The 132,602-nt window shown below is 48.6% G+C and overlaps 3 protein-coding genes across 3 annotated transcripts; 2 read left to right on the top strand and 1 right to left on the bottom strand.

Moving 5' to 3' along the window:
* Positions 1-9,776: 9,776 nt before the first annotated feature.
* On the top strand, positions 9,777-25,958 carry TUBB4A (tubulin beta 4A class IVa). The gene is made up of 4 exons (XM_048488403.1): positions 9,777-9,925; positions 19,660-19,768; positions 22,279-22,389; positions 24,344-25,958. The coding sequence occupies exons 1-4, from the start codon at positions 9,869-9,871 to the stop codon at positions 25,399-25,401; spliced, it is 1,335 nt and encodes a 444-aa protein (XP_048344360.1). The 5' UTR covers positions 9,777-9,868; the 3' UTR covers positions 25,402-25,958.
* An 8,741-nt stretch (positions 25,959-34,699) lies between these two features.
* On the top strand, positions 34,700-96,170 carry DENND1C (DENN domain containing 1C). Its single transcript, XM_048490386.1, has 23 exons — positions 34,700-34,803; positions 40,135-40,199; positions 45,450-45,493; positions 45,810-45,859; positions 47,802-47,921; positions 49,264-49,333; positions 49,436-49,516; positions 53,211-53,306; positions 53,914-53,967; positions 57,548-57,658; positions 60,399-60,499; positions 62,458-62,503; positions 65,392-65,493; positions 71,407-71,532; positions 74,158-74,259; positions 75,469-75,556; positions 76,523-76,563; positions 85,665-85,736; positions 87,037-87,093; positions 90,826-90,963; positions 92,276-92,331; positions 94,736-94,949; positions 95,451-96,170. The coding sequence occupies exons 1-23, from the start codon at positions 34,787-34,789 to the stop codon at positions 96,009-96,011; spliced, it is 2,412 nt and encodes an 803-aa protein (XP_048346343.1). The 5' UTR covers positions 34,700-34,786; the 3' UTR covers positions 96,012-96,170.
* Positions 96,171-102,532: 6,362 nt separating this feature from the next.
* Positions 102,533-132,239, bottom strand: CRB3 (crumbs cell polarity complex component 3). The gene is made up of 4 exons (XM_048487841.1): positions 132,168-132,239; positions 109,829-110,059; positions 105,439-105,491; positions 102,533-103,250 (listed from the first exon to the last, which is right to left on the bottom strand). Exons 2-4 carry the CDS (start codon positions 109,902-109,904, stop codon positions 103,047-103,049), a joined length of 333 nt encoding a protein of 110 aa, XP_048343798.1. The 5' UTR covers positions 109,905-110,059; positions 132,168-132,239; the 3' UTR covers positions 102,533-103,046.
* Between the last annotated feature and the right edge of the window lie 363 nt (positions 132,240-132,602).

Here is a 132,602-nt window from a genome sequence, read left to right as displayed (position 1 = left end):
AGAACCAGGTTTGATTCCCCATTCCTCCACCTGAGTGGCAGAGGTTTATCTGGTGAGCCAGATGTTTCTGCACTCCTGCATTCCAGCCAGGTGACCTTGGGCCAGTCACAGTTCTCTCAGAACTCTCTCTCTTTTAAATAATTTTATTTGTATATTTGGATCACTCTTACAAGTATATTTCAGTATCATAATCCATCCACAATATACTTTTCTCCCCTTTTTCCCTCCCTACCCCAAAGTTCATTCATTTTTTTCTAAGGGCACAGCAGATTCATCCTTTCTTCTCTTCTCTCCCATCTGTCGTCTTTGATTCCGACTTCTTTCTTCCATTCTACAAATTCAGTCCAAATCTTCATCATATCAACTTGTTTATCTTGCCATACTTGGTTTCTTGACATTATTTCAAAAAGGTCTAATTGTATTTGCTCCCATATGTATTCCAACCATTTCTGTACTGTCCATTGCTTTTTATTTTTCCATCTCAATGCAATTACTGCATGGGCTGCTCTTATCATCATTTTATAAAGTGTTTTTCTTCGTTGTTCTAGTATTTTATTATCTATTACCCCCATGAAAAATAAATCTTCATTTACCAATATGTTAATTTTAGCATACTTCTCTATATATTCTATAATCTGGTCCCAAAATCATTTAACCTCTTTACATTCCAACCACATATGTATATATATTGCATTTTTATCTCCACAATGCCAACATTTTGGACTAAACCTTTTTATCATATATGCCAACTGTTTTGGAGTTCTATATCATTTCAACATTACTTTCCTCTCTAGTTCTGCATATTTCTCTAGTTTTATCGTATTTACATTTTCCAGTATTTTTACCATATATTCTTGATCCATTATTCCTTCTTGTTTCCATTTTTCCATTAATACTCTAACTATGAAGTCTTTATCACTTACCATATATTTATACAAATCTAAAATCTTCCCTTTCATCTTATTATGCTTTTGCATACAATTTCCCATTACGCTCTCTCCTTTTATTCTTAGAACCTTTACCCTTTCCCATATGCTCCTTAACACCAACCAATTCTCTTTTCCTCCTATCTCTATGAAATTTTCTAAATTTAATAATTCTCCTCTCTCATTGTATAAATTTGCAACTGATCCTATAGTCTCATTACTTCTAATTACAGTCCGATGATGCCAAGTCGATTTCTTCCTGCAAGTGGATGGCTCATGAAGTCGCCAGAGGCTTGGCGTACTGGATTCGAGATGATGAAGGTCCCCAAAAGAACTCTCACCAATTACATACAAAAAGCCCTGAACCTGGCAAAGTTGTGGAAGACAGATATAATACCTTTTCATTTTAGATAAAGGAGTACACCAAACAAGATTACTACCGGCAGAAGTGTATATAAAAAACTGGCAGCCATGGATTGCTTACTTGAAAGGAAATATGGACGCAGTTTTCTCTCCAATTGATTATTAATTGAAAATATTGATATTGATAAGGTATTACTTTCTAAGATAACAACGTTTTGTGAATAGAAGTCATTCTATGGATCATAAGTATTACTGAAATGACTGTACCGATGCGTTCAGGGCATAAATTCGGTGCCTATATCATAAGCCTTTCCCTTTTGATAATTTGTATGTTTGTTGTTTGAGATGTGTTTATTGTATTTTAATCAATAAAATAAATGACTTTGGGGGGAAAAAAGAAGTTGGCAACCTACCCAAGACCCACCACTCCCTAATAATCTCTCAGACTGGCCTTCGGTCACTCCTTCTGAAGTAGTGACCTTAATTCAACAGCTTAAGCCAGGTAAGACACCAGGCCCTGATGCACTATTTATAACCTGAGATTTTTAAAACATTTGCTGATTGGTGGGCCCCACCTTTGGCCTTTCTCTTTACAGTGATCAATAAAACCAATCTAATCCCTGAGGCTTGGACAAAGGCTATAATTGTCCCATTTTCAAAAAAGGAGATCACTCCCTACCAGCAAACTCTAGGCCAATTAGCCTATTATCAATACCAGGGAAACTTTACGCCAAAATTTTACTCACCAGACTGAATGAATGGGTTGCCTTGAATGGGATTCTAGTCCCTGAATAGATAGGGTTTAGCAAAGGCATGTCTACCTTTGATCACATAATGATCATTAAACAACTTATTGCCAAAACTTGTAGCAAACCTAGAAGGTCCCTGTATGCTGCATTTTTGGACGTAAAGGCAGACTTTGACTCTGTTCCTAGAGATAAGCTATGGACCAAGCTTGCCAAAATGGGTGTTGAAAACAGACTACTTCTGCTCATTAAGGCGTTACATCATGACACTGAGTGCTAAGTTAAATGCAATCAGGAGGGATTGCTCTCACCTAAAATATCATCTCCAGGGGCTGGGTCCTCACACCAGTTCTCTTTAACCTATATTTAAATGATTTAGCACCTGCACTCAACTCAGTTAATTCACACTGCCCAAGTCTAGCTGGTCATACAACTCCCTTATTATTATATGCTGATGACACAGTCCTACTGACACACACTAAAATTGGTCTGAAGCTACTACTAGTGGCCTGTAACAAATATTGATTTAACAATGGCCTGACACTAAACTCTCAAAAATCTAAAATAGTAGTGTTTTCAAGATCCTGGAAGCCCTCTCGATGGCTGTTAGGAGGTCACCAGCTGGAACAGGTCAAATGTTTTAAATACCTGGGCCTGCAGCTTCACTATAGAGGAGGTTGGGCTCGTCACAGAGACCATGTGATGACAAACTGTGTGGCCAGCGTCTCAGCTATCACACGTTTCTTCTATAATAAGGGCAAACAATATGTACCCACGGCGCTTAAAGTCATTAATGCCAGGGGATCCCAGCAGCTTTTATGTGGGGTTTCACTTTGGATCGGCTCCTGGTCCAATTCAGTCAAGCAGGTACCATCAAGAGTCTCGCACAAACTCCTGGGTGAGCCTCATTGTGTGCCCTACGCTGTTTTGTGCCTTGAGACTGGACAGCACCCCTTGGAGACAAGAGCCCGGCTTGCCACATTCAAGTTTTGGTTACACCTCTGCTTTCACTATGAAGCCACTTCTTTGATTCACAAATCCTGACAGCCTCTTTCTCACTCTGAATGGTGGGGCCATATGAGGAGAGTCCAAAATCCTCATGCTAGGCTACTCTGGATTCCTTGGCCATGCTTTCATCTACAGAGATATTTCAGTCCCTGAAAAGGAGGCTGCTGGATCAAGAACATCAATTCTTAATCGAAAAGGCCATCAGGTCTTGCTCACCTCTAGCCCTGGGTATCCCCTGCATTGGGAGCAGGGGGGCTAAATATCTCTATCAAATCATTTCACCCAGGTTACGTACAGTAAATGATGCTGGCTCGCTGCAATGCTCTTCCATCAGCTGCACTAAGAAGGAGATTTGCCAAAATCCCTTACCATCAAAGGCTTTGTGTATGCAATGGGGACTGTGTAGACTCCATAGTACATATCTTGCTTTACTGCCCCCTTTATATTGCACTTAGAACAAAACTGCTAACACCGCTGTTAGCTAACAAACAGCATGCTTCCAATTTGCAGAAGATCGTCTTCTTATTAGACAACCCCAGCAGTGATGTAACTAATTCAGTATTTCTTGACTTATTTATAGTTCAGAATCCTAAGAGTAAACTCAACCATCATCTCCTCCTTCTCCTTCCTTTTTATTTTTATTGTTATTCCTTTTTTTTCTCCTTTGTCTGGCCTGAATGAACCTATTGTTCACAGAAATGCACTGTTATGCCAATAAAGTTTGTTGATGTATACCTGACCACTGGCAAAGGAGGAGGGCAGGTAGGGTTGGGGAACTCTTACAGAACTTGTTTCAAACCTGGTTACATTCAATGGAAAAGTTCAGAAGAATGTCCGAGATACAGTTAATTCTTTCGCCAAGCAAATAACCAGCAGAAAAGAATACTGAGTGAAGAGGAAACCACAGGAGAACTAGATTGTGAAAAAGAATTTGTTGACAGACCACGAAATTATATCCAAAGAGGCTGGGTCTTTCTTTCACTTGTGGTGGACTTGCAAAAAAAATCAAGAAGCACTGGACGAAAGTACACGTGAATGATCAAGATTCAAGTAACTGATTATTAGATGCTTATTGCTGTTTTGGATTTAAAGGTTAGACGGTAACGAACTTTAACATTATAGAATGTTCTCTCTAAATTATATTAGTGTTATAATTTTAAGATCCAATGTATTAGAATGTATATAACTTATGGGTAGCTGTATTCCCCCCCCCCCTCTTTTTCTGGTTCTATATTTCCCTTTCATGTTTGTGAATTATATTTGAGAAAATTAATAAAAATATGATAAGAAAATATATCCCAGTTGGTGGTGGTGGTGTGTGTGTGTGTGTGTGAGTAAACAACAATCAATGTTTATTAGCCATAGGCCATACACACATAAAAAGATACTTCGGCCAAAGCCCTACTCCCCACAGTTTACAAAAGAATAAAACACGTTGTGAGAATTTTTCAAGCTTTAAAGTACAGAAGCAATACAGTTCTATATCGTTAAGTTACCAAAGCGGAATATCATATATTTAATTATAACAGGATCTGATTGTAATTTTAAGGGTTTTTTTAACCACCTTTACTACAACTTAGCTTCTGTGGTTTGAACATCGGTTAAACTTACTCTGATTTTTGCTGCTAAAAACATAAATATCGCTACTTTGGATGTAACCTCAGCATACACATCAGCCATCAGAAAGCAAACTTTCTCTTCCTCACTGCCTGTCAGGCCTGACAGGATATCATTGATATATTTGTTGCGGATAGCAGAGTGAAAAGGGCAATGAAGTGTGTAGTGTATTATGTCCTCACTCTGATTTAAGCTACATCTGCATACTTGTAGCTCTCTTGGTATTTTAGCATATCTCCCCAGTAATTATTCTGATTTAAACGTATGATATCTCAGGAAAGTGAATGATTTTCTTAGGTTTGCTTCCTTGAGCTGTGTGTGTGTGTATGTGTGTGTGTGTGTGTGTGTGTGTGTGTGAATCTTCTTGATATCGAGCAGACCTACAGAGAACTTCTAGTAGTAAGGAAGATTGATATACCAACATCTGAAGACCTGTTGAACGCACCCCTGAAGAAAGATGAGCCTAATTTTCTGACAGATTCCCTTGAAGAAGAAGCAGAACATAAACCATTGGTAACACGTCTCTTGAAGACTCCAGAATTGACTTTAGCATAAAGCCACCAGTAAATATAAAAGGTCACCCACCCAGAAAATAACAAGAAAATGGATAGACTCTTGAAATTGCAAGGACAAATCCCAAAGGAAAAAACCAGGGTATTTTAAAGATCGTTTACTCAGAAGATTGGAAGAAAAAGGATAAAAATATTGGCGTTTATGGTGGAAATGTAATGAGAAATCTGTCTTATTTTTTATGTTAAAAGACAAAAAAATGGATTATCATCTATACAAGAATGTTAAAATATCATATCCATAATATATAATTTCAATATAAACTAATTATATGAATATGAAAACGGTTTCATACTTTGGTGCTTTCAGTGGCAGATTCTTAAGCTGGCGCCCTTTATTCCATAGCCTGTAATTAAGTCCTTGTTACATAATACTACTTTCTCCAGCTGTATGTTTATATTGCACTGTGTCAGTCAGCTTGATGGAAATAAATTGTCTTGGAGATTTTCAAATGAAAAGGATGGAAGTAAACATTTTAAGTAACATGACAAATAGAAAGGATTTGGGGCAACGGAGATAAGTAAGAGCCAACTCAAGCACTCATTTTGATATAAAAATCAGAATCCAGCCACATCCCACTTCCAATGGCCTGTGAATGGGACAGAAATGTGAATAAAACGCCTGCCTCTGTCACATCTAGTATGCCCAGCACTCCTGATCTCAGGGGAAACCTCAGGTTTAAGAACATTTGCCATTTATTTATTCAGTTTCTTCATATCCCGCCATTCTCTTGAATGGGAATGCGAAGTGCCTTGCATCACATCCACCTTGCCTCCATGTTACTTCGCACAACAACCCTATGGAACAGGTTGGGAGGGAGTGTGTCTATTTACGCATGCACTACTTACTAAGCAGCTGTTTGCTTCACGGGGGGGGGGGGTTCTCTACAGTTTTTTTTGTTTACTCTGGGATACTCCTCCTGTAAAGCATCCCTAGCCGAGCCACCATTTGGCCCAAACACCCTTGTTCTTCCCATTCAATCTCAATTGTTCCTTCCATTCCCTTGTTCTTAACCACCCTTGATCTTTCCGTTCAATCTCAATTTGAGGAAATTGCCTGCCCCCCTTTTCCCCCCTGCCATCTTTGGTCTAGCACATAGGTGTCAAACTCATGGCCCTCCAGATGTTATCATGCTGGCAGGGGGTGTTGGGAATTGTAGTCCATAACATTTGGAGGGCCATGAGTTTGACACCTGTGGTTACTTCACTAGACCATGTAAATTCATGTCCCCTATACCCATTCTTTGGTGCAGGGAAGGGTGGGAAGGGGGCCCGACATCTGGGCATGGCCCACCCACCCTAGCGGAGGGAGGGGGAGGGAGGGGTGGCATGCAAGGGAGGGGAGGGAGGGAGGGGTGGCATGCAAAGGAGGGGTGGGAAGGGGGTCCGGCATCTGGGCATGGCCGCCCACCTTAGCGGAGGGAGTGGGAGGGGAGGGAAGGGTGGCATGCAAGGGAGGGGAGGGAGGGAGGGGTAGCATGCAAGGGAGGGTGGGAAGGGGGCCCGGCATCTGGGCATGGCCCACCCACCCTAGCGAAGGGAGGGGGAGGGGTGGCATGCAAGGGAGGGGAGGGAGGGGTGGCATGCAAGGAAGGGGAGGGAGGGGTGGCATGCAAGGGAGGGGAGGGTCACCCAGTGTGAAATTGCTCATGTCATGGTGGCAGCCACTATCATAATGTTTTTCAAAATCTGGACAATCAATTAAATTTCTCCAGTGGGCCAGTTCAGAAGCCTTGCTGGGCAAAGGACCAAACTGGCCCCACCCCTTTCTAAAAACACTTGGCAGGCTCCCAGAAAGAAGCTGGCAGGAGCCAGGGGGCTCACGGACACCACTCTGGGGACCACGACTCTACACCGCTACATCACACTGCCCAAGCAGATGACTGCTCAAACTCTTCACTTCAGTCAGGTTTCAGGCCTGGTTTGGGAAGAAATTGCCTGGGCCACAGTAGCAGGCGACACATTTTTGCTGGGAGACAGACAGGAGTGGCAGGTGTTCCTGCCCCCCCCCCCCTTGATTCTCCTGGACCTCTGAGCAGCAGCAGCCCACGGAGCATGGGCTCTTTCTAGACTACCAAGCAACACAGTGATGCTTGGAGGTGGCCTGTCAGGGACTGTATCGAGTTGGTTATGGTGCATTCCTAACTCAATGTAATTGCTGCAAAATATATTGTCAGTGATTGTATGTAGTTGATTGAGATGCATTCCTAATTCAATGTAATCACGTCAAGATATATGTAACCAGCTACTGTGAAATACACTCATTGCACTGCTGTAATGGGACATTCTTTCCTTGATCTCTAATTTATGGCTTCACATGCTGAGTAGATAACTAGGCTTACCCCTGACACTTCTGGTCTCATGGGAATTGGGATGCTTCCGCTGTCCCCTGGGGGCAGGAGGCCAGGTGGCTCCATATCTGTTGCAGACCTTGGGGTGCCTCAGCTCCAAACTAACTTTTTCTCACGTTCGTTGGGAAAATGGGAAGGGGGGGGGGTCAAGGAGATAGCAAACGCCAGGTTTGCCAGAAATGGCTTTATCAAGGTGGGTGCTTCAATGCCTATCAATGAACGCTGCTGATCAACAATACAGAGTTCCATTTATTGCTTCAAGGTCCGATACCTAACATAGCCTTGGTTTGTAAAGGGATTCCTAATGTTAGTGCTCAGAGCCCTCAGCTCAATCCCTTCCCAGCCCCTCAAGAGACCACTGCTTCAGCCCTCTTGGGCGACAGGAGTTCAGTGTCACCAAGGATGTTGTCAGATCCCACAGAGGTGGCAGAACCCCTGGATGGAACCTGGAATTGGGTGGACAAGGGCCTGTCATTTGAAACCCAGTGAAGAATCTATGATGGCTCTCTGCACCAAAAAAATGGGTACAGGAGCAACCTGCTCAGTAACTGCCTAGGGTGCCAGAGAGCAGGGGTACAAACCCAGCCACCCAGAGCACCCCCAATACCTTGATCACCAGGCCTGCCAGCAGCTCATACTTGCCCACTGAAGTGGTTCAGGGTGGAAGAAAATTGGCAGCGGGGAAATTCCACAAGAACCATGAAGTGATGGGCAATACTCTGGGAGCCCCCCAAGTGGAGGAAGAACGCTGATCCTAGACCCCTGCCTGTTAGGTCTCGAACCCTGCAGCAATAAGCAGACTCTGTCCCAGAATGGCAGTGGTAACATATAGCAAGCTGGTTACATATAGCTTGTAGCAATTTCATTGAGCTAGGAAATTAGGAGTGGATCTCAGTCAACTAGATACAATCCCCCTGATACTGCCAGACTGCTTGGTGCTGTCCAAAGGAATGCCTCGATCCAGCCCCATCTCTTCTAAAGGGAAATGCCAGAAATGTGCACTGTGCTGTCAATGACTTGGAACCAAGCGGACTGCATTTCCCTGTATTGCCCGCTGAGGCTCCTCTGCTCATCGGAGGGGAATCTTTTGGTGATCCCTGGGCCAAAAGACGTGCATCTGGTTTCTACAAGGGCCGGGGCTTTAAATAAATTCCACAGGGCTTGCAAGCGGAAGCTATTCCGCCAGGCATTTCCATCAAGTCAGCCGGACTAGACTTCATCATAGCTCGCCTCCCATTGGGCAAGTTTTTCGGCGCCATCCTTTTAGGTTGTTGTTTTACTATACTGTATTTTATCATATTTATTAGATTTAACTGTTTTATTCTTCTTGTTGTGGGTTTTCCAGGCTGTGGTCTGGTGGATCTTGTTCCTAACGTTTCACCTGCATCTGTGGCTGGCATCTTCAGAGGCGCATCACAGAGAGAAATCTGTTTCACACTGTGTCTAGTAACAGACCTCTGAAGATGCCAGCCAAAGATGCAGGCGAGACGTTAGGAACAAGATCTACCAGACCAGAAAACCCACAACGACCAGTTGAATCCGGCCGTGAAAGCCTTCAACAAAACATTTTATTCTTGTTTTAAAGATATTGTTTTAAAGATATTCTATTTTTAAGTGGCTGTACACCGCCCTGAGCCCTGTAGGGAATTGGGCAGGATAAAAACGAGAAAGTAGATGAATGAAAGGTCTCGCAACATCAATGCTGGTTTCCTGTTGAACAGTCCGGCTCCCCACGTGCAAATCTCAGCAGGTCTCCTCTGCTCGGCAAATGCTGCTTTTCTAACTGGGTCCTAAAAGCTGGTCCAAGTGAAGCAGCCCTAGATCGCATCAGGCCCTCCTCGGTCCACCAACGTCAGTATTGTCTACTCGGCCTGGCAGCAGCAATCCAGGGTCTCAGGTGGAGGTCTGTCCCATCAGCTGCTACCTGGTCCTTTTTAACTGGAAATGCCAGGGATCGAACTGGAGGCCCTTCTGCCTGCAGCCCCCCTGAACTCGGTGACTCGTGGGCAGGACCGGGCGGGAAGCCCCGGGGAGCCTTTTCCGACCTCCTGCGTTTCGGACCCACCGCCTAACACTGGGCGACAGCGCGCCCGGGCATGTACAGAGCGCCCCTCTCCGCGCCCAGCAGCCGCAAGAACAGGGCGCGTCCGCCGGGGCGGGGGAGCCGGACGGCCGGGCGGCAACCGCACATGCGCAGTGGCCAGGGTGGGCCCCTCCCTCGCCGGGCTGGCCCCATTTAAAGCGCAGCCGCGGGGGTGGGGGCGCCAGAGCGGCGCAGACGAGAGACCATGAGGGAGATCGTGCACCTGCAGGCCGGCCAGTGCGGCAACCAGATCGGGGCCAAGGTCAGCGCGCCGAGCCCGACGTGGCCCCCTCGGCCGTCTGTCGCGCGCCCCGAGGGGGTCCCCGTCGCTGCCGCCCCTTTCGCGGGCCACGGAGGGCGGAGGGGGCCCGAGGACGGTGGGACCCCCCCTGCAGGGCGCGCCGTGGGGGGAAGGGTGGGCTGGCAGGCGGTCCGTGCCCGCGGGCGCTTCCTACGTGCCTGGGCGGCTCTCTCCGCAATGCGGCCGCCAACATGGCTCCCGCCCGCTGCTCCTCTTTTCCTCCCCCCCCCCGCCCACCGACAGAAAGGTGGGGGTGCCCTCCCCCCCCCCCCCCCCGCACCTGTCCGAAGCCGGCCTGGGATACGGCGCCAGCTGGAGGCGCGCGCCAAGTCGGGCTGGCCCCTTCCCCGCGCGCCTGCGCCCCTCCTCGCTGGGAGCGCGCGCGGCCGAGGGGCGACGGGCTCTCCCTGAGGGGCGTCTCGGAGGGGGGGAAGGGGCCGGGTCCTTTGCTGGGCCCCGGTTGGAGCCCCGGAACCCCCAGTTCGGACGGGAAGGCCCTCTCCCTGCTCCAGAGCCCGAGCAGGCGACTCACGGCCTGGCTCAGAGAGAGGCGGGCGGGATGAGTGCTCAGCTCGTGGAGACAGGCCCTGGCTCAAGGCCGGAGCTCTTGCCTGGCAGGCCCCGGCCCCGGGTTCAGCCCCCCCCCCACCTCCACCAGGCACAAGGCCATGTGACAGACGCCCCCACCCCCTGAGTCATGGAGAGCAGCTGCCAGTCCGAGTAGTAGGCAGTCATGACCATTTGTGGGGCCAAGGGTCTGATTCAGTGGGATGACTTAGGTTTGTGTGTTCAGGGGGGGGGGGGGGGAAAGCCGGGTTCTGTGAGAACCCCTTTGGTGTTTGTCAGCCCAAAATTCTTGGTGAGAGGGGCAGACCCACGGGTAGTGTTACCCATTAAAAACTTGCTTCCGCAGACTGCTTGGGTTCCTATAGCCCTTTAGCCCGTTTCCCCAAAGCCCTCACATTCTCTCTGTTTAAGTACAAAATCCTCTGAGGATCCTCGGAAGATGCCAGCCACAGATTCAGGCGAAACGTTACAGCCCGGAAACCCCACAGCATCCTGGGGAAGGTTGTCAAGAGATCTTGCCCAGCCGGATCAAACATTGGGGCTGGATTCAGCCGCCTGCTGTGGACATCAGTCCCGGCACACGCACCCCCCTCCCCCACCAAGTGGTGTTCTTGGACCAACTGAGGCACCCCCCCCCCCCCCGCAAACCGAGCCAACCAAGTCACATTTGTGTCATATCCGGCCCTTGCAACAAATGAATTTGACACTCCTATCTTAAGCGTTGTTTCTTTCTTATCTCCCAAGGAAGTAGGTCAGAAACGTGGCCGGTTTGCCCGCCCTGGTCTGCGGAGTTGCTCCACCCTTGTCAGTAACATGAACTCCAGCTTCGAAAGCACGAGAGCTGGATTTCTTTGGGCTGCCGTTTAAGACGTGTGTCTCCTCTGCTTTGCTGGAAAGCTGAGCTGCCGGCTTGTGCTCTCTTCCCCACCCCACCATCTTTATCTGACTAGCTGCACAGATTGATGCACGCGGGGTGGGGGGAGCAACAGCTGCTAATGCCACTGAGCCTAGTTCTGGCCCAGTGGAGGGTGAGGTCGTGCACGACAGCGTGGTTCTTCCGTGCGGAATGTACTGTGCACGTACAATACTTGGTCTTCGGCTTGCATGGTACAGCAGCATTGTTTAGGGCAGGGATCTGCAACCTGCGGCTCTCCAGATGTTCATGGACTACAAATCCCATCAGCCCCTGCCAGCATGGCCAATTGGGGCTGATGGGATTTGTAGTCCATGAACATCTGGAGAGCCGCAGGTTGCAGACCCCTGGTTTAGGGGAAGTGTGGTGGAGTGGTTAGAGTGTTGGAGAGACCCGAGTTCGAATCCTTTCTGTGCTCTGGAAGCTCCGTGGGGGACCTTCTCAGCCTAATCTACCTGTCAGTGAATCCACCCTATTCAAAAAATGTGGGGCGGGTGCACTGAGTCAATATAGCCAAACCACTTCTACACCCTGAGGGCTGACACATGATTGAGGAATGATGGTAGATCAGGGGCCTGCAACCTGCAACTCTCCAGATGTTCATGGACGACAAATCCCATCAGCCCCTGCCAGCATGGCCAATTGGGGCTGATGGGATTTGTCGTCCATGAACATCTGGAGAGCCGCAGGTTGCAGACCCTTGTGATAGATTATTTTACAAGTTGCTGATATTTGTAATGCATGCATCGTAGTTATACGTGAGCGTGTATTGTAAGCCGAAAGCATTATTTGGGTTAGAGATTCAAGGAGTACTTTTGTACTTAAACACAAGAATTTTCATTATAAAGATTTAAAATGCATTGCGGTCTTAGGACAAGTGTGTTAGCCGTCAGGGTGAAAAGTGGTTTGGTTATATTTAATCTACCTCTCAGGGCTGTTGTGAACAGAGAAGAACCATGTAAGCCACTTTGGGTCCTTGTTGAGAAGGAAGGCGAGGTAGAAAGGTAGTAAATAAGTTGCCCAAGCAGTGCCATTGTGTCAAGTCTCCTGGGAACCCAAAGTGTGCTTCCCACTGTACGGCAGGGGGTTGGACTTGATGGCCCTTGTGGTCTTTTCCAACTCTATGATTCTGTGCCCTCCATTCCCTGCTAAAAGGTATGTGGGATGCACCTGGATGAATAGGGTGTGGAGGAAGGCCTCTCAGCCACTCACGCCCTGGACAGTCTGTGGTGATGAAGTTGAGATGCAAATTTGTTCCATTGCTGAGAAGTGGGCCTGAGCCATTATGATTGAGTTTGCATCCTTCTCTGTCTGCAAGCTCACTCAGCAACTGGGAGGGGGAAGAAGCTGGGAATAACTCATAACCTTTCCTGTGTGGCCGGGTTGCAACTTCTCTTGCCGTTTATTTATGGCTGGCAGCTGTTTTCCGTGCCATCCCTTGAAGTTAAGCTGTGGCTCCCTCTGGCAAGGTTGCGATGCACCCCTCGGTTTTCCTAACATCTGTTTGACATTATGGCTAAAACCCAGGGGGGATCTGAGGGCATTAATAAACAGAAAGCGCTTAAGGACTTATCTGCTCAGTGTGCACAGATGAACTGCGCATGGCTGTGTGGATTGTGCGCTTCCCTTGGAGACACTCACTTCACCCTGACCTCAAGTGTAATTATGGCTGTGCAGAGTCACTCTTTGATAGAATCATAGAGTTGGAAGAGACCCCAAGGGCCATCCAGTCCAACCCCTGCCATGCAGGAACACACCATCAAACACTCCCGACAGATGGCCATCCAGCCTCTTGTTTAAAAACCTCCAGAGACTCCGCCACACTCCGAGGCAGTGAATTCTACTGTTGGACAGCCCTGACAGTCAGAAAGTCCTTCCTAATGTTTAAGTGGAATCTCTTTTCCTGCCCCTTGAATGTATTACTCCATCTCCTAATCTCTGAGGCAGCAGAAGACTAGCTTGCTCCCTCTTTGACATGGCATCCCTTCAAATATTTAAACATAGCTATCATGTCCCCCCTTAACCTTCGCTTCTCCAGACTAAACATCCCCAGCTCCCTAAGCCTCTCTTCATAGGGCATAGGTGTCAAACTCATGGCCTTCCAGATGTTATGGACTACAGTTCCCATCATCCCATGCCAGCATGATACTGGCAGGGGATGATGGGAACTGTAGTCCATAACATCTGGAGGGCCGCGAGTTTGACACCTGTGCCATAGGGCATGGACTCCAGATCTTTGACCATTTTGGTTGCCCTCCTCTGGGCACGTTCCAGCTTGTCGATATCCTTCTTAAATTGCACTGCCCAGAACTAAACACAGTACTCTAGGTGAGGTCTAACCATTGTAGAGTAGAGTGGTACAATTACTTCCCTTGATCTAGAGGCACTATACTTTTATTGATACCTCCCAGAATTGCATGGGCTTTCTTGGCTGCCATATCACACTGCTGACTCAAGTTCAGTTTGTGGTCTACTAAGACTCCCAGACTCCCTTCACACGTAGTGTTGTCAAGCCAGGTGTCACCCATCCTATATCTGCATTTCATTTTTTTCTGCTTAAGTGTAGTATCTTACAATTATTCCTGTTGAAATTCATTTTGTTAGTTTTGGCCCAGCTCTCTAATCTGTCCAGAACATTTTGAATCCTGCCCCTGTTCTCCAAGATACTAGCTATCCTTCCTAATTTGGAGCCATCTGCAAATTTGATTAGCATGCCCTCTATTCCATCATCCAAGTCATTGATTAAAAATATTGAACAGCAGTGGGCCCAGGACAGAACCCCGTGGCAGGCTCCAGGATGAAAATGAACCATTGATGAGCACTCTTTGTGTTCGGTCAGTCAACCAGTTATAAATCTATCTTACAGTTGCATTGTGTAGTCTGCATTTTCCAGCTTACTCGCAAAAATATCATAACTCTGTATAGGCTTCGGGGGGGGGGGGGTGCCCATGCGTGCATGCATTTCTACTGAACTCTTCCCCCGTTCCCAGTTGAAGAATGAGCTGTGTTTGCTGGGAAGGTCTTGGCCTTGATTTTGTATGCAACCCACCTAGTTGTCCTAGGAGCAGCAGTGACGTAATGGTTAAGAGCAGGTGCATTCTAATCAAACTGGGTTTGATTCCCCGCTCTGCTGCTTGAGCTGTGGAGGCTTATCTGGGGAATTCAGATTAGCCTGTGCACTCCAGCACACACCAGCTAGATGACCTTGGGCTAGTCACAGTTCTTTGGAGCTCTCTCAGCCCCACCTACCTCACAGGGGGTTTGTTGTGAGCGGGGAACGACAAGGAGTTTGTAAGCCCCTTTGAGTCTCCTACAGGAGAGAAAGGGGGAATATAAATCCAAACCCTTCTTTTCCTTCTTGTGGCTAGGGTAAAAAATCTGTCTTGCTCTCCTGCAATCTCTTGCTCTCCTGTATATCCTGAGAAAGAAAGGTGCTAGCAGCAATGCTTTTGGGATAGGATCTTAGTGTGTGTGGCATGTGGTTTCTTGTGGCAGTCCAGGGCCACTTGAAGCTGTCCTGGAACGGGCTTTGAGGTGGGGCACTCACAGGCCAGGCTGAAAGGTTCCATTTTAAGGTATGGTCATGAGCTGCTGGTTAGATCTCTAGTTCTTCATTCTCCCAAGGAGAGAAAAGAATTGGGGTTTCCATCTTTGATTTGGGAAGACGGCCTGTAGGTGCAAACCCTTCAAAGGGAAGCCATACCCATGGGTGAAAAGGATGCTGGAAAATGAATGGGCTTTTGAAACCCTAACATATCCTTGGGTGGCAGGGCCAGGGCGTCACTGCAGAGAAAAAACTGTTGGCCATTTTTGCCTGCTCCCCCTCCCCGCCCCCAACAGCATCTCAGAGCTTCTGGGCTCACCATCTGCTTTTGAGTTGGGTAGATTTATGGCTGCTGCACTGGTTGTTCCCTGATGGGCGGGATACTTTTGTGGGGGTGGAGAAGATAGGGTGACTTCTGCATCCTTCTTCGTGCTGCTTTTTGTCTGGTTTCACAAGCTGCTGGGTATAAATAGAACCTGCCATTCATTCTGCAGCGGCTCAGGCTGGCAAGGAGACTCCATTTTGTGGCAGGAGGTGTTGAGAAATGACCGGGCACTCCACCTGGAAGGCTGAGCTTCTTGGTTGGGTTGCCCTAGTTGCGTGCTGGGAAGGAAGGAATCCTGGCTTCCAAAGTAACACTGGGATCCTAATATTGATGAGGGTTGGCTGGAAATGGGGCAGGTTCTGGGAAGCAGGTGTGAGCGAGCCCAGGGCTCCTGTGAGATGTATCCCCTGTCCTTAGGAGAAGGGAAGATTTTCAGAAATTCTGGTCATTTTCCCCTCTTGTGTTCACTTACAATGTACTGCAGACAGGAAGGGGTTGCAGCAGTATATGAAAGAGAGATTTGTTTGTGGTTCCTCAGTGAGAACTGCACTTGGGGGTCCCAGGCGCAGACCCCTGGCCACTGGGTTCCAATTGCTCTGGAAGACAGGCCAACAGAAGGCTTTCCTGCCATGTTCAATTCAACGCACCCAAACCCTTGGAAAGAGCTTTCTGCCAAGGAGTTCTACCTGGAGGGGCTAGACCGCTTTTTTGTTTCAAACCAGTTTCAATGTAGAAGAACAAGATTTTTTATTTATAGCCCCCTTTTCTGCATAAGGAGTCTCAAATTAGCTTACAAGCTCCTTTCCCTTCCTCTCCCCACAACAGACTCCTTGTGGGGTCACTGGGCTGACAGAGTTCAAAGAGAACTGCAACTAGACCAAGATCACCCAGCAGAAATGTAGGAGTGGGGAAGCAAATGTGGTGTACCAGATATGCCTCAGCCATTCAAGTGGAGGAGTGGGGAATCAAACCTGGTTCTCCAGGTTAGAGTCCACCAGCTCCTAACCACTATACCACGCTGCAAAACACACCACCCCTATGCCATGCTGTATTTGTCATCATTGTACTTGGAGGTTCGTGAGATTTCAGGGACTCCCCAGAATATTATACATAACTTGGATTTCCCTGCAAAAAAGAAAATCTGTGTGAGAAAAATATAGGTCAGCTGGATGGTGTAACAGAACTATTGTTCTCAGCGGGCATCTGGTTTCCGTAGGATGGCTTCCCCTTACTCTGGTGCACGATGTTGTTTTCTGCACTCAATTGCAGTATGCTTCAGTGTGCAAGCCAGTACCATTGAAAACGTAGCCAGGCGGCTGCTCTGCCGCTGAGCCGCAGCCCCTCCTCAAACAGCCCTTTGGTCCCTCAAGGTCCGTATTGTCTACTCTGACTGGCAGCCGCTCTCCCGGGTTTCAGGCTGCGGTCTTTCACGTCGCCAACTGCCTGGTCCTTTTACCTGGAGATGCCGGGGATTGAACTTGGGACCTCCCACTTGGGTGGGAGCAGCAGTGGCGTAGTGGTTGAGAGCAGGTACACTCTAATCTGGAGGAACCGGGTTTGATTCCCGGCTCTGCTGCTTGAGCTGTGGAGGCTTCTCTGGGGAATTCAGATTAGCCCGTGCACTCCCACACACGCCAGCTGGGTGACCTTGGGCTAGTTACAGTTCTTCAGAGCTCTCTCCGCCCCACTCACCTCACAGGGTGTTTGTTGTGAGGGAGGGAAGGGAAAAGAGTTTGTAAGCCCCTTTGAGTCTCCTTACAGGAGAGAAAGGGGCGATATAAATCCAATTCTTCTTTTTCTTCTGCATGCTGAGCAAAGGCTGGCCCCCTAAGCCAGATCCCCAAACACCAATCAAGGCGCCTTCTACTGAATCAGAACCTTAGTCCACCAAAGACAGTATTGTCTATTCAAGCTGTGAGTGGCTATCTAGGGTCTTTGACATCACCTGCGGTCGGCCCCTTGAACCGCGGATGCTTGGGGTGAAGTGGGGACCATTTGCACAGCAAGCAAAACCTCCAGAGCTGAGTCATAGAATCATAGAGTTGGAAGAGACCCCAGGACCATCAAGTCCCAACCCCCTGCAGTGCAGGAACACACATTCAAAGCACTCCTGTCAGATGACCCCTTCATGAAGAACTCTCTGTCTTGCTTCGGGAAGCTGCCCTCCATTAACCCAAGCTGAACTCTGTAGCTTCAGTCAACAAATTGTCTTGTTTGCTACAGAATTGCGTGTGTAGGGGGGGGGGGGGATCTGATGATCCCTCAGCCCTGTGGTACTTGTCACGGTGCCGCCTTTGATAATAAGTATGCGCGCCTGCTGCTGGAGGCAATTGGAGAATTGATGTTGGGACATGCCTCAAGGATGACGGCGTAAGGAATATGTTCTACCTCCCCCTCTTGGCGCTCAGAAGATGCGTCTATGGTACATCGTCCCACAATTCTTTTGCATCGTGTTCTCCCTGAACGGGATCTCTGGGTCAAAGTTTCCATTCTGAGACCGCGGGGCTGTTTTCCTTCTGTATTAAAATTGAGCAGTTTAGAAGAATGCCTCTCTTCCCTGCAGCAAGGTGCCCTAGCCCAGAGTCCCTCAACCTTTTTGAGCTGAGGGCACCTTTGGATTCTGCCCACCATGTTGGGGACCCCCTGCCCCAGCACATATGGCTCACTCAGCACCCTGGCTTCCTTGTGTGTTCATTGAGGCCACAATTTAGAGATGGGTTTCTGGACATGGGTGACGTGTCAGGGACCACCCTGGTCATTCCAAGGGGGGAGTGAAACCCCCAGCACTACCTCAGAAGGGAGGGGCTTCTGTCTGTGCCACACCATTGCCTCCATGACAGTCTAGTCATGTGACAGGCAGCTGAGGCTCAGAAGTACCAAGATAGCTGTATCTGATTTTTATGCCCTCCTCAGTGGATTTGATCAGAGATGGAGTGGATGCCATTTCTCTTGGCTGTGCCTTTGCCAACTCATCACAGTTCGCCTGCTGAGTTACCCATCAGTCTGTCTGCCCATTTCTATAATGTATGTAGTTTTTCACTGGCCCATTGTGAGACGTTTCTTCCCAATGGGCTGGGGAAATTAAAAACTTGCTCCACTACAAGACTGGCGCAAGTACAGGGGTCCCCAGCTTGGTGCCCAGGGGCACCGTGATGCCTGCCAACACCTATAATGGCACCCACCAAGGATTTTTTAAAAGTGGGTGGGGCTCTTGTCCAGCAGGGTTTGTCACTAGTCATGGGAGCCCCTAACTTTAATCCTAACCATCACTTTCCGGTGTCAGCCTGACCATTACCCCAAACGAACTGAATATGGCGTCCTCCGACTTCTCTGGGACACACCGATGTGGGTTGATAGATCAGGGACTGACTTAAATGTTCACTTGACACAATAATACTTTAAATTGCATGCAATGATTAAAACGTTTATACCCCCATCTTTCCTCATGGTTCAGAAACCATTCTTAAAATGGGTTTGAGAGCATCCCATCATCTTCTAGATGAGCATAGAATGCACGCGGAGAAGTGCTTTCCAAGGGCAAACAGTTAGATTTGAGTCCAGTAGACCCTTAGAGACTAGTCAGATTTGGGGATATGAGCTTTCAGTATCGCTTGGTCAGATATTGAAGAGACTCTTGAAAGCTTATATCCCTGAACCTGGTTGGTCCCTCAGATGCTACTGGACTAAAATCTAACTGTTCCACAGCAGAGCAATGCAGCGACTCACCTGAAACTACCTTCTAAGGATGAAGAGTCTGAAACCCAGGAACCAGAAGTACTATTGTTTACTGCTCTGTGAAATTGAATCTCCTCTTGGACAAACGCCGCCTTCAGAGGTTAGGTTGTGCTGGTTGAGTGAAGAGGAACCAATACCCATCTGCCTTCTCAGCTCTTGAGATAATTTGATGATGAAACAGTCTATGACGTGGGGGGTGGAGGGAGATACTGATACTGCTGAGTGGGGTAGGCCAGGTATTGGAGTACGCTGCTCTCCAGCAGAAGGCAGGTGTAAAATGACAGGTGAGAGGCTCGACTGCCATCTGGAGAAATGCCTCCCCCTTACCCCACTTCTCTTCTTTCCCTCCGCCTTTCTCCCTGACAAATTTATGAGGTTCATAGGCTCACAGCAGTACCTGAAGTGGGAATTTCAAGCAGTTCTCACTCTAACATCTCTCGGGCCGTTTTCCTGTGTAAGTCACGTGACTCTTAAATGGGACTTGTATTTTCTTGCTCAGATGTACACTGCGAAGATGTTTTCTGCTTCTCCGGTTCCCAAAAGACAAGGAGAGATCTTTCAGAGGGATTTGTTCACCTAATCGTCCCTAATAATTTATCCTTCCCTGACAGTTCTGGGAAGTCATCAGCGATGAACACGGCATAGACCCCACCGGCACCTACCATGGAGACAGCGACCTGCAGCTGGAGAGGATCAACGTCTACTACAACGAAGCTTCAGGTTGGTACAGCTGGCCGTGTGGAAGCCCAAGTCCTCCTTCAAATCCCATTGTGGTCCTTCCTGCACAAATCTACCTGCGGCCAGCTATGGTTTTTCCACGTTCACCCCACCTTTCCTTCTCTGCCACGCACTGTCGGCCAATCCCTGTGCCTTCTTTTGTGGAGGGGTCTCCCTGAGGGGATCGGGAAGGTTCTCACTCTCCCGATCTCCTGCGAAGTAGATGCAAAACAGAATTATCCAGGAGCTCTTTTTGCAGAGGTAAACGGACTTGAACTGTAATGAAATGCTTCAGAAAGTGGCATGGGTAAAAGGATTGGAATGTGGCCTCCATCACTGTATTGCTTACCCATCGCTGTCGGCATGCTCCAGACTACCCCACTTAAGGTATCATGTTTCAAAACTTTGTTTGCTTGAGACGTCTGCCTGAAAATTACACTGCCCATCAGATGTCTCGTCCTGTTGATTGTGCTTGACTTGCACGATCTAATCTGCCTTGAGTTTCAGTGAGCAAGATGGAATATAAAGCATAAACAGGTGGAATATAAATAACATTAAATAAATCGGTGTTGCCTGCTGTCGCTTTTGGGTGCATAATGTTCTCCTGCAGCACAAGTGATAGCAGAGGTGGGGAACCAGACCCGCACACCTCTGATGCTGCGCCCTGCTTGCTCTGCGATAATAATCCTGGATGTGACAGTGCTCAGTGTGTCAACAGGATAAAGAGCTGTGTTGTTGTGAAAGTACCAATCCTGCATCTCAACTCTGTGCCAAAGGGAACCACTGCTTTGCTTCCTCCTAGTCTTCTTAGCCCATATGGTGTGATGGTCATGCTGCAGCCAGGGTAAAATAGGTGGTACTCTCTAGTGGGCCACGGAGCATCTTGTGTGACATTAAGCTGGTCACTCTCAGCCTGTCCTACCTCATGGGAGTGTTATGGCAGGGCAGGGCATTGTCTTGAGCTCCTTAAAGGGGGATGAGACTTTAATGAGGAGTAGTGGCACAGTGGTTAAGAGCAGGTGCACTCTAATCTGGAGAACTGGGTTTGATTCCCCGCTCTGCCACTTGAGCTGCAGAGGCCTATTTGGGGAACCAATTAGCCTGTGTACTCCAGCACGTGCCAGCTGGGTGACCTTGGGCTAGTCACAGTTCTTAGGAGCTCTCTCAGCCCCTCCTACCTCACAGGGTGTTTGTTGTGGGGGGGGAGGGAAAGGAGATTGTAAGTCCCTTTGAGTCTCCTTACAGGAGAGAAAGGGGGGAATATAAATCCAAGCTGTTCTTCTTCTAATGGCTTCTTGGTCCCTGGTTCCTTGGTATTTATCTTCCCTGCCTTTGAACCGATCATGATCCAGAGTGAAGTACACCCATTCTCCTCTCTTCCATCTTATTTACACAACAACTCTGTGAGTTAGGTTAGGCTGAAGGCACATAACTGACCAAGGTCACACAGTGAGGTTCCACAGCAGAGTAGGGATTCAAATCTGGGCCTTCTATATCCTACTTGGCTACTCTTACCATTATGCCACACTAGTTGTTTTCCCTTTTGACCTGACTTCTTTGGTTTTATCTCTGGTCTTTCCTTGGATAAACAGCACAGGGTATAATGGGAGAGCTGGGGCTCATGGTGAAAATTATCCAAGGGGGCATTTTTATACAGGAAATGGGGCTACATCATAACAGAGCAGTCCAGGAAAACGAACTGTTCCTACTGATGTGATACTATGTCCTGCATTACTTAACATGTTGCAGTTGTAACTTATACTTTGTTCATACGGCAACACTATTTCAAAAATATTGCAGCTCTTAGTCTTGTTACATTGCTTATTAAATGTATCATCCTATTGATCTTATTGACTGGCGTTGTGTAAGCCGGCATAGATGTCAAGCTTGCGGCCCTCCAGTTGTTATGGACTACAGTTCCCATCATCCCTTGCCAGCACCAATCTGGCAGGGGATGGTGGGAACTGTAGTCCATAACATCTGGAGGGCCGCAAGTTTGACACCTGTGGTGTAAGCCACATTGAGTCACTGGGAGAAAGGCAGGCTATAAATAAAAACAGAACAAAGACCAAACGGAATCAGTCGGGCTCATGATACGCCTTAGCAAACAGGGATTGGTCTCCCTTCTGCAAACTGTCAATTTATTGTGAGAGATTTCGCAGAGAAATATGAATGAACGCTGAACAGGATCCTGCCTGCAAAATGAACGGGAACTCTCACCGAACGATTCCTGATTTTTTCCCCCAAGCAGTTAAGAATGAGGGCAGTTAGCCCCTGCAGAAGTGACCCATTAGCTTCTTTTTCGATAAAGAGCACATAAGTCTTTTCTGAACCTGGACTGAGCTTGGCTCTGGGCTCTTTTGAGGCAGGTCTACTTCTGTGCAGGCAAGACTTGAACCTTCCCCTCCTGGCAGGTGGGCAGAAAGTCAGTTCCCAGAATAACAGGGAGGGGGATGTCGTCACAGGTGAGTTGTCACCCCCATTTTCAAGGCTTCTCATCTCTCTCCACACAGGTGGCAAGTATGTCCCCAGGGCTGTCTTGGTTGACCTGGAACCTGGCACCATGGACTCCGTCAGGTCTGGACCTTTCGGGCAAATATTCAGGCCTGACAACTTTGTCTTTGGTAAGGAGTGGTCTGGGAAGGCTGTTGCATTCTTCTCTGGTCCGGTGCATGTCAGATTAACATGTTTCTTGTGAACTGAAGAGAAAATAATGTTAGCGACTGATTTGGGGGGCCTGCCCCAGACACATAGTTTAGTTGCAAAGGCAGTCGGTGTGATTTCCCCTCCACCCCAAGGGCTCAAGGTAAGTTACAATATCAATACATCAAAAACCAGTGTCTGTGTTGTGTTTTTGATGGAGGCCTGCTGGGGTTCTGTTGTGTTCTGGAGCATCCATCGTGACCCCAGGCCACAGGAAGCACTTTCTTCACAGGGAACGGGCAAGTTTCACCCTTGGTTTCAGGAAGACTGGGCTTGTTGTGGGCATGCTAAAGAGGCGTAGCTGTGTCTTTAAAAGTGCATTCTTCTTGCCTTCTGTCCCCTCACATCCCCAGCCTAGGACGCCCACATTTGCAACTTCAAATGAGTTTCTAGTAAATGCCAAGCATTTGGTGCATACGCATGAGCATAGCTTCGTTATCTCCTGTGTCCTGCACTTTAAAAGCTGCGTGTACCCAGCGCAGTGTGTTTGCAAATGTAGCTCTAAATTAAAACCACCCTCTGCTCCTGCTTGGGAGATATGCCTGGGGGAAGAAGCCGGCTCAGTAGCTTTTCGCTCTCTGTGTGTGTACTGATTCAGGTTTTACAAGCACCTGCGTGAGCCAGGTGCTGACTGGGAAGGGAATGAACTGGAAGCTTTGTGCCGTGCAGAGCTGCAATATAATCTAGCCAGGCTGGCTTAGAGGTGGCTTTCCAAATGTTCCTGAAGCTTGGAGGCCATTCGTGGGAGCTAAAGGAATAACAGGAGCATTTTGTAAGGGGGGGAGCCAACTTTAAGCAAGTTCTAGCTATTGTGGCTGCAGATATGGTTGAAATGGGGTTAATTCTTTAAAAAAAACAATTCTCTTGAACATGAAAATCATGAAATGAGAACTTCCCGCAAGTATAGGTTGCTCAGACTGTTAAGCATGTTTGGCTACTTGGTTGCAATCTTATCTGAAACTGCATGGAACTTGTGACCTCTGCAAGAGCAGAAACGGCGTAGCTGGTAGAAGGCAGGTCAGTCATATGTAGCAGGGTGTGTAAAGTTCCTCCCTGAAAGCACAGCGGCCTTTCTAAATGTTTTTTTTTCACAATACCATGAGTCTGCCAACCTGCCACTTGAATGGCAGGCAGCCCAGTTACGTGCAGAATGCTACCAGCCCTACTTCTGAAAGAGTTTTTGAGTGTTCCTGGTTGGGTAGCAGGAAATATGTTAAACAGTAATTTTCTTGTTACATCAGTAAAGGTTACGTTTGATTGATTTGGGCTTTTGTATCGTTGTGGCCCAGCATGCTCCATGAATCCTGACTTGTAAAAAGCTGTTTTAAAATGCATTCAGAAACTTCTGCATACAGTCTGTGAATGCCCATCTGGATTACAGCTCTGTCTTTATTTCGTCACCTTTGAAGAATCATGGTGAAATTAGCATCCCAGGGCGGTGGAGAGAACTCATTTTCTGTCATGGATGTCTTTGTGCAGCAGGAGCAGCAGTGGCGTAGTGGTTACGAGCAGGCACAACCTAATCTGCAGAACTGGGTTTGATTCCCCGCTCTGCTGCCTGAGCTGTGGAGGCTTATCTGGGGAACCAGATTGGCCTGTGCACTCCAACTCATGTCAGCTGGGTGACCTTGGCTAGTCACAGCTTTTCGGAGCTCTCAGCCCCACCCACTTCACAGGTGTTTGTTGTGGGGGGGAAGGGCAAGGAGATTGTAAGCCCCTTTGAGTCTCCTTACAGGAGAGAAAGGGAGGGGGTATAAGTCCAAAACTCTTCTCTTTACTGGGAAAAGCTTATTTTTGACCTCGTTGTTGTTAGTGGCCACTGATGACCCAAGTTTCTCCTCTCCTCATATCCCACCCCTTTTCTTTGCTGTTTAGGCCAAAGTGGTGCTGGGAACAACTGGGCCAAAGGACACTACACGGAAGGAGCCGAGCTGGTTGACTCTGTCCTGGATGTGGTAAGGAAGGAAGCGGAAAGCTGCGACTGCCTCCAGGGCTTTCAGCTGACCCACTCCCTCGGTGGGGGCACGGGGTCAGGAATGGGAACTCTGCTGATCAGCAAGATCCGGGAGGAGTATCCAGACCGCATCATGAACACGTTCAGCGTGGTACCGTCACCTAAGGTCTCGGACACGGTGGTGGAACCTTACAACGCTACCCTTTCCGTGCACCAGTTGGTGGAGAACACGGACGAGACGTATTGCATTGACAATGAGGCCCTCTATGACATCTGCTTCCGTACCCTCAAGCTTACCACGCCCACCTACGGCGATCTCAACCACTTGGTCTCGGCCACCATGAGTGGCGTGACAACTTGCCTCCGTTTCCCCGGCCAGCTGAACGCCGACCTCCGCAAACTGGCTGTCAACATGGTGCCCTTCCCTCGTTTACATTTCTTCATGCCCGGTTTCGCCCCTCTCACCAGCCGGGGCAGCCAGCAGTACCGAGCCTTGACCGTTCCAGAGCTCACTCAGCAGATGTTCGACTCCAAGAACATGATGGCCGCTTGTGACCCCCGCCACGGCCGTTACCTGACCGTCGCGGCCGTCTTCCGAGGAAGGATGTCCATGAAGGAAGTCGACGAGCAAATGCTGAATGTGCAGAACAAGAACAGCAGCTATTTCGTGGAGTGGATCCCGAACAATGTGAAGACGGCTGTTTGTGACATTCCGCCCCGTGGGCTCAAAATGGCCGCCACCTTCATCGGCAACAGCACCGCCATTCAAGAGCTCTTCAAGCGCATCTCGGAGCAGTTCACGGCTATGTTCCGCCGCAAAGCCTTCCTCCACTGGTACACGGGCGAAGGCATGGATGAGATGGAGTTCACGGAGGCCGAGAGCAACATGAACGACCTGGTGTCGGAGTACCAGCAGTACCAAGATGCTACCGCTGAGGAAGGAGAGTTCGAAGAGGAGGCTGAAGAGGAAGTAGCGTGAAGGTCTCTCCTGCACCCCCCGTGACTCCTTTTTATCCCCACCAGTCTTCTGAACCAATGGACCATATTCCTGCGCTGGCATAGACTTGGACATTCTAGGTCCACCCTCAAGGAGACCAGAGCTTCCTTCCCGCCTGCCAATGCCGTGGTGTCAACTGCTCCGTTGGGGATTGGTGGGGATTGTAGTCTCTGTTCAGGAATGGCAGCGAGTGGTGATATGTCTAGCAAAAGCACTCTTTTCCTTCTCACTGGCTCCTCCCGCTCCAAAGCACCTTCTCTGCCGTGATGTCTGTCTTTAGTGTTCCGTATGGTCACGTGAATCTTTTAGTTTCCCAAAAATGAGTATGCACTAACTCGTAATCCGCATTGTTCTAGGGTTTTTTCCCCCTTCCCATCTATGCCAGGCTTAAAGGAAAGGGTAATGGAATTCGGGGTGGGGGTGGTTTGTAGGATCGGGACTCTGTCCTTTAGGGTGAAACGTAGTCCTCTTTTAGTGTGTTTGCTGTCAAAACACTTGTATGTCTCCACAATAAACTACTGAGTATTGGTACAACCTAATACTGTTTTGAGTAGTGTCTTGTTCAGTCTACCTGGCTGCGAAGGCTGAGTGGAAGCAGGTGAATGGTCCTGGCTGTTGTTACTCTTCTTTTTCCTGTGGGGATCTGGGAGTCTGAATACTTTCATCTGGATTCCTTTCCAACAGCATGGTGTAGTGGTTAAGAGCAGGTGCACTCTAATCTGGAGAACCGGGTTTGATTTCCCGCTCTGCCACTTGAGCTGTGGAGGCTTTTCTGGTGAACAAGATTAGCTTGTGGACTCCCGACACATGCCAGCTGGGTGACCTTGGGCTAGTCACAGTTCTTCGGAGCTCTCTCAGCCCCCCCCCCCCACCTCAAAGGGGGTTTGTTGTGAGGGGGAAGGGAAAGGAGTTTGTCAGCCCCTTTGAGTCTCCATACAGGAGAGAAAGGGGGGATATCTTCTCCTTCTAATGGATTAGGTTCCCACTGCGTCCTGCACTAGAAAGGGATACTTGCTGTATGGGGGATATTTCCAAAGATATTCATGTTCCACACCCATGAATCTACCTTCTACTGAATCACATCCTCGGTCCACAAAGTCAGTATTGTGTACTCAGAGTCGGCTGTAGCTCTCTGGGGTTTCAGGCAAGGGTTTTTCATACCACCTGCTACCTGACCCTTTTTTAAAACTGGGAAATGTTGGGACTCCCTTCGTGCCAAGCGAGTGCTCTGCCCCTGAGCCACAAGCTGTCCCTGCCCGTCATGCACAGTTCAGGTTCATGGGCCTTCTTGGGAAGAGGGAGTCCCATCATCTGAAAAATGGCGAGTGGCTTTTCTACATGCAAACGCTTCTGTTTTAAACCACTGCCCCGTTCTCTGTTCATTGTGCTTGTGCCCGTGTGTGCTACTTTTCCACATATAGATTTAAAAAATTAGAAAGCTGCACTGGTGCGTGGCAAAATCCAGAAATCTCTTTGTTCCTTGCATTTGACTACAAGAACACAACTGCAAGCTTTTGAGGTCTCCAGAACTCTTCATCAGGCTGAGGGCTTTTATACACTTGTGGTCTCCTTCACATTGAGCATATGTGTTTTCCCCTCTTCGACAGCCACCCTGCCCTCAGATCAGAGAATCCCTGGAGTTTCCAAAAAGCTGTGACCTTTTCTGTCCCTTTACAGGGAAAGCAAACAGCTGCAGGGTAAATAGTGTATGCATAAATAGTCTGAATGTTAAAAGGGGTGGGGTGGGGTGGGGGAAACTTGACCTCTCTGCTTCTGGTATGGGTTCCTTTGGGCTCGGGGTATGGCTGGCTGGTATCCAAACTGATGGATTTTGGTACATGTTCATCACAGTGGTAATGCCCATAGCAAATAGCTATAGAGGCACAGCATTGTTATGTCAACTGCTTGCCCCAGCAGAGCAAAATCAGTCATGTGAAGTGACTTCTGAAATAAGATACCAACAGCAAGAAGACCAGGGGGGTGGGGAGGGGTCAGGGACACCGACACACCCCAATCACTGCTTTAGCATTTCAGTTGTGCTAGACTGGTGTTTAAAGCAGTTCTGTTAAATGTGCCTCTGTCGACACTTAAAACCTGAAGGTGTATTCTGCTGTTTAGTCAGGGTAAATCTTGAAAGAAACCCCGGAAAAACTAGTCTGACCTGACTGTAGCCTCGAAGCCAAGAGTTAATTTACTTAATTAAGCACAAGGAAGCTTGCAGAACTACCCAGGTGCAAGACAAAGGAGTTTAGGCGGTGAAACAAGTTTTTCTTCCACAGTTAATCAGTCCCGTGCGGGTGATACAGGATGACTTCCATTCTGGTAATCATGGCAATAAATGGTACCCTTCAGCAATCTGTTAATTCCGGAGCCTGGTGGGGCCGATGATCTAGATTTGGTTTCCAGAGTTTTGTGGATGCTGCACTTAGGGAAAAGTACAAAACAGAATGCCTGGTGTACCCTTCAGCTTCTTCGTTTGCATTTTAAAACTTAAGTTTCTTAAACCCTCGTGGTTGTAAAGAGATGTTTGGAGAGCGGACCTGCTGACATCGCAGGGAACAGAGGAGTTGCTGCGAGCAGAAAGGAGTGCTGTGGGTGAGACGGAGCTTAAATAAAGCCACAGCACTCCGTACAGGTAACTTCCAGCCTTCGGGGAAAATAAAACCGTGTCCCTGTTTGCTTTTGTAGAGGCTGAGACATTGTTGATAGGTTTGAGCAACAGGTCCCTGTAGAACAGGGTTTCCCAACATGGGACAGTATTTGTCTTCTGGCTGGTCAAGTGTTTCAGGAAGTGGGTGTGGCCGCTGTAAAGCAGGGCTTCCAATTGGCTTCACCAGAGGTGGGATCCAGCCAGTTCTCGCAGGTTCCCGAGAGTAGGTTACTAATCATTTGTGTGTGCCGAGAGGGGGTTACTAATGGGTGATTTTGCCACGTGATTTTTGCCCTAGTTACGCCCCTCCTCTCAGCAGTAGTGCGCAGAACTTGAAGCAGTCTAGCGGGAGGTGCACCGGCGTGCGTGGCAGCCTGCGCCTGCGTGCATTCGTTTCCCGCCCAAGGACCGGCGCAGTGGCTGCGTCCTTGCCACAGCCCCGCCCAGGAATGCCCCGCCCCTGGAATGCCCGGCCACGCCCCCGCCGTGCCCTGCCCAGCCCCATTGGCGCTACGCCACAGTTTTAATCCCACCACCAGGGGAACCTGTTACTAAAATTTTTGGATCCCACCACTGGTCTTCACTTGGAGGATGAGGAAGACTGCTAAGCATCTGTGCAGCCCTATCTCTGTATCATTAAACATCAATTGAGGGGGAGTAAGAACATAAGAAAGAGCCTGCTGGATCAGACCAGAGTCCATCTAGTCCAGCACTCTGCTACTTGCAGTGGTCTTTGGGAGCTCACGTGCAGGATGTGAAAGCAATGGCCTGCTGCTGCTGCTGCTGCTGCTGCTGCTCCCGAGCACCTGGTCTGCTCAGGCATTTGCGATCTCAGATCAAGGAGGATCAAGATTGGGAGCCACAGATAGACTTCTCCATAAAGCTGTCCAAGCCCCTTTTAAAATAAAACACTATCAAATTTAAATTCGAATCCTTTGTAACTCAAAACACTGGAGAAAAGGGTAGGGGACAGGAGGCCAGCTAGCTAGACCCCATTGCTGTCCACGGGGCCTGTGAAACAGCTCCATGGTGAAGTTGCTCAAAAGTTGCTCCACCAGACCAAAGAAGCTGTGGTTCTGGTTGAAGACAGCTGAACAGCTTTCAGGCCAGGGACCACCAGTCCGTTGTTACCAGCCAGGTGTCAAGCTCTTTGGGGAACACATTGGGAAAGGCAGTCCCACAGATATGAAGTCCGGGTGCTGTGGAATTCCCCAAGTTGGCAGAGGGTTTGTAGGCTCTCCCTTTGAAGCAGCTACTACGTGCACACCCTTGAGAGCATCCAAATGCTCTGAGCACTCTCCATGTGAATAGACAGGGGCTACCTTTTAGCCAGGCCGTTGCCCCTGGATCCCTTTGAGCCAGGCCTCTGTGCTCATCCGGAGCACACCCTGTTCTCTCTTTCGAAAGTGTTTTCCCAGTTTGCATTGTCTCCCAGAGAGGGCTGGCACTGTTTCCCACATAAAAGAGCATCCCAGGCCGTCCACTGTGTGGCGATGTGTCCGTCCAACAATGTGCCCCTTTGTGTGGTCGAGAAATCCAACAGAGGGAGGGGGAGATGGCTGGGCACCACCTGTGCTGATCTTTGTTTTATGTCCCAACTCTGATGTCAGCTCAGCTCATAGCTGGGTGTCAGAAGGAGACAAACACAAACTGGGCAGCCCTCAAATCCCTGGTTGTGTGGGGCTGACAATCCAGATGGCCCGCCCTCTTGGTCTCGAGTAGCACGGACGAAAGCTGCTCTGGCACAAACCCCGTTTCTGGGAGCAGTGGCAAGGCCCCGCCCCCATCTGTTAAATGCACAGCGCCGGCCTTCAGTGAGGCAGACTGGGGGAGGGGGGCCTTTGCCACAACACTTAGGAAATATGACAAGTGGTACCAGCTGCTGTCGCTCAGGTTTTAAAAATAGCCTTTAACAAATGCTGCATCTACATTTTGAGGGTGTGTGGAAGCCATGCAAGAGCTTCCCAATCCCTAACTCTTCTCCCTTTCACAGGCAGGTCTGATTCTCTGCCAGACTGTCAATAATTTATTATGGTCATAGACCAGCAGCATAAAGCATACATTAATAGAGTGCTTATAGGAACACCTGCACATGTGCATGTAATCTTACAAACTTTTTCTAGGAATTACAATTTATCTTTAGACCATAGAAAAAGGAAGTTGTCGAGACCTGTAAAGCTCTGTTGGCATTTCAGCTCTTCCCTGTTTCTTGCCACGAGGCGCGTCATTACTTTCTCATCCTCTAGGGCAGCCAACACTGCTTTATCTTCGGTTTGGCCCTGAAGACGCCTCTTCTCCTGAGAACGCGGTGGTTGATTTCACTCTGTGGGGATCCTGAGGGCGGGGGCTAGAGAGATGTTTGAGGAAGGGATGTTAACCCAGAAATGCTGAATTGAAATCCAGTTCCAGCAAAGGATTGTCTGTGTCTGTCTGCTGTGCTCCTGTTCAGTAAACCAGTTTCCACACCCAAGAGTCTGGTTATTTACAGGGAAGTCAACAGAACTTGACAGAAGTGAAGTGCACCCTCTGGCATTATACCTGATATATAAAAAAGAGAGTAAAGGGTCACTAAAAGGTCATCTTCTAAGTTAGCAGAAGTTTGCAAAACCCAGAGGATGGAGACAGTCAGTCTAGGGGCAAAAGTAGCAATAATTGACCTTTAACATGATTGGTTAGTTCTACTGTAACTCTAGAGCAGGGGTCTGCAACCTGCAGCTCTCCAGATGTTCATGGACAACAAATCCCATCAGCATCAGGGGCTGATGGTAATTGTAGTCCATGAACATCTGGAGAGCTGCAGGTTGCAGACCCCTGCTCTAGACCAGTGAGAGGCTGTTGTGTGGGTGGGGAAAAGTATCCCTGATGTATGTATTGTATATGCTATGCTAAGTTGAGATATAGAGAGAGACTGAGTTGAGTTCTGTATGTGTTGAACTTTGTTCTAGCTGAAGAGTTCTGTATAGTTTAATAGTCTTGTATAGATAGACTTGTGTAACCTTGCAACTGCTAAAGTAAAAGCCTTCCTATGGAAAGAACATCTTGTGTGGAGAGTATTCTTTTCCAAGTGTGATAGAAGGTTGCAGTGAGTGCAAGAAGACCAAAGACCTTCTCATCTTACCAGAGTAGTTCCGCTTTAAACTCTGCTGATAAACCCCTGCTCAGGTCTTTTCCCTGCCCAAACTCCACCCTCACCAGGTCCCTCCCACCAATCTTCAGGAATATCCCGACCTGGAATTGGCAACAACCATGTGGTTCAGCAAGGCCGGCCACAGTTGATGGGTGATTGTTGCAAACTGGGCAGGATAAGGGCTCTACCATGCTAAGGTGTCGACCTGCCTACTGAGGGCATTTTTGAGATATCTGTTTACTGTTAAATGGACATGTCATAAGAGACAATGTGGTATAGTGGTTAAAACCTAGTTTCGAATCCCCCCCCCCCCCGTGCCATGGGAATTTGACCTTAGGCCAGTCACGTTCTCTCAGACTAATCTACCTCCCAGAGCTGTTGTGATGATAAAGTGGAGGAGAGGAGAGTGAAATAAGCCTCCTTTGGTTGCCCCCTGAGGAGAAAGCTCAAAGCACTGTGTAACCCAGACCTGGGCATTATACGGCCCGCGGGCCACATCCGGCCTGCTGGATGACCCTGACTGGCCCCCCTGCCGTGCTGGGGAGCGAGGCGTCTTTGAAAGCCCCGCAGAAGCCGGTTGCCTTGGCTGCCGGCTTCTGCGGGGCTTTCTGCAGATACTTCTCGCCCATGCCTTTTGGCTTCCAGCTCCTCCATTGGTCAATATTTTCTGTTGCTTTCTTATGTCTTTGCCCCTATGGAAAAATAATTGCCCACCTGAATTGTAACTCCATACCATTTTTAGTATTTTTTAGTTTTGTTGGATCTTAGGGCCCAGGGGATAAAAGCTCACTGAGCATGTGCAGTTGGTAAGCTTGCTTACTTATTACCAACTGCAAGAGCCCCACCTTCCTCAATTGATTGAGGGAATGACTTATTTTTTTACAGGTATGTGTTGGGTCCAATAAGAAAGGAAAATATATTAGAATTTCCCCAGTGTCATGGAAATATTAGGTTGTTAACGATGTAACCCTCCTCAATTGTTTTGGCCTGCAGCAGGAGAAGGAAGGCCTGCAGCTTAATTGAGAGAATGACTTATTTTTTTACAGGCCCATATTGAGGGAAGACCTGCAGCAGCTACATCAGATGCAGAAGGCCAGATGAGAGAAAGAAGCCCTGCTTGATTCATAGTTTGGACTTTATTGCTATTCTTTCATTACTGGACACTTGTTAGTGGTGGTAATTGTTCTGAGTGCTTTTTCTTAAAACAGCACTGAAGATTTTGTACAATTGAGTTGTGCTGTATAGATATACTCACTATATACTCACTATTATTTATCCTTAAATGATAGAAAGTTGTGTTAAGATTAAAAGTTTGTTAATTTGTTCAAGCAATTTCATATTTGTTTGTTAAGCCACAGGGTGCTGTCAAATAATATTTCCTAAGTCTCCAATGGAGATTGATGTGGCCAAGGATAAGTAGGTTACACCTGCACAGCCAATTTCTGGAGAAGACCAAGGACAAGGTGAACAACGAAAAGACCTGGCTGTGGTTAACAACTGGAACTCTGAAAAAGGAAACTGAATCCCTGATTTTAGCCGCTCGAGAGCAAGCCATCAGAACAAATTCGATCAAGGCTAGAATTGGAAAATCCTCAGATTATTATGCATGGGGTAGAAAATGTTGACAGAGAGAAATTTTTCTCTCTTTCTCACAATACTAGAACCAGGGGGCATACATTGAAAATGCTGGGGGGGAGAACTAGGACTAATAAAAGGAAACACTTCTTCACACAACGTGTGATTGGTGTTTGGAATATGCTGCCACAGGAGGTGGTGATGGCCACTAACCTGGATAGCTTTAAAAAGGGCTTGGACAGATTTATGGAGGAGAAGTAGATCTATGGCTACCAATCTTGATCCTCCTTGATCTGAGATTGCAAATGCCTTAACAGACCAGGTGCTCGGGAGCACCAGCAGCAGCAGAAGGCCCTTGCTTTCGTATCCTGCATGTGAGCTCCCAAAGGCACCTGGAGGGCCACTGCGAGTAGCAGAGTGCTGGACTAGATGGACTCTGGTCTGATCCAGCAGGCTAGTTCTTATGTTCTTAGATGATGCAAAGTGCAGATTGTGCAAAGAAGTTGACAAAACTGTAGATCATGTCCTCAGCTGCTGCAAAAAGATTGCCCAGACTGAGTACTGACCTGTAGGAGACTCAAAGGGGCTTACAATCTCCTTGACCTTCCCCCCTCACAACAAACACCCTGTGAGGTAGGTGGGGCTGAGAGAGCTCCGAGAAGCTGTGACTAGCCCAAGGTCACCCAGCTGGCGTGTGTGGGAGTGTACAGGCTAATCTGTGGCCAAGATGATCCACTGGAACTTATGCAAGAATTACAACATAAGACATCTAAACACTGGTAGTAGGAACATTGTCCAGAGAAAATAACAGAAAATCATTAGGTCAAGATCCTGTGGGACTTTCAAATCCAACGGACAAAGTATTATGGCACATAATACACCAGAAATCACAGTGATAGAGGAAAATAAAGATACCATCATCGACATAGCAGTACCTGTTGACAGCAGGGTCATTAAAAAGAACATGAGAAGGTCACTAAATACCACGATTTGAAAATCAAGCTTCAGCGTCTATGGCACAAACCAGCTGAGGCCGTCCCAGTGGTAATCGGCATGCTGGGCGCCATCCCGAAAACACTAGGGCAGCACTTGAAACATCTTTGAATTGACAAAATCAACATCTGTCAAATTCAGAAGGCAGCCCTGCTGGGATCCGCACGAATACTACATGGATACATTACAACTTCCTAGGCCTCTGGGTGAGGCTCGAATTGTAATGAAGGCCAACAACCAGCTAAAGATCTGGCAGCTGTGAAATCAACCAACAACAATAATAATAATACATAAATAAACAAGGAACGGCAGATGTAACTCTGCTAGTCTGTAAAGCAGCATCCATTCCTCGAGTTCATGTGACGCGCCCCCCCTCCCCGTGCTCACCCCACCACTGCAAACCTCATGCTTCTTTCACTTGTGTTGGCTACAGTCCCTCCCTGTCATACACACATCATCAGAGGGTAGCTTCTACACATGCAGGGAGGGTGTCTCCAGGGGGTAACTAGTAGGTATGACCTATCAAAGGTAATGCCCCGCTAGCCAGTTTCCAGCAAGTGCGCTGGTCTTCAAAGAGGATGTTTGCAGCATTTCTTGCATTTCTCAACTGTGCTTCCCAGCAGTGCACGAGAAGGAGGAACCCAAAGCAAACTTAAAGAGACAAACATCCTTCGAGAGTAGACCTTTCCTCATCCTCACATGGTCAGAACTTGGAGTTCATCCCAAACTCCGCTTGGCCCTCTGCGATCTCAGGTGAACGCCAAGTGAGCTAGGAAGAAAGGCAGCAGGAGAAGTCAAAGACGTCCTCCCCACCCCCACAGCACCGCAGCCGAGATCGAAGGCCCAACCAGAGCATCTACTTCCTCTAACAAGAAGCCACACAGGAAACGCTTTTTTGAAATGCACCAAACCGAGCTACAGGCATTCTTTGCAATCTTCAGTCCTCCCCCAGGGATGGAAGGATGGGCTGTCTGGTTTGGAGCTTCCACGGGATGATGATGTAACTGAAGGAATCCAGGACCATGGGATCACGGATCAGGTAAGACCCCCATCCCAGGTCCAGTGGGGTGAGTCACAGGATGGGCCCCCATTTCCGCCCACTGTGATTTTTGCAGGGCAGAAAGTGAAGGCGCAGCTCTGGTCCTTTGGATGGAAGGAAACCTGAAAGATGTTGTCTCGCCAGGGATCTGAGAGAATCCCTTTCTGGGTCTCCCATGCTTGCTAAAAGCAATGCTTCAGCTCAGCTTTTGGTTTCCCTGAAAAGGCTGCTGCCCCAAACGACAGCGTGGATTGTTTGTCTGGTCAGATCCACCTGCTGAAGGGCGGCCCAAGAACCTTCTGAGAAATGGGAGCCCCACTGTGTTGGGGCCAAAGGAAAGACTTTTGGGAGGTGCGTGCCAGAATTCGGCAACTGTGGTTGCGACGACCAGGAACCCATATTGGTATTGGGGGGGGCGGGGGGCGTTTGACAGACTGACTGGAGGTCAAGGGAGGGAAAGCACAACCAACCTGAAATATCCAAGGCAGGAATGGCATCAGCACACCTTTGGGTGGGGCGGCTGCCAAGACCTGGTGGGCCCCACTGTTGCTGACTCTTTGATGCCCTCACTTGCCTCTTCTGCTGCCTGCTTGTGAGGGCTTTGGTACTCTAATCTGGAGGACCGGGTTTGATTCCCCGCTCTGCCACTTGAGCTGTGGAGGCTTATCTGGGGAACTAGATTAGCTTGTGCACTCCCACACATGCCAGCTGGGTGACCTTGGGTTAGTCACAAGTTCTTTGGAGCTCTCTCAGCCCCACCCACCTCACGGGGTGTTTATTTGGGGTGGGGGGGGGGAGGGCAAGGAGATTGTAAGCCCCTTTGAGTCTCCTGCAGGAGAGAACAGGGGGATATACATCCAAACTCTTCTTCTCTTTTTCTGTGTTCTCGGCTGCCTATGCTGGCTTGTGCTTTCGGAAAAGGGTTTGTGGGTTGTGGGCATCAGCTTTCGTGGCACCACAGGGGAAGAGGACAGCCAGGCAGTGGGGGCAGCTGTGGTTGTAGTTGGGGGGAGAGCTTGCAAGCAGGCAGAAGGAGGATGCATAGGTAGGTGGGAGTGCAGGGATTGTGGGCACGAAGGGGGGCCTGGGAGGAGGCATAGATCAGTGATAGCGAACCTTTTCGAGGCCGAGTGCCCAAATTGCAACCCAAAAACCCATTTATTTATCGCAAAGTGCCAACACGGCAATTTAACCTGAATACTGAGGTTTTAGTTTAGAAATAACGGCTGGCTCCGAGGCGTGTGTTACTCGGGAGTAAGCTTGGGGGTAGTTGGTGGCTTTGCTTTGAAGCAACTGTGCAACTCTTCCAATGGGTGAATCATGACCCTAGAAGGGTTTACTCAGAAACAAGCCCCATTGCCAGCAACCGAGCTTACTCCCAGGTAAAGGATCGCTTTTCTCCCAGGTAAAGGATTTAGTTCTTCGCATAAAAATCAGTGGGTTTTAACAGGGTTACCTACACTGCTTCCCCAAAACCAGGTCTTAGGTTTAATGCTAATAATCGAGCCCAGCGGCCCAGGCCAGCCTAGATGGAGGGGGGGACTCTGTGCGTGCCCACAGAGAGGGCTCTGAGTGCCCCCTCTGGCACCCGTGCCATAGGTTCGCCATCACTGGCATAGATGGACCCCCGAGAACTCTCTGCCCAGCCCCCCCCACCTGAAACTGGCCCTGTCCCAAGGCAAACAACCAAGCACTTTTCTCTGCAAGACATTCAGCTCAGGGGCTGAGAGTCACACCACTGGTGGATAAGGTTCCCCCCTCCCCCACATCAACTCCAGGGTTTCTCTCAGAAGGTGAGGGTTGCCAACTCCAGGCTGAGAAATTCCTGGAGGTTTTGGGGTGGAGTCTTGAGAGGACAGAGGCCGGGGATGGAGTTCAGCAGGAATCTGATGCCACCAAAGCTATCTCCCAAAGCAACCGTGTTCTCCAGGGGGACGGGTCTCTGTTGTCTAGAGATAATTTGCAATTCTGGAAGATCTCCAGGCCCGGCCTGGAGGTTGACAACTCCATGGAAGAGTAGACAGGAAGCAGTCAAGAAAGGAGAAAATAGAGGGCGACAAAATCCGTACCCTAATGACCCCACCTGTTCATGGGACCAGGTACAATTGTTCTGAGTTGTTTATCTCAATCACACTAGAGCTGAGAGAATCTTGTAACTGGGGTAAAAAACGGACCAAAAAGCTCACAGCGTCACAAATATTTCTAGTCTCTCCCAGCTCCCAGAGAGTTGTTTCTGCATCCTTAGCCTAACTGCCCAATCCCATTGCTGGATTCAGTCAGGGAGGGCATTCCTGGTTCTTAAGAGGACCAAGTTAATATTTCCTTGTGTGTATGTGTGTGTGTGTGTGTGTGTGTATGTGAGTGTGTGGGACTGAGGCTTTCCCCCAATTGAGGTGGAAGAACCAAAGCATTAGGGACTCACAACAGGATCTCCATAAAAAGCAAGATTTTGACACCTAAAAAACCAGCCCAGTGAGAAAACCAGGAGAGATATCTTCTCTCAGACCCAATAGTTTTCTGTTACACGGAAAAATAAATAGGGAGGCATTTTTTAAAAAAATTAATGCACATATTTTAGTTCAGGGGTCCCCAACATGGTGCCCATGAGAGCCGCTGCACCTCCCAACACCTTCCTGAAACCTGCTAGGTGTTTTCCGCGAATGGGTGGGTCTTATGCCCCACAAGGCTTCCGATTGGCCATGGGAGATTTGATTGGCTGTACAGATTTTTAAAAAGTTGCTTCAGCCGCAGCGGCCACCACAGCACAAGGATCTTCACTGCATTACCATGTGTGTTTGCAAAAGAATAATAATTAAACCATGTGTTCATCTAAAAAAGCATCATGTTAAACAGAGCTTCTGCCTAAAATACTGAAGATTCACCATAAGCGTTGTACCTAACTTCAGTCTCTGATTGGTTGTGGCTGGCTCCGCCTTTTGTGATCGCCATTTTGTGGTTGCATCCAACATTCTATGTCAGATTCCAAAGGTGGTCGAGCGCGCAAAAAGAATGTGGACGTTTGCTTTATTTCTTTTTAACTTTAAACATTCTCAAATTGATGTATACAATAAAATCACTCCTAACAGCTAACATGGGGAGCTCTGCTGTCTCACAGGGAGGCCTGCCTGGGAGATGGCAGAACTCAGAAAGAGACACCCACCATCTTCTCAGCAGCCACGGAATGTGGCAGAACCCAGGCACAGGTTCACAACCTTCCTGTGAGTTAGGCCCGAGTTGAAGTTCCATTACAAAGGAGATGTGCAAGCCCTCTCCCAAAGCCTTCTGGCAACGTTAGGTTGCCAACTCTGGGTTGGGGAATTCCTGGAGATTTGGAGGAGAAGTTTGGGGGAAGGCACGGTTTACGGGGGGGCGGGGGGGCTCAGTTGGGTATCACGGCGTACAGACTGCTTTCAAAAGAGCCATTTTCCCCAGGGGAACTGATGTCTCTCATCTGGAAATAAGTTGTAATTCTGGCAGCTCTTCAGTCTCTGCCTAGAGGCCGACAACCCTACTAAAACCCTATTTGGTTCTGGAGGGTTTTCCGGGCTGTGTGGCCGTGGTCTGGTGAACACAGCCACGCAGCCCAGAAAACCTTCCAGAACCAGTTGAATCCGGCCGTGAGAGCCTTCGACAATAAATAAAACCCTATTTGCTTATATCCTGTCTTTCCCTCCGTGCACCTAATTGGTAATCCACAGTAACATCAATCAGTAAACTGTGAAACTGATTGGGAAGAAAGGCAAGATGTAAGGTTTGCAATTGAATACATAACGCAATTAATAAATGCATAAACCAACACCTGAAACAGCTTGAAAAACACGCTCTGAAGAGCTAACCAGCAGCAGAGGCAAAAAGCAAAAATCTGTTTCTACTCAAAAGCCAAAGGTTGTCTTTGCCCGAAGAGAGCAAGGATAGAGTTCACCAGACTCCTTGAGGCAGGGAGTTCCCCAGGCTGGGTGTAACAGCTCCCAAAGCCCTGCATGGCCTGATCTCCTCCCTCCCTAGTATTTTAACTATCGTAACAAGCTTCGTTAGTTCAAGGAGTTATTTGCATGCTGGTTTTAGGGGCTTTTAGGTCAGAGTTTCAATGTTGTGCCTTTTAAAGTGTTGGCCACCTTGGTGGCCCTGTGGAGGCAGAGAGGTGGGGGTAAACATCTTGTGCATAAATAAAATAAAAGGAACATTTTCCCCACACACTTTAGGACAGGGATGAGGTCTTCAATAAATGAGATGTCAAGGCAAGTCATACCATTGTTAAGGAAGGAGATAGACAGGGGGAAAGTATACAGAGAACAAAAAGAGAGAAGTTATTCCCACGTGGGAGACTAAAGGGGCCAACTGTGTGCGGAGGATTCTTGTCCCCTTCTCCGTGGCACAACCTGCCCTTCAAGGTCGGGTGGCTGCCTGAGGCTCAGCTCAAGGATTCCTAGCCTTGTGGTTGCCAACCTCCAGGTGGCCCCTGGAGTTCACTCAGATTTCCAACTCATCTCCACTGATAGAATCATAGAGTTGGAAAAGACCCCAAGGAAAGGCCATCAAGTCCAACCCACTGCCAGGCAGGAACACTAGAGCCATAGCAAGAAGGAAGTGCGCCCTGCGCCCCGCCATGCCCCCGCCCACCCTGGAACGCTCCGGAACACCCCCGCCACACCACCACACCGATGCGCAGCCAGTACGTCACGCCCCCCTTGGCGCTACGCCACTGAGGCAGTCGTGGAGCTACAAGGGGGAGTGGGGGTGCGCTGTGCACTGGGCGCACGCCTGGGGGCATGTGAAGCAATCGCCCCAGGCCCCTCCCCCTTTCCCCCGCCCCGCGGCACCCCCCACCCCCTTCTCACACTTACTTTAGTTCCTTTCCTTTTTCAGAACTTTTTCAGGCTGCAAAAGGCCTGTTTGCAGTATAAACGGCCTGAGGAACTGCAGTTCCCAGGAGACCTTGGGGCTCACAAGGTCTCCTGGGAAGTATAGTTCCCATCAGGCCGTTTTTACTGTGAAGAGGCCTTTTGCAGCCTGAAAAAGTTATAGAAAAAGGAAAGGAACTAAGGTAAGTGTGGGAAGGGGGAGGCACAGCGGGAGCGGGGCAGGGTGCTGCGGGGGGCCCGACACGGCGCAGTTTGGCCCAGCTACGCCTCTGCAAACGCACAATCAAAGCAGATGACGCCCGTTCCACTGGAGGAAAAGGCAGCTTTGGAGAGTGGATCCTGTCCTCTCCAGACTCCACCCCCAAATCCCCAGAAATTACCCAACCTGGAGTTGGCAGTCCTACCAAGCGCTTGTGTTTGCCAATTGCTAGATAGCCCCGAGTCCACTGACTGTCCTCACCTCCCCCAGGGAAAATCCCGAGAAGATATTCGACCTGTTCTTTGAAGCTGCCTGCCCAACACCGGAGGATTATGGTGAGTTCTCTCTGTCTGTTGTGGTCAAAGAAAATTTTAAAAGGTTGTTGAAGGTCTGAGCTGAGCACAGGGGAGTACCCCCCAGGGGGACATATGGGGTGAAATGTCCCCGGACTGCAGCCATTTAGTCACACTCCTCCTCATCCCCCCCCCCCCCCGGTCCATTCAGTGACTTCAAGACCTGGTGCAAAAAAACATTGTTTGGTCGTAGTGGGGGAGGGCAGCAAAAAACTCAGATTTTGCACCAAGCTACATTTTCCCTAGATATGTCTCTGGCTGACCATTAAACACCTTGGAAGAAAGGCAAGGTAACAACGGAAGAATTTAACCAGGATACACCCAACTTTCATACAGGTGTCTTAGGCTAAAGAGAGAAAATGAGTGGGAAGGTCAGTTGTACTAATGCAAATAACCAGAAGTGACATCATCACACTGATGGGACACTCTAGGAAAATTAGCGTATTGCTTCAATGCAATGACATCACTTCCAGGTTTGTCCTAGAAGCGATGTCACATCATCACTCCCAACAGCAATATCCAGGGCCTCTCTCCCCAACCCTTCGGGGGAGGGCGGTATACAAATGCAATTAATAATAATAATAACAATAATAACAACAACAATAACAACAACAACAACAACAACCCTGCCTTGCCAAGTGGCCTCTACAATTGGGGACAGCTGCCAGTAGGTCTACCACTATTGAGGGCAACCAGGCAACCCTACATCTGGTTATTCACTGAAAATTATGTCACACCATCAGCATGACATCATTTCCCCCATCCCTGCCCTCGTCCCTCTCTCACTGGTTGCCAGTGTGTGCAGTGGTGGGATCCAAAAATTTTAGTAACAGGTTCCCATGGTGGTTGGATTCAAGCTGTGGTGTAGCGCCAAAGGGGCTGGGTGGGGCACGACGGGGGCGTGGACAGACATTTTGGGGGCAGGGCATTCCTGGGCGGGGCTGTGGCAAGGACGCAGCCGCTGCGCCGGTCCTTGGGAAATAAATGCACGCAGGCTGCCACACACGCCGGTGCACCTCCTGCTAGACTGCTTCAAGTTCTGCGCGCTACTGCTGAGAGGAGGGGCGTAACGAAGGCAAAAATCACGTGGCAAAATCACCAGTTAGTAACCCCCTCTCGGCACACACCAATAATTAGTCACCTACTCTCGGGAACCTGTGAGAACCTGCTGGATCCCACCTCTGAGTATGTGTCTGTGTCGCATCAAAATGGTATGAAGTTGCAGTTGGATCCTTGTAAATATTGCAGTTAAAATAAGCAGATTAGGGGAAATTGTGTCCTGCTGAACTCTGCAGCAACAGCACTACCAATGGAAATGAGTCATTGGCACACAAAAACTTCCCCCCTCCCTATCACAGCCCCAAACAGCGTGAAACTCTTTCATAATCTCTTTTCTTCCTTCCTATGAGTAATTGGTCATCCACCCAAGAAGAAACACACAGCACATAGCTTGGATTTTGAAAGGCCACAAAATAACTGACCGCCCTGCAGCATCACCCAAAATAAGCCCCAGACACATTATGTGAAGGGCAATGGGTATATTTGGTATATATAATCCTGTCAAGCAAAGTTGCGAGCGGAAATGTGGATTGTGCGCACATCAAATTAGAATAGTTTATCCGTCAAAAGACCAGCCGTTTTTCCTCAGGAGTTCATAAAAACATAAGCAGAACTTTACTTAACCTGAGAGAGAGATATACATTATATACACTATCACAAATAATAGTTACACACACAGCTCATGGTTTGTTACAGTTTGGTTGTGTTACAATATCTTTTACTATATAGTCAGAGCACATTTCTATATCATTTGGTTTACAGAAGTATACAGAGCACAGAGCACATCTTTTCTCTTAGTCAGTCAGGCAGTCTCCTAGTGTGTGGGGAGGGAACAGAACACTACCAATGGGTTTTAACTGTCACCTTTAGAATGTTCGTGCAACTTCCCAGAATTCCATGCTGCTCTTGCTGCTGCTGCTTGCAAAACAAGGCTGGAAATTCCAACATTATGGCCTTCTGGGAAAGGTTGGTGGTTAGAATGCAGCCAATGCCTATAATCCACAGGGTGCTTCTCTTTGACTTTGCCTGGTGAAAGGCGGGCCTAGAGAGAGACACCTTCTGGATAGCAGCCATATAAAGTGTCTTCAAGTTGCAGCTGACTTATGGAAACCTCTCATGGGGTTCAGAGGTGGTTAGAAGTGTTCAGAGGTGGTTAGCCATTGCCTGCTTCTGCATAAGAAGAAGAAGAAGAAGAGTTTGGATTTATATCCCCCTTTCTCTCCTGCAGGAGACTCAAAGGGGCTGACAATCTCCTTGCCCTTCCCCCTTAACAACAAACACCCTGTGAGGTAGGTGGGGCTGAGAGAGCTCCGAAGAACTGTGACTAGCCCAAGGTCACCCAGCTGGCATGTGTGGGAGTGTACAGGCTAACCTGAATTCCCCAGATAAGCCTCCACAGCTCAGGCGGCAGAGCTGGGAATCAAACCCCGTTCCTCCAGATTAGATACACGAGCTCTTAACCTCCTACGCCACTGCTTCTCCTGAACTCTGATCTTCCATTGATGGTCTCCCATCCAAGTACTAACCAGGCCCGATCCATCTTAACTTCCTAGGTCTGACGAGATCAACCTAGCCTGGGCTTCCAGGTCAAGGCAGATGAACAGATGTGAACAGATTACAGGAGTCTGTAATCCAAAGTAATACAGATGTAGGAGCAGCAGTGGCATAGGAGATTAAGAGCTCGTGTATCTAATCTGGAGGAACCGGGTTTGATTCCCAGCTCTGCCGCCTGAGCTGTAATGAGCTTTATGAAGAGGAATTCAGGTGCTCCTGTACACTCCTACACGCCAACTGGGTGACCAACTAGTCTAACTTCTCGGAGCTCTCTCAGCCCCACCCACCTCACCCACCTCAGCCCCTTTGAGTCTCCTGCAGGAGAGAAAGGGGGGATATAAATCCAAACTCTTTTTCTTTTGCCATCGCTTGCCTCTCATGGTGACCCTGGCCTTCCATTGGTGGTCTTCCATCCAAGTTCTAACCAGGGCCAACTAGGGTTGCCAGGTCTGGGTTGGGAAATAACTGGAGATTTCGGGGTGGAGTCTGAAGAAGACAGGGTTTGGTGAGGGAAGGGGCTTCAGAGGGGTAGGATGCCACAGAGCTCATGTTCCAAAGCGACCATTTTCTACAGGTGAATCGATTCCTGTCACCTGGAGATCAGTTATAATGGCAAGAGATCACCAGCCACTATCTGGAGGTTGGCAGTCCTGAAGTCGACTCTGCTGAGCAAGTGGTGGGAACCGGAAAGCAGACTATAAGCTGGGTCTGTGTCTCCAGGGGCAGGCCCATGTGCCACAACCCAGATGCAGCCAAGGCAGGAGAGGAGTCTGTAATCCAAAGTAATACAGATGTCGGCAAAACAGGCAACTTTTAGAATGCCTTTCTCCTGAGGGAAAACAGGTTTAAACTAGGGAAAAAATATTTTAATGGGGAGACGAACCATAAAATAAAGCCTGCCCTTAATAAATGGGGACAGTTGGTAATGTATGAAACCTTGGGGTAGGACACTTATATTTATTTAAAAACTGCCTTTCTCACTGAGACTCAAGGCGGAATTATGCAGCATTATGCAATGCAGTTGAATAGCATCAGGCATCCATAAGCCAGGGTCCCCCCAAATGGTGCTGTCATGATCTGGCAACTCACCCCCAATAACCAGGCTCGGAAATCGGTTTATGGAAGGGACAATGCAAACAGGATACAAGCAAGACTTGCTGGGATTAAGTTTAATTACACAGCCTCTGGGTAATATCACTCTCCCAGCCCCCCCCCCTCCAGCCCCCTCTGTCCCAGCATCTCAGCAAGGTGAAATTGCTAGAAACCTCTGGTGATCACTAGAAATCTCTACAAATGTTCTCAGGCAGTGCGGCGCTTCCCATGCCAAAACGGGAGATAAGGGCCAGGAAGATGGGGGAAACTACTGTGAAGCAAGGAATTAACAGCATATTAAGGGCATTCATTGAAAATGCTGGCGGGAAGAATTAGGACTAATAAAAGGAAACACTTCTTCACGCAACGTGTGATTGGTGTTTGGAATATGCTGCCACAGGAGGTGGTGATGGCCACTCACCTGGATCGCTTTAAAAGGGTCTTGGACAGATTTATGGAGGAGAAGTCGATCCGTGGCTACCAATCTTGATCCTCCTTGATCTGAGATTGCAAATGCCTTAACAGACCAGGTGATCGGGAACAACAGCCGCAGAAGGCCATTGCGTTCACATCCTACATGTGAGCTCCCCAAGGCACCTGGTGGGCCACTGCGAGTAGCAGAGAGCTGGACTAGGTGGACTTTGGTCTGATCCAGCTGGCTTGTTCTTATGTTCTTATGTTCTTAAGCCAGGGTTTCTCATGGTGCCACCTTCTCCTCGCCCACTCCAGAGTTTCATGGCAAGAGCCAGAAAAGAGATCTTGACAGGTGCCTGTTTTGCCCAGCACGGCTTCTGGTTGACTATCGGAGATCTGGTTGGCTGTGCAGATTTTGAAATAAGTTTCTTCAGAGGCAGCTGCGGCCACAGCAAATAGATCTTCACCGCGTGACTGAAGATATGCTGCGTTTATGCAAGAGAATATTTTCCAGCAATAAGTTCATTTTAGAAGGTGTTCTGTCAAATGTTCAAGAGTTACTGCTTGTGTGTAACCTCTCTCCCTGATATTTTTGTGGTTGGTTCTGCCTGCTGCAGCAGCCTTTTATGGTCGCACCTAACAGCCAGTATCAGAATTCCTAAGGTGCTGCAGGCTTAAAAAAAATGGGGTACTCTCTCAATAAGCAACGCAATAGGACTAGAGTTCCAAAATTTAGAAACAATGCAAAAAGTATACAGTGTGATAGAAAAATGCCAAAAAAGTGACAGATGATTCCACTGGTGGACTGTCACTATAAAAATTTTCTTCCTAATGTCCAGCTGGTACCTTTCCACCTAGCCCCTCCCCTCGAGCAGAAGTATAAGGCAAAACAGGAAGTGCAGGATAATACATACAATGAACAGTAGCACAGGCTACAATCCTATTCCCTTTGTAAACACGCTGCCCTGAATGTTAAGGGTTAAAGTATCAGCTGAGGTCTTGGAGAGGAATGGATTGATGCCTGTGGTCTCTGTGTCCATGTAGAGCCCTTGTGGATGGAATCGGTCTCCCTGCATGGTCTGTTTCCCTGCTCATTCTCTTCTCTCTCTGCAGATTCCCAAGTGCTTCGGCAGTTCCCTCTGGAGTTTGAGGACCAGGTTTGTACTTCCTTGTATGACCACTGCTCTTCGCTGTCATACAGCATCTCTTCTTTCTCTGAAGAAATAGCCATTGATGGGGGGGCATTGCACACTGAGGGAACCACCGAGTCCAAAACAGGCCCATGCCGCACAGCTGTTATTTACAAAGAAAAATATTTGGAAGCTCCAAACCGAGGGCCTCCACTCCTGGAGTCATTGGGGGAGGACACCTTTCCTCCCCAAACCCAGTCCTCCAGGAATGTCTCAACCTGGAGTTGGCAATCTTAGGTTTTGCTCAGACTGATGTCTCGGTTATCTCTCTCTCTTCTTGCAGGAGTCAATTCAGACACTGCCCAAATTTTGCTTCCCATTTGATGTCAAGAGGTATGTGACAGGTGGCATTTACATGCACTAGAAATGTATATTTTCAGACTTGCTTTCCCATGAAACATAAATTTATTCTTGATGCTTTAACAATGTAAAATGCATAATGTATAACTGAGCTTGTAAAATTTGTACTAACGGTTTTAAAAAGCATCTCATTAATTCCAGAAGAACTGGGGGAGGGCAGCTAATAAATATAAAAAAATTCCAGCAGAAGAAGAAATAGAGTTGGGGGTTTTTTTCTCCCCAGCATTCCCCATTATTTTCCAGATCTTCCCAGCAGAAAAAAATGGGGGTGGGAGGAGTCCGGGGTGGGGGGACTTTATCCCCATGAATATTTCTGCTTTTTCCATGGGCCTTTATATCTGTCAAGCCCCGGAACTGGACCAATACCGGACTCAGTGATTACAATCAGAAGTCTCTTATTGTCAGACAGTGGCATGACCCTAGAACAGTGGTGGCGAACCTATGGCACTCAGAGCCCTCTCTGTGGGCACGCGCAAACAGAGTCAACTACCCCCCACCCCCACCCCCACCCCCACCACCTAGGCTGGCCTGGGCCTCTAAGCTCAATTATCAGCATTAAACCTAAGGCCTAGTTTTGGGGAAGCAGTGTAGGTAACCCTGTTAAGCGCTGTTAAACCCCACTGATTTTCATGCGAAGAACTAAAGCACAATCTTTTACCTGGGAGTAAGCTTGGTTGCTGGCAATGGGGCTTGCTTCCGAGTAAACCTTCCTAGGGTCGTGATTCACCCGTTGGAAGAGTTGCATGGTTGCTTCAAAGCAAAGCCACCGACTACCCCCAAGCTTACTCCCGAGTAACGCACGCCTCGGAGCCAACCGTTTTTTCTAAACCAAAACCTCAGTATTCAGGTTAAATTGCCGTGTTGGCACTTTGCGATAAATAAGTGGGTCTTGGGTTGCAGTTTGGGCACTCCGTCTCGAAAAGGTTCGCCATCACTGCACTAGAAGAAGCCGGTTCTTAACACTGGCTCTTCTAGCACCCCTCTTAATGCCTCAAAGGGCCCCCCTTCCGTCAGTCCCCAGAAACATCAAAGCAAAACATTACAAAACAGGAATGAGACGATTGTTCATTCTCAAGCTGACGTGGAAGGCTATGAGCCCCACTGGCACTCGGGCTGAATCTACATACTACAAGTGACAAAGAACAAAGGCAGCAGGAAGCCATGACTCAGGGGGGCACATTACCATGGCAGAAACAGGGCCCCGTTTGATGTCAGGCACGCTACCTGACAATATCTCTGATATGCACACACTTCATACATGCTCCAAGATTGCTACACGGTGAACCAGTGGCCCCTGCCAAAGCAAGCACCTGCATATTATTTCTACCCACTTTACTTCTACCGATTTCTACCAATTTGCACACATCTGGCAAAGTAGGCGCAGTGGTATGTGCAGTGGTGGGATCCAAAATTTTTAGTAACAGGTTCCCATGGTGGTGGGATTCAAACTGTGGCATAGTGCCAACGGGGCTGGGCGGGGCACGACGGGGGTGTGGCTGGGCATTCCGGGGGCGGGGCTGTGGCAAGGACGCTGCCGCTGTGCCGGTCCTTGGGCAGGAAACGAATGCACGCAGGCGCAGGCTGCCACGCACACCGGTGCACCTCCTGCTAGACTGCTTCAAGTTCTGTGCGCTGCTGCTGAGAGGAGGGGCGTAACTAAGGCAAAAATCACGTGGCAAAATCACCAATTAGTGTGTGCCCTCTCGGCACACACAAATAATGAGTAACCTACTCTCGGGAACCTGTGAGAACCTGCTGGATCCCACCTCTGAGTAGGCCGTAGCCCACAAAAGTGGCTGATGCAATTAATTTGTTCAATCTAAGGAACTAAAGAAGTCTTGGCCATTTCATCTGGTTTGTCATACTTCCCTTCTTCGCCAACGTCTCTTAAACATTTCCCCCATTTCCTAACCAGGGTTAAGGAGAGCCCGGCAGTCCAGCACTTCACGTTTGCGCTCACTGACCTGGAAGGGAAACAACGCTTTGGCTTCTGCCAGCTGGGGAAGGGCTTCCACACCTGCCTCTGCATCCTCAGGTAGGAGGGTTCACCTGTGATCCTGTCCTAGGGGCAGGAGTACCACCCCCTCCCCCAAGGAGCCAAACTGATTGGCAGCTACCAACCTCCAAGTGCTAAATATTTCCTTCTATTACAATTGATCCCCAAGCGATAGAGATCGGTTCCCCGGGAGAAAACGGCCCCTTTGGAAGGTCGGCAGTCTGGTGGGTCCTGCACAGCACACATAACGTCTTCAGGCCGTTGTAAGTAGTGTTTTGGGAAAGAACTTCGCACAGAGCTCTTCCCCAAAGTGACTTAAGCCTGATCTATTCCTCTCAAGCCGGGTTTTTAAAAAATCACTAAACTGGCAATCTTTTTGCAAAATCCCGGGTTGAAGACCCAAACGCAACAGGCCGGAGACGCTTCATTCATCCTGCCCACCAACCCATCCCCCCCCCCCCTTTTACTTTCGTGTCTGCTGCTGTCCACCATGTCGGGAAGGTTCTGCCTGCCCTCCCCCAAGCATGTTTTCTCCCCGTGGCAGCAAGTAGGTCCACAATTTCTCTCGGAGATCTGCAGTAACGCATCCCTCGTTGCCTGGCCATTGCAAGAAGGTCCCTTTTTCTTTTTGTAAAATGTTGTGTGTTGAACCTGCAAAACTCTGCAGGTGCAGCCAATCGGACTGCAGGGAAATCGGCACAACTGCAAGGGCTCGTTTCTGCCTGCCTTCACGGCTACGCAGGCGCTGCAGAACAAACTTAGAGAAAAGAGAAGCGCTTTCGCACAGAGGCGCGAAAGCAACCCGAATTGTTTCCATGGGCTCCAGTTGCTTCCTGAAAGTGTAAATGGCACATGTGCAAAGGGAAAAAAAGGAAAATGGGTTCAATATATTGTCGAAGGCTTGCACCCTTTACTTGTTAACAGACAATGGTTCTTTCCCCCACCCTGGACACTCCAACAGGTATATATACTCCACTGGCTTTCCATTCCTACTATCAGATCCTCTGAAGATGCATTCAGCCACAGATGCAGGAGAAACGTCAGGAGAGAATACTGCTAGAACACGGCCAGACAGCCCGGAAACCACACAGCACCCCAGAAAATGGGTTCATTTATAACAACTGCAACTCATCATAAATATGCTGTGCAGAATCCACACTATATCCCACTGACGTCTCTCCCCATCCTAGGTCCAGTCATCCTTAGCTGTCACCCCGCCCCCCCCCAAAAAAATCTCCAGGTGTTCCTCAGCCCAAAGTTGTCAGCCCTCTTACCAGCAGCTTTCCAGAGGTAGAGAAGGATCCGTCTCAGCTCTGCTATGGAGATTCTTTCCACACCGCAGCTGGTGCTCTTCATTAACTGTCCGTTCTGCTTCCTACAGTTACTTGCCCTGGTTTGAAATTTTCTACAAGATCCTCAATGCCATTGCTGACCACTTAGCCAAAAAGCAGGTGAGAACAGGGATTCTGGGTCCATTTCCAGGCTGGGTCAAATCTTCCCCGTCTCACCCGCTCCCCATTCCCACAAACTCTGGTCTTTCTCTTCTCGCTTAGTTCACCGAGCTGGACGAACTCTTATCCAGGCTGTATCTTCACCCTGTGCCGAAATTCAACAGCTCCGTCAGCCTTGAATTTGTAAGTATTCCCTTCTCAGACAAGTTAAAGCCTAGAAAAGCCCCCGGCTGTTGTTGTGGCTTCCCAACATTTTTGTTGACAAGCTGTGTGACTTCCATGCAGTCTGTTTGTCCCAGCTCAGCTGCTACTGGGAAGTGGGGGGAAGAAGAAGAAGAAGAGTTGGTTTTTATACCCCACTTTTCCTTTAAGGAGTCTCAAAGTTTCTCCCTACTTCTCCCCACAACAGATGCCTTGTGAAGTAGATGGGGCTGAGAGAGTTCTGATTGGCCCAAGGTCACCCAGCAGGCTTCATGTGTAGGAGCAGGGAAACAAATCCAGTTCACCAGATAAGAGCCCAGCCGCCACTCATGTGGAGGAGTGGGGAATCAAACCTGGTTCTCCAGATTAGTGTCTGCCGCTCATGTGGAAGAGCGGGAAATCAAACCTGCGCCTCTGGATTGGAGTCCATTGCTCTTAATCACTGCACCACTCTGGCTCCTACTCCACTCTGGCTTCTGAGAGGCCTGGTAACCCAACTTCTCCCCTTCACAGAATCATTGTGCTTCTGTGCACCGCCGAGTCTCCCCCCTCCTGCCCGGCCACATCTTTTTTGCAGTCCTTCTCAAACCTGCTTTGCTGTGATGCTTTGGGAAAGGGGATGGAAAAGCTGAGATTGCAGCACCAGTAAAGTCCACCTCTTCCCAGCCCCCCCCCCCACACACACACACACACCGGAGCCATATCCCATGGCCCAGTCCTCTGCAGCGGATTTCCCCTCTGCCATTAGAGCAATTGGCAATGCCTCTAGAGCAGATGATATACTTGTGGAATACAGCATCTTCCAGCAGTTGGGGGTCGGCTCATGTCATTACCTCTCTCTGGCTCATTCCACACATGCAGAATAATGCACTTTCAAACTGCTTTCAGTGCTCTTTGAAGCTGTGCGGAATGGCAAAATCCACTTGCAAACAGTTGTGAAAGTGGTTTGAAAACGCATTATTTTGCATGTGCGGAAGGGGCCTCAGTTGGGCTCCTCCACACAGTGTGTGTCCCGGGAGCTGAAGGGGCATTTCCACAACTGTTGTGGTCACAGGAGTAAAGAACCAAAAGGTTAAGATGGGATTGGGTCTTTTAAAACGGAAACTGCTATGTAGCAAAAATAAAACGGTGTTTATTCAAATTAAAATCAGACTATCTTAGCAAAAGGCTTCCCCCTAAATAGGCTTCCAAACATACATCAGTGAAAATCGTAACACATAAAGTCTGATGCAACAAATTTAGAACCAAATGCGATTTGGCCCATAGGCCTTCTTCAGTGGTCAAAAATAATGTTACAAAATATTACAATCTGACAAAATGTTTAATATTGACGGTATTTGGTAATCCAATCCTCTAAGTTTGACTACTGTTAATTGTAGGTCTTTCTGTGACAGCAGTAATGATGGAAAATTCTTCTACTACTGACAGTTTGTGGTTGACAAATTAGTTCTGCTCTATTGAAATTCAGATATCAGCCTCCCGCCCTACTGTGAATAAAGAAAAATGTGTATTGTGAATATATTCTGAGAACAACAACTATGGCCAGTTATGCACAAGATGTCTGTTGTCTAGGCAAATGTCTGCTGCAGCAAGGTTTCTCGTAAGGACATATTTCCTCTAGCCCTGCTTTCCCTTTCCATTCTCTCCACAGCAAGCAAATCCACTTATAGCACGATTTTAATTTTGCTTCGCTGCCAGAGCAGGACAGATTTGCCAGTGGGCACAGCTTTGCCCTGAACCTCTTCCCTCTGCCTGAACCTCTTCCCTCTAGTCTTAACACACACACCCCCACACACACACTTCCTCACACTGCTTTGCATGATTCCCCCTCACCCTCGTTCTTTTGCGGTTTTGCAGTTTGCACAGCACCATTACTCCCCAATCACTTCCCACCACAAAAGACAATCAGTGTTCGCGTAAAGTGTACAGATACTGTACTCCAGACTTTTCTTTAATATATTGTCGAAGTCTTTCATGGCTGGAATCACTGGGGTGCTGTGTGGTTTCTGGGCTCTATGGCCGTGTTCTAGCAGCATTCTCTCCTGATGTTTTGCCTGCATCTGTGGCTGGCATCCTCTGAAGATACCAGTCACAGATGCAGGCGAAACGTCAGGAGAGAATGCTGCTAGAACACGGCCATTCAGCCTGGAAACCACACAACACCCCATTTTCTTTAATAGTTTGCCTTTTCAATCGATGGATGGATGGATGGATGGATGGATGGATGGATGGATGGATGGATGGATGGATGGATGGATGGATGGATGGATGGATGGATGGATGGATGGATGGATGGATGGATGGATGGATGGATGGATGGATGGATGGATGGATGGATGGATGGATGGATGGATGGATGGATGGATGGATGGATGGATAATAAGAATAAAGGTAAAAATTAAAGATTATAAAAATCAAAGCATGCGTGCATGATAGAGAACCCGTGAAACATCCCCACCCCACCCCTGGACTCAAGCAAAAAGTCAGCTGATGGGCAATGAATGACCGCTCCGCTGCAGAAAGGGCGGTGGATAATAATGCTAAACATTCCCCAAAACAAAGACTCCCCGGCCAATTCTCTTTGAAGTCGCGGAAACCTCACTGTGCAAAATCGGTCCCTGGCTGTTCTTGCCACGTCAGAGAGACGGCTTGGTGAAATGGTTGCAGTTTTGGACTAGGATCTGGATGAACCAGGTTCAAATCCCCACTCTGAAGCGGAAGCTTGCTGGGTGGCATTGGCGGGCTGCGTTCACTCAGCCCCCCCCCCCCCACAGAGTTGTGAGGATGAAATGGGAAGGGATGGAAATTGCCTAAGGAGAAGAGAATTATGTTAGCCATCTTGGGTCCCCTTGGGGAGAAAGGTGGAGTATAAGGCCCTTTCCCCACACGGGCGGAAACGAGCCTCCACCGGCATAATTTATGCTGGTGGAGGCTCACGGAACATTCACACGTTAGCGTGCGAGCGGCCCCCACTCCCCCCCCAGCCGGAGAGGTGGCCCCCTCCACTGACCTTCATGTCCAGTGTCACTCTGGAGGGCTGCAAGGTTCCCTGCAGCCCTCCAGGGCGATGCCGGATATGATGGTGAGTGGAGGCGACAGGGAAAGCAGCATCTTCCCAGCTGCGCGGTTCACACCACGCCGATGGGAAGATGCTGCTTTGCAAAAACCTCGCTTGTTTAGCGAGGTTAAAAGCAGCAGCTTCACTCCGCTTTTGGGCGGCCAGGACGGCAGCTCAGGGACGGCATTTTTGCCATCCCTGGGCCGCTGTATACCACCCGTGCGCAAAAGGGCCTAACTGAAATAAATAAATGCTGGGCTCAAATCCAATTGTTGTACTGCAGACCATCAAGGCTACCTTGTGAAATTATCTTCATGGAAGGTGTTAATTAGTGAACAGCTCTGAAGTAAATAAATACAATCTATCTTGGCCTCACTTGGGAAACATCTGGTGGCATTGTGGAAGGATAAGGATTTTTTAAGCAATTTTTTTTTACAATGTTCCATACTCTCAAAATACTTTTAAGAAGCACCTGAGCTAGTTTGAAATTTCACAGCTATTCTTCCTTCCTGGAAAACGTAGAATGGAAACCACACTGTTTGCCTCCTGGGCCTCTGACTTGGAAGGTCTTTATCTCATCATTCTGGGTCCTTTTTTAACCACTTGTTGTCCTGCAAGGACCCAAAGGTGACCAAATTGAAAATTACCACTGGAAAAGATCCGAATGCACAACACCAAGACTGGAGCCGGGATCTGGACTCCGGGTCAGCTCTGGTGAGTGAGGAATCTGGCATACGATAGAGATGACTCCATGGCTCTCCACATTCTGTCCTCTCATCCGCTCACCTTTGTGATGTCTCACTGCTCTGGCTTTCCTCCTAGACTTGAGCTCCACGTGCAACAGAAAGAGTTGGCAGAGCTCTGAGGGGTTACGCTGCACCACACCACTTAAGACTGCAGACAATTTGGGGGGTGCCATTTTTTGAATGCTCCTCTGCAAAAATCTTTGTTTTCAAAAAAAATAAACACCCAGGCATATCAGGGTGAACGGATCAGTTTGCTTCCTGCTGTGCTAGCTTTTTTTTGCAAAGAGTTTGTTTTTAACATCAGGGGAGCATGAACAAAACACAGTTTGCCTCACCTGCCGGAGGCGGACAGTACATGTCTCATAACTCAGCCACATAGTTCTGCTGCATGGACTGAAAACCTAACGTCTTTGCTTTCATGTCTACTTGGGGAGCAAACTCTGTCCCTGACTAATCTTGCACTCAGCAAATAGCTGTTAATGCATTTGGTTCTCACTGCCATCTGTACTAATTTTGCCTCCCGTTGGGCCCTCCAGACAAATCCGGTTTGCAACCTATTTTCCTCTCCCTCCCAGGCTTCCTACTTCATTGGTCCTGATCACAGCAAACTTCCCACAATTCCAGAAAGTGTAAGTCATGTTGCTTGCATCATGGACCTTTGGGGTGGGGTGGGGGATGAGGTATACTTTGCATAGATGTATACTTTGCAGAGGCGTAGCTGGGTCAGACTGTACCTGGGGAGGACTCTACATTTTTTTTAATGGAAACGTGCGTCTCAAAGAGCGTGTCAAAAAACGGACTGGAAAAATTATACAAGACACACGTATGCTGCTAAAGTGGCATTCAATGTATTACCCTCTTATATTTCTAATCATACATAAATTACAAGTGCAACAATGCTTATTTGTATTTCTATTCCAAGTGGACTTCCTTGGAAGGAGCGCAGGGATTTTCTCACGCGTGCTGAAACAGTTCACTCTCAGTTTAGTGCACACTCAAAACAGTCCAACGTATTAGTCCTGCTCTTCATATATTTGTATCCAAAACCATAGTCATAGGATATTATCCTGACATTTACAAAGTTCTTATTCTTCAAGAGTATGTTGTTATTCTGGATACGTGGCTGAAATCTTACGTGATCTCCTGCTGGAGTCCATTTAAAGGAGCCTTGTTGCAATGCGGAGAAAAATTCAGCAAGCAAAAAGTTCAGCAAGCAGAAGCTAGTCGCGTAACTAAAGCTTTTCGATGCCTTCTTCAGTGCAAATACGGAGCACTGAAGAAGGCATCGAAAAGCTTTAGTTACGCGACTAGCTTCTGCTTGCTGAACTTTTTGCTTGCTGAATTTTTCTCCGCATTGCAACAAGGCTCCTTTAAATGGACTCCAGCAGGAGATCACGTAAGATTTCAGCCACGTATCCAGAATAACAACATACTCTTGAAGAATAAGAACTTTGTAATTGTCAGGATAATATCCTATGACTATGGTTTTGGATACAAATATATGAAGAGCAGGACTAATACGTTGGACTGTTTTGAGTGTGCATTAAACTGAGAGTGAACTGTTTCAGCACGCGTGAGAAAATCCCTGCGCTCCTTCCAAGGAAGTCCACTTGGAATAGAAATACAAATAAGCATTGTTGCACTTGTAATTTATGTATGATTAGAAATATAAGAGGGTAATACATTGAATGCCACTTTAGCAGCATACGTGTGTCTTGTATAATTTTTCCAGTCCGTTTTTTGACACGAGGACTCTACATTTCCCACCACATAAGAACATAAGAACATGAGAACAAGCCAGCTGGATCAGACCAGAGTCCATCTAGTCCAGCTCTCTGCTACTTGCAGTGGCCCACCAGGTGCCTTTGGGAGCTCACCTGCAGGATGTGAAAGCAGTGGCCTTCTGCGGTTGTTGCTCGGGAGCACCTGGACTGTTAAGGCATTTGCAATCTCAGATCAAAGAGGATCAAGATTGGTAGCCATAAATCGACTTCTCCTCCATAAATCTGTCCAAGCCCCTTTTAAAGTTATCCAGGTTAGTGGCCATCACCACCTCCTGTGGCAGCATATTCCAAACACCAATCACACGTTGCGTGAAGAAGTGTTTCCTTTTATTAGTCCTAATTCTTCCCCCCAGCATTTTCAATGTATCCCCCTGGTTCTAGTATTGTGAGAAAGAGAGAAAAATTTCTCTCTGTCAACATTTTCTACCCCATGCATAATTTTGTAGACTTCAATCATATCCCCCCTCAGACGTCTCCTCTCCAAACTAAAGAGTCCCAAACGCTGCAGCCTCTCTTCATAAGGAAGGTGCTCCAATCCTTCAATCATCCTCGTTGCCCTTCTCTGCACTTTTTCCATCTCTTCAATATCCTTTTTGAGATGTGGCGACCAGAACTGAACACAGGACTCCAAGTGCGGTCGCACCACGGCTTTATATAAGGGCATGACAATCTTTGCAGTTTTATTTTCAATTCCTTTCCTAATGATCCCCAGCATAGTTTGCCTTTTTCACAGCTGCCATGCATTGAGTTGACATTCCCATGGAAGTATCAACTAAGATGCCCAAATCCCTTTCCTGGTCTGTGACTGATAGCACTGACCCCTGTAGCGTGTATGTGAAGTTTGGATTTTTTGCCCCTATGTGCATCACTTTGCATTTTGCTACATTGAACTGCATTTGCCATTTCTTAGCCCACTCACCTAATTTATCAAGGTCCACTTGGAGCTCTTCGCAATCCTTTGCGGTTCTCACCACCCTACATAATTTGGTATCATCTGCAAACTTGGCCACCACACTACCCACCCCTACTTCCAGGTCAAAGTAGGTCACCCCTACTTTGCAGTTCTCACCACCCCCACCATTGGCCCGCTCCTGGCCCGCCCCCACCCCCTCCCCCTCCCCAAAGCCCCCCTTACCTTAATACTCAGTTTCAGGCTGGAAAGCAACCTGTTCAGTTCAGGCTGAAAAAAGCCCAGGTGGGAACTACACTACCCAGGAGACCTTGGGGCTCTCAAGGTCACCTGGGTAATGTAGTTCCCACAGCCTGAATGGAACAGCCTGAATGGAACAGGCCGCTTTTCAGCCTGAAGCTAAGAACTATGGTAAGTGGGGTTGGGGCCGCAGGGGGAGGAAACGATTTTCCGGGGGGGCAGGCGTGCACCTGGTGCGGGGCACGCACACACCCCTTGTAGCTTTGCCTACTGCTGCAGGTGTGAAGACCTGGCTGTGAATGGCGTTCTGCATGTGCTCCACTTCATTTTCCCTCTTTTGGCATAAACACTCCTCAGGAAGGTCAGAGTAGAAATCAGATCAGATCAATACGTTTCACATGTTTGAGGCTTGATCTCGGTGCCCCAACTAGCCTGATCCCATCAGACCTGGGAAGCTAAGCAGGGTCAGCTCTGGTTTGTACTTGGATGGGAGACCACCAAAGAAGTCCAGGGTTACTGTGTGGAGGCAGGCAGTGGCAAACCACCTCTGTTCATGTCTTCCCTTGACCTAGCTCAGGGGTAGGGAACCTGCAGCTCTCCAGATGTTCAGGAACTACAATTCCCATCAGCCTCTGTCAGCATGGCCAATTGGCCATGCTGGTAGGGGCTGATGGGAATTGTAGTTCCTGAACATCTGGAGAGCCGCAGGTTCCCTACCCCTGACCTAGCTGGTCCAGGTTAGCTTGATCTGATCAGATCTGAGCAGCTTAGCAGGGTCATCCCTGGTTAATACTTGGATGAGAAGCCACCAAAGAAGTCCAGGGTTGCTCTGCAGATACAGCCTTCCTGGGTGGTCTCCAGTCAAGGGCTAACCAGGACCAACCTTGCTTAGATTCCCCAATTTGCCAAGATCAAGCTAACCTGGGCCAGCTAGGTCAAGGGAAGTCATGAACAGAGGTGACAATGGTAAACCACCTCTGTCATCTCTTGCCTTGACCTGGATGGCCCAGGCTAGCCTGTTCTTGTCAGATTTCAGAATCTAAACAAGGTTGGCCGTAGTTAGTCCTTGGATAGAAGATCACCAAGGAACCCCAGGGTCACTTGCTAGAAGCAGACAATGGCAAACCACCTCTGTTTGTCTGACCTTGAAAACCCCGTGAGGGATTGCTGTGAGTCAGCTGCAACTTGGTAGCCCTTTCCACCACCACCACCACTTCACATGTTTGAGAAGCCAGGAGCCCGCAGCGCCATCTTTTCTTCTGGCCCTTCCCACAGAGGAACCTCACCGAGTTCGTCGTGGCTGTGGATGTGAACAACATGCTGGGGCTCTACGCAAGCCTGCTCCATGAGAGACGGATCCTGCTCACCACCAGCAAGCTCAGCACGGTAAGGGCTATGCTGGACAGGACCTTGCTGGGGACTTGTTCCACACTGCAAACAGCTGAGCCCAGTGTCGGCAATGTTATATATATTAGCAGAGTAGAACAGAAGAGGCCGATTCACAGTTGAGTGTTGTGGGATTCCCGGGTTGTATGGCCGTGTTCCAGTAGCATTTGCTCCTGACCAATGCAAATGGTCCTTTCTCCCACCCTGGACATTCCACAGGCATATATACGCCTCTTGCTTGACTACCATCAGATCCTCTGAAGATGCCAGCCACAGATGCAGGCGAAAGGTCAGCAGAAAATGCTACTGGAACATGGCCATACAACCCGGAAAACCCACAACACTCTGGTGATTCCGGCCGTGAAAGCCTTCAACAATACATTGATTCACAGTTGCTTTATATATAAATGAGTTTACTAACTATTAGAGAGGGTTACATGGGGAAAAACAAGAAATCCTTTATTTCTACATTACTACACTTGGTTACACTTTGCTACCTCGTGGTCACATTGTGGTGTTCTGCTCACGTGGCTTCTGCTCAAACAAAGAAAACAGAGTTAACTTTATAACTTCTAACTAAGTGACCACAGGCACATTGGCAAAGTCTGACTTACTGACCAATAGCTAATCGATAGAGCCGGTCATAAAACAGTGACCTCAGTAACTGGTTTACATACACATGGCTAACTCTTTCAAGACTGAAGTGTGACAGACGCTTGCAAAAATACCAGCACCCAGGAGACAAAAAGCGAGGCTGGCACACATTTGCACTGATTTGCACACAGCTTCCAAAACCAGACTGCGTATTACTTTATATGGGCGCCAACTAAAATTTAACCAGAGTGGAAGATTTCTCAAGTTCTCTTGAGCTCTCATTCATGAAGAATTCTAGAGAATCAAAAGAAATAATATTTTTCACATTTGGGTTTATTGGAGCCAGAAATGTTTGCATATCGGCTTTTGGGGGGTTTTCCAAAAAAATTCAGGTTATTAAACCCAAAAATATACCTGCCTCCAGATTCCACATGGAGCTGGGAAACAGCAGGTGATGCAGAGCTGAACCCTTTCCCCACTTCCCTTAAGCCCCGCGCTACTCGAGGAGAGTAGCGCGGGGTCCCTCGGCACTCCCCACTGAGAGGGGCCGCGACAGCGCAGCTGCCCCGAAGCTGCTGCTGTCGCGCCCCTCAGCGCGAGGCATTCCTGGCGCTCTTTCAAAGGGCACCTTTTGATGACCCCGCGCAAAGCGCGGTCGTGGGGACGCCCGGGCGCACGCCAGAGATGCCGCGCGCTGGGAATTGCCCTCGGAAAAGGGTAAGTGGGGAAAGGGCCTGCGACACATGTGGACTTTAGAGGCAGGAGCAGAACTGGATGCTGAGTTGAGCCCACGTTGAACTGTGGTCTTGGCCTGGTCTAGCTTTAAACTGCAGCCTCTGCTGTTTTTTCAGCTTCCTTCTATAGTTGGTTTCTCTCTGGGCATAACCGCCGCCCCCCTTGAAAAATGCCAACACGTTATTTTCAGGGTTGTTTTTCTGCTTCAGGTTTATCCAACACCCACCAACAGCTGTTCCTTTCAATAAGACTCAGTTAAGATTTCTGTTGATTTGTTGGATTATTTGATCATATAACTGTGCTGTACATTTTTAAAATATTTGTTAGCCATTTTACGTGCTACCCTGTAGTGGGAAGATGAGAGGTGAAGACTAGGCGAGGCGCTTTGAACCTTCTAAGGCTCCACATAAATGCAAAGGGGACGTTTTATACACACGACACCACTTGGAGAGCCAGCGTGGTGTAGTGGTTAAGAAAAGGTGTACTCTAATCTGGGTGACCAGGTTTGATTCCCCGCTCTGCCACCTGAGCTGTGGAGGCTTATCTGGTGAACTGGATTAGCTTGTGCACTCCAACATGTGCCAGCTGGGTAACTGTGCTGAAGTGGTTCTGTTACTGTATCATAATCACACCTACCTGTGAAGAGGCTAGTTTTCATCTCTGGAGGGAGAACAGGAAAGTCTATGCAAATGTACTAGAGTAAAACTTCAAAGGCCCAAATCACCTCGTGACAGAACAGAATCTTCCTAGCCTTTGTCTCCATGGCTCAGGAAAAGTCTGATCCAGCCACAAGGTAATTTAGGCCTTTGAAGTTTTACTCTGGTACATTTGCATAGGCCTTCCTGTTCTCCATCCAGAGATGAAAGCTAGCCTTTTCACAGGTAGGTGTGATTGTGATACAGGAACAGAACCACTTCATCACAGTAACCTTGGGATAGTCACAGTTGTTCGGAGCTCTCTCAGCCCCACCTACCTCTCAGGGTGTTTGTTGTGATGAGGCAGGGAAGGAGTTTGTCAGCCCCTTTGAGTCTCCTTACAGGAGGGAAGGGGGGGATATAAATCCAAAACTCTTCTTCACTTCACTATACGACCACCAAGTGCCCGCTAATGGTGGGCAAACTCCCAGCATTTACTGCTGCTGTCCCCCAATGCTCAGCTAGTTGATGGGCAGAAGGAGAGTTGGTGGGGGTGTAGGAAATAAATATTGTTGCCGTGTGATGACGTCACTTCTGGCACAACCTGAAAGCTTTACCAAGGCGCTGGAAGTGATCCCATCAAATGGTGGCTGCAATCACTGCCACCCCCTGGCTGCCCCCATTTCCAGCCAGTTGCTAGGCACCAACCAGACATTGTCTCCAGCGGTTTCTGAAGGGACTTTTAATGAAAGGCATGCTCCTGTATCTTCTTGCAGCTCACAGCCTGTGTGCAGGCCTCTGCCTCCATGTTGTATCCCATGCACTGGCAACACATCTACATCCCTGCCCTGCCTGCCCACCTCCTGGACTACTGCTGGTGAGCAAGCATGCTTTCTTTCTTATGAATGCATTTTAAATATTTCAGGGCCACATATAGTCAAGGGAATTGTATCTAGTTGATTGAGATGCATTCCTAGCTCAATGTAATCACTACAAGATATATGTAATCGGGAAAATGGGAGCGGGGATTAACACAGAAAATGCACTGCCTCTGGTCACCACACCCCTGGCCTTATCTCTGAAGGTGGGGGCATAAAGAAGAGGAAGAGGAGTTTGGATTTATATCCCCCCCTTTCTCTCTTGTAAGGAGACTCAAAGGGGCTGACAATCTCCTTTCCCTTCCCCCCTCACAACAAACACCCTGAGAGAGCTGTGACTAGCTCAAGGTCACCCAGCTGGCATCTGTTGGAGTACACAAGCTAATCTGGTTCCCCAGATAAGCCTCCACAGCTCAAGTGGCAGAGCGGGGAATCAAACTCGGTTCTCCAGGTTAGGGCGTAACGAGGGCAACTGGAGCCCTGGGCAAAACCTGAGTTTGATGCCCCCCCATGGGCGGCGGAAGGAGGCCGAGCTCCCCCATCCTCCTCCCCTGGTGGCTTGTGGCTCCCCCCCTCCCTGCCGGCTGAACTTAGGCGCCCCCCTTACCGGCGAAAGGGATGAGATGCCGGGGGGGGGGGCGGTGGCAGGCAACAGTGGCATCCAGGGGAGAGCGGCGCAGTCGGTGGGTCGGCCAGGTGCGCGTGCACCCCTGACTGCTAGTCCTGCCGCCCCACAAAGATCCATCTGAGGACGCAGCAGGGCTGACAAGAGGCGGAGTACAGGCACCAAGGCTTGGCAGTTCGGCTTGGCTGGGCCCAATCCGTGGATCAGGCCAAGCCCGCCCCCTCCGAACTCTGCGCGATCCGAACTTGCCGTAACATCCAAGATTCTCGAATGCATTTTTATTTTTTGGTGTTTTTTTGCATTTCAGCCTGCAGGAGGGCATATTTTTAGAGATATTGGCACCAAAATTTCAGGGTATCATTGCTCCAGCACATGAAGCCTGCTGGGTTCCACAAAAAACAGCATTTTTAAAGCTAGTGACACCAAAATTTCAGGGTATCTTCAGGAGACCGTCCTGATGACACCCCCCAAGTTTGGTGAAGTTTGGTTCAGGGAAGCCAAAGTTAATGGACTCCCAAAAGGGGTGCCCCATCCCCCATTGTTTTCAGTGGGAGCTAATAGAAGATAGAGGCTGCCCCTTTGAGGGTCCATAACTTTAGCCCCCCTGAACCAAACTTCACCAAACTTAGGGGGTGTCATCAGGACAATCTCCTGAAGATACTCTGAAACTTCTGTGACTGTGCCTTCAGAAATGTGCACCCCACAGGATGCACCAAAAATTCCCCGTTGACATCAATGGAAAAAAAATCAATGCAGAAGTAAGATTCTTGGGCAAATTTCTGGGGGTGCCTGTCAGGAGTGCAATTGTTAAACTAGTGACACCAAAAATTCAGGGTATCATCAGGAGACTGTCCTGATGACACCCCCCCCAAAGTTTGGTGAAGCTTGGTTCAGGGGGGACAAAGTTATGGACCCTCAAAGGTGCAGCCCCCATCTCCTTAGCTCCCATTGGAAACAATGGGGATAGGGGCAACCCATTTGGGGGTCCATAACTTTGGACCCCCTGAACCAAACTGCACCAAACTTGGGAGGCATCATCAGGACAGTCTCCTTATGATACCCTGAAATTGTGGTGCCAATATCTCTACAAATACGCCCCCTGCCGGCCTACATGTGAAATAACACCAAAAATAAAAACGCAGGAGCATGCCCTACAAAATTCCTGAGCCCTGGGCAGCTGCCCACATTGCCCAATGGACATTACGCCACTGAGTGCACCTTCTCTTAACCACTACGCCACACTGGCTCTCTCTAGAGCAAATAGGGATGCCAGTCTTTAAGGATGCTACGCCTGTATCTACTTCTAACTCATACCCTGTCTTGCCTCTGCAGCGCTCCTATGCCCTACCTCATCGGAGTCCACACCAGCCTCATGGAGGTGAGTCTGCAATTCCATCCCACTCACAGTGAAGGAAGCAGGCTCAGATGGTCATGCTATTTGTCAGTGGTGGCTAATCAGAGAAGGGGCCAGGAAGGTGATTTGTCTTGGGACTCAGGCTCAAATAATAAAGCCCCCCCCAAAAGTACAGAATTTTTTTAATTAAATTAAAAATATCCAAATTATGTCTTGCACCTTTTGGTTCCGTATTTTGTTTTCAGTTGTCATCTCTTTGTTATTTTATGTTTTTCTTTGAAGCCTTATAGGTCAGCACATCTGTGAGTTATAAAAACAGGGGGGGGAGAGATAATACAAAGAGACTTCTTCAGAACTATTCTCTGATTTGGCAGTCCCCACTGTAAAATCTCTTTTGATTTTTCAATCTTTCATTCTTTATTTGTTATGATTGAGGGAGATGCTTTGGCCTGCAGGGTCTAATCCTCCCTACCATCTGCCAGAGGTTCCTAACAACTCCTGGTGGTTTCTCTCTCTCTCTGGTAACCGCTGCCACCACCTGACTGTTGTAGGAATTGCCCACTGGGCAGGGTCAGGATCCCTAGCTTTCCTTCCAAACTCGGAGGCCTTGCCTCGGTTTCTCCCACTTCTCCGCTCTTACTGCCAGGTGTGCCCTTGCAGGGATAGCTGGTTGCCAACTGCCAGCCTTCCCCCTCTTGGTTGCCCCCCACTTAAAAAACAGCGCATCCAAGATTGGAGGTACAAAGAACCACTACCAGCATCCAAAGTTAAAAAGCATTTATTAAAAAGAAAAGGTTTACAAGCATACTTTTAGCACAGCACCAGATTGAGAAAGGGATCCAAAAGAAATGAGAAAAATGCAATTCCTTTGCCCCCCTCTCTATACGTTCCCTTTCAGATTGAAGAATATGGGACAGGCTCTTGAGATTTAGGATGTTACAGATCTCTGCAGAGTTTCCATTATGTCTGTCTGTCACTTATCAGCCCCTATTATGCAGAATTGAGTTCAGCCTTTTGGCCCGGCCCTCCACAATATTTTCTGTTTCTTATGCGGCCCCATGGAAAAAATAATTGCCCACCCCTGAACTACAGGATCAGAATTATTTAGCAAGGATAAGATCTTTTGAGTATCTGATATCCTGTCACAATTCAAGAGAAGAGCATTTGCATATTTTCCCCTAATTCCCTCATATTTAGGGCAATGGAAGAGGGAGAGGGCTAAAGTTTCCAGTTGATTTGAGTTACAGGAGCAGAACCTCTTCGCTCCCTCTATTTTTAAAAATCTACCATATAGCAGCGCTGAGGGCAGAACATTAAATCTAGCCATTGATATGGCTCTCCTAAGGCTAGGGTTCAGCATTATGCACATATAATCTGCTGTGCACCCCTGTTTAAATAGTATCGAGGAGCTAAAGAGTGAACATGTTTTGGATGCTGCTGCAAATAGGTGTTGAGATTCTGTTTCTAGTAATCTTTTTAAAAAGCTATTATAGGCTTCCGCATGGGACAACCTACCCATTCAATAGAGATGCCAATTTCGTCAATTTTGTTTGTAATTAATGTAAGGTGACCAGACGTCCCGCTTTTGGCGGGACAGTCCCGCCTTACACCAATCTGTCCCGCGTCCCGTGGGGTTTTGCACCTGTCCCGATCTTGCCTTCTGGGGCGCTCCCGGTTCCTTGCATTGTGTAGGGGATTGGACTAGATGACCCTTTGGGATCCCTAGATCCAGCTTTATATTTCTAAGCAGTGTTTGTCTTTCCTTGGCAGCCATTAAAGATTTTCCTGAAAGTTGTCATATGTTGCCTGTGAGACTGTCCTTTCACACCAACATTTTCCAGTCCTCCCTTTGTAGGTATAACATCCAGTCTGGGGAGGCATTATGGTGAATTCAAAAGCCTGTTGATGATGACATTTTTGGTTGTGCTCAGAGGTGGGATCCATCCAACCAGTTCTCACCACTTCTCTAGAAGTGGTGACTAATTTTTTCTGAGTGCCGAGAAGGGGTTACTAAAGCAACCTCCCTGCCCAATAGGGACTGGAGGTGCGTGACAGAGTAGACCTTTTACTGCGGAAACTGTGTTACCGAGGCAGGAGGAGTGCGGCTGCAATAGGTTTGGCACAGCAGAAGAAACAACCCAACACCATAAAGTAGTTTCACTTCCAAAGAAGACTTTATCTTTAGGTGCAGGTTATTTACAGTGTATCAGCAAACAATTGGACAGCATGCTCCGCAGCAACTCAGAAATCCCTAGACACAGTACAGTTGAACATGCTCTACCTTTATACTTCTGTGAGCCTATCACAGTAAAGGTCAGCGATCAGGGTTTGAACCGGTTCTGTACAGGTACATCAGGTTTTGACAGGTGTTTTTGTCTGACAAGTGCTGTCATCTAGATCACATTGATCTGTCTGCTCACAAGATGCACAGCACATTTTTTTATTCCCTGACACCCCTTCTCATCTTGTGTGCAGACTGCTTTATTTACATTTTACAATATATGGTACATTGTTACATTACTCATTGTTCAACACATCAGGTACAGATACAATACCAAGTTCAGGTAGCATGTTCTGGTATTTTTGTAAAGTACCCACTTTGGTTAGAATGTCTGCACAGTTATGTTCAGTGGGAACATATTCCAACTTGATGTCACCCTTTTGGACTAGTTCTCTTACATTTTGATATTTTACTGCTATATACTTGGTTCTAGCTTTCAGTTTTTCCATGTTAGCCATGTGCGTGTGTGTGGCGGCGCCACTGCTTGAATCCGACCACCATCGGAACCTGTTATTAAAAATTTTGGATCCCACCACTGGTTGTGCTGTTGTTTGGATTCCCGCCTTCCCAAATAGACCATATTGCCTGCATGCGGTTTTTAATCTCTCAATTCTGCTTTGGGTCTCTCTAGAGAGTGAGGTCCAAAGCCTTGGAAGATGTGGTCATTCTGAACATCGACAGCAACACATTGGAATCGCCCTTCCAGGACCTAGAAAGCCTCCCAAGTGACGTGGTTCGTATCGTTTTCATAAAGTGCTTATTTTACAACGGCTATTTCCATTTGCCCACTGGGTTTCCATTTGTGGCTGTTGCCTACTGATGCTCAGCTGATCAGCCAGCATAAACCGGCGCCAAACGAGGCCACGTGATCATTCCAGAGAGAAAAATTAGAAAGCAAAACAAGGCCTCATCTACTTTCATGAAGTTCTGACCATAGAGATCCTGGTGATTCCTAGAGCTACTTGAAAGTCATAAAGGTAGCTTGAGAGCGTGCCAGAAACTTTGTGGTGAGATTATAGGGTTGCCATTAATAAGATTCCTGCAGGTGAGTTGAACAGCACCAGGTCTGGGAGCCCAAAGCAGGGGAGACCCTGCCCCCGGAAGGAGTCTGTCAACGCTAAAAGATAACCATAGAGATTTTGGGTGATTACCACATAGCAGGTCCCAAGTCTTTTTGTGCCTGTGAGCACCTCTAGAATTCTGACAAAAGATAGTGTGGGCAAAATCACAAAATGGCTGCCACAGGAGGTGGGGCCATCAAAATGTCAGGGATTGAAGTTCTGTGCAACTCCAATAGTAACTTTTCAACATTTCAGACAGAAATTCTGTTCAACAGGAAGCCTTTTAATCTGGACAGCTGCTGGGGAAAAGCTCCACCCGGCCTCATCCACTTTCTAAGAGTGCTTTGTAGGTTCCAGGAAAAGCTATCAGTGGGTAACATGTCACCCATGTGTACCACGTTGAGGATTCCTGCCATAGAGTTTTTGGTGGTTCCTAGAGTCACCCTTGTTTACTTCTGAGTAGCTGTGGAAGTTGCCAGGAATTCTGTGGTGAGGATGTCCTGTAAGTAGACACAGACTTGCTTCCCACCCCCTCCTGGAATGCTATTCCCACTCACAACCTTCCCAACTATTTGCCAATGTCATTACACCTAGTTACTATTATTTTGATTTGATTTACAGAGCCAGCTTTAGAACACTTTCCAGGAGTGTGGCTCTTCAAGTATACTTGCTTAAGACTGAAGTGTTGGTTCTGAGCATTTTTGTATCCCTAAAATATGTTTTTCAGTTCTTAAGAACATTAGAACATAAGAACAAGCCAGCTGGATCAGACCAGAGTCCATCTAGTCCAGCTCTCTGCTACTCGCAGTGGCCCACCAGGTGCCTTTGGGAGCTCACATGCAGGATGTGAAAGCAATGGCCTTCTGCGGCTGTTGCTCCCGAGCACCTGGACTGTTAAGGCATTTGCAATCTCAGATCAAAGAGGATCAAGATTGGCAGCCATAAATCGACTTCTCCTCCATAAATCTGTCCAAGCCCCTTTTAAAGCTATCCAGGTTAGTGGCCATCACCACCTCCTGTGGCAGCATATTCCAAACACCAATCACACGCTATGCGAAGAAGCAAGCCTTTTATTAGTCCTTACCTTCCCCACATTTTTCAATGAATGCCCCCTGGTTCTAGTATAAGCAGGAGAAAAGAGAGAAAAATTTCTCTCTGTCAACATTTTCTACCCCATGCATAATTTTGTAGACTTCAATCATATCCCCCCTCAGCCGCCTCCTCTCCAAACTAAAGAGTCCCAAACGCTGCAGCCTCTCCTCATAAGGCAGGCGTGCTCCAGTCCCTCAATCATCCTTTTGTTGCCCTTCTCTGCACTTTTTCTATCTCCTCAATATCCTTTTGGAGATGCGCAAGCGATCAGAACTGGAGACAGAAATTCTGGCGCGGTCGCGACCACTGCTTTATATAAGGGCATGACAATCTTTGCAGTTTTATTATCAATTCCTTTTCTAATGATCCCCAGCATAGAGTTTGCCTTTTTCACAGCTGCCATGCATTGAGTTGACATTCCCATGGAACTATCAACTAAGACGTCCAAATCCCTTTCCTTCTGGTCTGTGACTGATAGCACTGGACCCCTGTAGCGTGTATGTGAAGCTTCGACGTCCCTATGTGCATCACTTTACATTTTGCTACATTGAACTGCATTTGCCATTTCTGGAGCCCACTCACCTAATTTAATCGTAAGGTCCGCTTTGGAGTTCTTCTAATCCTTTGGCGTTCTCACCACACTGCTATTAATTTTGTATCATCTGCAAACTTGGCCACCACGCTACCCACCCCTACTTCCAGGTCATTTATGAATAGGTTAAAGAGCACTGGGTCCCAAAACGGATCCTTGGGGGACAATCTTTACCTACATCTCTCCATTGTGAGAATTTCCCATTTACACCCACTCTTTGCTTCCTGTTTCTCAACCAGTTTTTAATCCATAGGAGGACTTCCCCTCTTATTCTTTGATTGCTGAGTTTTCTCAATAGTCTCTGGTGAGGAACTTTGTCAAAAGCCTTTTGGAAATCCAAGTAGACAATGTCCACTGGTGCCCCCTTATCCACATGCCTGTTTACACCCTCAAAGAACTCTAGTAAAGTTTTAGAAGACAGGATTTGCCTCTGCAAAAGCCATGCTGACTCTTTCTCAGCAGGTCTTGCTTTTCTACATGTTTTATAATGGGCACTTTTAACATAGATTTTACTAATTTGCCAGGAACAGATGTCAAAACTGACTGGTTTGTACTTTCCCTCGTCCCCCCTAGATCCTTTCTTAAAGATTGGTGTGACATTGGCCATCTTCCAGTCTTCAGGGATGGGAGTCTGGATTTCAGGGATAAGTTGCATATTAGTGAGAAGATCCGCACTCATGCTTGAGCCTTTTAAGAACTCTTGGGTGAATGCAATCTTAAAGCCAGGGGATTTGGCAGCATTTAGTTTATCAATGGCTGTGAACTTCTTTCCCTTGTCTACCACTATCATCGCTAGTTCCCTTGTGAATCGCCTCCTAACATGCTTGGTTCAGGTGCAGGGTCGTTCCTCACCTCCTCTGGGGTGAAGATTGTGATGCAAAGAATTCATTCAACTTCTCTGCAATCTCTCTGTCATCTTTTAGCACACCCTTTGTTCCTTTGTCATCTAACTCAGCCTACACTTCCCTTGCTGGCTTCTTGCTTTTTGATGTAATTTTTGAAGAACTGTTTGTTGCTGGAGCTCTTTTGATGTTCGCAGCCATTACGCGCTCCTCATAATCTTTTTTTTTTTGCCTCCCTTACAGCTAATCCTCTGCTTCTCTTTTGCCACCATTTGTGTTCCCTCTCATATTCTTCTATCAGTCAAACTGGACTTCCATTTTCTAAAAGACATTTTTTTTTTTTCTGATAATTTCCTCAACCTTCTTTTGTTAACCATGGTGGCTTTTTTTTTTTGACTGGGTGCTGCTCTTCCTAACCCAAGGAACACATTCCAGCTGAGCTTTTTTTTATTACTGTGTTTTTTAAATAACAACCTCCAAGCATCCTGGACAGTTTTGATTCCTTTGATTTTCCCTTTCAGCTTCCCAAGGCGACTCACTATCCCCCTCATCTTTTGAGAGAAATTTCCCCTTCTGAAGGCTAATGTAACTACATTAGTAGTTGTCACTCTGTTTGTTCGCATGCAAAGATACTCGAAACTGACAGCATTGTGGGTTGCTGTTCCCTATCGGCTCAACAACACCGGACTTCCTGCACCAGGTCCTGGGTCCCACACAGAATTAGATCTAGGATCACATCTCTCCTGGTTGGTTCCACAACCATCTGCTCTAAGTCATTGCAGTCATCTGTGCTATTGGTCCAGGAATGCTCTCTCCTTACTTCATGACCTTAACACGCATTTTTTCCAGTTTATATGGGGATAGTTAAAATCACCCATTACCACTACATTTTTGTTTTTCTTTGTTGGCCTCTCTAATTTTTTTTTTTCCATCTCAGAATCTTCTTGTGCACTTTGGTCAGGGGATCTATAATATATTCCTAATATTAAACTGTCCTTCACCCCCGGTATTAATATCCTGCCAGTGATTCTGTAGGTGGGAACCAGCTCCCCTTTCATTTTCTATTTTATGTGACACTATGCTGTCTTTTATGTAAAGGGCAAATTCCAATCCCAATGCGCCCTGTCCTATCCTTCCTGAGTAGAGCCTGTAGGCCTGGTATAACAGCATCCCACCTCAGTCTATCATTCCACCATGGTTCTCTGTAATGCCTCACTTATATCAAAGTCCTCCTTCAAAACTCTGCACTCCAGCTCCCCCATTTTAGGTCGAAGGCTTCTACCATTAGCATAGAGACACCTGTATACCCTGTCTCTGTCCTTAACCTGGGATTTATGTGCTTTACCCTCAAGTCTTTGGTAGACACTATCCCTTGTCAGCATGCACATTGTTATGTTCCTCGCTTGTATGTGGTTGATTTAGGAAAAACCTCCTCTCTCTGTCTGCATCCCTATTAGATACTGTGTATTCCTAACCGAAGTCCCTCAGCGCTCCTGTCGGCTTTCCCCCCAGGCTCAGTTTAAAAGCTGTTCTGCCACCTTTTTAAATGCTGAGCCTCAGCAGCCTGGTTCCTCTTGGTTCAGATGAAGCCCTCGGCCCCTTTGTAGCTACAGGCTCTGCCTTTGTCCCAAAAAAGGTTCCCCAGTTCCTGACCTTAATCTGAAACCCTCTGCCTTATACCACCTTCTCTATCCACGTGATTGAGACCCTGTGATCTCCGCTGGTTTAGCTCTCGCCTCTGCGCATGGAACGGGGAGCATTTCTGGGAATGCCACCCTTTGGGGGTCCTGGACTTCAACCTGTTACCTGTAGCAGCCTAAATTTAGCTTCCAGAACTCCTCCCTGCCAGCATTCTTAAATGCTAAGTTAAAGTGCCAATGTGGACCACAACTGCTGACTCCACCCCAGCACTGTCTAACAGCCTATCTAGACGAAGCGTGACATCTGCAACCTTCGCACCAGGCAGGCAAGTCACCATGCGGTCATCACGCCTGTCACAAACCCAACTCTCTATATTCCTAATGATCGAATCACCCACTACAAGGAGCCCCCCACCTCCCTGAGGGGTATCCTCAGTGCGAGAGGATATCTGATCACCAGCTAAGGAAGGGGTCCCATCTAAGGGAGCATCTTCCCCCACCTCAGACTGGCACCCTCCGTCCCCAAGACCTTCTTGCTTTTCCTACAGACATCAGTGATGCTGGACAGTGGTGAAGTGTCCAGTTTAAACTTTTGATAACTTTTACCAGACTTTGAATATTGCAAACAGTTTTCTGGTATGCAAGAATATCAAACTTGGTTTCTGGGCAGTATTTTTTAAAGTCTCTGGATCAGGCATTAACTGCCTCATAGAACTTGTCCAATGACACACTCTCCATCTTCTAAGGTTGTCAAGTGTGGGCTGGAAATTCCTGGAGATTTGGGGGTTGATCCTGGGGAGGTCAGGGTTTGAGAAGTCTCCGCCCCCCCTTACAAAGCAGCCATTTTCTCCAGTGAAACTGATCTCTGTCGTCTAGAGCTCAGTGGCCATCCAGGCCCCACCTGGGAGTTGGCAACCCCCCAAAGATAATGGCGCTGACAATAAATATAAGATGTTGTGATAGAGCTGTATGGTTGTGTTCCTGGAAATATCACACAAAAAGGTTGTGTGATTGGGGCATCCTTTTGAAAATATGTAGAAGGACCTTAGACCAGTGGTGTCAGACATGCAGCCCAGGGGGCAGATCTGGGCCCTTAACAAGGGCTTATCAGGTCCGTAAGTCAGCTGAGGCAGCCCCCCTCCCCAGATTGGGAGCAGGAGGGGTTGCCTCAGCTGGTTCGCAGGCCCAATAGGCCCTCACAAGCTGATAGCCCCCCCCCCCCCCCACATCCCCAGTGCCAGTCTGGGCTTGGGAGCCTGCTGGGGGCTCGCCAGCCACCCACAACCACCAGGGTCCAGCCCAAACAAGTTGCATTTATGTTATATCCATCCCTTGCAACAAATTAGTTTGACACCCACCCCCGCCCTCCGCCATTGCCACCTTACACAGGAGATGAGTTTCTCCTTCTCCTCCCTCCAGGTTACTTTCCTGAAATACCAGTTGAAGAAACAGTCGGTAACTACTGGAGATGGAATAGCCCGAGCCTTCCTGCGGGCCCAGACGCTACTGTTTGGCAGCTACCGCCAGGCACTGGTTTATGAACAGGTGAGCGTTTTACCATTCCGTGGGCTGCTCCTCTTGACCACCAGACCAGGAGGGCTGCCAGCTCTGGACTGGGAAATGTCTGGCTATTTGGGGGTGTAGCTTGGGGGAGGGTGTGGTTTGAGCTGGGAAGGGACCCCAGCAGGGTTTAACGCCATAGAGTACCCCTCACCCCCACTCCAGAGCAGCCCCTTTCTTGCAGGGGGAGCCAATCTCTGCAATCTAGAGACGGGCTTTAATTTCGAGAGAGTCTGGGCCCAGCCTGGAGGCAGACAACCCAAAGGAAGAGGCGTCGTTGAACGGGGCTCCCTTCAACTTAATAGAAGCATTTGTGGCATCAAACCTGAGGCTGTAAAAAACTGCACCGTTTTGCTCGCTTGTCGGCTCCCTCATTAAACGGGACTGCCGTGTGTAATAGCCCTCATTACACATGAACATCATTCCAGAGGGCTGCTTCCTTGGTCTACGGTCGGACAGCTCGATTCAAGTCCAGGAGCATCTTAGAGACCAGCAAGATTTGGGGGCAGGAGGGTGGGGTGGGGTATGAGCTTTTGAGATCCATCTGGTGAAGGGAGCTTTGAATCTCAGATGCTCATATCCCCCAAAACCTTGTTACTCACTAAGGTGCTATTGGACTCAAATCTGGCAGCAGTACACCTCACTTCAAAAAGGATGCAGACAGAATGGGGCAGGTACAGAGGAGAGCGACGAGAATGATCAGGGGCCTGGAGACCAAGCGTGGGGTAGTAGTTAAGAGCAGGTGGATTCTAATCTGGAGAACCAGGTTTGATTCCCCACTCCTCCACCCGAGCGGCAGAGGCTTATCTGGTGGACCAGATGTGTAACTGCACTCCTACATTCCTGCTGGGTGACCTTGGGCTAGTCACAGTTCTTCACAAGTTATCTGTTGTGGGGAGAGGAAGGGAAAGGAGCTTGTAAGCCACCTTGTGTCAGGCCTGGCTCCCTCTGGGCCTGGCATCAACGGGCTGGAGCCAAGGTCACACCTGCACTTGCTGTTACCTGTGGCTTATGGGCCTTTCTGTTTTCCATTGCTTGCTTGTAACTAGTGAAATATGCACCCCATCCCCTTCTCTCCCATTTCCTGGAGAAGGGAGGTTGTCTGTTGCTGGCCTTGGCCTAACTCATGATAATGCTCTGTTCACACTCTCTCTCTCTCTTATGCAGGCAATTGTGGGAATCAGTGGGAGGGTGGAGCACCTGAGTGGGTCATGATTGAAGATATATACTAGCTGCAAAAGGCAGGGTGCCAGCCCAGGACTTGATACAGTTCAATGAAGCTCTAGAAATATTCCTGAGTCTTAATTATCGACTGGCATAACAGATCCTCACACCTAGAGAGAAAGGTGGGATATTGTCAGATTCCCCGTTCAGACAATAATGCACTTGGTTGGTTCAAGGATTTTATTGAAGACGTATCAGGAACATAGAAGGAGAGTTCTGGCGAAAAGCACGCCAGACTCTTGATAATATGAGTGTAAGATCCCCACCCCCACCTAAACAGTGGAGGATCAGGCACAGAGGTGAACCCCAATTCAGCTCCTCGATAAATCCGGTTGTCAGCCAGGCCCTGAATGCTGCTGTTACGCAAAAGTCCAAGTCCAATCACAGCCTCTTCCACATCAGGGTGCTGGTGTGCCAAACTTGTAACTACTTCTATGAGAGACAAGTTTGCCCCCTCCTCAACCAAGGGAAGGCGCGGTGCTCCTTGTCCAGGAAACATAGTCACTGACTCACAGAATCATATCCAATCTCCAGACTACAGAGGTCATTTTATAGTTGAGGCAGCAAACACCAACTTACTTCTCTCTCTTTCATTCTCCTTCCCATCCTGTTTTATAAATTAGAATAATGTTGTCCTGTATTATGAAATTTAGCTGCCACCTGGTTTCTAGAGGCAGGGGATTTTAATTGTTTTTAACTCGGAAAATTTACTGTAGTTAATATTGTTGAAAGCCACCCTGAGCTTGCAAACAGAATGGCATTGTACACATGTAATTAATGGTGATGAAGAGGATGAAAAAGAAGATGAAGATTATAACTGCTGCTTTAGAGGGTGAACTCTGAAGCGTGATGTAGTGGTTAAGAGCAGGTGCACTCTGATCTGAAGAACCAGGTTTGATTCCCTGTACTGCCCTATTGAGCTGTGGGGCTTATCTGGTGAACTAGATTAGCCTGTGCACTCCAACACATGCTAGCTGGGTGAGCTTGGGCTAGTCACAGTTCTTCGGAGCTCTCTCAGCCCCACCCACCTGACAGGGTGTTTGTTGTGGGGGGGGGAAGGGAAAGGAGTTTGTCGGCCCCTTTGAGTCTCCTTACAGGAGAGAGAGGGGGGATATAAATCCAAACTCTTCTTCTTCTTCCCCTTCCCAAATCCTGCACTCCCCAAGCTCCACCCCCCAAACCTCCAGGAACTTTCGAACCCAGAGTTGGCAGCCAGGAGGGACCTCAACGGCTCGCAGGCTGTTCTTTGCGGTTGATCAAAAAGGATTTCATAGGATTGACTTTGGGTTTTTTCTTTGGACAAACATGACAACCTTGTCTGTTGCATCTCAAAGCCCCAGTTTTGCTCCTCACCTTCCACCATCTCCTTTCTCCCTCTGTCTTCAGGGACAGCCCATCTCCTTTTGTCAAGAGACCTTTCTGAAGCACGGATCCAGCTCCGTGCAGACCTTTCTGCAGCGGGCAACACACCTGCAACTCTTCAAGCAGGTACAGGCTGATGTATCTAGGGGTTTTAGAGCAAGAGGAACTACTTGCCACTGTGTGGATTCTGATTGGCTAACATAAATAACTCAGACAGAATGTTCCCTCCTGAAGATTTCTCCCAGCATGCAATCTCTTCACAGGGGTATTTCAGGACCAGTTCCAAGTTTCAATGGGCCCCCAAGGAGAGAAGTACTTGTTAGGTCTTGAACCGTGAATCTGTATTGTTGATCAGTAGTGTATTATTGATAGGCACCAAAGCACCCAGCTTGACAAAGCCAGTTCTGGCGAACCTGGCTTTTGCTATCCCCTTTATTCCGACGTTAGTCCCCCCTCCCATTTCCCCATGAAATGTGAAAAAGAGCTAGTTTGTAGCTAAGGCGCCCCAAGGTCGGCGACAGATAGGGATAGAGAGTCACCTGGCATCCTGCCCCCACAACATAACAGGAACAATCCCGGTTCTCATGAGCAAAGTGTCAGGGGAAAGCCTAGTTATCTGTTCAGTGTGTGAAGTCATAAAGTAAAGATCGAGGAAAGAATGCCGCAGAATGGCAGTGGTAGTATATAGCAGGCTGGATACATATTCCTTGTAGCAACTACATTGTGTTAGGAATGCGTCTCAATCACCTAGAACACAATCCCCCTGACATTACTTCTCCCCCTGTTCCACTCTTCTGACACTGATTAGGGGGAAGGTCGGCTCATGGCCATGTCTGTGTGTGTGTGTTTGTGTGCTGAATACTCTGGAGTTTGAAGCACCACAAACCTCTGTAGTCATTCACCTTCCCAACATCTCCCATGTATCCTTGGTGTATGTTTTCTGTGGGTGTCATAGAATCATAGAGTTGGAAGAGACCTCAAGGGCCATCAAGTCCAACCCCCTGCCATGCAGGAACACACGATCAAAGCACTCCCAACATATGTTCATCCAGCCTCTGTTTAAAAACCTCCAAAGAAGGAGACTTCACAACTTTCCAAGGCAGTGAATTCCAGCCTGCTTGGTCGGTCTGTTTGGTTGGTCTTGTTCCTGCTACTGGATTGTCTGATGCCTTCTGACATCTCCTCTACTGAGATACCCAAGGACTCCTCTTAATTTGACTTAATCCCATAGCCCTTTATGTCCCAACAGAAAAACACAGGGACTGCACTCATGATAACTGTGTTTGCAGACGTTCACCTTTTGACGTCCTTGCTCATGTCTTCAACTTTTCTCAGTTCATTGATGAGCGCCTGGAGAAACTAAATGCAGGAGAGGACTTCGCTGACCTCTTTGAACAGGAGATCAATCAAAGTCTGTCCTCAGGTAACATACAACCCAACTTTTTTCCCTGTCCACTTTTAAAATGGATACCAGAGGAGTTCATGTGCTGCACATGGGCAGAATGTTGTCATTCTTAGCTGCAACAGACGAGGGAAATGCCAACCCTGGGAATCCTGAAGAAGAATAACGTCAAAGATGTTGTCTCCATTCTGGAAATAAGACCTACAGGGAAGGTGGGGTTCTGTCGCTGGCCCTCATGGGGCAATCTTCCACCTTTTCCGCATGGAAGACATTTCCATACCAGACAAAGCTTCAAACTGAACATGGACCCCTGGTTCCATGCAAACGGGCAAAGCACAGAGGCATGAAACTCTGCCGCTAGAAGAGGAGATAAGGACTGTGTTTGAAGCAGCCCAGTTCCTTGAGGGTTGCTAAACTCTTGGAATTCTGTTGGTATTTGTGCAAGTGTCTGTCACAATCCAGTTACTAAAGGGTTACTAAAGGGTTAACTGTTCATATGCAAATCAGTTGCTGAGGTCACTTTTATGACATGCTCTATTGATTAGCTATTGGTCAGTCAGTCAGACCTTGATTACATGCCAGAAGTCACATAATCCGAGGTTATAAAGTTAACTCTGTTTCTTTCTTTGAACACACTGGTTGTGAGCCACGAGGCTAGTTATCAAATTAGCTGCAAGATGTAGTTTTTTTACTGTAAATATGTCATAGAGAAGTATAGCCTGTTGTTGTTTTGCTTCCCTTCTAACCCTTCCCTAAAGGGAAGACAAAAGCAACTCAAGCATCCCGGCCTATCTTTATTTTTTTCACTCTGCACCTCTGCTAAGTATCTCTTTGAATATATTTTGAAACCCTACAAATTCCCAGATCTGGCAGATGACATATCTCTGCATGCCAACTAACTGTCCTGAACAGACACCTGAAGGCCCAGCTAGAGCACAGAGCAGCTGGGCCTTCAAAGGAGCTCACCTGTGCCCTCTTCCTCCACAGGCAACATGCACTCTTATCCGCTGTGGGTGAAGAACCTGAAGGTAAGAGTTTGGCCCCTCATCTGGGAGGAATGCTTGCCTTTTAGGGAGGGTGGGATTTGAGAAGTGGGAGAGACCTCAGCCAGGTATAATGCCATAGGTGCCTCCTGTCAAGCCCTGGATCTGTTACCAATAACGAACTCGGTGATTTCAATCAAAGGTCTTTATTGACAAACGGCAGAGTGGCCACAGAAGAAGCCAGTTCTGAGAACTGACTTCCAGAACACCCTTTTTATGCCCACTGTGGTGCCCCCCTTCCTCCCTTCCCCCAAAATATCAAAGCCAGGCAGTACGGAGTAAGAATATATCAGCCGTTAGTTCTCAAGGCCATGAGGAGCCTGATCAAAACAATTTGGTACTTGGGCGCAGTCAACTTCACTACACATTGCAAAAGCACAAGAACAGTGGGAAACCGAAAGTAGAGTGAAACCCATTAACATAACAAAAATCAAAGCCCTTTTTGATGTCAGGGGACCATCCTGACACCTCCCTGCAAAGTAGCCATTTTCTCCGGGAAAACTGATCTATGTTGTCAGGAGATCAATTGTAATTCCAGGAAATCTCTAAGCTCACCTGGAGGCTGGCAAACCTGTGTGGATATGTTAAGGAGCAGCAGTGGTGTAGTGGTTAAGAGCAGGTGTACTCTAATCCGGAGGAACCAGGTTTGATTCCCTGCTCTGCTGCTGGAGCTGTGGAGGCTTATCTGGGGAATTCAGATTAACCTGTATTCTCCAACACATGCCAGCTGGGTGACCTTGGGCTAGTCATAGTTCTTCAGAGCTCTCTCAGCCCCACCTCCCTCACAGGGTATTTGTTGTGAGCGGGGAAGGGAAAGGCGTTTGTTAGCCCCTTTGAGTCTCCTGCAGGAGAGAAAGGGGGGGATATAAATCCAACTCTTCTTCTTCTTAAGTGCTGGCAAGTCGCTGCTACCTTTTGGCCACCCTATGCATCAATGTCCTCTTAAGTGCATGATCATTAACAGCCCTGTTTTGTCGAAGGCTTTCATGGCCAGAATCAACTGGCTGTTCTGTGTGTCGGAGGCTGGGTGCAGGGGTGTATCTGCCAGAGGGACATGGGGTATCTCATGTCCCTGGGTACACGCCATCTAATTATATGGGGAGCTGCTAGGCCCAGGCTGCGCTCGCCAGCTCCAGCCGGTAGACCTGGGCGCGGGGGGAGGGGCCTGGAAAATTCAGATTTTGCCCCCAGGCTCCATTTTCTGTAGATACACCTCTGGCTGGGAGGCTGTAGTCTGGTGGTTTTTGCTCCGAAGATTTTGCCCACATCCAAGACTGGTAACTTCAGAGACCTGTCACAGTGCGCCATGGAGAGCAACACTTCATGCCATGGCATGCAGCCTCTGAAGATGCCAGTCTCAGATGCAGGTGAAATCTTAAGAGCATATGTCCCAACTTGGCCTCTGCATTCGGCAGAGGCCAATTTGCTGGTGGTCCCCGGCCCCTCCATGATGCAGCTGGCTTCCACTCGGGCCAGGGCTTTTACGGCCCTGGCCCCTGCCTGGTGGAACACTCTTCCTCCAGCTGTCCGGGCCCTGCAGGATCTTGGTGAGTTTCGCAGGGCCTGCAAGACAGAGCTACTCCGCCGGGCTTTTGGGGAGGCCAGCCGCTGATGCCCGCCCCCCCTTTCAACAGCTGGGGCCCTGCTGTCCCCCCTCCAGAGGAGTTTTAGCTGTTGGATGCCATCTGTTGTCTTGAAACGGTATATTATGATTGAGCGCTGTATTTTAATGTGGACCAGTACTAAATGTACGGTGTTGTCTATTTATTTGCTTATTGGTTTTGTTTACTAGTTGTGAACCACCCTGAGCCCTTCGGGGGAGGGCGGTATATAAGTTTAATAATAAATAAAATAAAATAAAAAACAAAAAACAACAGCCCAGAAAATCCACAACAGCCAGTTAACAGCTTTTCTCAGGTCTGGCAAACGGAGGACTGTGGCTTCCTTTCTTGAGTCACTTTGGCTCATTTGGGGGTCTTCCTCTTTCACGGCTGCTCTTCCACATTTCCAAGCATTTTTGTCTGCAAACCCATTGGAAAATAAACTCCAGAGAGATAAACCTGGGGGGCAGACTTCTTTGGGCTGGTTGCTGGGTCTGGGATGGGAAATTCTTGGATATTTGGAGGTGGAACCTGGAGAGGAAAGAGGGGGGACTTCAGTTGATATAATGCCATCAAGTTTGCCCTCCAAAGGGAGCGAGCTGCGGTAACGTCTCTGCGGAGGCGCTCCAAATTCACACTCCAAAACCGCGGTGTCTCTAAAATTGAGAGAGGTGGGTGACTTCAGGAGGCTGGAAGAATAACCCACCCACACCGACCCCCCTTGGAAGGGGACTGTGCGCTTCGACTTCGAGACGGATAAACTAGCCTTGAAAAGAGACCCGCAGCGACGAACGGGGAAGGAGTAAGTGAACAGGGGAAACAGCTTCTACCCTGAGTTTTTTTTCTTCACCTTGCAGCCAAACCAAACCCTTTTAGACATATATGGGAAAACTTTATTATAATAAGACATCGAGTGAAAGGAAACTGGTACTTTAACAAGAGTTTGTACTCCTTTAAGTGAACTCACCAAAGCGTGATTATGCGGATCCTGTTATAAGACGCAGCCGTGGAGGTGATAGAAAAGGGGAAGATTAGCCTTCGCCAATAGAAGCTGCTACGCTTGATGTGAATTTGATCAAAACGCGAAGGTGTTGAACGGTTTTTCTTTTTCAAAAGCAATAATTAACACGGAAAATCATTAGTGCCTGTCTCGAATACTGTCGCTTTAAGGGAACTGCGAGAGCAGACAGAGCAGCGAGAAGGCGTAATAAGAGGAAGTGTCCTGACGTAGAGGAAACAAGGAAGCAGTGCAGAGCATAGAGACTGAAAGAGCCGCTCTGGCACGTATAAGCTTGCGTTGAAAAGAAAGAGAGGCAGAACTTGCTAAATAGTAAGAGACTGATTTTTTTGTTTTCTAAGTGAAGCCTCTACATGACAATGACTGATTAAGTGTATTACGGAAAGGTGAAGACGTTAACACTATTCCTGTCAATAATATAAATGGCTAACACAAACAGAGGTAAAGATAAGACTCAAATGAAAGGAGCAGGGCTTGATGATATAAACTTGGGGAGAAGGGGATCGGAACCAACCCCCAAAATAGAGCTCCTAATGGAAATGATGTCCTCAATGCAACAAAATATTACATCGATGCAAGCAGAAATGAAAGACAACTTTAAAGAAGTAAAACAAGAAATTGCACAGATAAAACAACTAGAGGAGTCTATACTAGCAACTAGACAAGAGGTCACAGAGCTGAAAGAACGAATAACAACAATAGAGGAAAGGATGGATGACAGAGACAAATATATAGCATCTTTGGAAGAAAGACTTCTACAAGAATTAAAGAACAAGGAAAAAAATATTCGAATCAGAGGCTTGAAAGAGATAAATAATGAAGAGCTAGACAAGAGAATAATAACAGAGCTAGCAGATTGCATTGATTTTGAGGCTGATGAGTTGGAAGGTGAAATAGACTCATTATTCAGGGTAAACTCAAAATATGCTAAAATAGACAATAGCAATTTTACCCAGGATATTATTATCACCTCTTCCTGAGAAAAAAAGAAACAAAGAGAGATGCACTCTTAAGGGAACAAGCTTAAGCACAAAAATTAAAAGATCGACAGTCAAGAAGTGTATTCTACTCAAAAAAGAAATACCGGCCTTTGCCATCAGGGAGGAAGAAAGGAAAAATATATACCCTTGACAGATGCTCCATGAAAAAGAAGGGAAACGCTCTTATAATCAAGCTTAGGAACCATTGAGGAAGGCTCTCCTCTTATCTAAAGCAAGAAGCAAAAAAATGGACTATAGACACAGAAGACAGGATGAAAGACTTTATGCAGAAATACAAAAAAGACCTGGCAAGACTAGATGCAGTACAATGAAAATACAATCCACTTGGTAAAAGTACTTGTTAAATATGGTATAATATAATATGATATAATATTATATTTTAAGGGACGGGTGGTTGGAAATGATATGGAAAAATCTAGTCTGGGTTTGAATAAATTATAATTATGTTAAGAGGTATAAATGTTTTATACATTATAACCAAAATATAAAAGTTTACTGATTGGAAATTATATATAAGAAGGACAAATGGTAGTAGGGTTGAGATTCAGGTTATAGATAAGTTATATGAATTTATTAAATATATATATATATTATGAATTTTCTTTCAATCAAATATCTTTTTTTTCTTTCTTTCAATCTCCTCGGAAAAGGGAGAAATTAGAAATGTTTAAGAATGGAGGGGGGGAAGAGGGTAATTAGATAAACTACAGAATTGAGAGATAAATAATAGAGAGATAAATATTTGAGCTTATAATTTAAGGATGTTTTTTTGATTAACTTTATCAAGCTCAGCTGAATATTTGGACATTTAACTCACACCATATAGACTTAGATAATAGATAATAGATAATAGAATTATTATAAGACAATAATGTAATATGAAATATTGGACAATGCAATATTTAATGAAAATGGAATGTTGATGTATAAGATAAATGAATGAAAACATATGAAATATTAGGAACGCATAAAGATAATTAATTAATCTTCACCTAAACATGCAAACATTACAATATAGAAAAATGAAACTAAAACTTTTCTCAAACAATATAAATGGCTTAAACATACCAAAAAAACGTAAAATACTTTTCCACTTTCTGCAAAAAGAAAATTTTGATATAGTATGTCTGCAAGAGACACATGTAAAAAAAAGACGAGGAATTAATTAAAAGAGGATCTATAGGAGAATTATTTCATATCGCGCACCACAAAAAAAAGGGGGGTCGCAATATTTGCTAAAAAGCATCTAAACCCAATATTAAAATTTGAGGACCCCCAAGCAAGACATATAGGAGTAGAGATAACCATAGCAGGAATTAAAACATTATTAGTAGGCGTATACGCCCCAAACGAGAAAAAACAGGAATACTTTAAAAATCTACTGAAAATACTGACAGAATACCAATATGATAACTTTATATGTATGGGGGATTACAACGGGGTAATAAACCCCACAATAGATAAAGTTAGTGGAAATAAAAAAAGGGAAAAAATAAAAAAGATAAACTACCCCCGGCCTTTTTTGAAATAATGGATAACCTGCAACTAAAGGACATTTGGAGAGAAAAATGGGGCGGGGCTAAAGATTTCACCCACTACTCTCACAGACATAAGACCTCAAGTAGGATAGATATGATCCTAGCGTCTAAACAGTTTGCAATCAAAACCAAAAATGTAACAATCTCGCCGAAAGTATTTTCAGACCACAACCCAATTATATGGCAAATAGAACTTAATAGAACATCTACTCAATGGAAGTTAAATGACTATTTGCTTGAAAACAAAGAAGTGGAAAAGGAATGTAATAAAAAATTAATAGAGTATTTCCAACTTAATGACAACTCAATTGAGGACGTAAATATTATATGGGATGCTCATAAAGCATTCATAAGGGGCATCCTTACACATGAAAGTTACAAACTTAAAAAAAAGAAGGAAGAAAAGCAGAAAAAAATAATTGAAGAACTTGCCTTATTAGAACAACAACAAAGAAAGAGCCCAAGAAATAAAAAAATCAGAATCAGAATTAAAATATTAAAAGACCTTCTGCATGATCAATGGCAAACTGAAGCATTGTATAAATTGAAATGTAGTAAACAAAAGAACTTTTATAATGCCAAAAATCTAGGAAAATGGGTGGCTAACAAAGTAAGATTGGAGAAAGGGAAAAAAATGGTTACAAAATTAAAAGAAGGAGACTGTTATATAACATCACAAAGTGATATAATGGATAAAATAGTTAAATATTACTCAGACTTATATAAGCAAAAATCCCAAAAGGAAGAAGATATTAAACAATATATTAAGGATAATCTTAATTGTACAATTGAAAAAAAACATTTAGAAATCCTAAATAAAACAATTGAGCTGGAAGAAATCATAAATGCCATTACGGCAGCCAAGCCCAACAAAGCTCCTGGTCCAGACGGCTATACAGCTAAATATTATAAAAAATTCCAAGACATCTTAGGTTCTAAATTATTAATTATAATGAATAATACTCTCGTGTCGTCAAAGCTACCAGAGTCTTGGAAGCAAACAAATATCACCTTAATACCAAAAATGACAGAAGAAGAACAAACAGCAGGTGGATTTAGGCCAATCCTCATTGCTGAATGCAGATTCACTAAGATCTTCGCTGGCAATCTTAGCACAAAGATTTACAGAGCATAATACCAGAATTATGTCAAAAAAAAAGATCAAACCGGCTTCATTAAAAATAGGAGTATAACTACCAATATAAGAACGGTAATAGACATAATTGAGTATTTGGATTAGAGTCCAAGCATCAAAGTAGCTTTAACATTCATTGTATCGGAAAAAGCCTTTGATAATGTCAGCTGGGCTTTATATGAAACAACTTTTGACACAGATGGGCATAATAGGGAAACTTTGCAAATGCAGTAGAATTCCATTTCCCCTTAACACACAGAACAGCAAATATAATTATTAATGGAGACAACATCTAAAAAAAATTACATATTCAAAAAGGTACCGTCAAAAGGCTGCCCCACTTGTCGCTTTACCTCGATTTTCAACCTGACATTAGAAATACTGCTGGATAAAATTACACGTGAAAAAACCCCTGTTATAAAGGAATAAAGGGTTAAAAAAAATCAGGAATTACTAAAGTTGAAAGCCGTGATGCAGACTGACATAGTACTGTTTATAGATAATCCAAACCAGAACTTAATTTACCTACTCTTAAAATTATTGAAGAATATGGAACAAATTGCACTGGATTCACATTGAATAAAAAACAAGACAAAATTATTGTTAACATTTAATTTTAACACCAAAGGAAAAAACAAAGAGTATAATAGGAAAAAAACAAACCTTCAAATTGAGTGAAAAAAGGAGTCACATATCTTCTGGTATTGAGATTAGAAAACAAACAATAATCACTTATTTAATAATAATTACAGGGACAAAATGGAATGGGAAAATAAAAAGGACCTGGCAAAAAATGGTCCAATATACCCAGTGATGTCTATATCAGGGAAAATAGAGTTGATAAAAACCATGTGCCTACCAAAGCTACTTGATATTTATTTTCCAAGAAACTTACCCATTATAGGTACATCCAAGATCATAACTGAATGGAAGAGAGACCTGTTAAGCTTTGTGTGGAACAATAAAAGACATAGGATCAAATACTCTTCCTTAATCCAGAATTAAGAAAAAGAGCAGGCTTGCTTATCCAGATCTTCAATCATCACCGCAGATGCAGCGACATTATTGTGGGATTAGAGACTGGATTATGCTAGAGAGAATGAGAAGAACTTCTAGACATAGAAGAGGTTTTAATAATAATAGGGGGTGGCATTTTTTGATCTATCTGTGGCCCTCAAGTAAAGGCAACACTTTAATATTCAAAAATCATAAAATTAGGAAAGCATTACTAGCAGTCTGGGACAAATATAAATTTGCTCTATATCACAAATTGCCTTATTGGCTGTCGAGAACGGAAAGCAGCCTAAACATTCAAAACGCCAATAACAAACCATGGCTAACATACGCAGAGTTATTATGGTCTCAAGAGAACACCGTACTTAAGACAAGAAATAATATTATAATAGGACAAGAAGAAGCCCATTGGTTCACATATGAACAAATAAAAGCACAATACATTCAGGATATCAAAGAATGGGGCATAAATAAAAAACCTAATGAACTAGACAAAATATTGTTAACTGAACAAAAGAAAAGACTAAGCCAGACATATAAATTATTGTTAAGCTTAACATTGGAAAAAGAAGATGTAAAAGATGTGATGATAAATTGGGCACGTGACTTTAAGAAGGTAGTCACCTACCAAGAATATGGGAAGAATTTTACCTGGCAGATATGCATAATAAGTTCTCAGCGAGCCCTATGGGGAGTTCTGACGGTAGAAAAAAATTTTCTAAAATTGTTTCATCGCTGGTACCTTACCCCTTCACAACTGGCACAAATAACCAAGGACGACAAGTCTAACTGTTGGCGATGCCATAAAGAAAAAGGGACAATGTTGCACATGTGGTGGACATGTCCCCAGATAAAAAACTTTTGGAAGGGGATACATAGTAAGGTGACCCAGATACTTAACACCTCAATTGACTTTTCGCCAGAATTATACCTCTTAGGGATAGGACTGAAAGAAATCCTTAAGCAGTACTGGGAACTTTTCTGCTATATGACGACTGCGGCCAGAATTAAAATCGCTAAAAACTGGAAAAGTATACAACTATTGACAATTGAAGACTGGCTGATGACATTATCAGATTATATGGAGTTGGATAAACTCTCAGTTATGGTTAAAAATATACAATGGAGCAAATTTCAGAACACTTGGAAAGCTTATTTATTATTTCTGGAAAAAGAAAGTAAAAACTCAACTTTCAGTACATTTGTGTTAATAGAAAATTAATATACATACATATACAAAAACTTAAATATATATAGAGAGATAATATAAGGTGTACTATTAGAGGAGTATTACTAAATGATAGATTGTAGCTTGTTCTATGTATGATTGTTTTCTTTTCAATTCTCCAGATTCAACTAACTCGATGGGGAAGCTCGATATATGACTACTGTATTATCTGGAAAGGGAAAACTTAGAAAGAGTTAATTTTATTAAATATTATTAAATCAAACAGATAAATGTAGATATGTTAGTGAATTTGTTAAAGGATGTATGAAATGTTCACTTCACTAACAATTGTATATTGTTTTTTATTATTATTATGTTTTTTACTATGTGTTACATGTGCTATATAATAAAGCATTAAAAAAAAAAAGTTTGCCCTCCAAAGGTGCCATTTGCTCCAGGAGAACTATCTCTTAACTGGGGCAAGCAAGCAAGCAAGCAAGCAATCTGTTATCTGGAGATCAGTTGGAAATTCTGGGAGATCCCCAGCCACCCCCTGGAAGTTAGCAATCCTGCAACAGTTCTGTCACTTGTGTTTTTCTTTCTCTCCCCAGAAAGGCGGAGGAGCCCTAATCAGTACAGTGAAAAACAAGGCTAATCCTGCCGTCCGGAGCATGTATCAATACGTAAGACACCAGTGGTGTATCTGCCTAGGGACAAGGGGTACCCCTTGTCCCTGGGCGCCACTCTTCTGGTCACATGGGGGCGCAAAATTGGCCCCCCCACATGACCAGGAAGTCCTGCTGTCTCGTCGTTCTCGCATGCCTCAACCCCATCCGAGGCACGCAAAAACGACAAGACAGCAGGACTTCCTGCTGACTCCAAGCACCCTCAACCCCGCCCTGGACTCCCCCCTCCCTTCTCCCACTGTCGGCTGGGCTCCCAACCGGCAGCCTGCAGTCTCTTCTGACCTCCCCTCCGGGCAGGCTGGGGAGGGGAGGTCAGAAGAGACCTGCTCTTATAAGCACTGAGGCCAGGGGGTGGGGCTTGAGGACCAGGAAGTCCCACCCCTTCCTGCTCCCGAAGCCCCACCCCCCGGCCTCAGTGATTATAAAAGAAGGTCTCCAAGGCCGGGACCGCAGTCTCTTCTGGCCTGCCCGGAGGAGAGGTCAGAAGAGACTTTAGGCTGCCGGTTGGGAGCCCAGCCGGCAGGGGGAGTCTGGGGGGGAGGTGGGCACCCTAGACATTGCACATGCCCAAGGTGACATGGGCAGGGTCAAGGGCAGTCGGGGCAGAGCCTGGGGGCGGGGGTGGGGGGCAGAGCCTGGGGGTGTCCTGGAGACAATTTGTCTCCGAGCGCCATTTACTCCTGGTATGCCTCTGTAAGACACCCAAGCAAAAACAACCAGTTGTTAAATTATTTGAATCCCACTGCTGGCCCTACCCCACAATCCCACTCCCTATTTCTCAGCCCCTTCCTCACAGGATACTTCAGAGCCAAGGCTCAAAGTTCTGTGCCAAAGAACGAGAGACTTTGCACTGAGAAACAGCCTGGTGTAATAGTGAAGAGCAGGAGGACTCTAAGCTGGAGAAACCAGTTTGAGTCCCCACTCCACCACATGAGCGGCAGACTCTTATCTGGTGAACTGGATTTGTTCCCCTGCTCCTACACATGAAGCCCGCTGGGTGACCTTGGGCCAGTCACAGTTCTCTCAGAACTCTCTCAGCCCCACCTACCTCACAAGGGAACTGTTGGGGAGAGGAAGGGGAAGGAGTTTGAGTACAGGAGATAAAGATAGGGTATAAATCCAAATTCTTCTCTTCTTCTGAAGTCTTATTCTTCCTTGCTGATTTTTTTGTGTTTGTTACCAGTGCTGAGCCTTTGGGATAGGGTAGTGAATCAAATAAATCGATGCTGTGAATTTGGGTCATCCTTAAAATTCCTTTGACGACCACCCATTTCCCATCCTATCCATGCTTTTCTAGGCCAAAGACCACGCTAAAGTGAGACTGAGGAATTCACGGAGCCAACTAATGGAAAAGGTAAGGGCTGCCAACTGTCCTTTCTCAGTTTTCCTTAAAGTGCTTTAAAGCAGGTGTTTCCAATCCAGAGGTGCAGGTGGGCCAGAGGGTGCCCAGTGCGCACGCTGTGTTTTCTGCCCCCGCCCCCCCTCCCGTGGCACCCTGCCCCTCAGCCCCCCCTTACCTTAGTTCAGCCTGGAAAAACGGCCTGTTCCCTTCAGACTGAAAACGACCGGATGGGAACTACACTTCCCATGAGACCCTGGGGCTTGCAAGGTCTCCTGGGAAGTGTAGTTCCCACCAGGCCATTTTCAGTCTGAAAAGAACAGGCCGCTTCTCCAGCCTGCACTGTTTCACTAAGGTAAGTGTGGGGCGGGAGGGGGGTGTGACGAATGTATTCAGCCTGCATTCAGGTTACAGGGTGGACCCGCCCCTTAAAGAGTTAAGCCCTGGCCAACCCTGATTGGCCAGAGAAAAAGAGGCGGAGAGTATAAATTCTGTCAGCGAGAGTGCTGAGGTGTCTTGCTTTTTAGTCTTCGGACTGTTTGGCTCTGTGTGAGCTTGTGTGCCCTCGGGTACTTTTTTGTAGCAGCGTGAGGTGAATCCGGAGAGATCTCTCACGGCTGTGGTGTTAGGAATAGCTGAGGAGGCTATTCAGTGATTTAAAACCCTGAGTTTTGGAGGCGTGTGTCCGCCCTCAGGTGTTTTGTTTCGTGTGTGTGAGGGAAACCTCTAACAGTCCAAAAGTCGGTCCTCAAAGTGAACAACAGTCTTGGGAGGCCCAGTCCCTGTGGCAGAGAAGCCAGTTTTTGGGAGTGTGGGAGAGGGAGGCTGTATGCCTGAATCCCACTGGGCTGGGTGGGTGTTTTATTTTTGTGAGGAGGAACAGCGGACTGCGTTTTTATTTTTTGTGAGGGAGTGTGAAACCTCCAAAGAAACATCTTAAGAAACATCTTTTTTTTCCATAATAAAACCTGAAGTAAAGTGCCTGAAACGGTTACGCTTAAAACAATATTTCTTTGTAACCGCTAAGCTTTAAGAAACAATCTTACTTTGAAACCGTTAAGCTTAAGCAAACTCTCTCTGCAACCAACACGCTTGTTTCCTCTCCCGTTTACCTGAGAAGCCTTTGTAAAGCCAGCAAATAAAGTTTTCAGTTTTTGATCAGTTTAAAACCCGTTCCAGTCATTTAATTTTCTGTCTGTGTCTGTGTGTTCCCCAGTCAGGGTGGTGTCCGTTGAAAAAAATCAGTTTTGTGTGGGGCTATATAGAAAGAAATATTTTTGGTGGCAGCACAGAATATAAGCCCCCTCTTTGCAGGGGGCGTCGCGGGGGGGGCATTTTCCACCCCCCAGGTGTGAGCCCAGCACAATACGCACTCCCCCTTCCCCCTGGTAGCTCCGCCTCTGCCCCAGTCCTTTTGAGCCTCCTGGGTACCACAGTCATTATGGCACAGGCTTATGGGTGCAGCCACAAAATGGCGATTACAGGAGGTGTAGCCAGTCTGGCTGCCGTGAGAGGCGCAGCCAACCACAGAATGCCAGGGAGGAAGATTATGGATCACTCTTAATAACCCTTCAACATTTCCAGACAGGAGGCCAACTTTATTTATTTATTTATTATTGGTTTTATATACTGCCCTCCCCCTGAGGGCTCAGGGCGGTTCACAGCAGGTTAAAACAAACATTAAAACATAATTTAATATCAATTATATAAAACAGAACCCATTTTAAAATGTGGATGGCGTCTGACTACTCCCCTCCCTCCCTTGTGCCCACGGGAGGCTAGATGACACAGTAGATATATATATATTTTTAAACCAGGCTGGCCAAACGCCTGGCGGAACAGGTCCGTCTTGCAGGCCCTGTGGAAACTCTGTAAGTCCCGCAGGGCCCTGATCTCCCGAGGGAGCCTGTTCCACCAGGTAGGGGCCAAGGCTGAAAAGGCCCTGCCCCTCGTCGAGGCCAGCCTGATCATTTTGGGGCCAGGGATCATGAGTAGGTCCTCCTCCGAGGAGCGGAGGGGCCTACCGGGGCAATATGGGGAGAGGCGGTCCCTCAGGTATGCAGGTCCGAGACCACGAACGGCTTTGAAGGTCAAAACCAACACTTTAAACATAATCCGGAACTCAATCGGCAGCCAGTGCAGATGGTATAGGATTGGTGTAATTCGAACTTAACAGGCCTTTTAAAATTAATATATCACTTAAACTATTTTCTTGCATACACCTTCAGTCACGCAGTGAAGATCTTTGTGCTCTGGTGGCAGCAGCTGCTGCTGAAGCAACTGCACAGCCAATCAGATCTCCAGTGTGGGGCCAGCGTGGTGTAGTGGTTAAGAGCAGGGGGATTCTAATGTGGAGAACTGGGTTTGATCCCCCACTCCTCCACCTGAGTAGCAAAGGCTTATTTGGTGAACCAGATGTGTTTCCACACTCCTACATTCCTGCTGGGTGACCTTGGGCTAGTCCAGGGGTCTGCAACCTGTGGCTCTCCAGATGTTCATGGACTACAATTCCCATCAGCCCCTGCCAGCATGGCCAATTGCTCTCAGAACTATCTCAGCCCCACCTACTTCACAGGGTGTTTTGTGTTTGTGAGGGCGGAAGGGAAAAGAGATTGTAAGCCCCTATGAGTCTCCTTATAGGAGAGAAAGAGGGGGGATATAAATCCAAACTACTCCTCCTCCTAATCTTCTCCTTTTCCTCCTTCTATGACCAATCTAAGGCCCTGTTGGGGAAAAGCTCCACCTGGCCCCACCTGCTTTCCAAAAACACTTGGTAGGCTCCAGGAGATATGACAGCAGGTATAGTGGTGCCCATGGGCAGCATGCTGGTGACCCCTGCTGTAAGTGATTGTAAATCTAAAGGGGAAAAAATTCAGCATGACAGCAGACTTTGCATTGCTCTATGTTAGATAGTTTTTATCTTGTGTGTGTATCAGTGTGTGAACCAACCTCTAAGCAGCAGCAACAGAGTTGTTACAGTCCTCTGATGAAGAATGCTCATGGTTAAGATTTTGCCTAACATAAATCTAGGAACCAGGCACCCTGGCATCAAACATCTGAAATTATATTTAGTGAGACTGCAATTATTTCTTTTTTTAACATCTTTTTGTGTGGAAATGCACCACGCTGCCCGTTACATTGTTCTCATGTGTGTCCCATTGTTCTTCAGTAAACATACCTTGCCTCTCTTTAAGGTGCTTTCTTTCACTCTGTGTGTTTTTCTTAGCAAGCTCACTTCCTTATTTCTTTTGATTGTCTGGCTATACAAGTAGCACACTTTCTCACAGGCTGCATAATAGCCCTTCAATCCACTTTCAGTGCACTTTAGCAAGTGAATTATGTTGTTTCACTCAGTGTTTTTCCACATTGGCATTTTCCTTTCTTGTTCCTGTTTCCATGCATGATTTTGATATTGCGTCAGTTTATGTCTGTCATAAAAAACCTGCAGTTTAAATCTGCAGGGAGATATGCTTGATGTTAAACAGTGTAATACTGAATCAACCACTAGAGGGAAGCAAACCGTGTATGAAACAGACATCTCCCTCACTGCAAAAAAAGCCTGCAACTTACAAGTGAGGAAAATGAGAATGCAAAAAAAGTCCATAGTAATAGGTATTTGTAAAATGGATTTGAAGTGCATTATTCATCCTGTATGAAAGTTATTCTGCAGTGGGTTATCAATATTTTCTTTGACTCTTCAGGGATGGAAACAGAGCTCACACTCAATATAATCCCCATCTCCTCTAGGATTCCGGTGTGGACCAGCACCAACAGAGAGGTCATTCCCTGCACTGCAGTCAGATCTCGAGTCCCATCCAGATTTCCAGGAACCAGCAGTCTGAGAACTTGCAAAGCCGACTGCCAATCACGCAGCACTTCGGGAAGGTAGAGAGAAAGCAGAGATTAAAAGACACTGTGGTTGAGGCTGTCCAACATGGACTTTTAGAGTGTCCTATATATGATTTTTCCACGCTCCACGTATATTCATCCCTTGATAGAGAGGGATTAAATATTGACATGTCATCATCTGTTATTAACTTTCTACTCAGTGGTTATTGTGACCTTATCTGTGAAAATGTTGCGAGCTTTCTGAAGCATTTCCTGGCTAAGCGTAATTATTCTCTACAAAACAGTCATGGTTAATTTATTTCTCTATGTGTTTTGTATATAGGGTCTGTATGTAGACACTTAATGCATATTTAATGTATTTTAATGGGTTCAGTTAATAGATAAATGTTCCCTTTTTAAAATATTGTAATTTATAATGCCAATAAAGGCTTCTGTCTGTCAAATACACAATGTCATGGAGGACCCGGCCTCAGGTCCTTGTCTGCAGAACACTAACAGACCAGTCTGGCAGACTCAGTGGGCATCTGGAAGCCTATAGATCTCCATCTACAGTGGTACTTTGCCTGGGGTTGCCAGCTCCAGGTTGGGAAATTCCTGGAGATTTTGGGGGGTGGAGCCTGAGGAGAGTGGGGTTTCTGTAGGGTAGGGGGTTCAGCTATAAGGTCCACCCTCCAAAGCAGCCATTTCCTCCAGGGAAGCGGGTGTTTTTCATCTAGAAATTGCCGTCGTCCCTCCCACATCACAACTTTCCACATTGTGGTTTTGACTGATTGTCGGTGGAAGGTCACTGTGCTTACCTGGAGGCCCAGGGCAGGGGAGAGACCGAGGAGGTGGCAGAGCTGGCATAGAGCAGAAAGCCAGCCCCAAGCGGAAACTCTCTGGACTCTCTCAGCCCCACCTACCTCCCAAGGTGTCTGTTGTGGGGGAGAGGAAGGGAAAGGAGTTTGAAAGCCACCTTGAGTCTTCTTACAGGAGAGAAAGGGGGGACATAAATCCAAACTACTGCTACTGCTACTGCTGCTGCTACTGCTGCTGCTGCTACTACCACTACCACTACCACTAGTAGTAGTAGTAGTCTTCCTCCTCTTCTTCTGGACTTCAATGTAGCTCTTCCTCTGAAGACCATCATGGCTACCCTCCTGAATCTGTCTTATTCTGCAGTCCCAGCCTTGGTCCCCAATGGCTAGCCAGTCCATCTCTTTGGTATCCAGCAGTGTGAGTCCCAAATGTAGGCAAGAGGGGTCAGCGTTGTCTTCCTCAGGGGAAGAACAGAGCGGTCAGGGCAAAGATGACGAGGGTAATGGGGCTATTAAAGGGATCGTCTAATGGTTTCTCTTTCCCTTTCTAGTCTCGTCCTCGGCGGCCGCAAAGACAGACCAGCACATCAGAACTGCAGGCCCAAAGGTATGGTGTGTCCAGCAAACAGGTTACCCTATTTGTCAACTACAACTTTGCTTCTCCATCATAACATCTTATTGGCAAGCCTGGCCAGAGACAGTTTGGTGCCTGGGGCAGGAGGGAGGGGTGGCATGCAAGGGAGGGGAGGGAAGGGGACCCAGCACCTGGACCTGGCCCACCCAGCCTAGTGGAGGGAGGGGGAGGGAGGGGTGGCATGCAAGGGAGGGGAGGGAATGTTGCCCCTCTCTCCTCAGTTCACTACTATGGAGTCCAAATTAGGCTGCAATCCTGTGCCCACTTGAACTCAGAGGGAAGCTTACTCCTGAGTAAACAGGGACAGGATTGGGTTGTAAAGGAAATTTATCCAGGTGTGGACTGGGCAGCAGTCGCAATGAGAGTGAAACAGAGATCCCTGGAAGGATTTGCCCACCCGTCACACTCTAATAGGACGAGGTTTTTTTCCTGCCTTCAGTGGCGTACCACCCAGGGGGACATATGGGGCCAATGTCCCCGGGCAGCAGCCATTTAGTCACATGGGGGGCAGAAAATCATCCCCACACCCCTCCTCCCCCCTCCATGTCGGAGCCCCCCGCCTCGGACTCGCCCAACTGCCCCACCCCAGCTACTCGGCAACCCACCTAGAGCCAGAGGGCGAGCCGGGAGTGGGGGCAGTGAGCGAGCAAGACCAGGAGGTTGTAGTATTATTCCTGCTTTTCTGCTTCTATCATTCATTTTCTTCACTGCTTCTTGCATGCCGTGTCTGAGACTCACAGACTCTTTTTGTTTGCATAGTCTTCTAGTTTTACAAACATAGTCCTGCTACACTGCAGAAGTGGCGTGGGAGGTTAAGAGCTCATGTATCTAATCTGGAGGAACCGGGTTTGATTCCCAGCTCTGCCGCCTGAGCTGTGGAGGCTTATCTGGGGAATTCAGAGTAGCCTGTGCACTCCCACACACGCCAGCTGGGTGACCTTGGGCTAGTAACAGCTTCTCGGAGCTCTCTCAGCCCCACCTACCTCACAGGGTGTTTGTTGTGAGGGGGGAAGGGCAAGGAGATTGTCAGCCCCTTTGAGTCTCCTTACAAGAGAGAAAGGGGGGATATAAATCCAAACTCTTCTCTTCTTCTTCTTCTACACTGCCATGCTGGCTGAAAGAGGGCATTCTTGTTACACCTGCTGTTCTGCCTTGAGTCTTTGCAAGAAAGGTGGGGTATAAGTGGAGCAAATAAATAACGCGCTCTGTCTGGTGTAAGCATTTTCGCATTCAAACGAAGTATAAAGCAGCATTTTAGCATAATTTCGTTGTAGGGTTGCCAGGTCTCCTCTGGCCACCATTATGTGACAGTTGCTAGATCCAGGCTGGGAAACTTCTGGAGATTTGGGGATAAAGCCTGAAGAGGAGAGGGACCGCAGTTCGGTACAATTCCACAGAGGCCACCCTCCGAAGCAGCCATTTGGAATTGATCTCTGTAATCTGGAAGAAGAAGAAGAGTTTGGATTTATATCCCCCTTTCTCTCCTGTAAGGAAATTCAAAGTGGCTGAGAATCTCCTTTCCCTTCCCGCCCCCCACCCCCAACAAACACCCTGTGAGGTGGGTGGGGCTGACAGAGCTCCAAAGAACTGAGACTAGCCCAAGGTCACCCAGCTGGCACGTGTTGGAGTGCACAAGCTAACCAGGTTCCCCAGATAAGCCTCCACAGCTCAAATGACAGAGCGGGGAATCAAACCCAGTTCTCCAGATTAGAGTGCACCTGCTCTTAACCACTACACCACGCCGGGTCCCACCTGGAGGTTGGCATCTCTATTTTCCTGCCTTCTCTGTAAAGATCCTGTAAACAGGAGCCAGAAATAAGATACTGGAAGAGGGGTGTGTGTGTGATGTATTTCCCTCACATACACATGGGCACATGTTAATGTTGGACAGATTTATGGTGGAGAAGTCGATCTATGGCTGCCAATCTTGATCTCAGATTGCAAATGCCTGAGCAGACCAGGTGCTCAGGAGCAGCAGCAGCAGCAGCAGCAGAAGGCCCTTGCTTTCACATCCTGCAGGTGAGCACCCAAAGGCACCTGGTGGGCCACTGCGAGTAGCAGAGTGCTGGACTAGATGGACTCTGGTCTGATCCAGCAGGCTAGTTCTTATGTTCTTAAGGCCCTTGCTTTCACATCCTGCCTGTGAGCTCCCAAAGGCACCTGGTGGGCCACTGCGAGTAGCAGAGTGCTGGATTAGATGGACTCTGGTCTGACCCAGCAGGCTCGTTCTTATGTTCTTAACTTTTAAAAATCCCCTTTGTCCACTTGCAGTCGTCCTAGGATGCTTTGTGCTGAGTTACGTCAAGACTCTTTCAGATTGTGTCCTTTGCGCATCCAAACGCACTTGCTTTTCCATGGATATTCTTGCCTCTTCCAGCACAGCTCCCGCACTTTTCCCCTTGGAGCCTGACGCCTTCGCTGCTGGAGGTGAAGACTTCGACCCGGGATTCCTGGAACCAGGTGGGCTTGACCTTTTGGGAGAGATCTTTGAGACACTAAGCTTCTTGGAGCCGAGCCGATCAGGGCAGCCTCTTTTCGGAACCCGCAGCTTGGACTTTTCCAGCCTGGACGACATGAACTTTTACACCCAGGTAGGCCCTTGAAGGTCAGAGTTTAGGGCCCTCTTGGCGTGTGGACCGCCACAAAAGAAGGGAAGGTAACAGAGGTGGGATCCAGCAGGTTCTCACAGGTTCCCGAGAGTAGGTTCCTAATTATTTGCGTGTGCCGAGAGAGGGTTACTAATTGGTGATTTTGCCACGTGATTTTTGCCCTGGTTACACCCCTCCTCTCAGCAGTAGCGCGCAGAACTTGAAGCAGTCTAGCAGGAGGTGCACTGGCGTGCGTGGCAGCCTGCGCCTGCGTGCATTCGTTTCCCGCCCAAGGACCGGCGCAGCGGCTGCATCCTTGCCACAGCCCTGCCCAGGAATGCCCCGCCCCCGGAATGCCCGGCCACGCCCCCGTCGTGCCCAGCCCAGCCCCATTGGTGCTACGCCACAGTTTGAATCCCACCCCCGTGGGAACCTGTTACTAAAATTTTTGCATCCCACCACTGGAAGGTAACCCCCATAACTGACTCCCCTTGTCTATTGCAGCTGAGACCCAGCGAGGAGACCCTCCACGAAACTCTGTCTGAGGAACAGGACGACGGCAGCTCTTCCCTTGAGGCCCTGGCCTCTCTTGAGGAGGAGGAAAATTTGCAGGGTGCTTTGCTGCCATCCAGAGGTGGTGGCAGCCCTGAGACCCCGGACAGTCCCAGCTCTGAGAACATACCAGTTCCGCTGCAGGAGGAAGCAGAGGAGGCAACGGCTCCTTCTGATTGTGATCTGCCCCGGGATGCACAGACCCACAACGCTGATACCGAGGCTTCCACTCCTAGTGGAAGTGAATTGGACACACAGGAGGTTGGACAGCCATTTAGGGCCGATCAAACACTTGCTTCCCTAGCAGCGCCCACACTCCCCGAGGCCGAACTGCCAGGACCCAGCGGCTCTGACGTCCAATCCCCTGCAGCAATGTTTCACGTGGACTCGGGCTTTCCAGCACAGGAAACTACCTTAACTGTTGGCCGGGTCACCAGCCCTCCCCACCCTTCAGTTGCCAGGAATTTGACCCAGACCCGGGTGTCTGAATTGAAGAAGAGATTTGAGGCTTAGGAGGCTGCTGAAATCAAGCCCACTGTGCCTCCGGGAGAAAGTGACCTTCCGTGCGGAGCTTGTCGAGCTGGCTCCAGACAAAAGCATTCAACAGTGTTGTTATATTCTGAAAAACCACTTTTTAAAAAATAGTCCATTAAAGTGACTCCTGTACACACAGACACACTTAATTATGCATCCGTTTAGAAAATAGGCTTACCTGGAAAGACCTATCTAAGGTGTTGAACACATTTCAGCCATCATAAGTGCTCTTTGGACACTGGGGCCGGGGCCGTGGCTCCGTGGTAGAGCACTAGGAAGGACTTCTTAACAGTGGCTCATTCTGCACAGCACAAATGTAACATCTTTAGGACGCTATGAAAAGCGATTTGCCGAAGAACTTCATGCTGCTCTCCTCCCCCCCCACCACCATGAGTTCAGCTCATTATATCCCCCTCAACTGAGTTCTTCAAAAATCGCTAAGCTAGCAATCTTGACCCCAACCTGGGCTGCAGACAATTCCAGCCTGTGAAGCCGGCACCACCAGGCAGGCAGCGCTTTATTTCTTACGCCCAAGCCTCTGGCTTCCGTTTCTGCTGCTGTCGCCCACCCTTTTGTGTGTTGCAGCAGTTTCTCCTGGAGGATTACCCCAGAGGTGAAGCTATAAGGGGGTGGGGGTGCCCTGTGCACCAGGGGCATGCCTGGGGTACGTAAAATCGCCCCCTCCCCCCATGATACCCCGCCCCCCTCCGTGGCACCCCCCCCCCCTTACCTTAGTTCAGCCTGAAAAAGTTGAGGCTGAAAAACCAGCCTATTCAGTTCAGGCTGAAAAGGCACCCTGGTGGGAACTACACTACCCAGGAGACCTTGCGAGCCCCTGCGTCTCCTGGGAAGTGCAGGTTCCACCAGAACACTTTTTCAGCCTGAACTTTCTCAGGCTGCACTAAGGTAAGTGGGTTTGTTTGTTTTTTGCTGCGGTGGGGGGCACGGACCATGGGTCCACCCCAGGCAGTTTGGCCCAGCTACACCTCTGGATTACCCACAGAGGTTTCCTCTGCTTGCAGCTAATTCATTTGCTATTTCACTGTCAAAAGTAGATTAATAAAGTCACATCTTATCTAGCGATCCCCTGCATGTGCCATCCTTCCCTTTTTTTAGTTGTTGCTTTTGAGGGGTATGCCTGCAAAGCTACGGCGAGATGTGCCTATTTGTGTCATCATAGCTTCGCAGACATCCCCCTCAAAACAACAAAAAAAGGAAAAATGACAGGGGATCGCTGGGGTAAACAAATCTTATTCATCTACTTTTGACAGTGAAATAGCCAACAGATCAGCTCCAAGCAGAGGAAACCTCCGTGGGGAGTCTCCACAGAGAATTTGCAGCAGCACACAAAACGGCGGGGGCCACCGTGAAACTGGCGTGAGCTCCATGCAGCAGGCAGGGAAAAAAGGTCCGTTTTGGCTGACACGCTTGTGCTCGCCCGTGCTGTGGGAACACACAATGCTAAACCAGGTATTTTTATAACCTTCTAAAGATGTTGGTTATATTTATGCTGTGCGGAATCCACCAGGTGACAGCAGTTCCTCAGCACATCAAGCTTCCCCCAGGCGGAGGCATAGTGGGGGCAACTGGAGCCCAGGCCAAAATGGCGCCACTTGCGCCCTCCGCCCCACTCCCTGCGCCCCACTTACCTGAGCCAGTGGTAGTCCCGGCCAGTCTGGTAGGGCAGGGCCAATGGGTGCCCTGATGCAGCCCCCGCTGTGCCGGGTGGGGCTGAGGGGCACTCGGCTGCAGCCTCTGCTGGGCCTGGCAGGGCCCGGGCGAGAGGTGTCCTGCAGTGGCCCTGCGAGGCGAGGGGTGTGGGGGGCGATTTTCCGTGACCGAACAGGGGGCCACCTAGGACATTTGTCCCCACCCTGCCCAATGGTAGCTACACCACTGCCCCCTAGCGATGGTGGGCTCTCTTTCTCTGGAGGTTTTGAAACAGATGGAAGACGGCCATTTGACAGCAATGCTGGTTTTGTTCATTCATTCATTGGATTTATTTGCCGCCCTCCCCCGGAGGGCTCAGGGCGGCACACGACATAACAAAACTATACTATAACAATATTTAAAATCTATACAATACAGTACTTTGAATAAAACCAGAAACACCTCGGATGCCGATTCAAAACCCTCCCACCCATACCAATATATCTAAACTAAATTTAATCATGAGAGGTCGGGGGGGGGGGGGGAGAGAAATTGTGAATTTCCTGTGATGTTCAGAGACTAGATGACTCTGGAGGTCCCAAACAATTCTATGATTCTATCTGCTTGGCACGCAGCAGGCCCCACATTCAATGGCCAGCACCTCCAAAGCATCAGGTAGAATGTGATGTGCAAGGCCTCTGCCGGAGACCCTGGAGAGCTACTGCCAGTCAGAGTGGGCAATACTGACTGTGATGGATAGCCTGGTTCAGTGTAGGGCAGCTTTGTGTCTCTACAGTTGTCCAACAGACAGCCTGAGATGGAGCTGAGACTTCCTTCCAGGCTCTCCAAATCTAGAAATCCTAAATTCCTTTCATAACACGAGATATAGAGAGCCAGCTTGGTGTAGTGGTTAAGAGCAGGTGCACTCTAATCTGGAGAACGGGTTTGATTCCCCGCTCTGCCACTTGAGCTGTGGAGGCTTATCTGGGGAACCAGATTAGCTTGTGCACTCCAACACAAGCCAGCTGGGTGACCTTGGGCTAGTCACAGCTCTTCGGAGCTCTCTCAGCCCCACCCACCTCACAGGATGTTTGTTACGGGGGGGAGAAGGGGGGATATAAATCCAAATTCTTCTCAATCTGTTCCTCAATCTTTCCCTTTTCATACTTGGGCTGCTCCATAACTTGCAGGAGATATATGTTACAAACCACACCTGGAACCCTTCAATCCTGGGGTAAAACGTTGCCTCTGCAGCCAAGGCCTCAAGAGGACATGCATGCCTGTTACTGTAGAGGTGGAGGAGACGGCCAGACACAGTAATTTGGATGAGATTTTATATCCCCAAGTTTAGTGAGGTTTATAACTATAACGCTGTTGTCAATCACATGGTTTTTCCTAAACTCTCTTCGAACTCAGAAGCATATCTTCCAAGTATGTCATCCAGGGCAATCAAGGGCAAGCCCCATCCCAACTCTATGTGGAACTGGGGGGAAGGGGGGGATGCATTTCCAGGCTGGGCTTGGCTGGGATCAGCTTTGAACTGCAGGCTCCACTTTCAAATCCTGCAGTCTAAAGCTGGATCCAGCCAGGCCAAACCCAGCCTGGAACTGCAGGCCCCACCCTGCTGGCTTCGCTTCAAAAGCTCTGCCTCTAAAGTCATATGGACTTCAGAGGTGGAGCCAGACAGTATAAAGCTGCATCCAACCAAGGCAGTTCTTGAGCTGTGGGGGCTTATCTGGTGAACCAGATTAGCTTGTGAACTCCAACACATGCCAGCTGGGTGAACCCGGCCTAGTCACAGCTCTTCGGAGCTCTCTCACCCGGAGACGATTGTGAGTTGGCAAGAATATTACTGTATTATACCCAGCTGAGGTCCCTCCCCCTCCCAAGCTCCACCCTTCCCAGGGTCCCCCCCCATTTTCCCTAGATCAGGGGTCTGCAACCTGTGGCTCTCCAGATGTTTGTGGTCTACAATTCCCATCAGCCCAATCAGTAGTCCATGAACATCTGGAGAGCCGCAGATTGCAGACCCCTGCCCTAGATACTGGTGGGGCGGGGAAGAGCGGGCAAAAAGCTCAAATTTTGCTCCGGGCTCCGTTTTTCCTAGATACACCTCTGCTTGGAGGAACAGTCGAGAACCCAGCAGTCCTGGTGCGGTCAAAGAGCAGGGCGGCCTCGTCTTTTCTCTGATGCTCTTCCAAGGCATGGAGGCGGGGCGAGGCAGAAAGACAGCAATACTGGAAATCAGTTTAATTTTAAAAAAACAAAGAAGGAAAGGCAATGAATGAAAACAGAAAAAAACAAAGTGAGATGATACATGGACAAGTCAGCCAGGGGAGAAAAGGGGATCCAACCCCCTCGCAAGCTGCTCCCACTCTTCCTCCTTCCTGTGTCGGGAAGGAGTCCGTCTGGAAGCATCGCAAGAGAAATGTCTATCCGCAAGCCGCAAAAAGCCCCGTGGGGCGGCCGACAGTGTGGAGCTCAGCCCTTGTGGAACCAAATCCGATACGACGCTTGGGTTGTCGGGCGCTGGCAGCTTCACGTCTGGTTCCAGAGCCACACTTGTTTAGAAATGGTCGGAATTGATTGGGCAGGGCAGCCTACCTGTTTGAGGATGTGAAAGAACAACGGGACCATGAGCACAGCGCCGCCTGCAGGGTGGAAAAACCTCACCCCCTGCTCGTCTTCCCGCCTCCCTCCAAACCATGAGCTGCGGAAGGCCTGCGAGGTCCGGCACTCAGGCAGCTGCTCTGTGGGCCGTTTCACACATGACACAGAGCAGACCCAAGCCAGCAGCCAGCTCCACCAGCCCTCCAACTCCAATGCACAAACCGGTATGTTCACACTGTTCACTATGTGTTCCCACTGCTAAGCAGCAGGTGTAAGCCAACAGAAGAAGAAGAAGAGGAGTTGGATTTATATCCCCCCCCCCTTTCTCTCCTTCAGGAGACTCAAAGGGGCTGACAATCTCCTTGCCCTTCCCCCCTCACAACAAACACCCTGTGAGGTGGGTGGGGCTGAGAGAGCTCCGAGAAGCTGTGACTAGCCCAAGGTCCCCCAGCTGGCGTGTGTGGGAGTGCACAAGCTAATCTGGTTCACCAGATAAGCCCCCACAGCTCAAGTGGCAGAACGGGGAATCTCCAGATTTGAGTGCACCTCCTCTTAACCACTACGCCACGCTGGCTCAGAGGGCGCAGTTCCAAACCAATGTACATTTCAAGGTGCCTGCAGCAAAAATGTTAATTGATGCAACGAACATTTGCCTTTTCCTTCTTCACTGTATTCCACACAGACAAATCTCACCCGGGGCCGAAAGGGAGGCTCAGCAACCCTTTTTGCAGCTCATGCAATTGACGGCACACCTGAGGGGGATTGGGACCGTTTCCCCCGCGTGACCCATGTCTTGTTGAGAGTGAATACTAAGCAGATCCCATTCACATTTCTCCAAGGAGGAGGTCAGCATTTCGAACACAGGCAAGCAAACTCGTCCCGAGGCAAAGCAGAGCAGCCACTTCCAAGTGGTGGATTTTGGATGCTGTTAAGAACCACATCCTAAGAGATGTGGCCATAAATGGGGCATAATTCACTAGGGAGATGATTGTGAGTTGGCAAGAATATTACCATATTATATCCGGCTGAGGTCCCTCCCCTTCCCAAACTCCGCCCTCCTCGGGCTCCACCCCCATATCTCCAGGAATTGTCTCACTTTGTGCTGGCACCCCTAACAGAAAGGAAGGCGGTGTAGCCACAGGTCACAACTGACCTTCCTTGCCAACCTCCTGTTCACTGCATCAGGGCATTTGCTAGACTTCCAAGGGCTGTGCCAATTAGAAAAGGGACCTTCCATCTGCACACAACGTGGCCAGGAGTTTGATCGGCTCTGACATTTTACCCTTCAGTCTACGAAGGTTGCTCTGTTTACCACAAAAAGAAGAAGAGTTTGGATTTATACCCCACCTTTCTCTCCTGTAAGGTGACTCAAGGTGGCTTACAAGCTCCTTTCCCTTCCCACAACAGACACACCTTGTGAGGCAGGTGGGGATGAGAGAGTTTGAAGAGAACTGTGACTAGCCCAAGGTCACCCAGTAGGAATGCGGAAACACATCTGGTTCACCAGATAAGCCTCTGCCACTCAGATGGAGGAGTGGGCAATCAAACCCGGTTCTCCAGATTAGAATCCATCTGCTCTTAACCACTACACCACGCTGGCTCTCAACATTAGAAACTCTTCTCCCTTTTACACAGGAGCTGGGTAACATGTTAAAACAAAACCGTTTAGTTCAGAACAGGCTTTTGTGAGTCAGAGTTGATTTTTCCAACTGCCCCCAGATCAAGACACAATCAGCTGCCCCTGAGAAGGCTCCACTCCCAACTGCAGAGAAGTCAGAGAGCAAAAAGGATGTCAAAGTGGTGCAAAGACTGGAATTCAGAGTTAAAGTGACCAGGAGCGACAGCCAAGAGCCTGAGCTCCAAATCCCCTCGGCCTCTCCCTGCCCCTGTGAACTCAGGCAAACCACTCAGCCCAGCCTCTGCCTCCCAACAGGAAGAAATTAACACTGCATACGCATGATGAAAAGCTTTGTGGATGCTTGGAATTACTGTTATGCACAAAGCACAGGCCAATTTCTCAGCAACTTGAATAAAAAGATCCCAAGCCTCCTCTGAGGTCCGGGACTCTCCTTTTGTCTGTATCCAAGGCTTGAGTTGGCAATGCGCTTCGGCCAGCCTTTGCTGCGAGATCCGGGAGTCACCTTTCCACCCAGGAAACCAAATGCACCAAACAGCACGCAAACACAAGTCCCTTTAAGGGCCAGCTGCCATCTTCTCCCAGTACGCTGAAAAAAAGGAGCTGCGTTTTCTTTTTTATTAAATAGTGTCACCCTTCAAGGCATAGTGCAATCCACTTGCTTTAAAAAAAAATTAAATATACAACTCTGACCCCCACTTCCCCACACACACGCATCAGACCACCAGTGGCAAGCCTCAGAAAGCCACACGGCAACTCCAGCATGCTTTCCTAGACCCGCAAAGCCATCACCAGCACTGGCTCCAGCAGCAACCCTGCACAATCCACCGGCAGAGAGGAGAGTTCTTCATTTCGTGCGGCACAAAGAAAGGAGAGTCCCGCACCAGGCAGTTGGCACCAGCTAGCCATCTCTGTTCGACAAGCAGGCAGAAAAGAGATCTGAGTTTGCCGGTGTGTCAAGCGACAGCAGCCGGCACTCGGCTTCCTCCAAAGCCCCTCAACAGCCATGGGGATCTTTCTCTTCGAGGGCAGTTTGCAGCCAGAAGATCCGTCTCGCTTTTTAAGTCCCAAGAGGCTCGGCGCAAAGTATCGCCCCAGAGCAGCGCTCGCTCCCCGCTTCAGATGAGTCGTTCTTCAGGAGGCAGCTTGAGGTTGGAATTCGTCACCACGCGGGCACCCACCTGCTCCTCGCTGCTTGGCCGGTAGGTGCCTTCGGTCTGGCGCTTCTCCCGGACCTTGAGTCCCATGAAGATCAAGAGGCCGATCAGCAGCAGCCCAAAAAAGACAACCGGGACAGCAATGGCTGCAGCGAGTTCCGAGCTCTGCCCCAAGGAAGCAAAGAGAGACCGCACGGTGACTGCCAGACGGACTGGACAGGCACGCAAAAAATCAGATGGCTACCTGCAGTGGCGTACCAGGCCTAAATGGTGCCCGGGGGCTCCTCACGCCTCCTCCTCCCGCCCAGCTCCCCATGTTCCCCCCTTGTGCCCCACTTATGGGAGCCAGCAGGGAGGGTGGGGCTTAGATGGGCACCGCGGCCACAGGCCAGCTCCTGGGCTCCTGGACCAGCAAGCCCCGCCTCCCTAGCCTCCGTGCAGGTCAGCTCTTGCCTTCCCCAGAGCCTGTGGAGGGCAGCAGTCCGCCTGCAGGGAGGCCGGGGGCAGGGCTTGGCAGAGGGCAGCTCGGATGGGTGCTGCGGGGGTAGGCTGGCTCCTGCCCTCTCCAGCCTCCCTGGGGGGTGGGTGAACAGGAGCCAGCCTGCAGCCGCGGCACACACCTTGGCCAGTGAGCAGCACCCCGGCACAGGGGAGCCGCTGGGCATTGGCTGGGTAGCTGCACCGCGGGAGAGGCAGGGTGCAGAGACCCGGACAGCGTCCAGCCCCCCCTCCCCATGTGACAAAACGGTGTGCACCTGGGCATGTGGGATACCCCTGCATACCTGCCCACCCCCACCCCCCGCTGCCTGCTTTTTAAACATTTGGGTGCTCAGTTGGAGAAGTACAATATTGCCAGGCATGTCAGGCATCATCTTTTGGGACTTCTAGGAGCCTAGAGTTGCTCACTCCATGTAGCAAAATTCCTGGAGTGTGTGTGTGGGGGGGGGAGGCTGAAAGGGGAGGGACCTCAATGGGGTACAGTGCCATTAAGACCACCCTCCAAAGCAGCCGTTTTCTCTAGGGGAACTGATTTCTGGTCCCTGGAGATCAGTTGTAGTTCGGGGGGGGGGGGGTGTTCCAGGTCGCACATGGAGATTGACAACCCTACAGGAACCCTTCCAAATACTGCTGTCTGAATCAAGTGCTTGACCTCTCATACGGTCAGAAGAACCTGATCTGCAAAATGACCATCACAGGGCCTATGATGACCCCAGTCTCACCCAACTGCCCCAACCGAGCTCACTGTGTCCCAAGATCACAGCTCCCTCTAACCCACCCACAGTCAACGAGCAGCACCAGAGAGAAAAGCTCTCCCCTGCTGCCCCTTTGAGGAGAAGAAGAGTTTGGGTTTATACCCCACCTTTCTCTCCTGTAAGGAGACTCAAGGTGGCTTATCCTTTCCCTTCTACTCCCCACAGCAAACACCTTGTGAGGTGGGTGGGGCTGAGAGAGTCCTGAGAGAACTGTGACTGGCCCAAGGTCATGTTGGAATTTTCATCCTTGTTTGCATGCAGCAGCAGCACAAGCAGCAGGGAATTCTGGGAAGCTGCACGAACATTCTAAAGCTGACGGTTAAGGACCGTTGGTAGTTCTGTTGTTCCCTGACTGCGAGAAAAGAGGTTTCTCTGTGTACTGCTAACCAATGCTATGTAAAAGTGCTTTTTGACTAAGATGCTGCATAAGCTTATTATCACAACCAAACTGTAACGAACGATGAGCCGTGAATGTAACGATATATGTGTGATACTTTGTTGATATGTATATACTGTTTATTTTTCTCTCCCAGTTAAAGTTCTCTTCATGTTTATGAACTTGTGAGGTAAAACGGCTGGTCTTTTGAGAGATAACTATTCTTGTTTAACGTGCCACGCAATTCACATTTCTGCTCGTTACTCTGCTTGACAGGATTATATATTCTAAATATACCTGTTGCCCTTCAGGTCACCCAGCAGGAATGTAGGAGTGCGGAAACACATCTGGTTCACCAGATAAGCCTCTGCCACTCAGTTGGAGGAGTGGGGAATCAAACCCAGTTCTCCAGATTAGAATCCATTAGCCATCACACCACGCTGGCTCTCAGAATTATGTCAGATCACGACGACTCGTTCACTGGCTACTAATTCTTGCTCTATTTATTGCAGCTCCCTTTGTGTAATGATGGAACAATGACGTGGGGAGTTGCCACACCAGGCCAGGGCATATGAAGGATCAACCCCCCCCCACCACCACCACCACGTCACCACAACAAGAAGGGGAATACCCACAGAAAGGGGACCTCCTCCAGACCCAGAGAGACACTCTGCTTGCCTGGCACCCCTAAAAAGCTCTTAGACCGGCAGACGGACACACATACCGAAAGGCGATACGGAGCAGAGGTCGACGTGGGCTCCACTGTGCTGTTTGTGGCTTGATTTGGGAGGAGACAAAACACAGAGTTAGGAACAGAGAGGAAAAAAGAAGGGCTGACTCAGGCTTAGTTCAGGCATCCTCTTAGGGCCGCAGATCCTCCCAATAAACGCAGCTGATTCCTACTGAATCGGCCCATGAGTGTTGGGCATAAAACAGGCATTTGGGAAAGCCAGTTTCAGAAGTGGCTTTCTCCGTAGCCATGCTGCCGTCTGTCAATAAAGGCTTCTGATTGAAATCACTGGGTCTGACGTTGGTCGCAGAGCCACGGCTTGACATTCGAGGTCAGACTTGTCTGCTCAGACTGGCAGCGGCTCTGCAAGGTCTCAGGCAGGGTTGTTGTAAGCCTCCGCAGCTCAAGTGGCAAAGAGGGGAATCAGACCTGGTTCTCCAGATTAGAGTGCACCTGTCCTTCCCCACTACGCCACTGCTGATCAGTGCTTGCAGATACCACGGCACCCACCAACATGTCTTTTGGCATCTACCAAGCATTTTTAGGAAGTGGCCAGGTAGGCCAGGTACGACTTTTGCCCAGCAAGGCTTTCCACTGGCCACTGGACTGGCAATGCAGATTAAAACAAATGCTGCTGTGGCAGCAGCTGCCACCACAACCACAAGGACTGTCCCTGTGGGACGGAAGGGAAGCGGCAGCAGCCATTTTGTCTCCAGCCTGCACAAGCCATTCTGTGCTGTGCCAGAGTTCAAAACATGCCCACAGGCTCAAAAAGGCAAGGGGCCTCTGATCTAGCCAGTGCGGTGTAGTGGTTAAGAGCAGGTGGATTCTAATCTGGAGAACCGGGTTTGATTCCCCTCCTCCACCTGAGTGGCAGAGGCTTATCTGCTGAACCAGATGTGTGTGTCCGCACTCCTACATTCCTGCTGGGTGACCCTGGGCTTATCACAGGTTGTTCAAGACTCTCTCAGCCCCACCTGCCTCACAAGGTGTCTGTTGTGAGGAGAGGAAGGGAAAGGAGCTTGTCAGCCACCTTGAGTCTCCTTCCAGGAGAGAAAGGTGAGACACAAATCCAAACTCTTCTTCATCTAGTTGTGGATGCCCCAAATCTGCTTTCTGTTTGCCCTTCACAGGGGCAGGAAGTTTTCCTGCAATCAGGAATGGTGAAGAGAGGCTGCGAAGTTTCAAGAAGGATTCGCCAATGGGAGAAGAACAACTGAATTTGAACCTGCAAGCTCCTTAGAAATCAACAAGATTTTGCGGGCACAAGCCTTCAAGTGTCAAAGCTCCTTTGTCAGAGCTCGGTCCATCGAAAGCTTATACCCGAAAATCTTGTTGGTCCCTTGTGCCACCCGACTCAAATCTAGCTCTTGTACTGCAAACCAACAAGGTCACCTTCTGATACTAACAAGAGTAAGCACACTGCCTTTAGCCCTTCCTGGGACAGGTGGAGGGCACATTTAGGCAGAGGTGGAACGCTCACGGGACATGTGAGTCACATGCCCCTGGGCACACGCCAGCTGGTCACATGGGGGACGGAGAATTGCCCCCCACACCCCCTCCCCTCATTGGCGGCCCCACCAGGCCGGGGGGGTTTTGGTGGTGGCCCAGCCACGTAAGTGGGGTACGGGGGGACCATTTCCCCCCCCCCCACATACACACACCCCTCTTCATTTGGGCCACCTCTGCTCTTGCCCTGCAAGGATCGAAAGCAGAGCAACCAGCTTTCTACTGCTCTCCCTTCTCTGTGAATGTCAGAATCCACACCTTCCTCAGTACTGCGACGGAACAGGTGACTCATCTGGATCCTGGCCACAAGTCAGCCTGTGCAACCTGTTGAGGCCACACCCTGAGAGTGCTTTGCTGGTCACAGGTGGAGCTGGCTGGAAACAAGCCCACGCCAAGGAACTTCTTCCTCCCTCCCTCTCTCTCTGTGTCGCCAGAATGACACACTCCAAGGAAGGGGAGTTTCACTTCTGCTTTCAGGAACACTCTGCCTTCGGATGACGCCTGGATCAACAGGAACTCCGTTTAACGACCCTTCCCAAATTGTTATTCTCTTGCTCACTACAAGGTAGTGACTCACCCCACCCCACCCCCACCCCCGTAACACTAGAGGCCAAACCAATTTGGTTCTAAATAAAGGCTCTTCAATATATATTGTGTGTCAAATATTCTGCAAATGCTTTGTGTGTGTTAAATGGCATCAAGTTGCTTCTTTTTGGGGCTGCCGCTGATCGGCATCTTGGTATTGGAAGAAGAAGAAGAAGAGTTTGGATTTATATCCCCCCCCCTTTCTCTCCTGTGAGGAGACTCAAAGGGGCTTATAATCTCCTTTCCCTCTCCCCGCCCCCAACAAACACCCTGTGAGGTGGGTGGGGCTAAGAGAGCTCTGAAGAACTGTGACTATCCCAAGGTCACCCAGCTGGCATGTGTTGGAGTGCACAAGCTAATCTGGTTCACCAGATAAGCCTCCACAGCTCAAGTGGCAGAGCTGGGAATCAAACCCGGTTCTCCAGATTAGAGTGCACCTGCTCTTAACCACTACTCCATTTGGGTCAAGGAGAAGCGCCAGACAGAAGGCACCGACCGGCCAAGCAATGAGGACCAGGTGTGTGCCCACATGGCTTATGGCGACCCTGTGAATTAATCATCTCCGAAGCTTCCGGTCGTTCACAGCCTTGCTTGGGTCTCGCAAACCAAAGGCTGTGGCTTCCTTGCTCGAGTCAACCCATGCAAACACTCAACAGCAAGATTTCGTCCCGGAGAACTTCAGAGGCCAGCAGGATTTTCCGGGCATCAGCTTTCAAAAGTCAAAATTCCCTTCATCAGATACTGTGAGCTTTGACTCTCAAAAGCTGGACCCGAATCTAGCTCTTCTACTGCAGACCAACATGGCTAACTTTGGAAGATATTTAACCTTATTTGACAGTATCTGAGATTTTTATTGACAGGATTTATATTCTGCCTTTCTGCCAAGCAGAGCACCCACGTGGCTTTCTTCATTCTCCTCTCCTCCGTTTCACCCTTGCGATAACCCTCAGGTCAGGCTGAGAGGGTGTGACTGTCCCAGGCCCACCCAGTGAGCTCCCATGGATCAAGTAGAGATTCGAACCTAGGTCTCCCCAGAATTCAGGGGTCCGCAACCTGCGGCTCTCCAGATGTTCATGGACTACAAATCTCATCAGCCCCTGCCAGCATGGCCAATTGGGAACTGCAGTCCATGAATACCTGGAGAGCCGCAGGTTGCAGACCCCTGCCCCAGATCCTAGCCTGATTCTCTAACCCTATGCCATGCTTGCTCTCATTCGTCCTAAGTTATAAAAACTAATTGTGCCAGTGGATTGCTGGGTCCAACCCAGCATTTGCAAGAAGAGATTTATATCCCCACTTTTTCTCCTGTAAGGAGACTCAAAGGGGCTGACAATCCCCCCACCACCACCACAACAAACACCCTGTGAGGTGGGTGGGGCTGAGAGAGCTCCAAAGAACTGAGTAGCCCAAGGTCACCCAGCTGGCATGTGTTGGAGTGCACAAGCTAATCTAGTTCACCAGATAAGCCTCCACAGTTCAAGTGGCAGAGAGGGGAATCAAACCCAGTTCTCCAGATTAGAGTGCGCCTGTTATGAACCACAGTGGCTGTTCGGAATGCATGGAATGCAAGGGTTTGAAAGTCAACCTGAAGGGTGTTTCTCATCCAAAAGCATGTCAAAGTGAGCAGGCAGCATTTGGTGTCTTGCAGATGGCAGTGATGAGATACATGTTTCACTAAACCAGGGGTCTGCAAGCTGTGGCTCTCCAGATGTTCATGGACTACAATTCCCATCAGCCCCTGCCAGCATGGCCAATTGGCCAGCTTGCAGACCCCTGCACTAAACAAACGATAATATGCTCTTGAGACTCCCCCCAGCACTAGTTAGAAATCTCACATTCACCACCTGTGATGGGAAACTGATCCTTCTGAAAAGTTGCAATATTGTAAAGTATTTTAAAGTATTCACTGCACCCTTCAAATCTGTCTGAAACCCCATCAATCATTTGGCATAACTGCACGGGGGGGGGGGGGTTAGGGAAGTCAAGACCTTTGACACTCGTCTCATGAACTGGGGAAGGGGGCTCCGTCCCTCTGAGACCTTTGGGGGTTTTTCCCCTCCCTAAAGGAACAGTGTGTTGATCTGGGGACGGTGAGCTGGAGAGAGCAGCCAGTCACCCGCTGTACTTCCTTTGCAAACAAAGTTGCACGAGGCACAGCCCACCAGAAACTGGGAATGCAGCCCAGAAACTCTGGCTCCCGGTCAACCCTACTCTGCCCCCAAACCCGAGCCAGCCACAGGCTCTCCCTTCCCCTCACGCTCTCACTGAAGCTGGTGAAAGCGGCACCCACCTTGGCCAAGCACAGAGGGAAGGAGGGACTGTAGAGAGATGGTCACCAGGAATGCCAGCTGGCCGGACCCTGCCATCGCCCTCCCCCCCTCCAGCCGGGAGAGGGGGAAACGCAGAGCTCTTGGAAGCCCTCCAACGAAGACGGTCCCACGCCCACGCACACCTTTTGCACTGGCCGGTGCCTCCAAAACGTTTCGGCCGCGGTGAAGTTCTGCCACGCCAAGTGGGAGTCCTGAAAGGCATGAAAACAAAAATCTGGAATTGACCTGGAATGTAAAGGCTAACCTGATCTTGTCAGGTTTCAGAAGCTAAGCTGGCTAAGCCGTGGTTAGAACTTGGATGGGAGACCGCCAAGGAATACCGGGATCATGACGCAGAGGCAGGCAATGACAAACCACCTCTGAACGTCTGACCTTGAAAACCCTATGGGGTCGCCATAACTTAGTTGTGACTTAACAGCGCGCATACACACATACATACAAAAGAAACAAACTTCAAAATCTAGGGTCACCTGACTCTGGATTGGTGTCAGGACTACGTTTCCCAGAATCCACCAGCCCCCGCCGATTCGCAGCAGCAGGAGAAAGGACCTATCGCAGCCACGGCCCGCCTATTCAAATGTTCCATATATACTGGGACTGAGGGCAAGAACCCTCAGTTTCAGCACCCTGTAGCTAGGGCGACATAAGTCAATACAGTTCATTCCTTTTTTTATAAAGTCGACTTCATTTGAATGTGTTCAGTGTGATCTTCTACTGTCTGCTTAGCAGGGAACTGCAGCCCGCACCACAAGGGCACCGTCAAAGACTTTGGACTTGTTTGCTTAGACTGACGGGGGCTGTTCGGAGTCCATCACATACTACTGTGCCATTTTAACTACAGGTACCTGGATAGCACTGGGTAGCAGAGTGTGTGTGAACAACATCTAGGGATACAGGTGGACTGTAAGCTGAGTATGAGCAGCCAGTGTGATGCAACGACAAAAAAGGCTAATGGGATCTTGGGGTTTTATCTACAGGATCATAACATACAAATCCCAAGATGTCAGAGTCCCGCTGTACACTGCAATGGTCAGGCTGAACCTGGAGCACTGGGTGCATTTCTGGGGGCCTCAGATGATCAGCAGCACTAAAGAGACCTGCAGGCTTCAGATAACAGGACTAATTTATCCCATCAGCCCCAAATGGCCATGCTGGCAGGGGCTGATGGGAATTGTAGTCCATGAACATCTGGAGAGCCGCAGGTTGCAGACCCCTGAGGAAAGGTTGAGAGATTTGGGAAGGTTTGGTCTGGAGAAGAGGAGGTTGTGGGGGGGCAGAATTGCTTTATTGAAGTATTTGAGGGGCTCTCACTCAGAGGAGAGAAGAGTTTGGATTTAAATCCCCCTTTCTCTCCTGTAAGGAGACTCAAAGGGCCTTACAATCTCCTTGCCCTCCCCCCCACAACAAACACCCTATGAGGTAGGAGGGGCTGAGAGCGCGCCGAAGAACTGTGACTAGCCCAAGGTCACCCAGCTGGCATGCGTTGGAGTGTTGTGAGGGATGGTGTCGTCGACTTCAAAATATGCCAAAGTGTAAAAGCCCACCACAAATAATTACATTTCGAAATCTCCACGTCCAGGAACTCAGCTGGGGTTCAACAGCATTTCACAGGATGCTCTTCATGTCTATTAGGGCCATTCCACAAGTCGCCCGGCAACAAATCTGTACATTTGCCAGGCTGTAAATGTGGCTCCAAAATTCAGTCGGTGTGTTTCCAAGCATCTCTCTTGTGTGTGCGTTGGGTGAGTGTGTGGGTAAAGTGTCGTCAAGTCACAACTGACTTCTGGCGGCCCCTCCTGGCAAGAAACATGCAGAGGTGGTTTTGCCCTTGCCTGCCTCTGCGTCGCAACCCTGGATTCCCTGGGTGGTCTCCCATCCAAGTAACAACCAGAGCTGACCCTGGTGAGCTTCTGAGGTCTGACAAGATCAGACTCGCCTGGGCCATCCAGGCCAGGGTGGGGCATTCTGCCCGTGCCGACAATGTGCGCGTCAGCCTGTCTCACGCAGTGGCTTGAACTCTGGAGTTTAAACTGTGTCATGATTAATCTAAACCACTGTTTGCATCCCTGTGACAATGGGAAGGGGTTTGCAGTGTGTCCCTTTGTTCTGAGAAACCAAAGCAGCCTCGGGGAGACAAACGCTGGGCTTTGGTTCTGCAGGGCAAGGAATGCCAGCTCCCCACCAGGAGGAAAGGCTGGCAGAGGGCCCCATGTCCTGGGAGCAGCCTGTGGCTTCTCACACACACTCACACACACAGAGAAGGTGATGATGGATTAAAACCCTGTTCTTTCAAGAGCGGCTCACAGGCCACGGTCACCTACAGTCTAGGGTGGAAAGGGGCTGTTTTTCTTGGGGGGACCTCGTGGTCACTTCCAGCTCTATGATTCTAACGTGAGTAGTGCCGTGTCTAAGACGAAGGGCCCCCGGGGACACGGGCAGAACCAAAACCCCGCAGGAAAAGAAGTTCCTCGCCCTGAAATCTGAAACCTAGGAAAAAAGAATTCTGACCAGCTTTACAATGCTGTTGGAAGAACTACCCAGGTACGGGACGTGAAGTCCTTCGAGCATCCTTAACAGCACCTTATAAAATGTGATTGTTTTATTTGGTGATATAACCAAGGGCCAGGGCTGCGTTGTGGTCAGAGTGTTGGGCTAGGAACTGAGAGGCTCGGGTTCGAATCCCCACTCTGCCATGGAAGCCTGCTGGGTGACCTTGGACCAGTCACAGACTCTCAGCCTAACCTACCTCGCAGGGTTATTAGGAAGATAAAACGGAGGAGTATTATGAAAGCCACTTTGGATCCCCAGTGAGGAAAAAGATGGGGTACACATGAAGTAAGTAAATGCATAAAAAATAAATATCCCACAGGCGATCAGAAAAGTTTTTAATCTATTTTTAAGTGACATGAAGTGGCCTTAACTGTTTCTTCTCTTTCTCAATATATTCGTTCCATTGAATTAATGTTTGCCCAAGACAAGTGGCATTTAGCAGCCAGAAGGCCAGGCACAATAATAATAATAGCAGTCGTAGTAGTAGTAGTATTCAATTTCTTAACTGCTCTACCTCCAAAGGGCTTATGACTCATCAAGATCTGAAAGGCCTGGATTCAGACCCCCGCTTGGCTCCCCTAGGTGCCATTGGCAACACAGTCTCCGTCTCAAGCCCACCTCACAGGGTTGATGGGCAGACAGAGTGAGATGGAGAGATTTCATAACTACAGAGAACCACCAGCATAGCATATTGGTTAAGAGCAGCAGACTCTAAAGCTTGAGAACCAGGTTCAATTCCTTGCTCCTCCAAGTGAAGCCTGCAGGGGTGACCTTAAGCCAGTCACAGTTCTCTCAGAACTCTCTCAGCCCCACCGACCTCACAAGATGTGGGGAGGGGAAAGGAAGGTGACTGTAAGCTGTTTTGAGACTCCTTAAAGATAGAGAAAAGAAGGATATTAAAAACCAGCTCTTATTCTAAATGCAACCTATCCTCAAGCCTTAGGGCAGGGAAAAGGCCTAAAATAGTCTCCAACTGAGGCTTCTGGGTGAGGTCAACGAGGTGCTCAGTTATGCAAGAATTTCATCCCTCAGCCTCTGCAAGCTTCCAAATATCAGCCAGAGATGGGGCAGCCAGATGGGGGAACACAACCCCTCACCCCAAACCACCAGCCGTGGGCGGAGTCTGCAATCTGGCACAGGGGTTTCCCACGTTTGACCCTGGATGGGAAACCACAGGCATTTGTGCCAGGCGGGAAAAGTGTTCCCATTCTGGCTCTCCTGCCAAGATGCAGGGTTGCCAGGCTCTGAGATGGGAAACTCCCGAAGATTTGGGGGGAGGGGAGAGACCTCAGAGCCGGGTATAACACCGTCGAGTCGGGCATCCAAAGCAGCTAGAGAAACAGATCTCTATGATCTGGTGATCAGCACTTAATTCCCAAAGAACTCCAGGCCCCACCCTAGGAGCAAGGCACAGTCTGGAGAAGATGGGGCTCACAACCCCAAATTACTCCCTCAGCGTTCTGTTTTGGCCAAAACTATTTACATCTAGAATTCCTGTAGGTTCATTCCTGTGAATCATTCACTGGTTGCTCCCCTTCTGGAATTAGGCAGGCGACAACCCGGCACAGGGCCTTCTGGGTAATGGCACAAAGGGTGCTTCCGCATTGTCGTGCTCGACCTGAGATCGACTAGAGTCCGACCCGAGTCCTCCTCGCCAAGACAGACGCATAGGCCGGATTCTCGGGGTATCTGACTCTTCGACTCACCTCCCTCTCGCCATTGAATTTCTCGACTCTACTGGGGAGTTGAGTCGACTGGCGGATTCCTCGGAAAGTTGCACTCCTGAGCCGAAGTTTCCGACGGAGTGCGGAATCTCCGGCCACCGACTCTGCCATGTAGCCAATCACAACCAAGCATTTCTCACCATGCGCAGAAGGGGAGACTCGCATGGCGGCGCCTGAAAAGCTTTGGTAAGCATGCGCAGAACGGGGGACACAGCAAACCAATCGAACGCAGCACAGGGAGGTGGTCCCGCCCTCTGAGCTCGGCTCGCGGATGACACGAAAATGGCTGCCAAAAGCGGAGGAACGGAGGACTCGAAGTCAAGGTAAGATCTACCGACACGAAGTCAGAAACCTGAGTTTACTCCGCGTGTCCGGAAGGGCCTCGCAAGCCGGCTCACAAACTTTCACTGTCCCAGGAAGCCCGTGCGCTCTTTTCCCTTCCTGTTCCCAGCGTCCACCAGTGGATGAGACTTTTTTTTATTTCATTTGGCCTTCTGTCAATCATCCCTCCTTCCTAATGTTTTAATTGCTGTTTTAATGTATCTTAACTGTGTTTAATTGTTTTAATGATGTGTGTTTGGGGGGAGGGGTTGGTTTTAGTGGTTTTAAAATGTGATTTTATAATACATGTTTTAAACTGTTAGTCGCCTCGGTGGCCCTGGCGAGAGCAGAAAAGCAGGATGCGAGTTTTGTAAATAAATAAATATAGGATTCTAGACGTTAACAGTTTTGGCCCAAAGGACCTTTCTGCTTTGATGTTGTGATGCTCCAGAGCTGCTCTCAACAGACAAGGCTTGAGAAGTTGTTGTTTTTTCACACGCACCACACCTTCTGCCTGCCAGAAACTTGCAACAGGGAGATTCCCCAGATTACCCGTTCCGTAGGAGTACGCAGCAAGCGCTGTTTCCAGTGCGGAAAACAAGCAGCATTGCACAATGCTTAGAACGTGAAGGGTGTGTTTGTCAAATGAGACCAACAGCCCACTAAGCCCAGCCGTCTCCCTCTTGATGGGACACAGACATCTCTTGCCATTAACAACTGGTCCCTAAAAGGCAGAGATCAGGTCCTCTGGAGAGAATGGCTGCTCAGGCCAGGGGTCTGCAACCTGTGGCTCTCCAGAAGTTCATGGACTACAATTCCCATCAGCCCCTGCCAGCATGGCCAACTGGGAATTGTAGTCCATGAACATCTGGAGAGCCACAGGTTGCAGACCCCTGGCCTAGGAGAATGGACTCCATGGTATTACACATCACTGAAATTCTTCCCCTTCCCAAATACCACCCTCAAATCTCCAACAACTTCTCCACCTGTAGCTGGTAGCCCCATGCCAAGGGAGAGTCTGCAGGGCAGGGCACCTTAAATAGGCCCCAACCCCTAGCAGGCGCCAAAACACACCCTTCCTCTCTAATTGCGGAGATGAACCTTACCTGAGGAATTAACCAGGTGTGTTGCTAAAAACCCTACCCCATCCTGTGGCAATGAATTCAATAGAAATATGGCACACTGGCTGGCATCCAAAGAGATAGCTGAGGGTGACACAGGCACAGGCATGCCCAGCGGGAGCCTGGGCACTTTTCTTCAAACAGCTGGCACAAGCAACCATCTCCTAGGCTGCTTTTCGAAGAAGAAGAAGAGGAAGAGGAGGAGGAGGAGGAGGAGGAGTTTGGATTTATATCCCCCCTTTCTCTCCTGTAAGGAGACTCAAAGGGGCTTACAATCTCCTTTCCCTTCCCCCCCTCACAACAAGCACCCCATGGGGTGGGTAGGGCTGAGAGAGCTCCAAAGAACTGTGACTAGCCCAAGGTCACCCAGCTGCTGTGTGTTGGAGTACACAAGCTAATCTAGTTCCCCAGATAAGCCTGCACAGCTCAAGGGGCAGAGCGGGGAATCAAATCCTGTTCTCCAGATTAGTGCGCACCTGCTCTTAACCACTACACCACGCTGGCTCTCTGCTTCCCAAGAGGCCTGCTACGAGACGTGCCATTCAGGACGCTGTGGGTTCAAAAGCTCAAGCTCAAAAGTCCACAAATCTTGCAGTCCTTTAGAGCAGCAACTAGACTGCAAATTCTGGCTTAGGGTTGGGGGGTGGAGCCTGGTGAGGGCGGGGTTTGGGAGGAGGAGGGTCCTCAGCAGGGTTATAATGCCCTCAACCCCGCCCTCCAAAGCAGCCATTTTCTCCAGGGGAACCGACTTCTATTGTCTGCAGATCAGCTGTCATTCTAGGAGATCCCCAGCTGCCACCTGGAGGTTGGCAAAAACCCTAGCTGAGGGAGACGGCTTTGCCTTCCAGCTGCCTCATAATTTTGCAAGCTGATCCAACCTGGGCAGCTTTGTTTGTGTAAGGATCTCAGTCGTTCTTGTTTCCCTTACAGCCTAACCTGACCTTGAAGGAGATTCTTTTGGCCGGGCGTCCGGCCAGGACCTGCACCAACCTTGTGAGAATGCTTATCTCGCTGTTGCATAGTAGAATTCCGTTCTCATGAGAACGGGGCAGGGGGGATGGGTTAGTCAGCATTATAACCTGTTGTCTGAGCGGGGATGCTCATTCCTGCCATGTCGTGTGTGTGTGCTTTCCAGGATGTCTGAATAAACGGACTTATAACCAAAAGCCTTTTTATTTCTGCTCTTTGGAATTCCTTACATTATGGCTTGCAGAAAAATAAAGACAAGACGAAAGAGCTAAATTGGATCGAGAGAGGGCAGCTTTGCACGCCAGCTACTCAAGATGCTCTTTAACACGCAAAGGAAAGTGGAATTGGCTGAACGGGAGCAAATCCTACTCACGTAACGGCAACGCGAGACGCTGGTTAGAGCCCCAGTTGGTGCTCTTCTACACCTTTCACCCCCCGCGACCGCGGCGTGCCCCTCCTTCCTGCCGGAGGCTGCCCTTCAGCTACCCGGGTCTCCAGCTTTTCAACCTGGGGCATCCCTCCTCAACCCCTTTGCTCCCTCCAGCCTCTAACCCTATCCAGTACAACAACTTTCAGGTTGTTACTATGCGGCAGCAACCCCAACACGCACTCTAGAGCGCTTATTGAAAGAGGGTTCTACAGACCCCCCATCCCAGCTCGCGTTTTGATGGTACCGCTGGTACCGGCCATTCAAACTTCTTTTTTACTTTATTCTGGGCAACCTTATCGACCATATGCAAGAATTTCATGATCTATATCGCTCTGAACGCGCGGAAAATAATGGTAGACATTGGGTCGGGTGTTGATGGGGTAGTCAGCTGAGTGGTTTGTTTTCTTTATGAATTGCAGGGGACGATACCCGCGACGGTAGCTGGCTTCCTCCAAGCTGCTATGCGATTCGGATCTCCAAGATCCCAATGCTGAAAAAACGACATGCCATCCGTACATAGTAAAACCATCCAACAGGGCAACCGCTTCCTTTGGCTGATTTTTTGTTCCCGTGGAATCGATACGCAGCTGCCAGTAAACTTCCACCGGATTGGCCCGAAAGCGCATGGAAATGCGCAGTATTTTTTCGGGCAATGGATATTAAACTGCGCGAAACAGTGGATCCTATTCGATCCCGCAAACGCTATGGATTGATCGAAATTCGGCTCGCAGGTTGCTGCCCGCTCAATGGCGTTCTATGCCCGCTTTGAGGGTCGCTTCCACGCCAAACCAGCCAACATACGCCGGGCGCCGTCAGCTTAGAAAACTAAGCCCGCCGTGAAGCGCCGAGACTACCGCCGGAACGCCACGCTGCTTTGGGATTGTGCCTCTATTGGCGGAGGTCCTGGCCACCTGGCTGCCAACTGCCCGAAGAAGCAGAAGCCTCTCCGGGGCCCGCGACCGGCCTGCCGCTCTCCACGTTAAATCCAGCCTCCGCCAACCTGCTGATCGGGCTCCAAAGCTACTTTCTTTGATGAGGTGATGTCGGCGAAGAAACTGGCGCTTTAGTCTTTCAGCTGCACCCGCGGGATCTTAATCCTTCTCCTGATCCGTGAGTGTGCGAAGGCAGCGCCACCATTACTAATTTTGACTTCCTTAGCTAACCCTGCAGTAAACATAACGCCAGCATTTTGGCCTCTGCGAACTTTTGTGGACTCAGGTTGCTCCCCACTGTCTTATGAAACCGCTAGCGGGTACGGTGAACTCCTCGCCGACCGAAGTTCCTTTGGTGAAGCCCATCTCCTTTCACCCAAATGGACGGTAGCCCACTCAGTGGTGAGGGTCCGCCCGTTCAAAACCCAACCGGTAACTTCCATTGCAACGCATCATTGGGAAAAGATTAGTTTCATTCTTGCTCCGAAGTTGCAAAGCACTCCATTGTTTTAGGTATGCCATGGCTACTTTTACACGTAACCAACCTTCATTTGGAAGGAGCTTTGGTCCTTCAATTCTCGTGATCCCCCGCGGAGATCACATGGATGGGGGGAAGATCCATCGGTAGGGGAGGGGAAGCAACCATCGCTACAGCTTTCAATGTACTGTCGGCTCCCCTTTGCTGTAGTAGAAACTCCTGGCTAGTGACAAGATTCCATTATCTAGAGTTTTCCAGGAACAGGGAGTGCGATCAGCTCTTGCGCATAGAGATACACCTGGCTCGACAGTAAGCATCCTGCTACAACCCGGAGCCCACATTGCCTAAGGGTAGGATCTATCGTGATGAGCCCTAATCGAGGGAAAAAAAGGAGCTCCTCGCCGCCTTCTTAGATAAAAAATTTAGCCCGCCGGTTTCATAATGCTGGTAGCCACAAAACACACCCATGCCACTTCTGTTTTATTATTTGTTAAGAAAAGGACGGTTCGTTAAGACTGTGTACTGATTTCATCGTGGACTAAATGCTGTTTCCATCTCCACAACAAATATCCTTTGCCCTTTAACCAAAAGGACTCTCTTGGATGCCCTAGGGGCAAAGTTACCGATTTTTACCAAAATTGGATTTGGCGGGAAGCTTATTATCGCAGTTCGTGATCGCTGAGGGGTACCTAACATTTAACAGCATTTACCGCTATCACAAAAAATTCGGGCAATATGAATATTTAATAATGCCTCTTCGATTAGCTGGGGCCCCAGGGGCTTTCTATGGCCCTCATAAACGAAGTATTACATGCATTTTATTGTACAAGGGAGTAGTCGTGATATTTGGATGATGTTTTGATTTACTCACAGACACTGGAAGAGCATGAGGCTTTAGTCCGGAAGTTTTACAACGCTTACTGGATAACTCCCTCTTTGCCAAGTTGTCAAAATGCTGTTTTCACCAAACCTCCAATATAGACTACCTTGGCTATCTAATATCCTCTGACGGTCTAGAAATGGACCCGCTAAAGCGGGCTTCAGCAGTGGTTGACTGGGCTGCCCCCACCAATAATAGAAGGGGAATTGCAATCTTCTTAGGCTTTTATAACTTCTATCGTGACTTCATTCCCATTTTAAGCCAAACTTTGCCTTACCGGGCCACTGATCTTTTACGCCACTAAAGGAAAGGGGACGCCTGCCGCCAAGCCTGGGGGGCCCTCTCTCCCCTGGTCGCGAGGAATGCCAATTACGCTGCCCAGCAGCTGAAAACAGCTTTCACAACTGAGCCAATTCTGGACACACATCCCGAATTCTGAGCTTCTCTTCTTCATTGTTCACGGATGCTTCGACAAGCGCCGTGGGCTGCCCTCTCTTGCAGAAAATAAAGACAATAAATTGGTACCGCAGCTTATTTTTATCCAAAAAAAATTTCTGGTCCCGAACTAAACTGGACTGTCGGAGATAAGGAAACCGGGCCATCAAACTCACGCTGCTGGAGCACTTGGCTTATTGGTTAGAAGGAGTTTCAAGCACCCTTTCAAGTCTGGTCGGATCATAAAAAAATTTGGCTGGCGCTTTCCACACCCCCCTCAAAAAAATGTCCGGGCTAAACAATTACGCGGCTGATTTTTTCTCGCTTCCTTTTACGGTCCATTTTTTCCCCGTAAAAGCAATAAGCTGGTTGATGCATTGTCCCGGCCCCGGGAGGGGACGCATCCCTACGGGATATTCCACGCGACCGCTCTCTCCTCCCAGCTAGGATTGGCTGTCACCCGCCACAACTTCCCCACGCCACCCCCCCCACACGCCCGTCCCTGAAGCCATCGTCTCCTTCCTTCCGCTAGAACCTGCGAGAAGGCGGATTACGTAGCCGCCAACAGAGGAAAAGATGCACTGTGCTACGCTTTGAGCAGATGTGTGTCTGGAAAAGGGGGGGGGTGTTGGCACGTCCTCCTCCTCCGGAAGCAGGTTCCTTTCGCTACGCCATGATGCTCGCCAGGTTGGCACTTCGGTTTGTGAAACCCTTCATCTAGTCTTCGGGCCGGCCAGTTTTGGTATTTGGCGCGCTATGACGTCTGAGTCTTACATTAAAGGGTGTTCCATTATGTGCCAAAGCGAGGCTAAGTCAATACCGTGGAAAGCCTCCCTATGGGTTACTGAAACCTATCCCTCAAGTATTCTCCCGACCCTGGCAGGTTATTTTCAACGGATTTTATCACCGACTTGCCGTAACAGGTCACGGAACACTGTGTTGTGGGTGGTGGTGATCTCTTTCCTCTCCAAACAGGCGCATTTCTATCTCTTGCACCTAACCATACCTTCAGCTCCCAACCAGTCCGTTGTTCATTCAACACATCTACCGCTCTGCATTCCTCTCCTCCTGAGAAGGTGGTATCGGATCGCGGCCCTCAATTCATTTCTCGATTTTGGAAGGCTTTCCTGGAGTTGTTGGGAACCACACCAGCAGTCGCCGCCTCCTTACCACGCTCAAAGTGACGGGCAAAGTGAACGGACAAACAGAACACTAGGAGCAATATTTTACGCTGTTATACAAACTACCATCAGGGACAACTGCGTGCGAATTGCTTCCTCGCAGAGTACGCTTACAACAATGCAATTCATAGCAGTACGCAGAAAAACCCCCCATTCGGCGCAGTCTCTGCCGATCCTTTCCCGCCGCTGCCCTTGTGCTGCCGGGCGGAGGCATTGCAGCCACCAGAATTCAATCAGCGGATTTTGTCATCAGCTGAAGGCTGGAAGTCAGTTCAGTCTACCTTTTAAAACAGGCCTCAAGAAGCCCAAAAGTTTCTTTGCAAGCAGATAAAACACCGCCAGAATTCCCTTACGTGTTGGAGCTTTGGGTTTATTTTGTCCACTAAAACCTTCCTGTGACGTGCATAAATACTCAAAACTTGGCAAGAAATTTGCGGGTCCCTTCCAGATTACAAAAGTGATCAATGATGTTACTGCTCGCTTAGATTCGCTCTAATTCACTAAGTAACATTCATCCCGCCTTCTTCCATTCCAGCTTACTCAAGGAGTAAGGCTCCCGCTTCAGATGCCTGGCACTTACCCTCCGAGACACTCCCCGCCAGTTATAATTGATGGACATAAGCATTATGAAATAGACGCTATCCTGGACTCTCCGGCTTCGCTGCAAGAACGCCTACAATATTCCGTGTCATGGGTTGGCTATTCTTTCTGGCCATAATCAATGGGTGTATAAGGAGAATATCGATGCCCTCTTCTTTAATTGCTGCGCTTTCACCAAGCTTTTCCGACAAACCGGGAGGGGGAAAAGGGGAGATTTCTTTAGGAGGCAGGAGTGTAAGGATCTCTAGTCGCTCTTGTTTCCCCTTTACAGCCCAACCTGACCTTGACGGAGATTCTTTGGTCAAGGCCCGCCAGGACCTTGCACCAACCTTTGTGAGAATGCTTATCTCGCTTTTACAGATAGAATTCCTGCCTTCAAGGAGAACGGAGCCGGGATGGGTTAGTCAGCATTATAACCTGTTGTCTGAGCGTGATGCTCATTCCTGCCATGTCGCGTGTGTGTGCTTTCCAGGATGTCTGAATAAACGGACTTATAACCAAAAGCCTTTTTATTTCTGCTCTTTGGAATTCCTTACAGTTTGCCAGCTGTGGGTTGGGAAACATCTGGAGGTTTGGGGGTGGAGCCTGAGAAATGACAGCTGGTCGCCACATCTCAAAAAGGATATCGAAGAGATAGAAAAAGTGCAGAGAAGGGCAACGAGGGTGATTGAGGGACTGGAGCACCTTCCCTATGAGGAGAGGCTGCAGCGTTTGGGACTCTTTAGTTTGGAGAGGAGACGTCTGAGGGGGATGGGATTGAAGTCTATAAAATTATGCATGGGGTAGAAAATGTGACAGAGAGAAATTTTTCTCTTCTCACAATACTCAGGAACCAGGGGCATATATTGAAAATGCTGGGGAAGGATTCTCGACTAATAAAAGGAAACACTTCTTCACTAACGCGTGATTGGTGTTTGGAATATGCTGCCACAGGAGGTGGTGATGGCCACTCACCTGGATAGCTTTCAAAGGGCTTGGACAGATTTTATGGAGGAGAAGCTCCATCTTCATGGCTCCCAATCTTGATCCTCCTTGATCTGAGAGATTGCAATGCTCTAACAGACCAGGGTAAGCTCGGGAGCAGCAGCCGAGAAGGCCATTGCCCACCTCCTGCACGTGAGCTCCCAAAGGCACCTGGTGGGCCACTGCGAGTAGCAGAGAGCTGGACTAGATGGACTCTGGTCTGATCCAGCAGGCTAGTTCTTATGTTCTTAAAGGCAGGGTTTGGGAAGGACTATAGCAGAGAATAATGCCCTGGAGACCACCCTCCAAGACGGCCATTTTCTCCAGCGGAACTGATTTCCGTCATCTAGCAATCGGCTGTAATTAGAGATCACAAGGAGCCACCTGAAAGTTGGCAACCCAAGCCCCCTCATTAAGTTCCCCACTCTCACTTCCCCAGCCAATCCCGCTAAGATGTCAAGGCAAAGTTCCCCATCTGTGGTGCAGTGGTTTAGAGCAGGTGGATTCTAATCTGAGAACGGGTTTGATTCCCCTCTCCTCCACCTGAGTAGCAGAGGCTTATCTGGTGAACCAGATGTGTTTCCACACTTCTATATTCCTGCTGGGCTAGTCACAGTTCTCTCCAAACTCTCTCAGCCCCACCTGCCCCACCAAATGCCTGTTGTGGGGAGAGGAAGAAAAAGGAGCTTGAGTCTCCTGACACCTTGAATCTCCATCCAGGAGAGAAAACTGGGCTATAAATCCAAACTCTTCTGTTTCTCCTCCTGTGTGTGCTGGCTTGCCTGTGTTCCCTGCAGCCACACAGCAGCTGCAGGGGAGTGCTTCTCAAAAAAATAAAAAGGAGAACCCAAACAGGCTCAGAGCTGTACTCTCGACTGTACTGCCCCAAACCGCAGGCTCCCCAGGTCCTGTCAGCTTTCCCCAGGAGCAGATTAAAAGCTGCTCTGCCATTTTTTTTATATCACTGGGTAGTTTGGGTTCCCTTTTGGTTCAAGTGAAGGCAGGTTTGTACAGGTTTGGCTTGTCCCAGAAAGTCCCCCAGCGTCTGACAAATCTAAACCATCTTCCCAACGCCATTTTTTCAGCCAAGCATTGAGACCCTTGATCCGTGCCTGTCCAGTCGCAAGTGAAATTGGGAGAACAGCTGAAGGACAGAAGCCACAGCAACCTATGCGTGGGGTGGGGTGCAGACACACAGCATCCGTAGCAGCTCTGACTGTTCTAGGCTTGCCAACTTCCAGGCATGGGCTGGAGATCCCCTGGACATACAAGTGATCTCCAAACCACAGAGATCAGTTCTCAAGAAGAAAATGGCTGCTTTGGAGGATGCACTTTATGGTCTTCTGCCCTGAGGAGGCCCCTCCCATTCCCAGACCCCACGGTCCTCGCATCTCCAGGAATTTCCCAACACAGCTGGCACCCCGAGGCCATTCAAATATCTTTTTGTATTGAGTTCAACTCCAGGAATTCTGGCCAGCCTGACCTTTAAGCTATACTTACCCAGCAGTCTATGCAGCTTCTCAAAAACTTAGCTGTATCAATTAGCTACAGCCTTGATTTTTCTGTGCGTGTGGGATTGTTTTAAGATCCAAAGGGCCCATTTAATAACAATGTGTGACCATCACGTATCACCAGAACAACATATGAACAAGAAGACAATCAAATGTAAGTACATGCATATGTATCTATTAGCCAGCCGGTAGGCCAATGGCGGCGAACCTTTGGCACTCCAGATGTTATGGACTACAATTCCCATCAGCCCCTGCCAGCATGGCCAATTGGAATTGTAGTCCATGAACATCTGGAGTGCCAAAGGTTAGCCACCACGGTGGTAGGCAGTATGAAAGCCCCTGGAGAGAAAAAGTCAAACTACAAAAATATTCAGTAGGTCATCAAAACATATACTGAATCAAACTTCAAACTAGAGTAAGTGCCAGGTAAGTGAAGAGGTAACAAAAATCAATAACAATACGAAATAACAATACGGGTGGTACTTTTAAAACATATTACCTGCCTGTGGCTCACATGGAGTTTTTTTAAAAAAATTTTTATCTTTACTGTAATTTTAAATAAAATTAAATAAAAGCCTTGTAGACAACTCCAATCAAAAAACACATGAGCGAGTAAAGGATTTGGCTCCCTCTAACTCTTCCTCAGAGATGCCAGGAACATATTTCCCTGAGCCTCTGAGCATCTCTGAACGCATCTGGACAAAACCTCCTTCAGCCTTCCTTTCCTGCTTGGATCGGGGCTGGAAATTGGGTCAGAGCCATGCCTCATAACCAGCTCCTTTCTGTGACCTTTGGCAAGTTCCTGTGAGTAATCTGTAAAATCCAGGGTGATACCAACTCATCTGTCATTGTGAGCAAGGACGGGCTCACCGGCCTCGTTGGGAAGTTGCCGCGTTGATCTTTATTGGCAATGACTGCTGATGCCATCACCCCAGAACCTCGTGACCTTTGGCAAGGCTGGCAAAAGGGTTACGGAACCACAAACGTATTACCAGGAAGCTATTTTTAGCCTAACCAAACTGTGCATAAGGGTTTTTTTTTGTTACATTCTTTTTTAGATGACAAATATGTGCCGTTCAAGTCAAGGTGAGTTCACCATCTTGATGGCTTCGCTATCATTTTATAGGATCTCTAAACTACCAGGCCAGAAGGAATCCCTCAATAATTAGAAAACACAGAACTGAAAAGGATTCCCAAAGGTCATCTAGGAAATCCACAGCTACTTCCTTTCCTATTGGCTCTTTGCCCAGAAAGATCTGACAATAATTTGGAAAAATGGTTTCCTATGCTCTTTCTGCATTGAAGTCACGATAAGGACAGGTGTTTTCCAGGGAACCACAATTCCTATCGTTTGCCCTGCATGGCCAATTGGCCATGCTGGTAGGGGCTGATGGGAATTGTAGTTCCTGAACATCTGGAGAGCCGCAGGTTCCCTACCCCTGGTCAAGAAGAAGTAGTAGTAGTGGTTGCAGTAGTAGTAGTTTGGATTTATACCCCACCTTTCTCTCCTGCAAGGACACTCAAGGTGGCTTACAAGATCCTTTCCCTTCCTCTCCCCACAACAGATACCTTGTGAGGTAGGTGGGGCTGAGAGAGTTCTGACAGAGAACTATGACTAGCCCAAGGTCACCCAGCAGGAATGTAGGAGTGCGGAAACACATCTGGTTCACCAGATAAGCCTCTGCCACTCAGGTGGAGGAGTGGGGAATCAAACCCAGTTCTCCAGATTAGAATTCACCTGCTCTTAACCACTAACCCACAGGTGAAGCAGCGCAGTCACCTCACAGATGCCAGCTTTTTGATACAACAGCCGTGCACTGACATACCTGAACCCCTGAGCACGCCAGCCAGTTCTTCAGAATGGGCCCTCCACTGATACAAATGGACGCTGAGCAAGAACGACAGTTTATTTAACTTAGACTTGGACCCTTCCCACCCCATCCCCACCCCCCACGGGCTAGGCTCTCATTGGATTTCTGCCTTAGGCTCCAAAATGTTTGAAGTTACCCTGCAATACAAGGCAAATAGTTTCCAAAACAAACAGATATGCCATTTCCACAGCATGGAGTAAACAAAGAAGAAGAGGAGTTTGGATTGATACCCCATCTTTCTCTCCTGTAAGGAGCCTACAAGCTCCTTTCCCTTCCTCTCCCTGCAACAGACACCTTGTGAGGTAGGTGGGGCTGAGAGAGTTCAGAGAGAACTGTGAGTAGCCCAAGGTCACCCAGCAGGATATAGGAGTGCGGAAACACATCTGGTTCACCAGATAAGCCTCTGCCACTCAGGTGGAGGAGTGGGGAATCAAACCCGGTTCTTCAGATTAGAATCCACCCGCTCTTAATCACTACACCACGCTGTCTCTCACCACTACACCGCACTACCTGGCTCAGGAGCAGCCAATGTGCTACAGCCTGCACTCCCCAAGCGCAGTTCTTTGACAGTGAAAGTGTCTCTGGGCCTGTCCAGGTCCCAAGAAGGTCCCAAGCAGATCTGAATTGTATCAAAGATGGAAGCACGTTCCCAACTGTCCCCGCCTGCCTGGCAGGACGCCAGCTGTCTCTCAACATGTCAAACTTGATTACTTCTTCAACAGATCACATTTTGTCACTCTGAAACGTGTAGAAAATTATTTGACGTAATGGTCCACAGTATGTAAACATCAAATACACATGTATTGAAGAAGAAGAATATGGATTTATATCCCCCCTTTCTCTCCTATAGGAGACCCAAAGGGGCTTATAATTTCCTTGCCCTTCCCCCCTCACAACAAACACCCTGTAAGGTGGGTGGGGCTGAGAGAGCTTCAAAAAGCTGTGACTAGCCCAAGGTCACCCAGCTGGCGTGGGTGGGAGTGCACAAGCTAATCTAGTTCCCAAAGCCTCCACAGCTCAAGTGGCAGAGAGGGGAATCAAACCTGGTTCCTCCAAAATAGAATGCACCTGCTCTTAACCACCACACCACTATTGGCCAGGTGAAGAAATACGAGGTTACAAGTGCCTTCCCTGGCAGGTAGCCCAGCAGGACAAGCAGAAATCAACACAGGGTTCCCACTTCTGGGTTGGAAGAAGATGAGTAGTTTGGATTGATACCCCACCTTTCTCTCCTGTAAGGAGCCTACAAGCTCCTTTTCCTTCTTCTCCCCACAACAGACACCTGGTGAGGTAGGTGGAGCTGAGAGTTCCCAAGAAATGTGACTAGCCCAAGGTCACCCAGGAGGAATGTAGGAGTGCGGAAACACATCTGGTTCACCAGATAAGCCTCTGCCACTCACGCAGAGGAGTGTGGAATCAAACCCGGTTCTCCAGATTATAATCCACCTGCTCTTAACCACTACACCACGCTGGCTCTCTTGGCAATTTCTTGAGGATTTGCGGGTGAAGGCTTGGGAGGGCAGAGATTAAACGCAGGGTATTCTGCTATAGAGTCCACCCTTCAAAACTGCCATTTTCTCAAGAGAAACTGATCTATGAAATCATGAAATTAACAATGGACAAGGCTGTTTGGGTTTTGTATAATAGGACAACCATAGGTTGAAGCCACAGGCGCCCTGCCAGATAAAAAGGGGGCAAATCTAGGGAATCCCTCCTGGAGAACAGAGAGTGTGTTCAAATTCTCTAGAAACAGCTCTCACACTCGGCTACCAGGTGTTCTGTCCTTCATTTTACAGGGTATGTTACAACCCAAAACCGGTCAAATGAAAACCCATCGACCGCACTTAGACGCACAAAGGAAGATACCCCACTCCAGTATCTGCCGAATTTGTCATCCTGCCATTCAATTCCTTTATTGGCATAAACAAAGAAGTTAATAAAAGGGAAAATAGGTATTGTCGAAGTGTAAATAAATAGATTAAAAGTGTCCTCTAGAGTGGAGGTAAACTCATTCCAAGCACTCTCCAAGCCCAATCTGGATTAAAAGTGTAAATAAATAGATTAAAAGAAGAAAACAGATTAAGAGAAAGAAAGAGAAATAATAGTCAATAAAAGAGCGGTTAAACAATATAACTGGAGCAGGATGTGGCAAAAAAATTTCCACATCTACAGTCCTATGTGGACACTGATCACACAGCAAAAAACAAATTTCACCTCATCGGAAAATAAATGGCAATTTTGGACGTGAGGAACGATGAAGAGCCTTCTAAGCTAGGCATACATTTCACAGACTCTTAAATACGTCCAATCGACTCGACTGACCTCTGGGAACAGGGGCATGTTCTTTTGTGGTGAGGGATCCGTAGGAATCCGCCCCGCAGGTACGCAGAAGGAAGGGCATTCAAACAAGCCAGCATTCTGGCATTCCTCTAGTTAGGAAATTGATGCCCAGGCAGCATCCATTGGGCAGGTTCGCCAGCCGAAGGAGTCAGGGCCCCCCCAGAAGAGAAGCGATTCTCATGCAGGTGGGTCACAAGTCCAGGAAGGAGAAGGAATGACAGGGTGAGTGGCTGGGAGAGGAGATTCTGGGTGCATCAACTGAATGTTTGGGCTCACAGCAGGGTTGTCAATCTCCAGGTCGGGCCTGTTTTGATCTGGAATGAGTTTACCTCCACACTTTAGAGAACAGTTCCTCCTGGAAAACAATGGCTGGAGGGTGCTCTCTACAGCATTATACCCCTGCCGAAGTCCCTTCTGCCCCCAAACCCTGGCTTCCTCATATCTCCAGAAATTGCCTGACTCAGGAGTTGGAAACCGAAGCTTAGAGATCACCCACAATTACAAGTAATCTCTAGCCAATAAGGATCAGCTGGACTCCTTGGCATTAAGCCCTGCTGAGGTCCCCACCCACCCCAAATCCTGCCTTCTTCAAATCTCCAGGAATTTCCCAACCTGAAGTTGGCAACTCTAGCTCAGATTATACAAAATAACCATATAGCCTCCCCTGTTTCCCAATCTGGCTACAGAGTCATAAATCCTAAACATGGCAAAAAGAAAATAAAAAATGTGCTCCCCGTTGGCTGCATTTTGGGTTCCAGAGAGAGAGAGCAGCACGGGGCAGCGAGGCATTCCCCAAAACGACAGAAAGTTTAGAAGTCGGTCCCACCTGCAAGACGTTTCTGCCGTTTCCCCAGTGGCAGGCCGGCTGTACTCCTGTTAGCAGAGCTCCAGTGGCAGCCCGACGACCCACCTGCTGATCCCCGCATACCAAGCCTGCTCTTACAGACAGGGAAGCCGGCCAGAGAGGCTTTTTTTCCCTGGCCAGTTGGCACTCACCCATTGGGTGGGGGAAGAGAAATTGAACCAGCAGGAACCACAGGAGGGCAAAACCAGACCGACCTTCTTTTGTTTTTCGAAAGGGGGGCCAAAGTCAGAAAATGACGCCTCCCGTACGTTATACACACATTTCCACTTTACGTATGGAAGCTACAACTCTTTGAAAGGATAGAATAAATTACGCTGCCATCGATGAACTGATAAGGAACTTACATTTTTACATTACTGTGTCTATTTACACTAGATAAATACAGAGCAAGAGCAGAGGGAGCCAGCCTGGTGTGGGAGCGGTGGACCCAGAGGTGGGATCCAGCAGGTTCTCACAGGTTCCCGAGAGTAGGTTACTAATCATTTGTGTGTGCCGAGAGGGGGTGACTAATGGGTGATTTGGCCACGTGATTTTTGCCTTAGTTCCGCCCCTCCTCTCAGCAGTAGCGCACAGAACTTGAAGCAGTCTAGCAGGAGGTGCACCGGTGTGGGTGGCAGCCTGCGCCTGCATGCATTCGTTTCCCGCCCAAGGACCGGCGCAGCGGCTGCGTCCTTGCCACAGCCCCACCCAGGAATGCCCCGCCCCCGGAATGCCCGGCCACGCCCCCATCGTGCCCCGCCCAGCCCCATTGGCGCTACGCCACAGTTTGAATCCCACCACCATGGGAACCTGTTACTAAAATTTTTGGATCCCACCACTGGGTGGACCCTAATCTGCAGAACCAGGTTGGATTCCCCACTCCTCCACATGAAGCCTGCTGGGTGACCTTGGGCCAGTCACAGTTCTTTCAGAACTCTCTCAGCCCCACCTGCCTCACAAGGTGTGTTTGTTGTGGGGAGGGGAAGGGAAAGAAGTTTGTAATCCCCTTTAAGTCTCCTTACAGGAGAAAAAGATGGAGTATCAATCCAAACTCTTCTTCTAGATAGGAGACAGGTTAAAGAAACTCTCTTTGAAGAAGACTTTAAAAGTGTCCTTAGCCTTTTAGGGGCCTGGCTTGTTTAATTAGATCTTCTTTTATTCTGAGCTACACTTTTTCAAACTGTGTTCTATGTCTTTTATTGGCTTGATATTTGTGTCCTTTGAAAATTTGTAAGCTCTTTTTTATTCTAGTTTGGTTGTTTTAATATTTGTTGTAAACTGCCCAGAGAGCTTTGGCGATAGGTGGTATAGAGTGAAGTTAAGAGTAATGTCTGAATATTCTCTCAACCCTTCAGCATATATAACATCCCAACACAAGAAGAAAGTTCTTTAGCCTAGCCAGATATTTTTTTCAATACAGAACACATTAAATTTGACATGAGAAACACCAATCACCCCTCACTCTCTATTGCAGCCTGATAAAATATAGCCCAATAAAATCTTTATCTGGTAATTATGATGCTAGAAGCTAAAATAACTAAACTAAAGCGACTGTACTTTGGAAAAGACTCACTGGAAAAGGCAATAATGCAAGGAAACACCGAACAAAGTATGAAAAGAGGAAAATCCACCATGAGACAGACTGATTCAGGAAACGAAACCACAGCCTTTACTTTGCATAATCTGAACAAGGCTGTTGAACCCTAACTCAGAAGTGACTCGATGACACCAAAAGTAAACAATCCCTCCATTCCTGTTCCACCCCTCCTTCCCAAAGTGTAAAACCAGCCCTTGAGGGAAGGCCAAGCCTATCAGATGAGGTCTCTTTGTGCCTTCTGGCAAAGCCAAGCATAACACAGCTGACAGGTTTTTAAGAGGGGGGGGGGGCCTCCTCTTCTAGGCAACCCATTCAACTCCAGGTTGCTGCAGGGTTTGCAGCAGCATCCCAGCAAAGTACAAAGCAGGGGAGGGGGGTGGGAAAGAGGACCCAGTAGGCATTCCAAACAGTTAACCGCCACCAGCCCCCCCCCAACTCTTCCCCCCCCCATGTTTAGAAGGTGCCCTAAGTCCCTCGCCCAGGGGTTTGTGCACCCAAGGTCTAGGACCAGGAGTAACGGTGAACCCAGGAGCAGGACCAGGAGTCCTGGGTTCAAGGTGAAGGAAAAGAGGTTCCCCCTCAACGTTGGAAGGGCTGTTCGACAGCGGAGTGTGGGGGAGCCTCCTTCTTTGGAGGTTTTCAAAGAGAAGGTGGCTGCACATCTGTCGGGAGAGCTTTGATGGTGGGTCCCTGCATGGCAGGGGGTGGGACTGGATGGCCCTTCTGGTCTCTTCCAACTCTATGATTCGACGTCTACCACAGCCGCAGCCAAACCACAGGGATGGCATCTAGGGTCATCTCCAGCTCTCCCACCTGTTCCCAGGCCCCTGGGGTTACCTGACCAACAGCTGCCTTACCAGCTCCCCCTGAGCGCGCGGGGAGGGGGGCTCCGTCTCTCCTCCTCTCTGCCCGCCCCCCTGCTCCCTGCAGGAGGGCACCCAGAGTGGGCAAGGGCAGGCTTTTACTATCTGGGGGAGGGGGCTGCACCTGCTGGAATCCCCTTTGCAAAAGCTGGCTGTCCTCCTCAACTGCGGACGGAAAGATCCCAGAAGACGCCCCCCCCCCCCCCCCCCCCGCTATTGAGGAGTGCCAGTAGAGGCTAAGCGGAGAGGAGCCCCGTCGAGGCCGCTCCCTCCCAGGGCACCGCTGCCTGCTGGGGAAACCCGTCGCCGGAGTCCGCCTTCCCCGGCCGTGACACGCGCCCCCGCGACCCCAACTGCACGTGGCCGCCCATTCAGACGAGCGCGGGGAGTCCCGCGTCTGGCGTGTCGGACGGCTCTCCCTCCCCCGCCCGCGGCTGCACTTCGGCCAAAGTGATCCGGAACCGCCGACCCGCCCCTCGCGGCGCACGTGGGGAAAAGCGGGCCAGGAGGAGGCGCCCCCCCCCCCCGGCTCAGGCCCCGGCTCCCCCCCCCTTCCGGGCCACCTGCCGGGTCGAAGTCCAAGCAGAGGCGCCGGAGCGGCGAGGAGAGGGGCGGGCACCTGCGGCGAAGCTCCCCCGGCCGGCCAAGCCACCTGCCCAGCGTCCCCCCCCCCCCGGCCGCCTGCTCACCTGCCCTTGCGCGGGACCCTTCCGGAGCAGGGCGCGGGGCCCGACGGTGCGCTCCTCTTCCCCCCTCGGCGGCGCCGGCGCCTCCCACCCCCGGGGCACGTGACGCGCAGGCAGGCAGGCCGCCCCGCCTCCTCCGCGTACCTGGGCCAGGTGAGCCCCGCCCCTGACTGGGCCGGGCGGACGGGGCGCCCTCTTGAGGCCGGGGGAGGGGCTTGCCTCGCCAGACCCCCGGAGAACCGGCGGGGCGTCCTGCCTTGCGGGAGGAGGACGCGGAGGGGAACCCTCTTACGTCGGGGCGGTTGTCGGGCATTGGGTGGCGGGCGGACACTTCGGAGCCGCCTTCCGGCCTCAGAGAGATCCGGGCCGCTTTCGAGGGGGCGGCGCAGCACCCCCCCCCCCCCGGCCTCCAACGTCGGAGACCCTGGGCGAGGGCTT

This window comes from Sphaerodactylus townsendi, linkage group LG03 (genome assembly GCF_021028975.2).
Source record: "Sphaerodactylus townsendi isolate TG3544 linkage group LG03, MPM_Stown_v2.3, whole genome shotgun sequence".
NCBI lineage: Eukaryota > Metazoa > Chordata > Lepidosauria > Squamata > Sphaerodactylidae > Sphaerodactylus > Sphaerodactylus townsendi.
The sequence above is the reverse complement of the archived record's forward strand: the minus strand, read 5'-3'. Positions and strand labels throughout refer to the sequence as shown.

Bases quoted from the DNA above. Each gene is read 5' to 3' on its own strand.
- DENND1C (XM_048490386.1), top strand. The intron at 60,500-62,457 runs GTGAGCAAGCAT...TTGCCTCTGCAG, and splicing joins CACCTCCTGGACTACTGCTG to CGCTCCTATGCCCTACCTCA. The intron at 74,260-75,468 runs GTACAGGCTGAT...AACTTTTCTCAG, and splicing joins ACCTGCAACTCTTCAAGCAG to TTCATTGATGAGCGCCTGGA.
- CRB3 (XM_048487841.1), bottom strand. From the start codon at position 109,904: ATGGCAGGGTCCGGCCAGCTGGCATTCCTGGTGACCATCTCTCTACAG. The intron at 105,492-109,828 runs GTGGGTGCCGCT...TCCCAAATCAAG, and splicing joins TCCCTCTGTGCTTGGCCAAG to CCACAAACAGCACAGTGGAG. The intron at 103,251-105,438 runs GTATGTGTGTCC...TCCTTGGGGCAG, and splicing joins CTGCTCCGTATCGCCTTTCG to AGCTCGGAACTCGCTGCAGC.
- TUBB4A (XM_048488403.1), top strand. From the start codon at position 9,869: ATGAGGGAGATCGTGCACCTGCAGGCCGGCCAGTGCGGCAACCAGATC. The intron at 9,926-19,659 runs GTCAGCGCGCCG...CTTCCCTGACAG, and splicing joins GCAACCAGATCGGGGCCAAG to TTCTGGGAAGTCATCAGCGA. The intron at 19,769-22,278 runs GTTGGTACAGCT...CTCTCCACACAG, and splicing joins CTACTACAACGAAGCTTCAG to GTGGCAAGTATGTCCCCAGG.